The sequence below is a fragment of the Panthera onca genome, chromosome C2, assembly GCF_046562875.1.
Source record: "Panthera onca isolate mPanOnc1 chromosome C2, mPanOnc1 haplotype 2, whole genome shotgun sequence".
Classification (NCBI taxonomy): domain Eukaryota; kingdom Metazoa; phylum Chordata; class Mammalia; order Carnivora; family Felidae; genus Panthera; species Panthera onca.
In genome coordinates, this window is record NC_138347.1 from 128860433 (window position 1) to 129003717 (window position 143285).

General features: G+C 48.1%; 2 protein-coding genes across 2 annotated transcripts in view; both read left to right on the forward strand.

Moving 5' to 3' along the window:
• The first annotated feature begins 202 nt into the window (after positions 1–202).
• On the forward strand, positions 203–81231 carry SLCO2A1 (solute carrier organic anion transporter family member 2A1). Its single transcript, XM_060638711.2, has 14 exons — positions 203–780; positions 37312–37449; positions 42568–42730; positions 61937–62164; positions 63020–63118; positions 65441–65577; positions 67366–67444; positions 67999–68163; positions 69215–69404; positions 71317–71482; positions 73838–74001; positions 77402–77466; positions 79904–80027; positions 80982–81231. Exons 1-14 carry the CDS (start codon positions 685–687, stop codon positions 81100–81102), a joined length of 1935 nt encoding a protein of 644 aa, XP_060494694.1. The 5' UTR covers positions 203–684; the 3' UTR covers positions 81103–81231.
• Positions 81232–109911: 28680 nt separating this feature from the next.
• Positions 109912–143285, forward strand: part of RAB6B (RAB6B, member RAS oncogene family) — a 61881-nt gene continuing 28507 nt past the window's right edge. The window contains exons 1-2 of the mRNA XM_060638710.3: positions 109912–110099; positions 137562–137620. Coding sequence (XP_060494693.1) covers positions 110030–110099; positions 137562–137620 — 129 coding nt within the window. The 5' untranslated portion in view covers positions 109912–110029. The remainder of the gene's footprint in view (positions 110100–137561; positions 137621–143285) is intronic.

The following is a 143285-nucleotide window of genomic DNA, read 5'->3' on the forward strand; positions in this document are numbered from 1 at the left end:
CCGAGTGCGTCGGGAGGGGCGCCGCTGCACCCCTCTCCTCTTGAAACCCCGCTCCCTTCCAGTTCCCTGGCTCCCGTTGGCCCCTCCAGCACCCCCTCGGTTCTCCTCCTGCCCCCGGAGTCCTGCCAACCTCTTCTCCGGTCCCTTCCAGTCGCCCGCCTGTCGGTCCCCGCTGCACCCCCCGTCCCGCCAGTCCCGCAGGCGCCCCCACCCTCCTATCGTCCCCTGCCCCTCCAGCAACTACCTCCCCTCCCCGGGGCCGCCGCTCCCGGCTCCCCAGCAGGCGGGACCTTCTCCGGGGCGGTCAAGCCTCGCGGGTCCTAGCCAAGCTGCGGGATCAGAGGCGACCCCGGGCCGGGAGCGAAGTCACGCGCGGCCAGCCGCCGCGTCACACCTGTCTGAGGGGCGGCCGCGGCGGGGGCGGGGGCTCGCAGAGCCTTCAACAGCCGAGGAAAAGAGGGAGGAGGGAGAGCGCGTTTCATCATCGGCGACGGCGGCGGCCACTTATAAAACTTCTGGGCGCGCACTCGCTCGCGCAGTCTCCGCGCTGCGAGCCTCCTGCGGCCGTCGCCGCCGCTCTCACCAGCCACCCGCGCGGCCGCCCCGGCCCGAGGCGCCCGGCCCCTGCTCGCCCCGCCGCCCGCCCGGGGCCTGCCGCCGTCCCGCCCCGCGGGGGCCGCCACCATGGGGCTCTGGCCCGAGCCTGGCGCGCGCCAGGACAGCGACGCTTCTTCGCGCCAAGCCGGACGCTGTCCCCGCTCTGTCTTCAGCAACATTAAGGTGAGCGGAGAACCCTCGACCTCCGGGCGCACCTTTGGCGGGCCCGGGCAGGGGTGCTGCGGGAGCCCGGGGCGGGGGAGGGGGCGCCGGGGCTCCCCGTCAGCCCTTAGTGCCGCGCTCTGCGAAGCATCCCTGCGGGCCTGGAGGCGGGCTGGGGGCGCCTGGACTGGCGATCTCTTTCTGGGAGTGTGTGCGCGCGTGTGTCTGTGCGCACGTGTGTGCACGGGTGTGTGTGTGTGTGTGTGTGCGCACACTCACGCCCTCGTCGGGGTTAAGAAACAGGACAATGACAGTACCTATTGGTTCAACTCTGGTCGGATAGTGTCTTCCTCTTTGAAAAAAGAACATCTCGCGGGACACTTTTTAGGTCTCCTGAGGGCAGTTTCTTCGTGAAGGGGTGAGCTTGGAGGTGCCGGGTGACAGGCTGTGGTTCCTCTGAGATGGAGGGCAGAGCCTAACTCATCCTGGGGTGGGTGGCAGAAGAGATGTTTTTCTGCCCGACGAGCAGCGGTACAGGGGCTCCGCTACCCCACAGCTCTGCCGCGCGCAGGGTTCAGAATTCCCCCGGGCTGGCAACCAACTCTGCGTGCTTCCTGGTCTGGAAAGGGCCCCAGGAAAGCAGCAGGCCCTCGCGGTATGTTCAGTAACATCTAAGCAGGTGCCTCTCCCCTAGCAAGTTATGGGGAGTGGCTCTATGGTGAGGACACTTTCTTCCCCAGGGGGTCGGGAATGTTTACCGCTTCCTCACCAGGCCAGGGAGGCCTGGAACAGTTGAAGCCTGAAACAGGCTTTTTTTTTTTTTTTTTTTTAAACTGGTTCTACCTGAGCAGAAGTGACCTAGAAGTACACGTCCTGAGAGGACAGAGCTGCTATGGTGAGGACTGTAGAGTCCACATGAGGGCTCCTTGGAGACAGTGGGGGAAGAGGGGGGCGGGATTAGGTATGGTGCAGAGAAGTTGTTTCCAACAATCATACAGTCAGATGGGGCTAGGTAAAGCTTCCAGTGGTGCAATTAAAGGGATGGTCTGGGAGGAGTGTCTCTGTGAACTGATGATGTGAGTGTTGAACAGAAAGGGATCTGGAGGTCACAGTGAATCCCACGAATGTATTTACTCATATTGTTAGTAGAGGAGCTGGGATCCCCACTTCTGCTTCTGCTCTATCCCCACACCACAATAAATAAAGGCTGAGTTGATTCCATGGTTGGATGTAAATAAGACATAGACATTTTGAGATGGTTTCAGATAATCCTCAAATTGCCTCACCTTTGGCTAGACCTGGATGGCCAAAACACTGTGTGTGGCTTTGGTCCCACCATTCAGAAGAGTCTTGGAGAAGTTTCAGTAGAGAATTGTAACAAATTTGGTGTTTATAAATTAGGAACTGGGAGGAAAGGGTGGGAGCAACAGTTGGGTGGTCTGAAAAGAAAGAGGCCCAAGAAAGAGCCAGGGTAGGGGCAAACTCTCCCTATTTTCACCAACAAGGGCAAGAGAGATAGATTGTCCCAGAACAGTTTCCTGACAGCAAGGGTAACCCCCCAGTGAGGTTGATTCATTTAGACCCACCCTGAATCCCTAAAATGAGTTTATGGCAGCAGTTTCTTTGAAGATCCATAAAAATGAGATAATTTATCACATGTTGATGATTTAGCCACAAGTGACTGAGGCCTAGACCCAGGCCAGTTGGCCTCCTGAAGGCTCATACCAATTAAGAGTTTTTCTTAACTCTAAAAATCAAATTCTCTTAATTATTACCTCCATTGATCCATAGTAACACTGAGACCAGAGTTTGGAGAGACTTACACTTAGCTTCACTTAATCAACCTGAAACCAGGTACAATTTGGATATCTCAAGGCAAATCTGGGGCTTGTAATTCCATTAAACTCACTTAAGCCTTTTCTTCCAGGGAGGTGGTAATGGTTGTTTGGGGGGTTGCTATTTGTTGGGAGATTCCTTCCTCCCAATGAGAGGTTGGTTGAGTGGCTGCCCTGCACTCTCTCACTGGGGTATGGATGGCACATGTTTTGTGACATGTGTGACATGGGGGATAACAGGGGATGCCCAGCCCAAGGACCCATCATTTTTCTGGGTTCCTCATTGCTGGGACAGAGTAACCAATTGGCTTTATGACATTCCTGCAAAACCCCACATACCGTATGGTTTAAGGGAAGGGAATGAGGCCAGGGGACTTAGATTCACCTCTAAATCTAACCTCTTACTAAATAGGTGACAAAGGGGAGCATTTCTTACCTTTCCTGGACTGCAGAACCTTTACGTAAAAAAACAAAACAAAACAAAAAACAAAGACAAAAACAAAAAGCAGGTACTATGAATGATCCCTACCTCATGGGGCTCCTTAAGGATTATGTGGGATGAGGTGTAGGAAAAGGGTTTTGTAAACCATGCAAGACTCTCCAGGACTGACATCAATAAAATGTCAGTTCTTGCCTCTACAAACAGGACTGCTTGTTTAAATATCATTTAGGATCTGTTGTTTCACCAATTATGCCTCACATGAGGCATACTTAAGAGAAACTATAGTTAGCAGTCATGTCCAAAATAAAGGTAATAGTAGCTAACACTAATGAAGCCATCTGGATGTACCAAGAACTTTGGATATATTTCACCCATATGTAATCCTCAGTACAATTCTATCTAGTGAGTATTATTACTGTCCCCATGAATGATGAGGAAAACTGGGCTTAGTGAGGTGTAGACACATAGCCAAAAAGTGGTGGAGTGTAGAGGAACCAGATATGTGAGATTGCAGGGTCAGAGACTCTAACCACCATGCACCCTGCCCTCACCATCACACAGTGCTGCTCAATTCTGGCTTAGCACTTAGGGATACTGTATGTATAGTTGTTCCCAGAGTCAGTACTGTTTTCAGTTCCCGGTGACGCTCACATCCCAGCTGTGAGCAGGGGTCACTGTGGTGGCTGCAGGATGGATATCCCCAGTCACTAACAGGCTCATTATACCTTTTCATTCTTCATAACTCTCCCCTAAAGAGCTTGGCAACTCTCACTTATGGGGTGAGGTTTTTGTATGCCCTCCTGTAGTAGTAAATATAATTGTGTTTAATCTGGAGACATTCTCAATTGCCTCTGGCTTACAAGATTCTTAAGAAACAGAAGACCTGCTCACTAGTCATTGTCAGAGAGAGCAGTTCAACATCCAGAACTCTTAATTAAAAACAGGTTCATTCAGCGATTATGGGGGTGTGGGTGGGGAGGTAGGAGACAGCCTTTGTGGCTAACTCATCCTGGCAGCCTCAAAGAGATCTGTTTCTTCTTAAAATGAAATTTTGGGGGGCAAACCGAGGTTATCTTATAAAAGGAGTAGATGATTGGTAATTGCTGCCCAAATTTCACGAACTCCCACACCCCAGGTCCCAGTTTAGGGAAATAGTGCATATCTCATCAGTGAGGGAGAGTCCAGTGGGAATGGAGGGCAGGGGAAGTACAGTGGTGAAGAAAAGGGTAGGCAGATGTCACAGCTTGGCCTGAGTGGCCTGGGGACCTTCGATCTGGGAGGGAAGCCCAAAAATGAGGAAGAAGTGCTTTGTTTTGGCTTGTGTCTGTAACTTCCTAAGGCCTTTGACCCCCAACTGTGGGGAGGCATCTTGGGCTTAACCTCTTGGTTTCCAGAGGAAAGTGCTATATCCACCAAACTGATGCTCACAAGTGGGGAAAACACTTTCAAGAGAATCCCTGGAGCTAAAGAATTACTTAACAGACTAAGTTAAGTCTTAACTTAAGATTAAGTGGATTAAGAGGTGCCCATTCCTCCCCCAGGCTGGTGGGTGTTTCTCTGATGTGAATGAGGACAGCATTCATCTATCCCCTGAGAGGGCCTGGCATGCCCTCTTTTGTGTGGGGGTCGGGGGAGGGGAGACCAACGGGAACTGGTTGGGTGGGGTCACAGGTCACTGAGAGCCTTTTCCTCCTGTGATAATGCTCAGAGCCCTTCTCCTGGTGATGAACTGTGACCTACACTGCCACAGAACAAAGGGAAGGTGATTTATGTCTCACACTATGGATAGCTCATCTCTTTCTCATCACTCTCTTTTGTCTGTGACAGTGACTTTTTTTCCATTCTCGAAGACCCGGATGTGATGTTGGGGTGTTGGGTTGGGACCATGGCTTTCCCTCACCTTTTTTTGCCCTGTTTATGGAATGCAGAGGAATGTGCATGGTCCCCAGGGTAGACCTCATCCCTCCTTGTTCTCCCTCTTCACATCCCTGCTTGGTCTTATGCTGTCTCATGGGTTCAGCCACTCCCAGCCCTTGCTTCACCCCACTTTCTGCCTGTGGAGGCACTGGCCTGTGGAGAGCTCCAGTTGTGTGCCAAAGCCAGAGAGCTGGGCGTGGTGGAGCTGAGAAGCTCGGGATGGTCCCAGGCAATGGACCCATCGGAGGACCTTGCCTGGGGCTGGGCGAGTCTGGCCCCCATTTTACATCATAAGATCATTGCTGTGTACTTGGGCATTGCACTGTCAGTTTCTGTTGATAAAGGACATGAAGAAATAGCTGTGTGAACTTACACTTGTCTGTACCCCACAGGACTAGCACAGATGGGTTGTCACTGTGGTCCTTGGGGGCTCCTTTTGAGGGACCATGGGAGAAAGCTGAGTTCTTAGTACCAGACAATGCTTGATTTATTTTGAGTTCTTAAAAAACTTTTTATTTTGAAACAATCCCATATTCGTAGGAAACCAGTGCCGAGATGTCCTGTATACTCTTCACCCAGTTTCTTCCAAAGGTTCTGTCTTACATATTGCACTATAATACCAAAAGCAGGGAACTGACATTGCTATAATGTGTGTGTATAGTTCCATGCAATTTTGTCACATGTATAGATTCATGGAACCACCACCCCACTGCCTCAAGACACAAGAACTATTTCTGTCACCACAAAAATCTCTGTTGTGCTGCTCCTTTGTTGTCATGCCCACCCCCTTCCAACTGACTACCGTCACAACCACTAATCTGTTCTCTATCACTGTAATTTGTCATTTTGAGAATGTTGTATAAATGGAATCGTGCAATATGTAACCTTTTGAGATTGACTTTTTTCATTCAGCTTAATACCCTTGAGATCCGTCCAGGATGTTGCTTGTATTAATAGTTTGTTTCTTTTTATTGCTGAGCTTTATTCCACGGTATGGATGTACGGTGATTTGTCTAACCATTCACCTATTGAGGGACATTTGGGTTGTTTCCAGTTCGGGGCTATTATAAGTAAAGCTGATATGAACAATCAGGTATAGGTTTTTGGGTCAGACATAAACTTTCATTTCTCTGGAGTAAATACCCAGGAGTGCGTTTGCTGGGTAGTATGGTAGTTGCATATTGATTTTTTTTTAAGAAACTGCCAAACTCTTTTCCAAAGTGGCCATACAGTTTTATATGTACACCAACAATGTAGGAGAAATCCAGTTTCTCTACATGTTTGCCAGCATTTGGTGTTGTCATTACTTTTTAAAAAAATTTCTTAATGTTTTTATTTTTGAGAGAGAGAGAGAGAGAAACAGAGCACGAATGGGGTAGGGGCAGAGAGAGAGACACACACACACACAGAATCTGAAGGAGGCTTCAGGCTCTGAGCTGTCAGCACAGAGCCCGACACGGGGCTTGAACTCATGAACCACGAGATCATGACCTGAGCCGAAGTCAGGTGCTTAACCGACTGAGCCACCCAGGCGCCCCAAGTGTTGTCATTATTTTTTATTTTAGCTATTCAAATAGGTGTGTAGTTACATGTCAGCATGGTCTTCATTTACATTTCCCTAATGGCTAGTGATGGTGAACATCTTTCATGTGCTTATTTGCCATGTGTACGTGCTCTTTATTGGAATGTCTGTTCCTATAGTTTGTCCTTTTTCTAATTGGAATTTTTACTATTGTTTTGAGAGTTCTTTATATATATGAAATACAAGTCCTTTGTTGGGCATGTGGTTTGCAAGTATTTTCTCCCAGTATGTAGCTTATCTTTTATCTTCTTAATAGGGTCTGTCACAGAAAACATTGTTTAGATTCTGATGAAATCTAATTTATCAAGTTTTAATTTTCTGGATCCTACTTTTGGTGTAAGTCTAAGAACTCTTCACCAAACCTAGTTCCTGAAAGTTTTCTCTTATGTCTTCTTCTAAAAGTTTTATAACCTTGCTTTAAATCTATGATCCATTGTAAGTTAATTTTTGTATACGTAAGAAGTTTAGGTCAAGGTTATTTTATTTGTTTGTTTTTTGTTTTTGTTTTTGTTTTGCCTATAGGTATCCAATTGCCACTTAACCATTTGTTGAGAAGACTGTCCTTACTCTATTGAATTGCCTTTACTCCTTTGTCAAAAACCAATTGGCCATGCTTGTGTGGATCTGTTCTGGGTTTTCTGTTCTGTTTCATAGATGTATGTGTATATCTCTCTGCCAATACCACACTGTCTTGATCACTGTATCTATACAGCAAGTCTTGATATCAGGATCAGGTAGAAGATTGATTTTCAGTCTGCAGTGGTATGTGTTTATCTTATGGTTACCATACTTCATAACCCATTCAGTTTCCCTTCTACTTTGCCTTTTGGGAAGATTTAAAGACAAATTTGAAGCTTGCTTTTAGTAACTGGATGGGACCTTGTGTATTTCTGTGCTCCAGCTTTTCTTCTGGGCTTATCTAAATAGTTGTGTTTTCCCTTGAACTTGATTTGTTAATCAAGAAAAGAAGTTTCCTAAACTTTTTCTACTCTCAACCATGGCCTCGCAAGGGGTGGGGGGTGCTCAGCATCTCTCTTTCATACTTAAGAAAATGGAGGCTCATTTAAGAACACCTATCCAGTAAATGGCAAGCAGGAATTCCCTCCCAGGGTCATCGCGCTCCCTAGTTCTCTTCTTCCCATGGCCACAGAATGCCTCTCGGTTCTGGATTCTCTCATTCGTAAACATTTGGGCCTGAGCTCAATGATCTCTGAGGTTCTTGTAAGTTCTCAGATTCTCATCTGTTAAGTTGCTGATGGAGATGAGACTGGGAGCAGGGCCAGTTGGGTCTGAGCTTTGCTGGGAGACCTGCTATGAAGCCTGGCAGAAGTGGAAGGTGCAGGCTAGGTGGTTATCTTTGGTCAATCCCCAGCTCTCTCAGTTTAGAGGACCCTGATTCTCTGGGTGTGTCCTCCTGTTTGGGATGGATTACATTTGACCAGGGTGGGGAATGAAACCAAGGCAGGGAGTGTCCTCTGGCTGTTGAAGGACAGGTGGATACTCCAGTGAGCAGCCTTCTTCCAGAGCCTGTCCTCCCAGCCTCTTTGCCCTGTTGAGCGGGATACTCAGGAGGCTCAGAGGAGATGCTGGAGGCTCTTGGTGTGGCTGGTGGGGTGGGGTGGGGGCGGAGAGCAGCACCAGCCTGGGACGGTAAATCCCAGATGAGCTTTGGGACATTCAGTCTGGTCAGGATCGGTGCTGGCTCCCCACAGGCTGCCCCCCTGCCTCCCTAAAAATGGGCAGACTAACCCTTTGTTAGAAATTTAGTGTGCTAGTTCCTCAAATTTAGTTCCTGAGTTCTGTAGGAATCTGGGAGTCCTGGTAACAAGTTTTCTTTTGTTTACTCAAACACTGGTAATATCTACTTATGTTCTGAAGAATGCCCCATCTAACATCCTTGCGAGATGCTGGCCTAGAGCACAGAGGACCTCAGTTAAGACTCAGATGTTATCAGAGAGGGCTGTAGTAAGCTAGTGTTTTTCAAACTGCCTCACCAAGATGCCCTGAATTCTAGGACAGAGTGATCAGGTTTCCACGTACGAGTAGACAAGAGGATGAAGGGGATGAACTGTGATGTGAGCATTACATTTCTGTGATATTTTATGTTTTAATCTTAAAATCAAGTGAATTTTATATTTTCCTCCACAGTATAGGTATGTGTTTCCAAAGAATATGTTCTATTTCCCCCCAAATCTTGGAGTAACATTGATACTCTCAGAAGCTATGCCGTATGTGGCTCATGTCTCCCAGATGTGACTAGCAGGTAGGGCATACCAAGTTTGGGAAACACAACACAGGTAGACCTCAAGTCAGAACTAGTTTATCCGGTTAGTTCACTCAGCCAGCTTGTGAGGCACAGAGGGAAAGGTACCTAGAAAGTTTAAGTGGGACAGACATGGGGTGTGGATATCAGACAGCTCCTGAGCTGAGCCCTGTGGGACACCCCAGGAGAGGAGCCAGCTAGAGAATGCACTGAGGTCCCTGTGGACCTTGGGGGAAAGGGATGGTGGCAGAAGGAAGGGGCTGGGAGGACAGCAGGCTTCCAGAGCCACTCTTGCCCTGCTTATTGGACTGCCAAGGAGTTTGCAGGATGGGATTAAATTGACCACTTTCTCATTCCGTTTTACATCATTCCTGCCTTTTGCCTCAGGCCCTTTTTGATACCTTCCTGCTTTACCTTTGATCCTCAGTGCTTTTGAGGGAGTTGGCAGGAGCTGAGTGTTGGTGCAGGAACCTGGGACTCACTCACTCAGAAGCCTTTACTGAGCATTCACCGTGTGAGGCTCTGTACCAGGTATTACTGTTTTGGCATTTGGCTCCCTAAGAGGTTCCCAAGCTTCCCATAAATGATAGCCTGTAAATTCCCTTGCCTCTCAATGTGACCAACTGCCTCTTTTTGCCCAGGACGAAGGCAGTTTCTGGAACACAGAGCTTTCAGTTTTAAAACTGGAAAAGTTCTGGGCAAATTGGGACAAGTTGGTCCCCTACAGCCTCCCTTGCTGTGGCATTGTACACAAATGGACTTCCACCCTCTGTGGGGCAGTGGAGATGCCGAGGGAGGGTCAGGGATGGTGTCCGTGATGGAAATAAACCTCAAGGATCTATGGTAGGAAGGGATTGTAGTCTTCCAAAGAAAGGAGAAGCGGGAACCAGGACACTGGAGGCAGACTCATGGAGCAGCAAGCCCCATGACTCCTTGTCTGTACACCGAGGTCCTGCTATCTTCCTTGCTTATCATGATTTCTACAGCATTTTTTACTTCTCATGTTGTAGAATCCATATAATTCATGATAAAACTGACATGTAGAAAGATAGTACTTCCTGGCTTATAGAATATTTGGATTTCAGAATTGAAAGTGACAAGAAAGCTCATCTGCTCAAAGAAGCAGGAATCCTTTTGAAGATGTCCTTACCTCTGTTTGCATAGCTCTAGTAATGGGGAACTCACCCCCTCTCAAGGCAGGCCCAGGACTGGAAGCTCCACAGTCTTTAAGTCTCTCCTGTGTTGAGCCAAAATCTGCCCCTATCCTTCCATGTACATCCCCAGAGGGAAGCTAGCAGAACCCCTTCTTCTTGGCTACTCTCTCGATGTTTCCAGTGGAAAGCAGTCTCCCCTCTCCCATAAGTCCCTCTAACTGGAAAGCTGCTAGGCAGGGTTGAAATGGAAAGCCAGATGGTCTGGGCTACCTTCCTCTGAAAGGTGAACCAGGCTCTGAAGTTGGACGTTGTTAAGGGGACAAGTATGACCCCTGATTCTTGTTGTCCCAGATCACAAAGGTCTTCTTGCTGGTTCTAGTCACTGCTTGGTCAGCTTAGTCAGCACTCATGAGGAACCCTCGGGCTGTGTGGAGGCTGGTGGGCCTTGAGTTTTCTGGAACCAGCAGAGATCTTCCCATGATGGGGACCTCCACCCATCAGGCCCTGCAAGTTTGTTGTGCCCTCATGAGCTCCAAGGCCTGCCCCAACCTGTCTCTCACACTCCTTCTCCTCACCCCTAACTTCCTCTGTTTTCACTCCCCAGCTCTCACTTCCCCCTGACTTTGGGGCTTTCATGGAGTGTCCATGCCAAACCTGGAAGAGCCCTGGATAAATCATTGCGTCTACTCTCTGGCCTCCAACTGGAGGACATCTCTTAGGAGGAAGTAGACGAGGGGCACAGTGGGGACTTACCTTCTAACTTTATCACCAGAGGGCCCAGCATAGACCCTCAGAGAGGGATCTAGCCTAATGCTAACAGGAACATACCTGTGGAGTGTACTCCAAGGATGCACCCCATACATCCCTCCCATCCCAAGTGGCAGAGTCAAATTATTGTAGAACCAGCCTTGTCTTTTGGACCATCTCCACCCCTGGACCTTGTCACTGACTTGGAAAGTGAGTCTACATAGCCTTGTGATTGTCCATTTCATTTCACATTGCCCCTGCCATCAGGAGGCTGTCCTTCTAGACTCGCCTGAGACTCCTTCTTCTTCATAGTCAGCATCCCAGGGAAGCACAGTCCCACTGAGTCAACCTATAAATTTAACATATAAATATGTAAACTTAGCAAGGAGTGGGGACAAACCTATTCTGGATGCCCTAAAATCACAAATTCAGAATTCCCACCCTCAGCAACACATTTTTATTAGCAAAACTTATGATACGATTTTCTGAGCTATCATAACATAGATGGATACATTTTATTAGGGCACATACATATGGGCAATATATGGGGGCATTGGGATATTTAGTTGTGAATGCAAATGCATGTATTTGGGGGAACCCATTATGTGCCAAATTTAGTGAAATAATAAGTGGACAAGGTTAGGTCCTTTCAGAAATGCTGTCTTGACTAAAGCCTCCCTCCCATGCTCCAAGGTGCATATTACCCACATTTTATAGGGGAGGATACTGGCAGGAAGCTCCTGGGAATTGGCACGTTACACAGTGACAAAGCTGGTATCTGGGAACTCTGTCTTATGATTCTCTTCTCTATGACTGCTGCCTGCTTCACACCACAAACCCCAAGCAGCTGAGCCAGACTGTGCTACTTCAGTCCTCCATACCAACAGACACAAGCAGGGCTGCTAATGTCTGTAGTATTTTATTTTCCCAAGCCAAATTTGGCACTGGTAGCCCTGTAATTCTTTGTGCCTCAGCTTTCCTCTCTTAAACCTTTTTTATAGGGGCACCTGAATGGCTCAGTCAGTTAAGCGCCCAACTCTTGGTTTTGGATCAGGTCATGATCTCACGGTTTGTGAGTTTGAGCCCGACATCAGGCTCTGTGCTGACAGCACATGGAGGCTGCTTAGGATTCTGTCTCCCTCTCTCTCTCTCTGCCCTTCCCCTACTTGTTCTCTCTATGTCTGTCAAAATAAATAAATAAAAACAAATAAAACCTGAACCTTTATTTTAAATAAATTATTTTAATTTATTTTTCTATTTTCTTTTTAAGAGAGAAAATGAGACTGGGCGAGAAAGGCAGAGGGAGAAAATCTAAGCAGGCTTCATGCTCAGCATAGAGCCTGACACAAGGATTGATCCCACCACCCTGGGATCATGACCCGAGCTGAAATCAAGAGTTGGATGCTTAGCCGACTGAGCCACCCAGGCATCCCCCTCAGCTTTCCTTGTTGCATGTCCCCTCACCCATGTTGATAAGGCTAGACAGATACTCCAGCTGTACAGCACACAAGCACTTAGACCAGGGACTCGGCTTGGGGCGGGGGTGGCCATCAAGTGGCTTAGAAACACTTCCTGGAAGAATAAATGGAAACCCAGTCAGTTGAACAACATTTTATCATGTGACTCAAATGCTCAGAAGCTTATAATGACGAAGTGACTTGTATATCTAGCAACTGGAGAGTCAAATACATCAGGGGACATCCATCTGTAGCATATATACAAATTATTTTTAAAGTTCTATTGAGAATAGTTTAAACTTGGGAGAAGGGTTCATTCTATAATGTTAAGCAGAGGCTGCAGGATAGGCAACCAGATGTAGAGATGATCCACATTTTTAAAAGTCACAAGAAGACTTGAAGAGGGTCTATAGCCAAACAGATAGTTCTCTGTGTGGGAAGCCTACAAATGGTTTTATTTTCCTTCCTTGTGACTTTCTGTATTTTCCATTTTTCTGCAGTAAACAGGTCCTGGACTTGTAATTAGAAAAAACTGCCAACTAAAAAACTCTAGTCTGTGGTGACCCCCACAATCCCCTTTGCAGCGAGACATTCTGCTGTGATATATGAAACGCAATATAAGATGGACTGCATATCCATATAATGGACTTATATCCACTATATCTTATACCCCTGGTCTCCACGTACCTGAGGAGGGACCGAAGATGAAGCCAGGATGGCAGGCAGGGGCAGGGGCTTCTCTAGAAAGACCATTCCTGCAGTTTCCATCACTGTCCCCCCTGCATTATTAATCTGTTACCGCATTTGAGTGCTGTGGCTCCTCAGAGTTGGAGATAAAGTCAGATAACAATACTTTAATTCTAAGAGAGAGGTCAACCTATGGAACATTTTCTTTTTTGGGAAGATTGAGAGGTGTTTGTCTGCTTCCCTCTCTTTCTTCTAGTGCCCACTCCAAGAGGCTGGCTCAGAGCTTGGGAATCTAACCCTAAAGATGGCCAAACATCTTAGGGAAGTGAGTATATCTGATGGGCTCCATGCCATGAAGGAAGAGAGGGCCTGAGGAGGAGGCAGTGAGGGTAGAGGCTGGGACAGGAACTGCTAAGTGCTGCCTGGGGTCTGGTCCTGAGCCTGGACTTTTATACCTGGGAAGGTGTGGGGACATCCCTGGGTGGATTTTCACCCAGTCATTTGGTAAGCCTTGATTCACTATCCACTGTTTGTAAGATAGCACTCTGCTGGTGTATTCAGCAGGAGTTTCGGAACTTTGAGGGCAAGAACGGTGTCAGGATGGCTGCCTGAGATGCATTCATTTGTTCATTCATTCACGCAACATGTCATTACTGCTCACTTACCATCAACCATTGGAGATACAACAATGAATGAAAAAGAGTGGGCTATGCTCTCATGAGAGATATAAACAGTGGGCAGATGCACAGATAGATGTAGTTACAAAATGTGTCAAATAGGAGGGTACCGAACTGGCTTTTATGAGGGAGAAGGTGGTAGAGACAGAACTGGATTCTGCTTAATACATAGGAGGCCAGGAACTCTAGATTCTAAAAAGTCACCTTCATACTTCTGATATATAATCTCTCCATGGGGAACACAGCTGCAAATCATACAAGGTAACTCTCTTTTAAAGGCTCTGGCTAGTTAGGATAAGATGGATCATAAAGAACTATAGTGAATTATGGCTTCCATCAGCATGATGGGTTCACATAACAGGGGACTTCATACTATGAATACCGAGACACTGCATAAAATAGAACACCACCAAATATTTAAATGCATAGCCAAGCTTGCAAGAAAGTGAAATTTTCAGGTGCAAGAAATGAAGAATGAGTTGAATACCAAAACAATGAGTGTACCAGCTGACCCTGCAGCAGGGATCGAGGGGGAAAGTGTGTGTGGTATGACTGGATCAGTAAAGAAACCCTGAAGAAAGCCCTAATGGAGACTGGGTATTAGTAATCACACAGATAGCAACGATGACATGGGGAGCTGGTCCTCAGACTTATGCCTAAAGCTGGCCCCTTGGTGAGAAGGGAACTTATTAAACTCTGCCCACCACCCTAGGGACAGCAAAGAGGCTGATCTCTAACAGGACCTCTGGGTAAAATAATGCCTCTAAGAAATCAAAACCCCAAGTCTGTGCCACATGGAATGGAAAACAGAATTTATGCTATCCACATGATATGGGAATCTCTAAGCAAATAAATTAGCATAAGAATTGTTAGGGGGCTGGTGATAACTCTTTGCTATCTGGTAGACGCAAAAGTGAAACCACTCCAGAAGGATGCTTCTATAATGTAGACCAACCGGAATCCCCAAGGGAAGACTGCCTTTGGAAGAGGAGCTTACAACAAAAAGTTACACAAGGAAATGACCCACCATAACAACAGGCAGCAAATATATCAATGGGGGAGATTAGCACCTCAAGATCTTGAGATAATGGAACATTTTGACAGAGACTATAAAAACTATATTAAAATGCTTAAAGAGGTGTAGGAAGAAATAGAAAATACCAAGAAAGAACAAATACTCTGAAAAATGAATGGGCAGTTTTGAGAAACGTGGGAATTCTAGAAATAAAAAAATATAGAAAGTAAAAATTCAGTGAATGGTTAAATAGCAGGTTAGATAATTTCCCAATTTGAAACCCTTAACTTAATCACACCTGCGCTTAATGATATTACCAAGTGGAAGATAAGATTGAAGAAGTCACCCTAAATATGGCACAGAGGAATAAAGAAACGGAGACTATGAAGGACAGGGTAAGAGATATGGAAACAGTAAGGACAAAGTGCAATGAAGGTCTGAAATGAACAACAAAGAAGAGAGTAGAATGAATAGGTGACAGACACTATTGAAGAAATGACAGAGAATTTCCAGAGTTGAGAACACGTATGGCACCATGATATAAAGAAAGCACCATAAGTTCTGACAGGAATTTACAATTATAGCATGCCTCCGGGAGCCTGGGTGGCTCTGTCCTTGGGTGACCCCCTCTTGATTTCAGCTCAGGTTGTTATCTCACTGTTTGTAGGTTTGAGCACCTCATCCAGCTCTGTGCTGACAGCACAGAGCCTGCTTGGTATTTCTTTCTTTCTCTCTCTCTCTCTCTCAAAATAAATAAACTTAAAAAAAATTTAATAAAGAAAAGAGCACACCTCTGCTTATTATACTGAAACTTCAGAACAGTAAAAATAATAATTTTAAGAGTTCTATGGTGAAGTTACAGACTACTTATGAGAATCAGCAATTAGACCAACACCTGTCTTCCCAAAATAAATAATAGATACTAGAAAATAATGGAACAATTTTCAAAATGCTAAGAGAAAATTGCCACCAAATTCAAATTTTATAACTAAATAATTCAGGGAGACAAGTTAGAGATTTTTCAAACAAAAGCAGGTAATTTACTAATCACAAGTCCTCACTAAAATAAAGAAGGGTGAAATACATAAAGCAAGAAATGAAACACAAAAAAGGATAGGATGCAAAAAGTGGTAGTAATTATTAATTGGTGGTAGGCAAAAAATAATAATGATTTATGGAGGGAAGAAACATTAGAAGGGAAAATTGGAGTTAAAATCATAAGTCCTTGGCTTGTTTGGGAGGAGAGTGGAAAAATTAATTAACTTAATTTTTAATTAATTAACTTTGTTGTCAGTTATGTATGTTAAAATGTATGCATAATCATTAACAGAAAATGATAAAATGAGGTAGATATACATCTAGATTTGTCAGAAATTACAACACATGAAAATGGGCCACTCTCACCATTTCAGAGCTAGAGAATCTCAGACTAGATTGAGACAGGAGCAGAGACAGACAGAGGGAGGGAGGGTGGGAAGGAGAGAGAGACAGAGAGAGAATCCAGTTACATGCTCTTTAAAAGAAAATGTTGAAAATCGAAGGACAAAAGCAGATAAATCAGGAGATATATCAACTAAAGAGAAGATTTATCTACTTTAATAACAAAGAAGAGTTTGTTAAGGCAAAAAGAATGACAGATTGTGAGATGCTTACAATGTCTAAAACTGACTAGAGACCAATATCTAGATTGTATAGGATCTCCTGACAAGAAAGAGGCAAGAACTACAATAGAAAAATATGCAAAGGATTTGGGCAGGTGGACTAGAGTGCCAGCTGGGCTCCCTCTGCCCTCTGTACTTTTCTCTGAACGTCATTGCCGTTATCGTCCACTGTAAATGTCTGTCTTCATGGCTAAGTGATGGTCAGGAACCAGCATTCCTGTGGCCTTTCATTTTAGTTCCAACTTGAAATAATCCTGGGGAAGGACTCTGGCTTAGCTAGGTCAGGTACCCTCCTTGAGGCAGGGCAAGGTCCTCTGACTGACGGCTTCTCCTAGAACCCTGTGGTTGAATAAGGGTCCTTCTCTAAAAGAAAGAGGGAGGCAGTGCTGGTCTCAGGAGGAGGGCTCAGCAGAAAAGACGATTGAGACTTCCTATGGAAAGGAAGAGAACACGCTATAGCAGACACTGAAAAGGAGATGTGGTCCTGCTGAGGGAAAAGAGGTAGCCTGAATGAAGGCACTGGTACTGGGGAAAAAGGGAAGCGTCCTGGATGGAACAGGGTTTGTATTAGATTTTTACTCCTGTTGGAACAAATCACCATAAAATGTAGTGGCTTTAAAACAGCACCAATTTACTGTCTTAGAGTTGTGGAGAACAGAAGACCTAAAATCAAGATGTTGGTAGGCCCGTGGTCCTTCTGGAGGCTTTTGTGGAGAATCTGTTTCCTTGCCTTTCCTGGCTTTTAGAGACTGCCTAATCCTTTGGCTTATGGCTCCTTCCTCCTCAGAGTCAGCAAGTTAACATCTTGAAATCTCTCTCCCTCTCACCTTTGTTTCTGACTCTGACCCTCCTGCCTCTCCCTCCTAAGGATCCTGTGATTACACTGGGCCCACCCAGATAATCCAGAATAATCTCTTATTCTAAAACAATTAATCACATCTACTTAAGTCCTTTTTGCCATGTAAGGCAACATGTGTTCACAGGTTCTGAGTATTAGGGTGCTCAGACACTGGGGAGGTCATTGTTTTGTCTATTTCAGGGTTCAATCAAACCAGAGCCAATAGAAGATACACATATATGTATGTATATGTATTTGTATTTCAAGGAATTTGCTTATACAACTGTGGGGGCTGGATAAGCAACTCCAAAATTCATAGGGCAGGCATTCAGGAAAAGATGATCACAGGCATTGGGCGAAAGCTCCTGTTCAGGGGGCATCTATCTTTTTCATTCTCTCTCTTCCTCTTTCCTTCCCTCCCTCCCTCTCTCTAGCTTTGTTCTCTCACACCTGCTTTTAAGACCCTCTGATTAATTGAATCAGGTCCACCCAGATTATCTAGGATAATCTTCCTTACTTAAAGTCATCTCACTATATATTGTAATGACATCTGCAAATTTCCTCCACAGCAATACCTACCTTAATGGTTGATTGAATAACTGGGGACTGAAGCCTAGCCAGACTGACACATCAAAAACATTGTCACAGGGGCAAAGGGCAGTGACATTCAGGACATGTACATGACAGAATGTGGCAACAGCAGGCAGAGGGCTCCAAGAAATGTGAGAACTCCCGGGCAATAGACAACCCCAAAAGGAGTGCCGCAGGGGCCAGAGGGGCTTTGCCGAGATCACTGAGGGGAGGAAGGCATACTTTGGGGTGAGTTGCTGCAAGGAGGCCTAGAATGAGGCATTCCATCCATTTCCATCCACTTCCCATAACTGGAGTCTTCTTCCCTCCTCTACGCTGATCAGATCCCAGCATGTCACCAGTGCCTTGATACTCCTTTCTTATGTTGCTTATCAGTATTTGTTCTGTTGAGGTCACAGGCCCCTGGGCTGCAGACATGAGTAGATAGCCGTGTTGGAAAGGTGGGTGAGCTCATGTCTGCTGCTCCTAGGGCTGCAGCTGGTAGGCGTCAAGTATTTGCTTAGCTAATCTTTTCCCATCTAAAGATGCTTATTGATGATTTCATTCATGAGTCTTGAAACCTACAGGTAGCAATCCCAGCCAAAACACACCAGGTGTGGATGATGAAAACACATTCCCTTGCACTTGCCTCCGACAACTCTAGTGAGGTGGCATGGGGGAGTCAAAGGAATGGGGAGGTGGACAAAAGTACACAGTCAGGGCTGGTGTGCCAGCCTCTACCAACAGTACAGCCAGAGCCACACCATGTGAGGACACCTCATGTCAGATGGGCAGATGCACAAGGGGAATGCTGAGAAATCATGAGATTTCTCGATTTTACACCCCCCCTTTTTTTTTGGTAATGGTTTTGCATCCAGAGGTTGGACCTTGTCTCCAGGAAAGAGATATCTGGAAGGAAAGATTTAGGTTAAAGCTCAAGAGGACCTACGTGAGTCTCAGGCGGTGGTTCCCTAAGTGTGGTCCCTGTACTAGCAGCATCAACATTACCTGGGAGCTTGTGATAAATGCAGACTCCTGGGCCCTATCCCAGAGCTTCTGAATCTAAAACTGGAGGTGAGGCCCAGCCAGCTGTTTCAACAAGCCCTCTATCTAATTCTCATGCACCCTGAGATTCCAGAACCTCTATTCTGAGGCAAGGCACAGATCGGAGCACTGATTCACATCAGAGGTCACTGGACTGTCTGTGATATCCTTGTCTCCAAGATAGTCACTAAAGTGACGTATGGGAAGTGATCCCAGTAAACTGAAATGATTCCCAGGAAACGGGGGTCTCTCAAGTGGAGCCACAACTGATGGGAGGAACTTGGGGGACCTTCTTGCTACATGTAGCCTGAGGCAAAGCCAAGGGCTGTGCAGCTCAGGCCCTGACACCTGCCTCTGGGCCACGGAGAAGGGAGGATGGGGAGGGTGCAGAGGGCAGTGTGCTCAGCCTGGAGGAGCATGACCAGCCACACGTTGGAATTCAGAGAATCTCCGGAGGTGCCTTGGGCCCACAGACTTGCTGTACCAGGCTGAGTGACATTTCAATCTCTTTTTATTCCCCCAGGTAGTTTGGAAATGGCAAATGTTCTCAGGGGCTGAGGTCAGGGGTGTTCGAATTAATGATATTTATAGCTTAAAATTAAATCCTGTAGGTAAACAGAGAATTTGAGAAATGTGCTCACTTTCCCCCTTGCTCCTACTCCTTCCCTCATTTCCTGTGTTTGGACTGGACATGTCACAGTGCACAGAAGACCTTGGCACCCTGAGTGAAGCCTCCCCACAGTGATGGAGATCATTGTGGCCCTGTCCCTTTGTCACTCCCTGGGGTCCTGGGCAGTGGTGTGGGAGGGGGTGCCAGAGGGTGTGGGTAGCAGGGAAGGATGTTCTGGTGGCTCTTATCTAAACATGACTTTCCGGTGGGAAAGAGGCTAGCATGCCTTGCTTGACTTCCTGCCTTGACTTCTAGTATAACAGTTTCCTTTCTTCTCGAATACCAGCCTAGGACCTGAGGAAATTTTCCAAGAGAGGCTTTGGACATTTTCTGCAGTGTTGCCTGCCTCTCTCTCTCTCTCTCCTCTCTGCCTGAAGACTGGTTCCCACCCAGCTTTTCTACCTTTCCCTATGCAGGCCCACTGGTGTTTCTCCCTCCTTGCCCTCCTGGCTGAGCTGAGGACTGGAACTGGGAGGAAGGCAAACAGAGGGGAGGTGGGGAGAGGGAGACCTTGAGAGACACATAGGAAAGTCAAAGAGGCAAGGTCACAGAAGGAGTGGCCCTCTGTCTGCAAGAGTCCAGAAAGAAGCTGAAGCAATGGAGAGAATAGAGCTGGAATAGCTGGCCGGAGATGCCGACAGAAGACCACCTATATCCTGATGCAGACTTCTACCCATCTGGAGGCTAGATGAAAGACTCAACTTGGACCAAATCATGTATGTTGCTAGCAACCAACCTACTTCTGTCAGCCTCCAGATCCTTCACCTTTAAAAGCCAGAGTTCTTCTGTCCCAGAGAGCCTTGTTAAAGGCCTGTGTATCATCCTGATTCTTTTTTTTTTTTTTTTTGAGAGAGAGATGGTGGGAGTGAGCAAGGGGCAGAGAGAGAGGGAGAGAGAGAGAATCCCATGAGAGGCAGAGAGAGGGAGAGAGAATCCCACGCAGGCTTTGCACAGTCAGCGCAGAGCCTGAAGTGGAGCCTGTGCTCACCCGAAGCAAGGCTCGAACTCAGATCCGTCAGATAATGACCTGATTCTTCTGCAAATTTAAAAAGTGAAGTTCTGTTAGGAGGTATGCCCCAGGGCTCCATTTCAGGCATCTCATAGATGGTAACTTGCAGCTGTGTAGAGTCTAACAAAACATAGGGTTCTTTGGCCTCAGGGAGAAGGAACAAAAGGTAACGGAGATAATGGGATAAGACATCTTCCCATAGCAGCATTCTTGCAATGTTGACACCCAAAGAATGTCAACATTGCATAAAGCCCAAAGGGGATTTATTTCAAAACCCCACATATAGCTATTGAGTCACCATTTTATTCTGGAGATTGATCCTTATATTCCATGTGGTCCAAAAGAACTTATCCTATTTTCCTGGGTATGAGGTTGAATAGCTGTCAGAAGTAAGGCTCACTATCTGTAGAGGCACCTGCTGGCCAGCCAGCCTGAAACCCAGGGATGGCTCCCTGGATGTCCGCTTGGGTCTGCCCCAGCCCCATAGTCTACATGTGCCTCTCACCACTCACCATGTTCCCACTGTCTTTTGAGTTCCCTCTTTCCATTTCCTTGGTCTTCAGATCCTCACCTCACTACCTCCCATTTTCCAAATGTCATCAAGTCATTGCCTTCCCTGGAGCTTTTCTCCTGCTGATGTCCCCTGGTCCACTGCCCCTTCTGACTGGAGGCTTCCTCTACCTGTTCCAAAACCTTGCATTGGCCTACCTGCCTCCAGTTGTCCTATTCTCTCCTCTATCCCTCATCCTGTTACAGTTTAACCTTTCTAAAAATGTTTGACGTGCATTATGTCTTCCCAGAAGTCTTCAGTGATGGCCAAAGAGAGATAAAATTCTGTGGCTTTCCTTGGGCACCAATCCTCTTTCCTGACTGGGTTTTCCCCTCTCACCTAGCCAGAACTTTCTCAGACTAACCAGATCATTCCCTGACCCCAATCCTGTCATGCTTGTGTTTTTCCATTCCTCATCTTGCCTCCTGGGCTAGGATGACCCCTTTGTTCCCCTCCACTTTCTGACATTCTCCTCATCCTCAAAAACCCAGCTCTGACCTCATTTTCTCCAGGGACCTCTCCCTCACCTTCTCATATTCTGAGTGCCTCTGGCACCATTACTTGTATCATTCCTCTAGCGTCTGCCATATTGCCTTGAGAGTAGTTACTACCACTATTGTGTACATATGTTTCATCTTACTAATACACTGCCCCAGAAGGGTCTGGCCCTACTTGACCCTTGGTCTCTTCTGGAATATGCTTGGCTCATGGTGCTGTTCAATAAATATCTGCTTACTATATTATTTTTAATGTTCCTTCTGGGCAAAATTAGCAATAATGTACCCCCCCCCCCAACATACACACATACAGCCCCTAGTAAAATCTATCAGCACTGGCAGGCCAAAGAATTGTAAACTATATCTGCACCTTTGGCAGAGGAGGTGCGGTTTCAGTCGTCTTAGGGAGATACCACATCCAGTGAAGGGTAAGTCTTGACTTGTGTGTGTTTTGAACTAAGTGAGGATTTTAAGAGTGGACCTGCCCCCCCCGCAACCCTGAATAATCATGATTGCCCTGGAATCACAGCTGTGATGGCATTAAAGTGATGTTCAAACAGAGCTTGGTAAGGAAATCACAGGCCGACAAGGAGGTCTGGGCAGGGAGGACACAGGAGAGTGTTCTAGGCCGAGAGCAGCATGTGCAGGGGGCATTACCCAGATGAAGAGAGATGTGTTTAAGGAATGGACACAAGTGCAGTGTGATGGGGCTTGCACCACCTCCCAGAGCCAGCCACAGAGAGGAAGGGGGCCTCTTACAGGTGTGCCTGCTGGCAGGCATGGTTTAGAGGGAGTCTGGAAAAGGAAAAGTCTGGAAAAGCAAGTCAACCTGGAGCTATGTCCTTTATAAGATCTAGAAAAAATGGTGAGTAGATATTCTTTGGCAAAATGTCTGCAGACGATTCTCTGATGCTTGTGAGAATTTACCATCGACCAAGGAGACAAGTCTTTCTACATGGCAGCTTTGAAAGGTACGAGGTAAACCATTTCAGTTGGAGGAGAGAAGGTGTCCCCTGCCCCATCACATTTTACATGGGTTTCCTGTGACTATTGGCTCACACGGAAAAGAGGTCTGTGTGTTTGGGGAAAATTCTCATGAAACATGAGCAGTCAGCACCATCCAGTTGTGAATAGAAGGCAGAGGAACCTGAGAACAAGTAAGAAGACACCCAGGGTTGGGGGAGCAGAGCCTAAATTGGGCAAGCAGATCAAGGATGGGAACAGGGGTGAGGCAGGAAATGGGTGCCCAGCACAGAAGGTCCTGACTGTCAGTGTTTGTCCACAGTGGACAATAAGTGAATAATAGAGGAATTAAGGAAATAGCTGGGGTGAGTTTGGAGGGACTTAACAACTAGAAAAATAAAGTGAGGCGCCTGCGTGGTTCAGTTAGTTGAGCATCTGACTCTTGATTTTGGCTCAGGTCATGATCTCACGGTTCATGGGATCAAGCCCCCAGTCAGGCTCTGTGCTGACAGCATGGAGTCTTCTTGGGATTCTCTCTCCCTCTGTCTCTGCCCCTCCCCTGCTTTCTCTTTTGTGTTCTCTTTCTCTCTCTCTCAAAAAATAAAACAACCTACTTCCTCAAGCAGCTGGAAAGCAGGTGAGAACACGCTCCTGAGAGCTGGAGGAGGTAATGTGGTGGCCCAGAGAAAGTGACACAGGTTTCTGTGAGGGTCAGCTGAGGACATCTGAGCCAGAGGGACAGGATTCTGTCACTGAACCAAGAGGATGAAGACCAAGGCATGTCCCTTGCACTTCTAATGATTGGCAAAAGTCCTTGGTATTCCTTGGCTTATAGACACATCAATCCATTCTTTCCCTCCATTGCCCTGTGTATCTCTGGATCCCAATTTCTTCTTCTCATAAGGATGCCAGTCATTGGGTTGGGGCCCATATTATTCTAGTATGACCTCACCTTAACTTGATTACATCTGCAGAGAGCCTATGTCCAAATAATGTCACATTCCTGAGTACCTGGAGTTAGGGCTTTGACCCTAACACAATCCAAGGACACAGTTAAACCCATCATACCCGGCAAGGAAGCTGGGGGCAGCATAGGCAGTAGAGAATGTCCTTAGCATTTTTCTGTGAGTTCCAGGGGCTAAGAGAGTTTGGTGTAGAGAGACATGAAATCAGTCATGAAGATCATAACAAAGAGTGTTGGGGGACCACCACTGTAGGTGGTATAGTCCTTTGGGTCCATATCTTTGATATTTTGTCATGGGCCAGTGGGGAAACTGAGATTACTGGGTTACACGCCATTGCTGTGATCTATAGGAGGTCAAGTGGCAGAATCTGGAATCATGATCATTGCTTAGCACTTAGGGAAGACATTTTATTCCCTTGAGGTTCTGATGGGATAGAGACATTTGAGTGTGAGACAAAGAACCCTTTCCTTCTGACATCCTTCCAACTGCCACCAGAAGAACAGAGGGAAGGAATAACCAAAGAAGTGTGGTGATTTTCCTATGTAGGAGCAGTCAATTCCCTCTGTTGCATGTTGGGTTTTCTTTTTTGTGCCTCCTGAATGTCTTATCCTGGCTGCCAAGGGTCTGCTCCACCTGGGGCCAAGTTATTAGGGGGCTGCATAGCTTTCATGGAGTAATGAGATTTTGGAATGGTGTGGGCATCTGTGAGATCAGCCCGTGAATCCTGGGTCCCTTGGCGTGCAGGGGAATGCCAGGGTGATCAGGATGGGGTGTGACAATGTTCCCAAGCAGGAAAGCATGTCTCTGCCAGTGACAGGCCTGTTGCAGGGGAGTCCCCACCTGTGTGGGTGCACGTGGTGGGAGTGGCGAGCTGAGCACACCTGTCTGATGCATGTGTGTGCATGTGTGCATGTGTGCGTGTGTGCCTGTGCCGTAGCCTCGGGAGGCACTCTGACACCAGAACAGCGGGAGGGAGAGTGCTGACAGGGAGCGGTGCCCAGCACAGTGGCTGGGCCTGGGCCAATGGGCGGCCACACGCATGTCAGAGCCTGGGCCTCTCAGAGTGGGCAACGGCTCACCCTCCTCTCAAACACCTGCTGTGTTTAACTCTCTTGCAGGTTCTTGACACTTTGTTCTCAGGCCTCTCCTGTGGCTTTGATGGGCTGAGCGTGTGCTGTGATTTATCCAGAACTCTGAGGGAGGCTATGGACTGGTCTTCCCAGAGCTGATGCTGCTGAGGCCCAGCATCAGTGGGTGGGCACAGGCTGCCCACTGTGGGGGTTTCCTGGGCAAGGGCTCTTTCCTTATTCTGCCAGGAGACCCACTAAACCTTCTCAGGCTCTTCACGTGGTGGCCCCTGGCCACACCCAGACACTCACTCACCACTCCCTCCTCACCGCTCAGGGCAAGTCTCCAGTCTCTTGTCTGCTAAAAGACCTGGAAAGGCCAAGAGTCAAAGATGGGTCTAGGCTTTCATTTCTCCAAGAGAAGATGCTTGGGAGCTCTGATTTGGAGCTAGTCCAGCACTAATTCAGAGGAAAGTGAAAGAATTTATAAGGGCTTGCTAAGTAACTTACCAGCCTCCAGAACTTTTTTGGAAGATAAATGAGTACAATAGAAGGAAAAAAGCCTACCTATTTGTACAAGGAATTTGCAATCCCTTTTGATAATTGCACATCCACTTACTTATGGTTTTTGGGTGCCGAGGTTACCAGTGGTGCAATTCACTAAAATGTATTCCTTCCCTTTGATTTATTCATTATCAAGCATTTGTGGAGCCATCGCCTCTTCCTCATAAAGTAGCAGCCGCGTTCTGTGGTCATTCTCCTCCTCTGCCCTGCTGGCAGGTGACAGGTACATGCTAGGTTCCAGGATTGCTGCAGGGCCCAAAACACTCATGGTGGTTGTAAATGCAGTCTGGGCTCAGTGCCCCATAGGAACAGAGACTGTGTAACAGGAGGGCCACTCTTTGCCACCAGAAAGACAGGTGAGTAGAAGCTAACCAGGGGAGGGGACAGGAGTAAAGAGCCCCCAGGTAAAGTGAATGGCTCTGAGGCAACACCTCATCTCACAGGGGCCGTGAATTTTCCACTCAGTTTTCACTTTCTACAACAGGCTGAACATAGGAGAAAAGGCCCAGGTGGTGGGTAGTGCAGCGAGAGCAGAAGGTAGACAGGGGCTAGATGGGGGAGGGAGGTGCCTCTAGGCTGGGACACTTTGCTTGTTTTCACTTTGAGATGGAGGGAATCTATTGGAGGGTCACAACAGGCTCTGATATTCATTTTCAGAACATCATGCTGACATAGTATGTGATTGTATTTCGGTAAAGTACAAACAAAACACGCAGACTAGCCCATTGGCTAGAAGCCACTAACCCATGTGGCTAGAAGTCAGGAGAGTCATTCTGCTGGAGGTGGGGAGTGGTGAGAGGGGTACTCAGGCTTTTGGGAAGCAGGACATGTTCTGTTTTTCGATCTGTACACTGGTCCTTTAAGTGTCCTCAGTTTGTGAGATTTTACCAAGTTGTACTCTATGACTTAGGCCTTTTGTGTGTGAATTTTATACTCAAAGCTCTAAAAAGATGACTCCTTGGGGGAAGGAGGGGTGCCTTGTGGCTCTGGTGGTTAAGTGTCTGACTCTTGATCTTGGCTCAGGTCATGCTCTCACAGTTCATGAGATTAAACCCTGCTTAGGGTTCTCTCCCTCCCTCTCTCTCTGTCCTTCCCTGCTCGTGCTCTCTCTCTCTCAAAAATAAACAAATAAACTTAAAAAAAAATATGACTCCTGGCTAAGGAACAGATTGGAGGGAGGAAGGCGTGAGCTTAAGAAAAGGGTAGGAACCTGATTGCAGCCAGGCGAGATCTGACATTGGCTGGAGTGGAGGGCGGCAGTGGAGCTGGAGACCATGAGCTGGATTTGAGTCTTGGTTTGGAGCTTGAAGTCCCAGGGTGAGAACTGACATTGAGAAGAGGAGATCCAAGGTAAGATCATGGTTTGGGGCATGGATTTCAGATACTGGAGGAGAGTCAAAGCTGAAATGTGTGGAATGCAGTTCATTGCAGGACCTGGGCTAGAGGAGGAGGGGTCTGCCCTCCAGCGATGGCAGGACTTCAGCATCCCGCCAGGGTGGCCCTTTGGGGGCTGGTGGGCGAGGTTCCCAGGGCCAATGTGTGTAGAGAGATGGGCAAAAAGGCTGAGGATAGAGCACAGATACCACCCTTTTTAGGTGGGGAGCCAGAAAAGGGCTCCCCCAAGGATTTCTTTTTTTTTTCTTTTTTTTTTTTAAATTTTTTTTTAACATTTATTTATTTTTGAGACAGAGAGAGACAGAGCATGAACGGGGGAGGGGCAGAGAGAGAGGGAGACACAGAATCGGAAGCAGGCTCCAGGCTCTGAGCCATCAGCCCAGAGCCTGACGCGGGGCTTGAACTCACGGACCACGAGATCGTGACCTGAGCCGAAGTCGGACGCTCAACTGACTGAGCCACCCAGGCGCCCCCCTCCAAGGATTTCTAAGAAGGGACAGACAGAGCAAGAGGGATGATAAGTAATATCACAAAGGTGAGGGAAACCAAGTGTGTCGAATGCTAACAAAACTTAGAGCCACCGTTGGAGGCCACTGGATTGGCAATTAGATAACCAGTAATCTTGCTGAAAACAACTTCAGGGATGCTTCCTTCCACCAAAGTCTCATAAGATCGGGCAGCTCGGTGGCGCAGGGTGATGGCCTGATTTGGCGTCAGCTGGCTGCCTACCATTTACCAGCTGTGTGACATGAGACAATTGTGTAAGCTTCCCTGAACCTCCATTTCCTCATCCATAAACAAAAGGAATCCTACCTACCTCTCAGGGCAGTACGAGGACTAACTTAACGGAGCAAATATTAATTGGACATTTATTATGTGCCAGATGGTCAGCCACATGCAGAAGATACAGGGTGACCAAGACTGATGAAAGGGAAAGAGAAAAAAGTAAGCAAACAAGATGATATGAAGAAAGCAGACAGCCCCTCAGTGCTCCCCCATGGCCACGAGCCAGCCTCCCTTCTGGCCAGCTTCCTGGGGATCAGCTCTCAGGGTTCCAGGCTCTTCTCACTCCACATCCCCCATCCCCACTTTCTCTGTGAAAAACTAGCTTTCCCTTCCTTGCGGGCTTAATCTTCAAACCCTTCAGAGAAGCAAGGGAAAATATTAACATCCTATCTTGTTACTGCAAAGAATAGCAAGAATATAAAATAGGTAAAGTCTCCATATTAATACCGTCTGGATGTTCTTTTCCTGCCATAAGTGGATTCAAAGAAGTTTCCCTAATAACGCCTTATTTCAATCTAACAAATTACTTTTGTGCCAACTTCCAAAAAAGACAAATGGCACTTGTACTCCATGAAGGGAAGCTTTTCTGAATTAAAAACATAATAATAACTTTGGGAATTTCTGAGGAAGAATTTGGACACATATTTACATAAATGTCAATGATATGTTTGTTTCAAAGTTTTTGTTTTTCTGGGGACACTTGAGCACCATACTTCTAGCTAATCTGATAAACTCATTTAGTCTCATGTGCTCATGTCTCATCTCTTCCAGAAATTTGATTTCTAAAGCCCAGAACTGCAGGTCCCTATTATATCAGGCAGTCTCTCACCCTCTGTCCTCCATTTTATTTTCCCTCTCAAATGCTACCAGATCAATCTAGCCCTCTGCCTTCTCCCTCCCTGGGGCCAAGTGCCGGACAGGCACCAGCAGGATAAAACCTAAGACAACCACAACCAAAAGTGTTTGAGAATCACTAGTGTTAGCAGCTAGAAAGCTCATGTAGCTCCCTTTCCTGTGCCGGTGTCCCCTCCGACAAGGACTGAATGGCAATCCCCATATCTCTTTACAGATGGTTCTGATCTTTGTACTTGCAAGGCCCCCAGGGCCTGGGCTTATCAAAGGCCTGTTCTGGCTCATAATAACATTAAACACAGAACACACAAAATGACAACAAAAACTACAGAATTATGCAGATTGGGACCTTCATGGTCCATCTAGTTTCATCTTACAGGCAAGAGTTTTCAGGTGAGATTTTTATCTAAACTGAGTAGACTAGACTAAACAATGGCCAAAAGATCTTTTTTCTAATTCAGAGCGTTGGGGACCTGGCTCCAAACAGTGCCTTGGCCAGGACCCCCCAGGCGGTGTGAAAGCGGGAGAGCGTCCACCTGCGCATGATGTCCCTCTGTGCCTGCTGTGGTTTCCAGTGGCCTCCTGGCCTCCACTGAGCCTCCCTCCTCCCTGAAGCAGCTCTCACAGGCCTCAGAGAGTGGCCTTTGTCTGTCATATTAGGAGAACCCTGCCATACAGTAAGGCCATTCTGTGGACAGTAGAGGCTGGCAAGGGGGCGCTGGAGAGAACAGACAGGGGCCTGGCTTGACCACTTCCCCTCCCAGGCAGGGTCCCAGTTACAACTCTCCAGTCTGGCTACTTCCTTCTTAAGGAACAAGGAGGCTGTGGTGGAAATCATGTTTTTCTTCTTAGATTATCCTGATTTTTATACTTCCAAGGGTCTCCCAGGGCCCTGTCATATCAAAGGCTTTTTCTAGTTTATAATAATACTAAAGATACCTTTTATTATTGCCCCTATGAATACCACCAACTTTGACCCTAGGCTGGCTATTTTGAATCTCTGAACTTTATCTTGTTCAGGCATTCTTCCTGCATGGGAAAATATTTGATTTCCTGAATCACTTCTTGAAAGAGACGTTCCCCTTTGGGGCCACTGGGCCATGGTTGGAATCCAAAGCCACACCCTGCAGAAGGTACAGGAGGGGTAAGCCAGCTGACTGATGAAGGAGGCCTTTCACCTCTGAGTCCTTGCTTTGCTTCCTTCTTTTTCTTGTGTCAGGACAGGGGAAAGGGATCCCTGTTTCCCATCCAACTCTGTCTGAGGGGCCTTTCAAGTGGGCCTCAGAGGAGCTAACACAGAGCCTCCTCCCCTTTCAGTTGCGTTGGTCTGTCAGGTCACTGGGAAACGGCGAGCATCACCCTTTCTGAGTTCTCTTCTTCGTCCACGTTGCACTAGGGCATCTTGAGCCCAGGGCCTCACCTCCAAGGTCTTACCCATGTGGTGAACTGCCAGCCAGGACTGAGATTGGGCTATGAGGGTAGAGACACTGAAAGACGCAAATACACGTGGAGATGGGCAGACACCTAGAGCCAGCACCACCTTCCAGCCATGTGCCTTCTTTTGGAGATACCACTGGAAATAGCACTTTGTGGAAGATTCTGATCAAAGAAATGAGGTATCAGAATGCATGAATGTAGTAGGGAGGTCGTGGGGGAGAGTTGTAGAGAAAGACCTGGATACACGTTTTGGTTTGACTACTTCGTCCACAGACAGGTGTATACTGCTTTTTTTCTCCGTTGTAAAAGTGGGCACAGAATTATCAATTTGTTTGCTAGACCTAGCATCAGGAAAGACGTTGTGTTTATGATTCAAGATGGCAGGCCAGGCACATATTTGTCTCCCCTCATCTCCATCACCCTCAGTATAATGAGAGTGATGAATAAAAGAATGGTGAAAGCCAGTAACAGAAAAGAGAAAGGAGAGATTATGAGTAGGTGAACAGTTGCAATAATCTCAGTAAGATGGAGGCAGCTGAGAACGTCGATGGGCCGAGGAAGGCCCGCTGTCAGGTGCACGCATGGGGCCTGCAGCGTGTGGAACCCTTGCACTGGGCACAGCCCCAGAGAGCGACCAATTTAGGATGTGGAGGGCTGGCAGAGACAGAGATGGGAAGTGGGGCCAAACCCCAAGGGGTTCATCCATTTACCCTTGGGAAACACAGGCAACCTTCAGCTGAGGAACCATCAGCTGGCACACGTGCACACTGAGAAGGGAAGTTTTGCGCCTTCTGGCTCCCTGCCTGCTTGCCGCAGAGCAAAGTGATCCAGTGTTGGGTCATTTGGTAGATCCAATATTGTAGAACTATTGCAAGTTGGAAGGAACTGGGAGAGGGGTGGGAGATGTAGGAATACATGAGCTAAATCCTCTCCTCTAATGGCATGCAGTCCAAAGTGATAAATCAGGAGACTGCAGAACAAGCGTGTTATTCTGATATGTGTGGATGTAATCCACCGAACAGCTCAGACCAAAGGTGGTTGTCCCTGACCTCCTGCTGCACTGGTGCTGGGCTTGAGCTGAGGGCAGGGCGGAGCCTTGGCAGTCTAAGCCCTTCCGTGTTACCTGATTTTTAAAAATATATGCACATCTTACATTGATACAAAACGAAGGGAGAGAATGAAAAAGAGAAAAGAAGTGTAAATGGGTTTCTGATTACATAGGAGAGATTCCGGTTGACCGTGGAAAGGGGGTTCCGAATGCCAGCTGTTGCTCAAACCCAGGAGGGTCTTCAGCGTGGCTCTGCAGCTCTGATGCTTCCTGAGAGACGTGTGAGCCTGTCTGGGGTGTGGTCAGCTCCAGCCGGGGGACAGGAGCGGCAGAATGGTCTCTGGAGCCAGATTTTGACTCCAGAGGTTGGAGGAATGAAAGCAAGCAGTGCCTTGGGGTCTCCGCCCTCACTCAGAGAACTGCTGAGTGGTCCTCAGCACACCCCTGAACTCTCCCTGAATTGCTGGGAGGGTGAGAATAAGGTCTCACTGTGCTCTTCTTTTCTCTTTCTTCTCTCTCCTTCCCTCCCTCCCCCTCCTCCCTCATTCCTTCCTTCCCTCCTTTCCTCCCTTCCCTCCTTCCAAAGAATAGTTCCATTTAGATTCGTGGCAGCTGCCATGTATGGAGGGAAGTAGTTGTTCAAACTGGGAGGTCACAGCCTAGGTCTCAGTCCAGCCCCACCTCCTGCTCCTGAATGGTTTTCTTCCTACTCCTAGCCTCTCTTGGTAGATTAAATTATCTCAGAGATGTCACATCCTAGTGGACATCACGTATCAAGTGAATTTTTTAGAGTTTTGCCTTCCCTAGGATGTGTGTGTACAAAATCAGAATTGGTGGACGGCAGAGTCCATGATTAAACAGGTAGCAACCTCATGGGCATCACATTTCAGAACCTCTGCCCAGTGTCCCTATAATCGTGAGTGGATGCCTCAGATCATAGTCATAATGCTTAGTTTGGAAAAGAGGGTGATGGACGTGTAAAGGACACCATGTATTAGCTGCACTTTGACCCTTTCTCATTTATCTTGAGCTGCGAAGGATTCCCTCCTTGTCCTTATGGCTTACCCTCTATGGTGGTATTACTTACATCTTGAAGCTTCGCTGGGGCCCAGGGCCTCACTCTGAACCCTCACTTGGCATCTCAGCCATCTTGTCAGCCTTTTGGAGCTCTTTGGCACATGTAGCAAAAAGATTTCTCTTCTTTAGAAGAAAGACCTTCATGACCACCCCAGTTTCCCTGCTTACCTCCTCTCCAAGCCTCCTCATCATGATTGTTAGGGTTGAGAGAAGGAATGGGGTTGTGGGCATGAGCATTTGGGTCTAAGAGCTTCCCTTCTACCACGCCTTGCAGAAATATTCCCCTGTGTTAGCCTTCTCCTCGAGCTTCCTTCTACAAGATGTTCCAAAAGACATGTACAGTTTTACACACACACGGAAACCTAGCTGCTTATATTGGCACACCACACAAGCATAGCCATTTACGTGGGTTCTGACCCTTTCAAAGTGGGCTCTTTGAGTAAATAAATGTATTCCAATGACATTACCAATGCTCATATTAAAAAACAAAACCAAACTGTGGAACTCCCTTCAAAGCCTCAGAACATTATCTTGAATACCTTCATGGTTGCAAGTCCTTTTAAAATCAGTTTTTCCTTAAATCAACTTTATTGAACTCTAGTTTATATACAAAAGTGCACAGATTTTAAATGATTGATGAGTTTTGCCAAATGTATACACCTGTGTAAGTACTGCCACAATCAAAATATAAAATATTTCTACTACCCCAGAAAGCCCCTTCAGACATAAATGCGAATGTTGAACTTTTTAGTTTGGGTTTAGAAAAATCCAACAGTGACTTAGCATTGAGCCAAGAAAATGAATGGGGCAGCAGAGTGGATAAATGTGATTTTGTGCCTTGAGACCTATGTGGCTTATAGACTGATCAAAGGCAGCACTGAGGGGGCATTCATAAATGACTGAGGACAGATCACTGGAATGAACCTGCAGCTTCCTCAGTGGCTCTGATGGACAAATTTCTTGAGCAAGGACTCATGAGTTAGAGTATTTATTTATTTTTTCTGTTTACTTATTTTTGAGGGGGGGGAGGGAGGGAGGGGGAGATAGAGAGAGAGAGAGAGAGAGAGAGAGAGAGAGAGAACCCCAAGCGGGCTCCTCACTATCAGTGAGGAGCCTGATGTGAGGCTCAAACTCACAAACAATGAGATCATGACCTGAGCCGAAATCAAGAGTCAGACGCTTAACCAACTGAGCCACCCAGGAGCCCCTGAATGTTTCTTTAAATACTCTAACTCATGGGGTGCCTGGGTGGCTCAGTTGGTTAAGCGTCTGACTCTTGGTTTTGGCTCAGGTCATGATCTCACTGTTCATGGAATCAAGTGTGATTCCCCGCATCAGGCAGAGTTGACAGTGAGGAACCTGCTTGGGATTCTCTATCTCCCTCTCTCTCTCTCTGCCCCTCCCTTGCTCATGCATTTCTCTTTCTTTCTCTCAAAATAAATAAACAAAATTAAAAAATAAAGATAAAGACACATATATTCACTCAACAACAATTGAGCTCTGACATGGACCGGGCATTGTTCCAGGCAATGGGGAAGTGGCACCTTAAAAACCATTCATCATCTTTCCTCTGTGCAGTCTCTGTCTGGTGGGGCAAGATGCCAATAAGTGGCAATGATATAATTTAGGAAGCAAGAAGTGCCATGAGAAAGAAAAAACAATATAGTGAGGGGATTGAAGATGATAGGGAGAGAGAGGGTTCGGTTGGAGAAGTATGGTGAAAGTTGGCTGAAAGCTGGTGATGAGGTTGGCTCTGTGAGGGGGTGTAGGATGTGGAAAGGTGCCAGTTGGCTCTAGGCAGAGGCTCCCACCTAGTATCTGGGGGGGAAAACGGGGAATTTCTGTGTTTCCTGGAGAGAGAAAAGGCAGATCTTTCAGGAAAGATTGGAGACAGATTTTTTTTTCTCCCACTGTCCTCACCTTCCTCTCATGAGACTGCTGGGGAATTTGGTAGAGGTTAGTCATTCCTATTAATTCATTACTAATTTGGTTAGAGGGAGACTGGTCTTTTCTGAGCTTTATGCTCAGAAACTTGGATACTCCAAAACTGAACTCAATGTCCTCTCACTCCATATACACTCCCCTGCCTGGGACCCCATCTCCACACACAGCCTTGCCCCCTTCCTGACCCTGAGGCTGGAAACTCTGCCCTTTTTCTTCCAACTCAAATCACTGATAGGTTTGTGAATTCAACCTTTGTGGGTGCCTCCCTGGATCTCCGCTGCCCGACCCTTCATCCCGATCTCATACTCTCTCCCAGGCTGTTATGACGGCCCTCACTCCTCTGCTAGATGCTGCTGCCCTTAATGCCAACTATGTGCCAAGCCTCCAAGAGGCCTCTGCAGCAATAGTATGCTGGGATTTTTAGAAGCAACCTTGAACTAGACACATAACTGAGCCACATGCTGGGCAAGAAGAGCCAAGAAGAGTTAGTTATCCAGATCAAGAAGGAGAAGATAATTCAGCGCAGATTGTGAGCAGAGACACAGACAATGAATGTGTGCTGTGGAGAACTGGAGTAGTATGACCTTGATGGAGTTTGAAGGGCAAAGTGTATGGCCATGGGGGTTGTAGCAATCTAGTGCTGCATTACAAAACAATGCAAAACTTAGTGCTTCAAAGAATGACAGCATTCATTTGCTCACAAATATGCCATCTGTGTAAGGCTTGGTGGGATCGCTCATTTCTGCTCCACTTGGCATGAAGGCTGGAGCTGGAACCCTCCAGGGGCTCTTTCAGTGACATGTCTGGCAGTTGATGCTGGAACTTGAGCTGGGGTTGGCTGAGACAACGACGCGTGACCTCTCCATGAGCAGGGAAGACTGGGCTTCCTTACTGAGCAGGATGTCTGGCTTCTTAGGGTCCCAGGAGAGTCAGAAGGATTCTCTGTCAGTGTCAGGACTTAGCCTCAGAGATCACATAGCATCACCTTCTGCTTCACTCTCTTCATTAGAAGCAAGTAAATAAGATTGGCCCAGATTGAAGGGGAGGGAACACAAGACCCCACCTCTTGGTGAAGGAATGTCATTGTCACATGGGATGGCAGATATTGTTATAGACATTTTCATAAAATACAATCAGCCACAGCAGAGTAGGCAGAGGCAGGCAAAGTCTGGGATCTGTAGTATCTTAAATACCATGCCATTGCATCTTAAAAACCAAGGCATTGGTTTTTATCTTGTAGGAAGTGGGGAGCCAGTGAGTGGTGTTCATTTGGGTATAGCCTGCTCACATCTGAGTTTGAGAAAGCTGTCTCTGGGGTGGTGGGATGGGGGATTTTAAGGGGAGGGCCTGAGGCAAGGCATGCCGTGCAGACAAAGCACAGGTCAAATACAAGAGGTGCCAAGGAGAAATCACAGGGCTCAGCAAGGGCACCAGATGTCAGAGTGTGAGAAGCATGGGCATCTAGGAGGATTCCCAGTTTCTAGCTTGGGGAGCTGAGTGAAGGTGCTGGGGAAAGAAGGGAAAACAGGAGAGGTTTGTGGGGACAATGAGTCATGTTTGGGACATGGGTCTGAGAATGTCCAGGTGGACACAGTCAGCAGACAATAGGATGGACTTGAGTGTCAAGCCCTGGGGAAAGTTCTAAATGAGGGACTGAGATGTGGGTGCCACAAATGGGTTTTCCAATGAATGTGTGCAGAAAGGGTGCTGTGTCCCAGAGATGGGGACCACAGACAGAGCGTCAGAAGAGGTCTGGTGAGGCATCTGAGATCACTTGGCTCTTTCCTGGATCTGTCCTGGGCCAGGAAGTGGGGTTCGAGCCTGCTCCACTGCCGTGTCCATACTGGAAAAGTCCCTCACTCTCCTTTACTGCCACCCTCACTATCTTAAGGTGCTTTTCCATCTGGCCGATCCTCAGCAGAAACCCCTGTACATTCGGGACTGTCTGTGTTCAATTTGTTTTCTTTTCCTCATCTTCATACATTACCCTCTGCACACAAATGGTCAGAGCCACGGCGTCATAACACGCATTGCCCAGTGGATTCTGCTGGGTGAATTTGTCTAAATAACACACTTCGGGCTTCACCTCCACCAGTTTTGACTCAGCAGGCCTCAGTTTGGGCCTGACCTTATATTTCAGAGACACCACCAGCCCCCACTAAGCGATCATGGATGAGAACTGAGTTAAGAACCACCAATTTAGCCCTCACAGGGCTAATCAAGACCCCAAGAGGCAGGGCCAGAACTGGTGCACTCCTGGTATCTCACTGCCTGGCACCCGAGCCCAGAGTGCTGACTGCATGCAGAATACTCTGCAAGGCACCTGGGAGCCCCATGTCGGGACTTCAGTTTCCCCATTTATAAAAGACAGTGGGACTAGATCGCTTTCAAAAACATCTTTATCACAAAATCTTAAGAATCGCAATATATGAAATGAAGCTAAGCAAGGCCTCCCTAGGGAGGCAGGTATGGAGTGCTCCCTCCACCTCCAGGTGTACAGGCTTCCTTCTGTCCCTGGTGAGGAGCTAGGTGGCCGCGGGCTCTAGTAGGCGGCACTTTGGAGAGGTGTGTGGTTTTGTGGGTGTCTTGGCCTCCTCGGATTTGGAGACTGTGAGCATGGATGCATGTGTGGGCAGACAGCCAGTGCCGGGCCCTGTCGGAGGCCCCAGGCTGCCCTCACAAGGGCTCTGCCCTGGCAGGTAGGAGAGGGAATGTCAGCTCTGATCCCACAGCCTGGAGGGGGGCCCCCGCACAGGGGGTGGCCTCGGCTGTGCAAGGAAACGGAAATGAAGGAGGAGACCCAGTTGCTCTTCTAAGATGCCAGCCCTTAATTAAGGGAAGAGTTTTGGCAGACTATGAAACACAAGGGCACCGCACCCTTCCCTGGAGGAAAAGTGCAATCTCCAGCAAGGGGCACCTTGCAGGGGAGCTCAGGGATGTGGGACTCCTGGCTCTGAGCCTGCTCTGGCCTAGCCCACTGGCTGAGAACCAAAAGGTCCCAGATCTCAGCCTGGAGCCAACTCCAGGTGCTACAAACCGTTGTCACCCTCCCAGCTGTGTATCTGTCCCATCAACCCCAAACTCACATTCATATTTACTCATACTCTTAGGGCAGACATATAGGGCAGGGAAGGATGAAGAGACAGTGGCCCAGGGCCTTCCTGGGACCCTTATCATTCATCCATGGAGGAGCAAGCACAATCACAGATACCCCTGATAAGAGGTGATAGCAAGCTGGGGGACATTCATTCAAACCAGGGGCTTTGGGAACCCACCATGGTGCATTAGAGACCAGCCTTGGAGAATGGAAATTGATGGTGGAGTGGGGAATGGAGAACAGGTCAAGAGGAGTGAAGCAAGTGCCCTCAGGCTTTCTGTGTCCCTGAGAGTGACCTGGACAGCTGGAGATTGGCTTCCAGTCTTCACAGGACTCAGGAGGAAGGGCAGAGCAGTGCCAGGGGAGGGGGGGGGGGCGGGCACTGTGGTGTAGTTAGGGGACAATTCAAGGTGCTGAGTGCTCTAGATGTGGGGCTGATGAGTCACGCCTTTCCCTCCCCTTGGGGGTGAGGGTGCTTCTCCAGCCCTGTGGTTTTGCGGGGACCTTCATGCTGACAGGGCTAGGAATGGCGGGAATGATGGCAATGGCCAGCAGCCCTGAGTGAGTCCGTGGGGCAAGGCACTGATGCAACCATATCATTTCACCCTCCGGACCTAGCCATAAAGTAAGTGTTCCCAAGTAACAGGTGAGGAGGCAGGCCGGACTGCTGGGGCTCCATGCCGCAGAGGTCCCGTGGTGGAAGGCCAAGGTCCTAGCCCGGGCTCACTGTCTCTTCCCCTAGGTGTTCGTGCTCTGCCATGGCCTCCTGCAGCTCTGTCAGCTCCTGTACAGCGCCTACTTCAAGAGCAGCCTCACCACCATCGAGAAGCGCTTTGGGCTCTCCAGTTCCTCTTCAGGGCTCATTTCCAGCTTGAATGAGGTAAGCAGGAGGTTCCAGTCCCTTGGACCCCACTTGTGTGCCACCCTGATCACAGGGTCTGCTTGAGGGCTCTGAGAGGGGCAGGGGAGCTGGGGATGCACACATGGGACCTAGAGACTGCTAGATGCCTCAGGCATGGAGGCAGCTACCTTTTCCGAGGCTTTGCTGAACCAGGCACGGGGCTAAGAGCCTCTGGCAGCACCTAAACTTGGGGCCTAGTCACAGCAGCCCTGCAAGCAGGTTTATTTCTTTTTTTTTTTTATTAAATTTTTTTTTAATGTTGATTTATTCTTGAGAGAGTGAGAGAGAGACGGAGCACGAGCGGAGGAGGGACAGAGAGAGAGAGGGAGACACAGAATCCAAAGCAGGCTCCAGGCTCTGAGCTGTCAGCACAGAGACCGACATGGGGCTCGAACTCACAGGCTGTGAGATCATGACCTGAACCGAAGTCAGACACTTAACCGACGGAGCCACCCAGGCGCCCCGAGCAGGTTTATTTCTTAGACCTAACAATCCTGTGTGTGTGTGTGTGTGACTGTGTATTCCTGTGTGTACATCTGTATCTCAGTATTTGTGTGTGTTTGCGTGTGTCACTACATATATGTATCTGTGATCTGTGCCTCTATGTGAGACTATGTGTGTGTGTTATTTGTGTCTCTGTGTCTATGAAGATCTGTGCCAGTGTGTATCTGTCTGTGTATTTGTGTATGTCATTGTGTGTGGGGGAGGTAGATGGGTGAGTGTATGAAGGTAGGAGAGGAAACTCAGCCAAAGAGCTTTCTACACTCTTGTTGTTTCTGATGCAGGCATTTGGAAACAGACTGAGTAGTAAAGTAGGGCTCTTAGCAGCAGAGCAGGAGAGCAGAGGGCAGCCAAATCAGGGGAGGCCTTTATGGTCAAGCTCAAGGCTTCCAGCTTTTGTGGTAGGTGGTAAGGAACTGGCACGGCTACTTGAACAGAGCCAGGCAGGATGAACAGTCTCATGAATGGGAACCCCCTGGAAGAGGTGACTGGGAGACACTAGAGGTGGGGGACAGTGCATCCAGAAGTCAGCTGGCTGGGAGCTGGTGCCACCAAGCCAGGCTGGAGAGGCTGGGGGAGAAGAGGACCCCAGCAACAGTGCGAATGAAGAAAAGGCAGGATTTGGCAGCTGCTGGAGTGCAGGGTTGAAGTCCCACAGACTACAGGGAGGCTGCCGCCAGAAGCCTGAGAGGTGCTAGAGGAGAATGGGCCTGGCGGAGGGGAAGGTGAGGCCGTCTTGACTGTGGAGTGTGTGGCCAGCCTCCAGGTGCATGAGGCTTCGGGCTGCTGCCTGGTCCCAGAGCCTTCCAGGCTGGCGGGTGAGTGAAGGGGAGGGGAGGGCTGGGTGCAAAAGGCCAGCGACAGGACAAGGAGCTTGGCTGGCGGGAGAAGACATGGGCATGTTGCCCTGTGAGGCAGCCTCTTCTTCTGCTCACTGCTGCAGGCCAGGCCTGGGCAAAGTCAGAGGGAGCCCTCGGGGCTCCACCCTTAATGCCTGCCACCAGTTTGCCCTGGGGACACCCGTGTTTGGGGACACTGATGGGCAGGGAGGTGTCACAAAAGGGCTCAGTAACAACTTTCAGGGGTCTAACGGGATGTCAACGAGCTGTTCAGGGGCTGCCGAGGGGCTGAGGTGTGGATGGCAGGGCCCTCCTCACCTCAGCTAGAACCGCCTCATTCATGTGTATGAAATGATGTTATATTTTACTATGGAAAAATGGCTTTTTCAAAGGGACTCCACTGCTGAAGAGAACTTTGGGGACTAAGGTCTTAAGCCAGCATCAGCCATAAGTGCTGTGGAGGCCCCACTTCTCTCCAAGAAGTGAGCCCAGGCCCTGGAAGTGCTGGAGGGGCCAAATCCAGATGGACAGGGCTCGGGCACCACAGGCCTTCCTCCCCATTGTGGGGTGCTTTGCTACCCCTCCTCACCCAGACCTTTTAAAGTCAGCCTCAGGTAGCTTAGCCTTTCTAGTCTGACAGTTACAATCATTTCTTGAAAAAATGATAGAGAAATAAAAGGATGGGGAGATAAAAATCTAAGAAGCATAAATGAAAGCTTTGCTTCCGGGTATGGGTTTCAGAATCTTCTAGAACCATGTCTAGCCAGGGGCCGGAGCAACCCCCTAGATCAGGCTAGGCTGCCTCCCCGCGTACCTTCACACCCCCTTTCTGTATATATTATAAACCATCTTACTCTTGGCCACAAAGCAGGAATCTTCTGAGCAATTGTGCCTTCTTGAAAAAGCCTATCATTCATTCATTCATTCATTCATTTATTCAACAAATATTTAATGAGCACTAACTATGTGTCAAACACTGCTCTAGGTATGGAGAGGCAGAAATGAACAGACAGATAAAAACTTCTGCTCATATATCATTCTAATGATAAATATGACATTTGTTTACAGAAATAAATAAAATTTGGTAAATCAGATTACAGTAAGTGCTATGAAGAAAGATAAAGTCATGGAGTGAAGTGGTGGTTTTATTTTAAATAACTTTTTATATAAATTCTATTTAAATTATGAAAATATTTAAATAGAACTTAAATTATAAAATGTATTTAGAGGCACTTGGGTAGCTTAGTCGGTTGAGCGTCTGACTCTTGATTTTGGCTCACGTCATGATCTCAGGGTTGTGGGACTAAGCCCCGCATCAGGCTCTGAACTGAGCATGAAGCCTGCTTAGGATTCTCTCTCTCTCCATCTGTCCCTTCCCTACTTGTGTGCATGCACGTACACACGCTCTCTCTAAAATAAATTTAAAAGATATGTATTTAAATATAACTTATAAAAATATTTAAATACAATTTAAATTATAAAATATATTTAAAATAACTTAAATTATAAGTTATACTTAATTATCATAAATATGAGTTATATTTAATTCATTTTTTATTGAGATATAATTGACATTTAACATAATATTAGTTTCAGGTATACAGCCTAACAATTCGACCTTTGCGTATATTGCAAAATGATTTCCGCAATAAGTCTAGTTAACATCCAGCACCTCACACAGTTACAGCTTGTTTTTCTTCTGATGAGAACAGTTAAGATCCACGGTCTTAGCCGCTTTCAAATAAACAACACAGTGCTATTAACTAGAGTCGCCATGGAGGGCATTACATCCCAGTACTTACTTATTTTATAACTAGAAGTTTGTACCTTTTGAGCACCTTCACCTCTTTCACCCAGCGCCACTCCCTTATTTTTCAGAGAAGACCTTAATGAGACATTTCCATCTGAGCAGAGGTCTAAAGTAGGTTAGATGACAAGGGAGCCCTGTGGACACGTAAGAGAAGGGGCAACAAGTACAAAGGCCCGACGAGGGCATGTGTTAGAACAGCTAGAGGCAGAGCAGCTGGGGCGAGGGAGGAAGGGGGATGGAGGAGAGCACATCAGAGCCTTAACACAGAGGGAGGCAGGCCCCATAGGGCTCGGGAGGCTCTGGGACAGACTTTGCCTTTTACTGTTATGAGTTTGAGCAAAGGAAGCATGGTCTGACATGTCAACAGGATCGCTCTGTCTGCCAGGTGGAAAATAGGCTGCAGGAAGGCAAGAGTGGCCCCCCTGGGGCCCAGTTAGGAGGCTGCTGCAATAGTTCAGGCAGGATGTGGCAGTGGCTTAGACCAGGAGGTAGTGAGGGAGGTGGAGAGAAGCACTCAGCTTTCAGGTGGCTATTGAAGGTCCAGCCAGGGGGACGTGCTGATTGTTGCATATGGGTGTGAAAAATCAGTCAGGGATGATGCTCAGGTGTCTTGCTTGGGGCATTGGCGGGATGCAGATGCCATTGACTGAGACATGTGGTTTGGGTGTGCTAAGCCTATGAGAATTAGAAGCACACACAGAACATGTAAAGCCGTGGGACCGGGTAAGGTCACCAAGACAAGAGCAGAGTCGAGAGTTCAGGAGAGCAAGGAGGAACCAGCTAAGGAAATGGAGAAGGAGCCCCCAGGAGAAGAAAACTAGAAGGTGGGTGTCCTGGAAACTCAGTGAAAGAAGTGTTTCAGGGAGAAAGAAATGGTCACTGGAATCACATGGTGCTGAGAGGTCATGTAAGAAGAAAACTGAGAATTGGCCAGTTGGTGGTTTGGCAAGAGCCATGTAGCAAGACTCTGACCCCTATTTCCTGAGACAGGGGTGCATGCTTTTCCAGCCAGAAGACTGTGGTGTGGATAGGGCAGGGCTGTGAGTGCTGGCATTTAAGGCTCCTCCAGTCCAGGTGAGCTTACATTCTGGGGCAGAGGACATCTCTTTGGATAGAGTTGTAGTCAGAAGATCTGCTAGCACCCCTTTTATCATTTGAGACCCTGCTCCCCAGGCTGAGCCTTCAGTTCCCTTCCCTGGCTCAGGGTGGGGCTCAGAGACCACACCTTCCAGGGAGCACCAAGAATGTGGAGTTACTGATGTTTGCAGCCTGGAAAGAACTCAGGGGGTGGTTTGGTCCTCCTCCCTCACTAGCAGGAGTGGAAGTAGGCCCAAGGAGGGCCAGGGGCAGGTGAGTAGCAGACGTGCTGGGACAGGAACCCACTGCTCCAAGAGACAGGAGACCAGTCTACCTAAGACTGGGTGCTTTAAATTCAGTAGTCCCTGCTCAAGCCACCTCCTAACCCCATAACATGGGCAAGTTATCTGATATTCTGAGCCCCACTTTTGTCATAAAGAGAGAGTTGTTCCAGGATGAAGTGAGATAGCACACGTTGCTTGGTGATTTTCTGACTACCGAGCCAGAGTCTTTAGGGCATTTAGAGAACATGTGCTTTGATAGGAGCCAGCCAGAACTGGAGGCTCCCTTGGACTTTGCCGCCAAAAGATTTGGTTCTAAGATGGTTGAAATTTAGGCTGTGAGCTTTACATGGTCTCTAGATACTTCCCTTGGTCTGGTCCAGAAGGCTGAGGCTGGTAAGGGTTTCTGCCAATAGGGGAGAGCTGAAAGAGCGCATGCTGGACCCTCTGTGAGGGTCTCTGGGCGAGGCTGACCCTGGGCGGCCTCTCACCTCTCTGCTTTTCCTGGACCAGGTACAGTCAGGTCTCCCCTGTGGGTGGGTAGGGACAGAGTCTCAGGTCTCACTCAGCCCCTCTGCTCTCTCTGCAGATCAGCAACGCCATCCTCATCATCTTCGTCAGCTACTTTGGCAGCCGGGTGCACCGTCCACGGCTGATTGGCATTGGGGGTCTCCTCCTAGCTTCGGGTGCCTTTGTCCTCACTCTCCCACACTTCCTCTCAGAGCCCTACCAGTACACCTTGACCAGTGTTGGTAAGTGGCCTCCAAGAGTATAAGGAAGGAGTGGGCATCTCACCAAAGTTGGTTGGGATGCCACTGGGGCAGTGGATACCATTCTGGGCCATGCTGTCCCCTCCCACCAGAAAGCATCCTTGGATTTCATTGTTTTGTTTCTCCCCAAAGCACATCTGAAAGTGAGAACGTATGGAATCATGAAGAACTTTGGAGCAGCCCTGGCTTGCTGAGGTCAGAGCGTGAAGCTGGTGGCTCACCTCCCCCTGTGATTCTCTGTAATTCCCTGTGCTTTGTGCCAGGAATGACCCAGCGCACACAAGTGGGGACGCTTGTGAGCAGTGCCTGTGATGGGCTTGTGGAGGGTCAAAGCATTGACCATGATGAGATCTGTGGATTTTCTGCATGTTTGATCATGTGTTTAAAACTTCCCAACATTTTACATTCATCCATCACTCTTGAGGTCACAACACACTTACATTGTGATCTCATTGGAGTCCCCTTGACACCTGTGAAGGGGAGAGAAGAGGTCTAAGATGAGAAGTTGGCACTCAAAGCTGTCCAGTAACTTTCCCAAGGGTACCAGTCAGTTAGGGAGAGACAGACCCGGGTCTCCCGATTCTTGGATAAGTGGCCTTTCTGTGACAAGGAGTCCCTGGTTCTTAGTGATGTGCCCTGTAGTATAAGGAGAGATGTAGGAGGATTTTACACAAGTAATGAACGAGGAATTAAATAACACCTGATTGCCCAGTAAGAGTTCCCTTTTCTTAAAAAGTTATTTTATTTTTGGGGAGCCTGGGTGGCTCAGTCAGTTAAGCATCCGACCTCGGCTCAGGTCATGATCTCACAGTTCGTGGGTTTGAGCCCCGCGTCGGGCTTTGTGCTGACAGCTCAGAGCCTGGAGCCTGCTTCAGATTCTATGTCTCCCTCTCTCTCTGTCCCTCCCCTGCTCACACTCTATCTCTCTCTCTCAAAAAGAAACATAAAAAAAAATTAAAGTGTACAATCCATCAGTTCTGGCATGTTATTTTAAAATTGTGATAAAGTATATATAAAACATAAAATACGCCATCTTAACTGATAGAAGTGTACAATTCAGTGGCATTCATTACATTCACGGTATTGTGCAACTATCACCACTATTTCCAAAACTTTTTCGTCAACCCTAAGCAGACACTCCGTACTGATTAAGCAGTAACTCCGCATTCTTCTCTCCCTGCAGCCCCTGGTTACCTCTAACCTGCTTTCTGTCTCTATGAATTGGCCCAATCTAGATATTTCATATCAGTGGAATCATACAATATGTGTCCTTTTGTACGTGGCTTATTTCAATTTGCATCATGTTTTCAAAATTTATCCACATTGAACTTGTATCAAGAACTTAATTTGTTTGTGGCTGAATAGTATGCCCTTGTATGGATGCAACACATTTTATATATCCACTCACCTGTTGATGGACACTTGGGTTGCCAGATACCCCTTTTCAAAAAAGAAAGAAGACATTAACACCCTCTTGACTCCTCACTTCTTCCCCAGAGGTGGCCACTCTCCTGTAGTTGGTGTGCTTAAGCCTGTTGTTTATTTGTATACTTTTCTTCCTTCTACTGTTATGTCCTATTTCTTTAGTCTTATTTTTTTTTCTTCTACTCATTTGGAAGGTATACATTATTAGTTATCCTTGTGTTGAAACATTAAAAAAATTATTAGAGAGTAAAATTGCCTTTGTGTTAGGGGTGACACACAGTTCTATAAATGTGAATACATTTATAGATTGTGTAACCACCACAGTCAGAATACAGAGCAGTCCCATCACTCCAACACCCCCATCATGCAATTCCTTTATGGTCATGCTCTCCCCAACCACTGCAACCATTAGCCCAGTTCCATCACTATAATTTGTGGCTTTTGGGAATATCACAGAAATGGAAATATATAGCACATAACATCTTGAAACTAGATTTGTTTCTGCACCATAGACATTTGAAATTCACTTACATTGTTGCACGTATCAGCAGTTCATTCCTTTTTTATGGCTTAATAGTATTCCACTGTATGGCTCTACCACAGTTTATCCATTTACCCGTTGAAAGACATTTGAATTGTTTCCGGTTTGCACCAATATAAATAGAGCTGCTGTAAATATTTACATATAGTTTTTTTTGGTAAATATAAGTTTATGATGTCGAACATCTTTTCATGTGCTTGTCAGGCATGTATTCTTTTGGGGGAGGTGTCTGTTCAAGCTTTCTGCCCATTTTGTAATTGAATTATTTGTTTTCTTATGGTTGAATTTGAGAGTTCTTTATAAATTCTGAATACAGATTCTTTACTGGACATCAGATTTGCAAATATTTTCTCCCAGTCCTCAGCTTTTCCTTTATATTCTTTTAACAGTGTCATTTGCAAAGCAAAAGTTTTTCATTTTGATGAAATACAATTTATCATTCTTTCCCTTTAATGGATCTTGCTTTTGGTGCACATTTAAGAACTCTTTGCCTAATCCCAGATCAGAAAGATTTTCTCGTGTGTGTGTGTGTGTGTGTGTGTGTGTGTGTGTGTGTTTCTGTGTTTCCTTAAATTGTATAGCTTTATATTTAGACCTATGATCCACTTGAGTTAGTTTTTTTATAAGGTCCTTTCCTTCTTTTTGCATATGGATGTTAAGTTGTTTTAGTATCATTTGTCAAAAAAGACTGTCTTTTCTCCACTAAATATTTTTTGCACCATTATCCAAAATCAATGGGAGGGCCTGGGTGGCTCAGTCAGTTAAGCACCCTACTCTTGATCTCAGCTCAAATCTTGATCTTGGGTTGTGAGTTCAAGCCCCGTGTTGGGCTCTGGGCTGGGCATGAAGCCTACATTAAAAAAAAATCAATTGGTCATATTTGTGGGGGCCTTTTTCTAGACTTTCTATTCTTTTCCATTAGTTTTTGTGTCTGCTCTCTCCCACTATCACACTGTCATGATTATTGCAGTTTTATAGTTTTTTTGTATTGGTTAACATTTTATTCATTTATTATTTAAATTTTAATTAGTTAATATACAGTGCAATATTGGTTTCAGAAGTAGAATTAAGTGATTCATCACCTACATACAACCCCCAGTGCTCATCACAAGTGCCCTCCTTAATGCCCATCACCCATCTAGCCCATCTCCCACCCACCTCCTTCCAACAACCCTCAGTTTGTTCTCTATCATTAAGAGTCTCTTGTGGTCTGTTTCTCTTTCTTTCTTTTTCCTCCCGTTCCCATATGTTCATCTGCTTTGTCTCTTAAATTCCACATATGAGTGAAATCATATGATATTGATCTTTCTCCGATTGACTTATTTTGCTTAGCATAATACATTCTAGTTCCATCCAATTCATTGCAAATGGAATACACACACACACACACACACACACACACACACACACCACATCTTCTCTATTCATTCATCACTTGATGGACATTTCAGCTTTCTCCATACTTTGGCTATTGTTGATAATGCTGCTATAAACATTGGGTGCATGTACCCCTTTGAATCTTTATTTTTGTATCTTTGAGTAAATACCTAGTAGTGCAATTGCTGGATCATAGGGTAGTTCTATTTTTAGTTGGTTTCTTTTTTTTTTAATTTTTAAAAATGTTTATTTATTTTGAGAGAGAGAGAGCATACATGTGAGCAGGAGAGGGGGAGAGGGAGAGAAAGAATCCCAAGCAGGCTCTGCACTGCCAGCACAGAGCCTGATATAGGGCTAGAACTCATGAACTGTGAGATCATGACCTGAGCTGAAATCAAGAGTCAGACCCTTAACCACTTGAGCCAGTTAGGTGCCCCTATTTTTAGTTTATTGAGAAACCTCCATACTGTTCTCTAGAGTGGCTACACCAGTTTGCATTCCCACCAGTAGTGTAAGAGGCATCCCCTTTCTCTACATCCTCACCCCCACCTGTTGCTTCTTGTGCTATTAATTTTAGCCATTCTGAGAGGTGTGAAGTAGTTATCATGGTTTTGATTTGTATTTCCCTCCTGATGAGTGATATTGAGCATCTTTTCATGTGTTTCTTAGCCATCTGGATGTCTTCTTTGGAAAAGTGTCTATTCAGGTCTTCTGCCCATTTCTTTACTGGGTTGTTTTTTGTTTTTTGTTTTGTTTGTTTTCTTTTTTTTTTTTTTTTTTTTTTTTTTGGTTTTTTTTGGATGTTGAGTTTGATAAGTTCTTTATAGATTTTGGATACTAACCTTTTATCAGATATGTCATTTGCAAATATCTTCTTCCATTCTGTCAGTTGCCTTTGAGTTTTGTTGATTGTTTCCTTCACTGTGCAGAGAATTTTTATCTTGATGAAGTCCCAGTAGTTCATGTTTTCTTTTGTTTTCCTTGCCTCTGGTGACATGTCTAGTAAGAAGTTGCTGTGGCCGAGGTCAAAGAGATTGCTGCCTGAGTTCTCCTTTGGATTTTGATATAGCATTACTCTTACATGCTGGAAACATAACAAGCTTTTAAAACACACAAACAACAGAAACTTAGCCAAAATAACAAGATGGGGACTTCTTCCCAAAACATAGAAGACACCAGAGAAACCCTTGCTGCAGAGATCAAAGACCTAAAAACTAGTCAGGCTGAAATATAGAATGCTATAACTGAGATGCAATACAGACTGAATACAATGACAATGAGGATTGAAGAAGCAGAGGAGAGAATAGATGATATAGAAGATAAAATTATGCAAAATCATGAAGCTGAAAAAAAGAGGACAAGAAAATTATTAGATCATGAGAGACTTAGAGAACTTAGTGATTCTATGAAACAAAACACTATCCGTATCATAGGAGTCCCAGAAGAAGAAGAGTGGGGAAAGGGGGCGCAAGGTTTATTTGAACAAGTTATAGCTGAGAACTTCCCTAATCTGGGAAAGGAAACAGGCATTCAAGTCCAAGAGGCACAGAGAACTCCCCTCAAAATCAACAAAAACAGGTTAACACCATGACATATCATAGTGAAACTTGCAAAATACAAAGATAAAGAGAGAATTTTGAAAACAGCGGGGGACAAAATGTCCTTAACCTACAAGGGGAGACACATAAGATTAGCAGATCTGTCCACTGAAATTTGGAAGGCCAGAAAGGAGGGGCAGGAAATATTCAATGTGCTGAATGGGAAAAATATGCAGCCAAGAATTCTTTATCCAACAAGGCTGTTCATACAGAATAAAAGAAGAGACAAAGAGTTTCCCAGACAAACAGAAACTAAAGGAGTTTGTGACCACTAAACCAGCACTGCAAGAAAGTTTAATGGGGATTCTCTGAGTGGAGGGGGCGGGGATTCTCTGAGTGGAAGGGAAGACAACCAAAGCAACAATGATTACAAAGGATCAGAGAACATCACCAGAAACACCAAATCTACAGGTAACACAATGGCACTAAATTCATATCTTTTACTAATCACTCTCAATGTAAATGGATTAAATACTCCAATCAAAAGACATAAGGTATCAGAACATATAAAAAACCAAGATCTATCAATATGCTGCCTACAAGAGACTCATTTTAGACCTAAAGCCACCTGCAGATTGAAAGTGAGGGGATGAAGAACCATCTATCATGCTCATGGACGTCAAAAGAAAGCTGGAGTAGCCATACTTAGACAAACTAGACTTAAAAACAAAGACTGTAACAAGAGATGAAGAAGAGCATTATATCATAATTAAGAGGCAGTTTTATAGTTTTGAGACTTAAAATTGGGTACTGTGATTCCTCCAATTTTATTTTTCTTGAAATTATTTTATCAATTCTTATTTCTTCCCATATAAATTTTATAATCAGTTTGTGTATATCTAAAAAAAATCCTTCTGGAATTTTTATTCAAATTGCATTAAATTCATAGATCAATTTGGGGATAATGGACATGTTTACTCAGTTGGCAAGTCCATGAACACAGTATGCCTCACCCTTACCCTCACATTTTCACACTGACCTATGATTTAACAAACTCTAAAGATGACAAATGTCTCTATTTTCCAACAGAACAAAGTAAGGTTGCTAGGATGTTTTACTACTTGGTCTCCTCTTCCATCTTCCATGTTTTTGTTGACCAGTACTTTAGTTCTGCCTGTCTTTAACCTCCCCCCAGTGCTCATTATAATTGTTGTTACTTATAAAGTCAGCACTTATGCACATTTACCCACACGTTTACCAGTTTCTTTGCTCACAATTGCTTCTTGCATTTCACCTACCCCCTGTTGATTTAATTTCCTTTTTCCTGAAATATATTCTTTAGCATTACTTTCAGGTGGACCCATGGATGAGAAAATATCTAAATCTATGTCAGAAAAATGACAATTTTACCCTTGTTCTTACATTGTAGTTTAGTTAGTTTAGTTTAGCTGCAAGCAGGATTTTAAATTCACAGTTATTTCTTCTCAGTGCTTTGAAAGTACCTCAAAGCCTCTGTCTTCAGGCTTCTCTCATTGGGGCTTTTCCATCAGTCAAATTGTCATCCCTTTGTAGGAATTCCATTTTTTCTCTCTAGTTGTCTTTAAGATTTTTCTCTCTATTTTTGTGGTATTGCATGTGTACCATACAGTGTCTAAACATAAGTTAATTTTTCATGTCTATTTTGAAGTTCAATGTGCTGTTTCTTTTGAAGATTAAAGTTTTTCTTTGATTCTGAGAAATTTTCAGTCAAGAATGTTCCTGATATTGCATATTGCACGGCCCTATTTCTCCTTTCTTTCCTCTAAAGATCCATAAATATATATATTTTTATTCCCGTTCTCCTTGTCTCTCATCTTTCATAGTTTCAAGTGCCTTATTCATCTAAGCTGCTTCCTTTGTGATTTCCTCAGATATGTCTTCCTGTTCACTTAGTCTCCCTCCAACTCTCTTCATCTGATGTCCAACTCCTAGTATACATTGTATATCTTAATGGCTCTATATATTTTGCTAACTTCCAAAAGTTATTATGATAGTTTTTCAAATCTATCTGCTCGATCTTCATGATTTTTGATATTTACTTATGATTTATATTTTTATTTAGGTCTCTTGAGTTATTTTAAACATTTTAATTTTATAGTCTTTTTCAGAACATTAGCTGAAGTTTTGGGAATGCTAATCCTCCCATTTTTGTGTTTGCTTGTTCTTGTTCACAGTGGCTTATTTCCTGTGTGTTCTGTCATGTTTGGCTGTGGGGTCATTTGCAGTGGTATTTTTTTCTTCTGCAGAAATTTGTGTGTTCTTGGTTGGGAAATAGCCTTACAAAGTGGTTTTGCATTTGTATTCACTTGGCACACCAGGAACAACCCTGCTTTGGTGCTAATTTTATGATAATGTATTGGCTTGGGATAAACTTGCACTTCTTTTCAGGGATGTAAGAAGGGACAGTGGTTTTGTGATGAACAGCAGTGAGAGGCCAATCCACAAATGCTCATCCTTGGCCCGCTGTATTGGAATTGAAGATGTCTGAGGATAAATGAGCCATCAGAAAACAGGCCAAGGGACAACTGATTTCTGTTTGCTTAAATACCAGGCTTTTTTTGTTGTTGTTATATGTGGAGGTCAGATTCGAGAGGTGAATCACTTAGAATGATAGAAGGGATTCCTTTATAGGTTGTGAGACCTATGGTAGAGAGAGACAGGTGGCTGGATTGGAAAAAGAATGGAACAGGAATAATAGCATCTAGTGATGAGATGTCTGTTGGGTTCTGATCATGGGAATATTTTAGATTTCTACATAAACCACCAGTGAACTAATCTTTTATCAGGAACACATTGTGGCCTTGTGTCTATTTGGACTGTGTAGGGAGTGAATCCTTCAGGTAGGTCCAGGAGGAAGACAGAACCAAATCTAGGGGTTCTACCATGCTCTTTCTCCTCCTCAGTCTAGACAAGGGGTTTGAGGCCAGCTCTGAAGGAGAGTTAGGCGTTCCTGGCCACCCTCCCAAGGACCTGTGTGCCAAGCCCACTCTAGACCCAGTGTCCCTGCCCTTCCCCACCGGCATGAGGACTGGGTTGATGAAATCAGCAAGGGAGCCTGGGGCGCAGGGGCCAGACTGATGGGAGGGCTTCCTGCCAGGCACCACACACCATGGGTTGGTGGGTTGGCTGCCTGCAGCCTGGGCCACATACCAGTGGCATTTCCTTCGCACAGAGAAGCCACCACAGAGGGTGGTTAGAGACAGGCGGGCCTCTGAAAGCAGTCACTCTGCTCCTTGTTAAGGATGGTCCATTGGCTGGGGTTCAGCCCACCAAGATCTTCCCTGCTCAGAGTTCACTCTGGCATTCCCTCCTTGACCTCAGTGCTCTTAGCCAAACTCCAGTGAGAGGGGACTGAAGGGCATGGGGACAGGGACCACAGCTTGCCTCTCAGCCTGTGGGGAGGAATCGCAGGCCAGTAGAGGAAACTTTTTCTTTGTCGTTGCTCATTTTGTGTGTGTAAATTCTATCTGCGATGGTGAGGCCAGCAGTCTCCCTTACTCTGGCTGGGTTCAGAGCAGCAGCTGGAAGTGCTTGGGCAGAGCCACCTTCAGGGCATCTTCCCAGTGCCAGGAGGTGGGATGAGGAGGACTTTGGCTCAGGAGCCACATCCATCGGATCTATCAGGGGCTGTGTGCTGGGCTCCAGTGCAGTATGGGCTGGCGCTGTGCTAAAATGTGCAAATGAAAATATTCAGAAAGTCTTACTTCATGGGAAAAGTTTGAAATGCGACTCCTATTTCAAATGCATTCCTATGGGAACTTTAGTTTTGAATTATGCAAGGCGATCAGGAACAAATGAATTTTATTAAATGCACCACCCTGAGTGGTGTTCTGGAGTCAGGCAGTCCTCGGGATTTGACACTCCCTCACAGTGCGGCCCAGGCAACCTCCTCCACAGCTCTGAGGCTCAGTTCCTCCCTACATGAAATGGACCCTCGCTCACAGGGCTTCAAGGGCTGGGAAGATGCATGCTCAGAATTTGGTGGGGACAAGATATGTATTATGCTGGTTAAACTAGGGTCCCAAATGAGGGGAGGCCCTGCTTCCTGTGGTGAGCAGAGTCTCACAGCTCATGACTGATGGGCCTGTTGTCCTGGGGGCTTCGAAGGCAGCTTCCCCCCGGTCCTCACTGTAGGTCTTCTGCTCTGGCTCAGAGCAGGGCTTGTCCCTCAACCTAGTCCCTGCTGCATCCTCCATATGTGAGTCAGTAGGATTCCTCTTAGTTGAAGCTTAGGCTGCTTTTCTGCTCTCTTCCCAGACCCTCAGTTAGAGCAGCCTGGTATTATGGAGAGAGCACGGACTTCAACATTTAAATGGCTAAGCCATCTACTTGCCAAGCTCCTACTTTAACTTTCTGAACCTCGGTTTCCTTATCCGTAAAATAGAACCCATAATACCTTCACTTTCAGGGTGTCCTGGGGGCAAAATCAACACAAGATAGTATAGGTAAAGTGCCTGGCCTGTGTTAGCTGTCCAGCACATTTTTCTTGGCCTGCCCTTGTTGTGACATTTGAAATTTGTTACTCATGAGTAATGACCCCCAGACCTATTATGTCCTGATTGCTGATTTCGTCTCCTTGGAGCAAAGCTACTCCAGAAATGAACATGGGAAATGAAGAGTAACTATGTATTTTAGGAAAAAAAAAAAAAAAAAGAGGGGCTGAACATTGTGGAAATCATGGAGACCTTTAACAACTAATTGCTAATTTTAAAAAGGCCAGGCAGACATTTATGAATGTTTAGATTTTCTAAATGTCAGAGGGGTCCGGAAATGTGCCCTGGCGCCTTTAGAGAAAAGACTAGCTACCCAGCCAAACCTCCAAGACCACTTCTGGAAGGCGCAGCAACGTTTCGGTAGATGGGAAACAGGCCAATGTGACACCAATTCTCTCAGGAGATAAGAGAGGAGTCTTCGGAAACCAGAGTCTGGCAGGACGAGGTGTAACCTCTGAAGGCTCCTGGGCCAAGTCCAGAGGGAAGTGGGCCCCTACACAGACAATGGATGCACACAGGCAAGGAGTTTCCTGTAAGATAAGAGGTGGGGGTTGGATTGTATTTTTGGAGCAGTCAAGAAAAGAAAGGGAAGAGTCATTTTCTAGTCCTTTATTCATAAATGTGCCAGCCCCTCACCCAGGCTCATTCATCCCTGAGAAGGAGGATGGGAAGGAGGTGTAGGGAGGGGAAGCCTCTGGGCCCTGAGTGACTGTGCCCCTTGCTCAGTGGATGATAAGCAAGGCTTAGAATGAGCTCCCCAACCCCCAGAGCAGAATGCACTCCACTGAATGGTGGGAGCCATGCAGCGCCCTTCCGCTGGGAGAGCTGCTCATGGCAGACCAGCTTAGGGGTGTTCAGTGGGGGAACACCCAGCTGTGGTGTGAGATGGGTATGCTCAGAAGCTGTGCGGGGTAGACGGGAAGTATGAGTGTGTTTGTGGGGTAATTGTGTATAGGTGTGGAGGGGAGGGAGGTGTTTTATGTGTAGGGAGTTGAGGTGTACTGGTGTGGAGGGGAGGTGGATGTATTTGAAGATGGGAAAGGTGGGGGTGGAGCCATATGCAAGGGAAGAAAGGTGGGGGAGGTGTTTGGAGGGTGTAGGGGAACAGTGTGGATATGTGGGGGGTGGAGATGGGGATATACGTGAGAGGGAAAAGTGAGTGTGGCAGGGGTTGGAGGGGGTGTGGAGGTGGGGGGCATATGGAGGGAGGTGTAAGTGTGTGTGTGTGTGTGTGTGTGTGTGTGTGTGTGTGTTGGGGGGCATGAGTGTGTGGGCAGTTGGCGCAGTTGGATCCATTTAACCTGAAAAGAAAGAGAAAACAACAAGAGGGGAGAAATCACAAGACACATGGGGGTTATTAAATCAACTGAGGAAAAAACAGCCCCAAACGGATGAGCCCAACAAAAACTAATGAGATTTGATGTGGAACATTCTTTACTGCGGAGTGCAGGAAAGAATAGAAACCACTGTGGAGAAGTGATAGAGAATGCTAAGCTGCAGTGTTGGACATTAGGGGAAGGAGCCAATGGGTCATCTCCATGGCAATAGCACCATGGTCTCTCTAAAGGCCCAAGCAGTTGGTATGAGAGTAGTCGACTCTGTCAGGCTTTCTTCCCATCTGTTTTGTGGGCAAGCTACAATTCCCGCCCCCAACCTTGGCCAGACTGGAAATGAGACCCCCTATTCTCCTGGGTCTCCGGCTGAGGTCTGAGTAGGGACCTGAGCTTGGCTCCCCCTCCCTGTCAGGCCCTCAGGGCTTGTTTAGTCATTTCCCCCATTCAGGAATGAGGCTGGGGTGGCAGCCGTGCTTGGGGCCGGGTGAGCTGTATCCTGCAAGTTGTATCCTGCATTCTGCTCCAGGGGAGAGTCACTTCTGCAGGATCCCTTAGGTGCGGTGGGGGGCTTGGAGGGTCTCCTTGGGAGAGTCAGCACATGGAGTAGAAAAGAAAGGCTGGTTACAATTCTACTGGCTTTGGGCACCCCAGGAAAACTGTTAGGGAGTGAGAGGTAGCCCCACAGAAAGAGTGCAGGCCCCTGTCCTGCTGGAGTATATGGTTTGAAGAAACCATTGATCTCTCCTGCAGGAGGCCTGGGGCTCCCTGAGGATCCCTGGGGGACACAGGGAGGAACTTTCTGCTCTTCTTGCCACACCTGGTAGAGCAGAACTTCTGGCGGTACCCAGACACCTCCTGTGGCCCAAAGGCTTGAAATGGGAATCACCAGGCACATTTGGGCAGTGTGCTACCCACTAGGAGGCAGGAAACCAGCAAGAGCAGTTTCTTTCTCTCAGGGACAAGAGGAATTTTCAGGGTTCAGAGCTCAGATTGGCCACCATCAGAAACGATGTGAGGCTCAGATCTAACAGGGGAGAACAGCAAAGAGAAGTCAGGACCAACATGATGGTGTTAGGAGGTGGCGCCTTTGGGAGGTGATTAGGTCACAAGGGTCGTGCCCTCATGAATGGGATCAGAGTGCTTATAAGACATCAGAGAACTCCCTCACTCTCTTTCTGCCTTGCGAGGACATAGAAGTCAGCAGTCTGCCACCCAGAAGAAGCTCTTGTTAGAACATATCTGTGCTGGCTCCCTGATCGCAGACTGCCAGCTTCCAGAACTGTAATAAATGTCTGTTATTTACAAGCCACCCAGTCTATGACACTTTGGTATAACAGCCCAAACTGACTCTATTAGATTTGTTCTCTTTGGTTGCAGCCCCACTTTATACCCTCAGACCTAATTTTGAGCTTTCAGGCTTTGGACTATCTTGTTAACCATTCTTCCCAGCTTTGTGTCATTCACAATTTGTCAGCTGTTCCTGCTTTCACCCCAGGCCATGACAACAGTGTTGAGTTGTGGGCAGTTAGGGCCACCATCTTCTGGGTCACACTGGCCCATTGATGCCTGCCCTGGGCATGCTTCGGGCCAGTTCTCCCCAGAGGACTCTCCAGCCACGTGTCCGCATCTTGTCTACCAGGATATTATGACAGGCTTTGTCAAAAGGCTTCCTCTAGTCAAGTAACACCATGTTACAACTTCCTGCTGGTCTGGGAGCCCCACTAACAAAGGAAATGAGGTTGGTTTGGCATGGCTGACTCTTGATGAACTCATGTTGGCTCAGCTAATCACTTTTTTTTTTTTCCAAAGAGCTCCTCATCAGCCTACTGAATAAATCTGTGAATAATAAGTTCTGCTTCATTCCCAGTTGGAGGGTGCATAGTAAGTGCACATCTCTTCCAGAATTAAAATTAAATGACTTTGAGCCACCATCCTGCTCATTGAGGTATGTTTTCCTTCCCTCCTATCCACTAAGAAACAGTTTTGATGACAAGCCAAGCCGGGTGATGCCTCCTTCCTTGGCCTGGTGGCAATTCCTCAGGGTGCAGGGGCAAAGGTATGGGTGGGGTAAGCCCCTTGCCTGCAGTATAATGTGCAGTGGACCTGCCCTTTCAATGCAGCTCATTGGTCGCATGGCCTCCTCAGTACAAGTAGGCATTTTCCCCAGGGCCCCTTTAGTGCCAGGGTGGCTGTGTGGGAAGGGGTGCCCAGCCTCAGCCTCAGAACTAGTTTTGGAAACTCAGTCTGAGAGCAGAACACAAGAATATTCTCCTTTTCCTCCCTCAAGCTCTCTTTTCCTTCACAGAGAGGAAACCTTCCAAGCAGCTCCTTTATTACAGTCTATCCACTGCCAGTGATCAGCACTGATCTTACTTGTCTCTGGTTTCTAGACCCAGTCCCCAAGTTCTTAGAAACTTGGGCATTATTGCCTATCCCCAGAGTTCTGCCATCTCCCTTTTCCCTTTAAATTTCTTATAGCTTCTGACCCCTTTGGATGAAAATTGATTTTATGTGATCCCTATGTCCCAGGTTATGATATATACTCATTATTTTTAATCCTAATATAACATTACAAGGTAGGTATTATTATTATATCTATTTTGAAGATGAAGACGTTGAGGTTCTGAGAGGTCCCCCAACCAGTGAGCAGTGGAACCAAGATTTGAACTTAGTTTATCTGGCTCCAAAATGTGAATTCCTTCCATTGCCCCATGATGTGACTCAGGCTGTCAACCCTAACTCTTTTGTTTTCTGCTGGTGCAGAAGAATATGTTCTCCTAGTTTCCCAAAATGAAAGTCAGTCTAATGGGAATAGACCACATATTACTACAGGGGTATTTACAGATTAATAAGGCTTTGAGAACTCCACTGAGAATCTAATCACTTCTGACGTGTGAACAACCCACTTTGCAAACCGCTTTGAGATCTCGAATCATGGACCAGGTTTGGGACAGTCTGTTCCAGGCCTGATGGTGGGTGTTGCCAGAGTTTTGGGAAGAACTTGAGTAGCTGAATTTAGGAGGATGGGGAAATAGGTCCTTCAGAGTGGAACATTCTGAATGAGGTTCCAGGAGTTTGCTGATAGTCTGAGGGCTTGCACCTTGGCCATGTTTCCAGAAAACTCTCTGGAAGCACCTCCTACCTTTCCCTATTATTCTCTTATGGATTGCATCTGAGACTTGGGTCTTGCTAACCTCCTCCTCACTTGACTCTACTCACCCAAAGCCACGCCATCTTCTGAGCAGGGAGGTAATGTGTGGCTTTCAAGGAAATGACTTGAAGGAGGACTCACTGCTGCTGTTCTGTTTGCTGTTTCCCAGAAGAACTCTCTCTTTCCTCTACCAGAATGATGAAATGATCAAAGGAAAGCCCCATTTGCCATGGCCTTCCTGTGTTGCTTGACCCTTCTTGACCCTTAGGCTTCTCTCTTGGACCCAGTTTCAGATCTTTATGTGCTTGGGAGCCTGACCTCAGGCTGGCCACACCTGGAACGTGTGTGCTTGAACAATGGAGTGGCTAGACCTAGGTCTGCCCAGATTTGCCCTGTCTTTATGGGTTCCATTCTGGGGAAGTGGACCTTCTTCCCACAGTCCCCTATCTTTCCAAACCCACTGAGAGGTCTAGAAATTAGAACTGAAACTCTGCATTTATATTGTGAAATGAGTCAGAGGGTTGACTCACGTGCAGCTGGGGTTGTGCTGGGGTAGCTGGAGGAGGGGAGAGGTCCCAGCCTGTTTCTAGTTAGCATTTCACAGCCCTGTGAAAACTGGCACAGCCAGACTTCTGGTGTCTTGTGGGAAAAGAATGTGTTCTGATGAACTTGAGCCTTCCAGAAGTCTGCCTCAGGGAAGATGAGAAACAGACTGACATCCCTCTAATGAAGACTCCCCTCCCTCCCTTTCCCAGGGCCCTCCAAGATGGAGGAAAGTGACCTTGGGTGGGCAGGCAGCCTCTGGAGTCTGCGGTGACTGGAAGAGGCAGGGATTTTTCTGACCTTACCACCGGATTTGACACGGTGGGAAGATTGGAGCTAGCAACACTGGAAGAGGAGGGTGATGTGCTTCCATAAGTCAATGGAGAGTAACTGGGTATAGGCCCTTTGCTGGAATGCTTGCGAAATGGGGAGAGGTTGCTCTCTCTCCTTCACATGGGCCTGAGCAACTGAAGGAAGCTGAGAAATCCACTCTAGGGAGGAGAGGGATGCAGTGAGGTGAAGAAAGCCGAGCTCCCCCACCACTCCCAGTTGTGCCAAAGTCTTCTGATACAAGGTCTTTTCCTCCCCCTTCTTCCAGCCCTTGGATTCACCAACCCCTGTCCTCTAGGTTTTTAAGAGAAAAGCCTACTGGTCTAAATTCTAGAAGACTCTGCTCTCACCAGAGCAAGCTGGCCATGACTACCCACTGCAGAAAGTCCCAGGCATGAGTTCTTGGGAAGCTCACACTATGTCTGTCTCTGACATAAACACCTGTGCCTACATCAAGCCAGGGAGCAGTGGGTCCTACCCACTGCGGTGCCCTGTTCCTCCTGGCTCCAGGTCTCGCTGCCTCCAGGACAGCCAGCTGCTGCTTCCCTCAGGGCACTGCTCCCTGGTGAAGGAATCCTTGCCCTCTGCAGGTGAATTTCGCATGAGTCACAGCCTGCGCCAGGGTGGATTTGGCCCCATTCAGGACTGGCAGAAGGAAAAGAGAGTTTGTTAGGAGATATTCAATCGATTTGGAATGCAGAAGAGCCAAAGAGGAATTCTGTAGACTTGGAGTTGGGGCCAACTGGTTATATTTTTTAAATACACATTTTTAATAAAGGCAGTTCCTGACATATAATCTGATACTTGAGAAGTTAATAATAACAAATGATCCCCAGATCGTTTTCGCCTCCTGGACATTTCATTAGGTGAAATTTCGTGAGTATTTTTGTGGCACTGGTGTAGCATGCAAGGTGCCGTGTGAAGACTTAATAAGCCAGTCAACGTTTTTACGATCTTCGATGACCATGAAATGTCCCACAAAAAAATAATTCTGCCAGCCAAGACAGCAACAGTGTTCTATTAAATGTGAATGTAGTAAAATAACAAGAATCAGAGAAATAAAGAAGTATAACTTTTAAAAAAATATTTTAGTGTTCATTATTTTTGAAAGAGAGCAAGCAGGGGAGGGGCAGGGAGAGAAGGAGACACAGAATATGAAGCAGTTTCCAGGCTCTGAGCTGTCAGCACAGAGCCCGACATGGGGTTCAGACTCACCAACTGTGAGATCATGACTTGAGCCAAAGTTGGATGCTCAATCGACTGAGCCACCCAGGCACTCCAAGAACTACAACTCTTGAAAAAAATACTTCTCCAGTCCTTCATTTGTCACACACCTGCACTCCTGCAGCCAGCCTGGCCTGTGTCTCACATATGCCTCTGGGCTGTGCGTCACCATCTACATAACCACGGAGCAGCCAGCACCCCCTGCCCCTCCTGGAATGCACAGCCTTACCTATTTTGCCACTGAAATATCTCTTTACCAGGTCAATTCCACTCCCTACACAGGGGCCTTGCAAACTGGTCTTAATCCCTCCAGTGTGTTCGTTGCATTACCACCACTCATGATCTTCTGGAACTTTCCTTAGGAAACAATCCATGCCCCTTCCCAGCACACACAAGCCCTCCAGAAGCAGCCATGCCTCACCCTGAGTATACTTGCACGCTGACCACCCTGAACTTCATTTTGTGCCATGGAGCGTGTTACCCACATCTCTGAGCCCCGCCACAAGCTGCTTCTCAGTCCTCCTCACTACCAATCTTTGTCTACTCCCTTTGCTTCCTCTTAGTTCAGGGCCATCTTCCCCAGGAATCTTTTCCCAAACCCTCTCCCAACCAACACTGGGTATGGTGCTCCTCCTACGTGCCTTCTGTTCTCTCCCAACTCATGTGGACCAAGCTATATTATTTATTGTGGATATATATATATATATATATATAATCTCATAACATTTACCATTCTAACCATTTTTAAACGTACAGTTCAACAGCATTAAGTACATTTACACTATTGTACCACTGTCAACACCATCCATCTCCAGAACTTTTCATCTTTCCCAACTGAAGCTGTCCTCATTAAACACCAACTCCCCATTCCCCCTTGCCCCTGGCCCCTGGTAACCAACATTCTACTTTCTGCCTCTATGAATCTGTCTATTCTAGTTGCTTCATATAAGTGGAGTCATGCGATGTTTGTACTTCTGTGCCTGGCTTATTTTAGTTCACATAATGTCTTCAGGGGTCTTCCATTGTGTATGCAGCACGTGTCAGAATTCCTTTCCTTTTTAAGGCTCAGTGATATTCCATTGTGTGTCTATATCACATTTTATTTATCCATTCATCCATTGATGGACACATTGATTATTTCTACATTTTGGCTATTGTGAATAACTCTGTTATGAAGGCTGGTATAATGTTCAAGTCCTGCTCTAAATTCTTTTGAGTATATACCCAAAAATGTAAATGCTAAATCATATGGTGGTTGTATTTTTTTAAAGTTTATTTATTTATTTTGAAAGAGAGTGTGATCAGGGGAGGGGCAAAGAGAGAGGAAGAGAGAGTATCCCAAGCAGGCTCTGCACTGCCAGGGCAGAGCCTGACACAAGGCTCGATTCCACAGACAGCAAGATCATGACCTGAGCTAAAATCAAGAATCGGATGCTTAACCAACTGAACCACCCAGGGGCCCCTGGTAGTTATATTTTTAAATTTTTTGAGGAACTGCCATACTGTTTTCCATATGGCTGCACCATTTTACATTCCTTCCAGCAACGTACAAGGGCCTTAACTTTTCCACATCTTTACCCAATACTTGATGTTTTCTGTTTTGGTTTATATATATATATATATATATATATATATATATATACACACACACACACACACACACACACACACACACACACAATGACCATTCTGATGAGTGTGCAAAGATATCTCATTGGGTTTTGATTGGATCAGGCACTATTGTGGGTACTCCTTCAATGATCTGTGTACCACAAAAGGCTGGAGAATTTGTAAGGGCAGAACCTATGCCTGTCTCAGTCACCTTCTTGTCCTCACCTGAGTGGTGTGTCTGCCCATACTCACTATTGGCCAAATAACTGAACAACTGAGGACGAATGAAATTTGGTCCAGTAGTCTTTTCATGACTTAGCATCCAAGCTTTCTCCCTGTCTGGATGGCCCTGACAAGAAGACATCTTGCCGTCCCTTGCTGTTCCTGGGACAGGACTCCCTGTTTGATGGGGGAACCCTGCAGGCCAGCAGTTTTCAAGTGTGTCCTATACAAACACCAGCGTAGAGGACAGGTGAGGGCGGGGCCAGGCTGTACAGAGCATGTTGTGCCTGGGGGAAGAGAGAGGGCAATGAGGAGGGCAGAACCTCCCTAGCCCCACCATCCAGAGCAGCCTTGGGCAAAGCATGAGGGGCAGATCTGGTCCACAGCCTTCATATTTCCTCTCTGTAGGGCTTTGAGGCCCACAAAGATCAGGGCTATACCCTCTCTGGGAGCATCCCAAATGGGAATTAGAGGAAATCGTGTTAGTAGAGCAAGATTGGTGACTTCAGTGGTTTCCATTGGCCTGGACAAGGTAAGTAAAGAAGGGATCTTATGGGAAGGGAGTCCTCAAGAGCTCTCAAGGCCTTGGAGAGCTGACAGTGCTTACTGGTTGGTGTGGGCATGAGATGGCAGTCCAGCCTGACCAGGTCCCCACAGCCACAGGCAGCATGGTGCCCACTGGAAGTTTCTGGGGGCCTCACAGAAGGGTCTAAGGTGCAGCCTGGCTCCTGGGTGTGCAGTCTTGGCTCCCCATTTGTAAGAGGAGAGATTGAACTAGAAGGTCTCAAAGTCCTTTCCAGCTTCCCAAGTCGTATGATTCTTGATTGCTGCCCATGTTTGGTAAGGACATTAAATGCCTTTGGCAAAAGGCTCTCCAGTATGACACAGTGCCAGGCTTATCCAGGAATCAGGCTCCAGGAGTCATGACACAGGAGGGACACATCCAAGGTGGGGGTGACACTGTCTTCTGTGAGACAGAATAACCTTTGTCCTGCTAAAGAGAGCCACACCCTGGGGACCCCAGGCCTGAGGCTGAGCACAAAGCACTTCAGGCTGGTAAGCCTGGGGTTTGATCCTGGATCCCCCTTATGCAACTGGGGGATTCCTCCAGGAATTATGGCATTGGTCTCCATGCACAGCTCCCTGCCTGTTACCCATAGAGGACAAAGAATGGTTCCCCATGAGTGGATAGTGTCCTCTTCCACCTAGGAAGGGCTGCTTGCAGGACAGGAAGCCCACACTCACCTTTCTGTCACCTCCACTCACTCTCAAAAGGCCTGGGAGAAAGGCCAGCCTCGGAGGCCGGCTGGTGGAACCCGGAGACTGGGGTGGTGGTAACCGGCATGCTCTCTCATTGCAGGGAACAGCAGCCGCTTCCAAGCTGAGCTCTGTCAGAAGCACTGGCAGGACCTGCCCCCCAGTAAGTGCCACAGCACTGCCCGGGACTCCCGGAAGGAGACCAGCAGCATGTGGGGTCTCATGGTGGTCGCCCAGCTGCTGGCAGGCGTTGGGACGGTTCCCATTCAGCCATTCGGGATCTCCTACGTGGATGACTTCTCTGAGCCCAACAACTCACCCCTGTACATCTGTGAGTCACAAGCTTGAGGAAGGCTGTGGGGAGGGGCCCAGTCCTGATGTGGCACTCCTTCAGGCCCTGAGGGACTGAATTGAGGCCTAACCCTCTTTGTGCCACAACACAGCAAATGAGGGCAGAGCTTTGGGGAGCAAATAGATCTGGTTTGAAGGCCAGCTCTGTTAATCTACCAGATGTGTGATCCTGGGCAGGTGGCTGGGCCCCAGGGCCCCAGGTTCCTCACCTACAGAACAGGGCCAATAGTATCTGTGCACTGGGCAGCTGTGGGATTACATAAGTAATGTATATAACCACTGAGCCGCATGCTGGGCACACGGCAGCTCCTTTATCAGCCCCGTAATGTTATTGTCCTGTCCTCCAGGCACGGGCCGGGGTACACATGTCTTCTCAAACCGTCCACTTAGGGGCAGTTTGGCTTCAAAGAAGCAAAAGCAAAGCAGATAACAGATGACCATCTGACAGCCCCATCCTTCCCTTAGAGCACGGCACATTGAGCATTCTCAGGGCCCACATCCCAAAGCAGACAGGGCACACCCACCCACTTGGTGGCCCCACAGCTCCTGCATTTGCAGGAAGCTTCACCCACCAGCACCCCCAGCAGCAAACTTTAAATGCTGAGGAGGCTTTTCCTCTCGGCAAGTGGATCTCTCTGGCAGCTGGCTGGAGGAGAAACAGTTTTGGTTGTGCACATCCTTGAGGGATTCTGGTCTTGTCTATGGGAAATGGCTTCAGTGTGGACTTGTCAGGGCCAGGGGACAGATTCCTGACATCTCAGGAATCCCTCAGCTAGGGAAAGAACCTGGTACCCTTTCAGTCTCCTCAGCCTCCTTTCTCTGCTCCCGTTTCCAGCCATCTTATTTGCCATCTCTGTATTCGGACCGGCTTTCGGGTACCTGCTGGGCTCCGTCATGCTGCAGATCTTCGTGGACTACGGCAGAGTGGACACAGGTGAGTGTGGGCGAGGATGCCCATTCCATCACCGGTTCCACGAAGCAGCCTCCCAAGCCCCAGACAGTCGAGGAAAAAATGAAACTTCAACTCCAGATGCTCAGGACTCCTCTTTCACTCACTCATTCACTCCTGCAGAGCCTCAGCCAGCCAGCCAGAAGCAGACAGCACACCTCCTCTTCCCAGGCTGGGCTGGAAAACACACTTTCTGTCCTCAAGAAGTTTGTAACAGGACACCTTGAGACCTGGAGCAGGGCCTCAGGTGTTGCTAACACAGCTGCCCGTCTTGGTGGTGGTATTAAAAATAGTTTTATGGGGGTGGCACCTGGGTGGCTCAGTCAGTTCGGCTCAGGTCATGATTTCATGGTTCGTGGGTTTGAGCCCTGCGTCTGGTTGTGTGCTCACAGCTCAGAGCCTGGAGCCTGCTTTGGATTCTGTGTCTCCTTCTTTCTTTCTGCCCTTCCTCCCACTCGTGCTCAGTCTCTCTCTCTCTCCAAAAAAAAAAAAAAAAAATAGTGTTATGGTTCTTTGATTCTAAGATGGTTTTGATTGTTTAAAAAAAAAAAAAGATCTGATAAGAGCTGTTTTGAGGGGAAAAAAACCAAGCAGTACACAAAATATACACATGGATTATGAGTCACATCCAGAAGGGTATAACATCGTGTTTAACTCTGTGGGCATTGGTAGTAGACAACCTGTGTCTAATGCTGATTCCACTTCTCACTGGCTGAGTGCTCTCTAGCAAGTGTCTTTATCTTTCTGTGCCTCAGTTTTCTCATCTGTAAGATGGGGCTAGTGATAGTAAAATAGAGTCGTTGTAAGGATTAGCACATGCCTGATATATATTAAGAGGTTCACAGGTGTGAGCTCTTGTTCTTCACAAAATGGTATGGACTAAATCACTGTGTATCTTAGAAAGAGAAAATACAATCCATAGACCAGGGCACAAGCACTGAGTTAACCATTCATGGAGCCAGCCCCATGATGAATCCTGCGAGGGCTCCTTGACTTTGTAAGCTTGTTCCATGGCACCCAGCCTCCCACAAGGCAGGGAGGGCCAGCACTATAACAGAGGGGCAGGCGAAGTGCTTTGGAAGCTCCAAGCAGGCAGGAGACAGTGCTACTTTCTGAGGTGGGCAGGGAGGGCTTCTCAGGCAGCTGATGTCTGCGTCAAGCCCCACTGATGGGTGGGATTTCTGCAGGTAGTACTGGGAGGGAAGGCCCTCCAGGTGGAGAAAAACTCGTGGACAAAGCCAAAAGGTGGAATGTGTGTGGGGTGTGAGGGTGATACATAAAGTTCCTGCCAGCCAGAAGATATGGCTGGAAGGCAGGTCTGAGCCAGACCCTCAGGAATAATGCTCTCAACAGTTCTTCACACACAGATCAGGGTCTGCCCATCTCACAAAGAATGTAGACAGGCATTAAACCTGCCATGCTGCCAGAGTCCACAGACTCCTGTTCCTGGGGACCATCAGACCGTGATGCCTTCCTTGCGGTATCTCCTGCCTTGACTTCACATGATGGGGAAAAGCTAGGGGGAGCTTTCTGCCTCAGGGTCAAGCCATCTTTGCCCTTTTACTGGCACTTGCTGAGTTGATTCTTGCCTCTTATTGCCCCAAAAGACTAGCAGCTGAGCTCTCAGTACCAGGGACAGTGCCTAGAGATGTCTGTCATTGTTTGGCTGAGGGCCATACTGCTACCTTCTCCTTCCCTCTATGCCCCTGTAGTTTCTTTACAAAGAGAAACACAATGGCAGACTCTCAGATGCAGATGGGAGACCTGCCAGGAAAACCATTTCCTTTGGAGGCTAAGGAGCCCACTCTGATGATGGTTGTTCCTTCAGGCTCCTCCTAAGGACTATGGGGACTCCTTTCTTAGGGTCAATAAAGTTGGGAAGCAGTAGCACTCAGTGGTTAAGAATGGTTAAAATTGAGCAATCAAATGGCACTCACTAGCCTTAACCTTGCACCAGGGCAAGGTTGACTTCTCTGGTCCTCAGTGTTCTGATTGGTTAGAGGAGAATGGATGCAGCCTCCTTTGCTATTATTCCTACCAGGGGTTGGGAATAAAATAAGGTGAGGCCAAGGTTCTGATTCCTTCAGCCTGGGGATTCTCTGATGCTCTCCTTTATGCAGAGTGGCCGCTATGCTCTGGAGACCAGATGGCCTGGAGAGGGAATGTTGTCTTGACCCAGGTTCTAGCTCATGGCTTATCTCTTCTCTATCATGGGAGGAAAGTTCCCTTGATCAGAGGCCCTCATTCCAGTTAAGTGAGATTCCGTATTCATCCAGAAAACATTTGTTCCCTTTGCTTTCTCTCCAGCTGCAGTTAACCTGAGCCCCGGAGACCCCCGGTGGATTGGAGCTTGGTGGCTCGGGCTGCTCATCTCCTCAGCCTCCTTGGTTCTCACCTCTTTCCCCTTTTTTTTCTTTCCTCGAACAATGATCAGAGAAGTGGAGGTAAGGTTCTGAGAACCCCTGACTCTACCTATAGAACTTCAAGAAAGGGAGGTGGGGATCAAATTAAACTGAACTGAGAAGCTGCAGCAATTTATGCAAATTCTGCATGAAATCTAAATGAGTTGCATGATACAGGACTTCTCAAAGGCTTTAGGTGAGAGTGCTGGGAATTCCCTAAAGATGGGTTCTCACCAGTGTCCCCTTACCACTTCAACACCTCAGGTATCAGGACAGCTTCAGGGAATGTAGTTTGGGAAACTACATGAGTAGTTGAACAAATGAGTTCATCTAAACTGTGATGAAGAGTTAAGAGCTAGTAAAAGCAGAATATATGACCTGGCACCATATGAACCTGCAGGACTGAGTGGGAAGGGGGTCCCTAGAGCTAGAGAGCATAAGGGTGGCCTGAGAGTGAGCTTACTCTGAGCACTTGGACGTTCCATGTGTCTGCCAGCCCTGTCTGCTGGGAACGAAGTCAGGAAAGGATGAAAATGGAAAACAGAGAAGTCTGGTGGGGCTCTGATGTTAGGCTGAGGGTCTAAAACTTAAAGTTCTGGGGCACTGCAGTAACTGGGTGGCCAGCTGGGTTGAAGGTCAGGGAGTCAGGGAGGAGTGAAGGCTGACCATCTGAAAAAGCCGGTGTAGAGACAGGGGATGAGACCGAGCACCGGGGCAGTGGTTGCTGGACAGCTGAGGCAAGGGCAGGCAGAGATATTCTTGGAGGGGGTGCCAAGGACTCAGCAGTGAGCCAGACTGGAGGAGAAGAGGGACCGAAGTTAGCATCAAGGTTCTGAGCCAAAGCTCCACATTGGGCAGTGAGATGTAGGCCCCCGTGTGGGAGGAGGAACAGGGGTAGGAGAGCCTTCGCTTGTCTTGGGGAAGAGTTTTGGAGGTTGGCAGTACATCGTGGTGGTTCTGGAGTCAGGCAAACCTGAGTCTGAGTCCCGGTGTGTCACTTAAAACCTTGCCAAGTGATCTTGGACAAGCTTCCTCGTGTCTAAGTTTCCTTTACAATACTGGAGATAGAGCACCTGTCTCAGAGGAGGCCATGAGGAGTGACAGTGCATGTGGCATGCTGGGCATGGTGTCCGATGTGGACTAAGCACTCAGTGCATGGGAGCTCCCATGCCTGGTAGTGTGTTCCCCTGGGGGGCCGTGCACACCTGTGTAGGGGTGCAGAGCTGCAGCTGACGAGTTCATAAGTGGTAGGCGAGCTCACTGAAGTGGTATGAACAGAAAGCATGGGCCAGGGGCCGGGACCAAGCCTTGGTTGAGCAGGACTCAACTCTGGGCCCGGAAGGAAGCAGTGACTCCATAGGGGAGATAGAAAGAAAGAGCTGGAAACAGAGGTCATTCTAGACCAGTGTATCCCAGAAGCCTGCAGCCCCTGGAATCTGAGGACAGGGAAGAAGTGCAGCCACGACAGAGAGACAGGGAGTGAGATCTGATCAGATACCTTTTGGCATCAGTCAAGGGAAAGTTAGAGGTGATAACATGCTCAGAGGTATTTCAGGAGGCATTGGCATAGATGTGTTCTGGCCGGCAGCCACAACTCTGGGTCCAGTAACATGCAGGTGGTGTTCGTTTCAAGAGAGCATTCTCTGGGTGCCCTCCCACACCCACACCCACACCCACACCCACACCCACACCCACACCCACACACACCTGGGGTGGGCAGCTCACTGCTGCCCATCCCTGAGCCACCGAGACCAGAAGGGTCAAGGGCCCAGGGAAGGGTCACGACAAGGAGCCTCGGACATTAACATTTACCTCCTTCGCTGCCTTCAGAGGTCTCCTGCCATAGTGGACGAGGCAAGGAAGATGGACGAGGTCAAGCCAAGAAGCTCCCTGCTGGATTTCATTAAACGTAACTGACTGACATGGCAAAGCCCTGGAGGTGGTGGGGGGGGGTCTGTCTTGAGGGAGGTTCAGGGGGTACCCCAGCCCATGTGGTGTTGTGTGTGGTGAAGGTCAGTAAGAACAGGTGGTCTGTAACTGGCCCATCTCCCAGGAGAGGTTCTGCCAGGGGTCCTGGTGACTGCTTCTTTGCAGGTCTCAGGAGACTCAGATTTAGCAGTCAGCCCTGCCTCCATGGTCTGGCCCGGTGTTCTCTCCCCTCCTTTCACATGGAGGTGGCTGTCATGTGAGGAGAATGTTCCTGGTGTTAGTCCTATTTCTATCCAGCCTCCGCCTGATATCCTGTAGGCATGTCCTCATTTTACTTAGCCTGTGAGTATGTTGAGTGGGAGTCGAGCGGCTCTGTGCCCCCAGACTGGCCACTGAACACTTTGGTGCCTCAGATTTGCCATGAGAAAGAGAGGAGAGCTGCCTGGAGGAGGAGGAAGGGCAGTGACCTAGTATCAAGGTACCCCTGGGATGACTACCACGAAGGCCTGGCCCCTGACAGCCGTCTGATTACAGGGTTTCCCCGCATCTTCCTGAGGTTGCTGATGAACCCGCTCTTCATGCTGGTGGTCCTGGCCCAGTGCACCTTCTCCTCTGTCATTGCCGGCCTCTCCACATTTCTCAACAAATTTCTGGAGAAGCAGTATGGTGCCTCCGCAGCCTATGCCAACTTCCTCATCGGTGAGTCCAGAGGGTGAGGGCGCTGTAGGAGCTAGGGGGCCTGCCTGAAGGAGAGGCTGGGCCCTCTGCCGCCCATACAGGATGGGTGAGGCCAGACCGGACACAGATAAGAGCCAGAAGAGGACTGTGGCCCTGGGGAAAGAATTTTAAGGACACTTTTCCTGGTTAGCCATCTAGAAGGTCTTTGGCAGATCTCTGGGGCCCCTATAATTCCAGGCAGGGAGAGTCAGAGGCTGGGGTCTGCCTTCCTTTCCATCAGAGGGGCTGGAAGCCTAAGGGCTTCTCAAAGGCCCTGACATCATCTGGGGCAACAGAGGAAAGAGAAAGGTGTAATTTGGGACTAGGCAAAATGCCTCCTGGTTTTTTCCCTTCTTCACCAAGGACTTGAATACATTCGCCTGGGTAAGGAGTATGTGGCCCAGTGATTCTCCACCCTGGCTGCACTTTAGGACCCCCTGGACAGCTTTAAAAAGTACAGATACCCAGGCCCCACCCTCAGTCAATGAAAGCAGAATCTCTGGGTGGGGCCCAGCATTGGTATTTTTTGCCAATTGAGATTGAGAATCACTGATGTGGTCCCAACCAAGTACCGAAGTGAATTATTGAGCCCAGTCCACAGGTGAGCTTGACCATAGGGATGTGGCAAGGTGGCCAGGGCCTCACCCCTCTAGCTTTCAGGCACCAACCGGCACATCAGGCAGGGAGCACCACTGTGTGACTCATGTGGTCACAGTGAGGGTGCAATGAGGGGCCAGGTAATGAAAAGCACTTACTAAATGCACATTCAACCCACACCCCTGTGACTGCAAGGGCCCCATTTATTTCTGTATCCTTTGCACAAGCAGGACAATCTGCTACATCAAGAGAACTCTGTAGATGTGTCTGGCAACAGTAAGCGCTGAATTAATGTCAGCTCTTACCACAGCATTTGAATGTATCAAATGTCCCTCCAGGTAGTCGTGTCTCCTTGTCCATGGCTCAGCTCAATGTCTGCGGCTCCTCACAAGACTCCCAGTCCTGTACACCCAGACCAGCTTCTCTTTACCTGTAGGTGCTGTAAACCTCCCTGCTGCGGCCTTGGGGATGCTGTTTGGAGGAATCCTCATGAAACGTTTCGTTTTCTCTCTGCAAACCATTCCCCGCGTGGCTGCCACCATCATCACCATCTCCATGATCCTCTGTGCCCCTCTCTTCTTCATGGGATGCTCTACCCCCACTATAGCGGAGGTCTACCCCCCCAGGTAATGGGAATGAGAGGTGAGAAGATCCCCTTCACTGAGGCCAGAGCCTGGATCTGGCTGCCGTGAATCTTCCTTTCTGCTTCCTCAACTCCTCTCTTCTCTCCTTTCCGCTTTTGATCTAATCTCCTGTGTGGCAACTTAGAAAATGAGGCCTTGAATAATATGCTCAATTATGAAAAGAAATCAGAGAGTCCTACTGGGTCACCAGCAATCAGGGTCAGAGTTCTGTCTTTTGTTTTGTTTTGTTTTGTTTTGTTTTGTTTTTAAGAAGTACCAAAAACTGGTTAATTTGGTTTCAGGATGAATCTGTAGGGCTGTGAGCCTCAGGAACCAGGAAATAAGCTATGTTTAGCATCAGCTCTGTGCCAGCTACAATTACAAAGTCTCCTTGAGCTGCTGAAGAAAGATGAGAGAAGGGGACTTGAAAAGATCTGGGAAAGAACAATGAAAGTGATGGCAGACTCAAACAAAATTAGGGCAGGTGAGGAAGAGGGCAGGTAAAGTACACCTGTCAGTTTGCATAAAGCAACCTGGTCCTAAGTTTTGAATCTGGTGTCATGTTCAGGAAGAGCTTTAGGGGCCTGTGAGGGAAGGGTGCTGAACAAAGAGCATTTGTTTTTACCTGAGTGCCCCTTCCAACGACTTCTTTTACATTTTGCCTAACAAGGTTGCGACGTTTGGACATACTGTACCTTTCTGTCTTGGTGTTTTCTCTTTTTCTCTGAAATTACCTCTTCTGTCTTTGGTGGGTGAAGGAGGGAAGGGAGGGCTGCTCAGGGCGGGGACCCCCCACCACCACCACCAGGGTGCGTTGTTCTGCAGGCTGACTGTGGATTGAGAGGGGCCGAGAGAGCTTGGAGCCCCTGGGCTGCTCTCAGTGGGTGTTTTTAAATTTTTTTTTTTAACGTTTATTTATTTTTGAGACAGAGAGAGACAGAGCATGAACAGGGGAGGGGCAGAGAGAGAGGGAGACACAGAATCTGAAACAGGCTCCAGGCTCTGAGCTGTCAGCACAGAGCCCGACGCGGGGCTCGAACTCACAGACCGCGAGATCATGACCTGAGCCGAAGTCGGACGCTTAACCGACCGAGCCACCCAGGCGCCCCTCAGTGGGTGTTTTTAGCACAGGGCTCTGTCATCAGACTGGGGAGAGTCTGGCACAGCCCTTTGTAGCTGGGGAAAGTTACTTGTCTCATCTGCAGTTTTCTCATCACAGAAACAATGGAATTAATTGAAGAGTTGTCATGATGGCTGTGTGAAAAGCCGTGAGCATGGTTCCTGGCACATAAGAGGCACCCCATTACTGTTAACTATCAGTGGTGTCATTGTTTTAGCAGCCCCCTGGCTTGTGGTTTGTCAGCCTATGCCGACCCTCCCCAGAGACGATCATGAACATCAGATGTGGCGGGGGGGGGGGGGGTGAGAATGGTGAGGTCAGCTGGTGAAACCCCCTTGGGTGCAGCACAGGGGGTGGAGCGACCTAGGCAATGTCTCCATAGACCCAGAGACTGGAGCCCTCTCGACCCCAGATTGCCTCAAGGAGCCCCAGCCTTCCCTCGGCCTGAGCACAGATGAAGGAGAAGGGAAGGGAAATATTGCCTGTGACTTTGCGTAGCACCTGCCGTCTCTTTCATCAGAGTCCTGGCTGGTTGGGTGTCTTGACGTCCTTCTTCAGTGTGGGGTTTGCTGACCATGCCTTGCTGAGCTGCACCTGGTGATGCCATGAGCCCTGATCAGGCAGTCAATTCACCATCAGCTCCAATAAGCATCATTCAGGTCCCAGGGTGGCGCTGGCCCAAGACAGAGACGCACAGGCACACTAAACAGGCGGGAAACTCACACTGGGCTGGCGTGAGGAGACTTTTCTTTGGTCTTGCTTTGTTTGATTCCCCATTTCCTGTTTTGCTGGCAGGACATCAAGTCCTATACATCCGCAGCCTCCTGCCTGCCGCAAGGACTGCTCGTGCCCAGATTCCATCTTCCACCCGGTCTGCGGAGACAATGGAGTGGAGTACCTCTCCCCATGCCACGCCGGCTGCAGTGAGATTAACGTCAGCTCGGTAGCCTCCAAGCAGCTGGTAAGGGTGGGAGAAGCCCTGTGGGGTCTCTGTGCTTAGCATGTGCCCTCGCAGACCACTCCTAGGCTCCAGGATGGGCAGACTGCCACCCGCCCCACACTCATTCCCAGCCTCTGGCCTCTGGGCCACACCCGCTCTCTCTCCACCTCCCCTTCCCTAAGGTCATGACCAGATGCCTACAGCCCAAAGTCAATTAAAGATTGGCCGATGTTCAACAGATTCACATTCCTGAGGCCTAACAATGCTCAGAGCAGAAACAAGCCAAAGAACTGCTTCAGCTGAGGCCTTTGAGCCTCATCCCGAAGGATCCTAATGGGCATCCTGGATCCTGCATACTGGCTGTGTGGAAAGCCACAGAGGCAGGCCTAGATAAACTGAGGGCAGAGGATCTTCTGTGATGTGGCCCCAGAAGGTTAGAGCTGGAAGTGTGACCTAGGGCATTCAGTGGAACCTGTCAGCCCCTACATGTGGCCACACAACTGACCTGAAGTCCTGAGCTATTTAGGGACAGATCTGGGACTAGAACCCAGGACCCGGCCTCAGTCTGGGACACATCTGTTCAAGGTCATATATCTCCTCACCACCAGCCTTCCAGTGGTGCAACCCACATTCACTATGCCCACCTGGCAAGGCTCTAATAGCCCTCTGAGTGCTATGCTTCCTGGATTCTAGGGTCATTCAGCAGCAAACCAAGTCAAGACATTTGTTCAGTTATTCAACAAATATTTAGTGAATATCCAGCATGGCCACAGAAGTTGAGGATTCAGCAGTGAACCCATCAGACAAGGTGCCTGCTCTCACTGAGTTTGCATTCTATCAAATAAATGCACAAGATAGTTTTAGAATGTAATCCATGCCCCCAAGAGACTTAATGGACAGAGAGTGTCTGGGGGCCTCCCTGAGGAGGTGACATTAGAACTGAACAACCAGAAGAGGAAGACCCTAGAAAGTCCTGGAAGTGAGGCATTCCAGGTAAAGAAACAGCAAAAGCAACGCCCTAGGGCATGACCTAGCTGGGTGCAGGAGAAAGCAGAGAAGGCCAGGGTTGGTGCTGAGAGGCATGTCACACATAGGCCAAGGCTGGACAGGCCAGGCCTAGGATTTGGATCTACCTTTTCCTAAAAGCAATGGAAAGTCTGTTCAGTTCTGCTAAAGATGCCCGAAGGAAAAGCATATGCCTCATTCCTTTAAGCCTGTGTGGAAGGCATGGACAAGGCTAGCCCCACTTAGCATCATCCTCTGAGAGCACAGGGCAAGGCTGCTCCCACAGCCACCTCTGTGGGCAGGTGGAGGACAAGGAGTGCAGACATGATGCTCTCTTCATTGCCTTCTAGTCAAATGAGTCTGTGGTGGCTTCTGTGGTTTCCTTATCTTTATTTACTTACCTCTGACTCATCTGCTTCCAGAAATCATCTTGACAGGTTTCCAATAATTACACAGAGCCATTAGCATAATATCAAGAACAGACGGTAAATTACAAAGGGAAAAGATCTATGTTAAAAAAAAAAATCCAGACTGAGGGAACTAATAGCCATACTGCACATAACTTATTTCTGAGCTTCCTGGCAGCCAAAACAAAGAAGGTGTGTAGTTCCTGCTGTCTGCCAGAAGGGGGCATACTAGCTCCTTAGTTCTGGTCCTAGCCTTGTAACTGCTATGACACTTAAATGGTCATAGGCTAGTCCATCAGATGCTGTGAAAGGTAAGGTGAAGACCACCTGTCACGGGCAGTGGCCACCAAGGGCAGTCTTACAAGAGCGCTGAACCATCTGGACTTGCAGATTTGAGACAGGGACCTCCTTCGCTAGAGGCCTTCACAGACAGGAGGAGTTCCGCTTAGGCAGAGGCCTAACAGATGAAGAGCTCAGCGGATTCAGCTGGGTTCCCACTGCTGTCTCCTATTTATACCTTTCTTACCTTCCGTGCAATAAGCACACAAACTGCAAGAACAACCACCCACGAAACCACTGCTGCTGGGCACAGGCCAGCCTGGCCCTGAAGAGAGCCCTCCCAGCCCCTGGTCCCAAGCTGGGTAGGCCTTGCCTGGCAGTGGGATCCTGCATGTCCTGATGTGAGTGGAACCGCTGGAGGGGCCCAGCCCATGCTAGACGACCGGTTTTGGTGAAGATGGTTTTGATTGCCCAAACAGAGGTCAGAGGTGGTATCCATGGGGCACCTTGAACCCCTCACCGGGTCTGCTCTCCAGCCTCCACATGCAGCATCGCCCAGCTCCCCAGGGCAGAGCTGTCAAAACTTGAGGGGCTCTTAGGCTAGAGCTGGTGCAAGCGTTTGTCATGTGTGGAGGCCAAATAATAACAGCAGATTTCCCCCTCCCCTCTCCCTCTCCTTCCCAAGACCTATTTGAACTGCAGCTGTGTGACCGGGGCGTCCTCTTCAGCCAAGACAGGATCATGCCCCATCCCCTGTGCCCACTTCCTGCTCCCGGCCATCTTCCTCATCTCCTTCGTGGCCCTCATAGCCTGCATCTCCCACAACCCGCTCTACATGATGGTTCTGCGGTGAGTGCGCCTCTCCTTCCCCATGCTGCCTGCTTCTGCCTCTCCTTCCTTTCCCTCAGAGTCCTTTGAACGCCAATCTGCAATGCTCTTTGGATGATGTGGGATGGTAATACTAACACAACAATGCCGGGGCCCTGCCGAGCCAGACTCGGTGCAGAGCCCCTCACTGTGCTGCCTCAGTCTGTCTCAGGGCACCCATGTGCCCTGTTGGCACCTCCACTCTGCACTGAGAGACCCCAGCCCTGGGAGGGCAGAGCCATGAACAGTTAAGTCCTGATGAAGCCGGGCTGCCTGGTTCCATGCTGTGGAAATGCCTGTAGATTCACTCATATTTAAATCCTGGAAGAACTGAGAAGAAGGAGGAGAATTGAGTTAGATGCGCAAAATCAAGGAAGAAAAATGTGAAAAGTTTTTCCAGAGACAGAATGAAGGCTATGAGGAAGAATGAAAATAAGAAAAGCCCAGTGTGTGAGGAGCCAGGACCAAGTTCTCCAGTCAGAAGGGAGAAGCTGGCCAAGGTGGGAGGGGAGGACAGAGGTGTTCCATTACAGTGGCGGTGAAATGTCTCTGAAGTTTTAGCAGGGAACTGACCCTTCCTTCACCTCATCCTCTGCAAAAGGGAAAACAACATTTCAACCAAGTTCACCTAACCCACCCCTGCCCGCCTCTTTCCTGTCCTCACCCACCTTGAAAGAAGAAAGGGAAAAACACAGGATTTGGATGCCCATCGCTGGGATCAGAGACCCAGCTCTGCCATGCGTTGGCTGAATGCCAACCTCACCGAGCCTCAGTTTCCTCATTTATGAAAAGAGGTTAATGATAATTGACAGGAAAGGACTGGTGTTAGGATTACCTGGTAAATTGCCTTGTAAATATAAGGTATCCTACATATTAGTTAATTATCACTATTAACCAAACTCTAAGAATCATTAACAGGTAGCTAGGTGCCAATGACCTATTTTTCCCAAAAGTCTAGGAGATGAAGAACAGAAGCAGCCGCTTGTCAGGACCTGGGATTTTATCCTAATTATAAGTTAGCTTGCAAACTACCAAGCTCCTGTTTTTGTTACTGTTTCAAGAATGCTGGCAGAAGACAGGAGACTCCTGGTTCAAAGATAAAGGACTATTACTCACAGCACAGTAAGGAGCGTGAACATCATTTATCCTTGTGTCCCACATCCCATGGGGTGACCTGGAGCACCCAGGTGTATGTTTCACATGCAGTGAGCTTATGACACAGTGAGGAACACTGAGCTTGAGAGAGGCACAGCTATATAGACCAAGACTGCTCTTTGTCTAGGGGAAGATTTTACCCCATGCCTCCAGGTTGCTCATTGCAACCACCATCCTGAGAAATGGCACAGAAAAAGAGCAGTCAGAATCTTGTGTTCTTAGCATATTCCACAGGAACGTGTGGGGATGCTCAGAGCCAGAGCATTTTGCTTCTCCCAATACCATCAGTACCCTCTTTCTACCACTCCCCACCCTGTGCATTCCAAGCATGAGTACTTTCACCTGAGGCCCCTGGGTGGGGTTACCTCTTGCACCAGGACCAGATGGGCCGTGGAGGACCCTCTAACCCTGAGAAAGATCTGTGGGTGGCCAGGATGAGGAGAGGGAACAGGATAAGGAAATTTCACAGGGAAGTCCCTGAGCAGTCTGCCTCCCAGAGGACTACAACAAGCCTTAGGGATAGGGAAGATGTGGAGAAGGAGTGTCATTTCAACCACAGGATGGGCTTTCCTAGGAAACCTCTCCCTTCTAAGTCTGGCAGGAGCTGAAGCGAAATTGAAGAGGCCCCAGGACCCCAAAATTGTTTAAAGATAAATCCCACTGGGAAAGATGGGAAAACGGATGCTATTTAGCGTGGAGAAGGTGAAGCTTAAAGATAACTTTGTAGGTGACCCAACTGTTGTTTGTACCCTGACCCCCAACTAGGCATGGAAATACAGGCTGGGAGGGAAGCTTCACCAGAAATGTGGAAGGAGAGAATGGGCAGAATGCCAGAGTTAATTCACCTCCAATGGCAGCAGACACCATAAGAGGCTCAAGTTGTCCATCAGAAGGCAAACTGGGGTGCCCAAGCCCCATTCAGTTCAGAATCTAGGGGAGTCTGCCCAGGGAGAATGACCAAGACTTATGAATTGGGCCACTGGAGGGACCTATAGGCATAAAGGGAGCATCCATTAGATTGAGATTTGAGGCACTTTCCACTGGGGGGTCCCAAGTGGCTGTCTTTTTCCCCTGCTGCACCCCATGAGTACTCTTTTCACTGGGCCTTCCTTCAGAGGAACCGGAAGAGGGTCCCATTCCACTCTGCTGGCAGGACTGTAGGGACAGAACAAAACGTGTGCAGAGACCTGGAGATTAGTTCTGACTTCCCTTCCTTGATGTCCCCTCGGCCCCGAATGCCCTTCCCCCACAGATACCCACCCAGGAGTGTGGGTTTTCAGAGCACAGAGAAGCCTGATGCCTCTTCAGGCCACCTCCTGGCTCCCCACCTTGTGGATGGGGTGTCCTCCCTTTCTGCCCCACGCCCAGCTGGGATGGCAGGGCCTGGCAATACAACTGACAGATAGCTTCCCCATCTCTCTCTGAATCTCCTTCCTCAGCCAAACATTCATCCCCTCTTGAGGGAAGAAGGGTAGGGGTAAGACTGGCTACATAATCTGTAGGATCCAGTGCAGAATGAAAATGGGAGGCTCCTGGTTCCAAAATTATTGAGAATTTCAAGACGGCCGCAGCAGACCGTTAAACCAAACGTGGGGCCTTTCTGAGGGTGGGGGCCTGGGAGGCTGCACAGGCCACACGCCCAGGAAGCTGGCCCCAGGGAGAGGATTCTTTTCGTTGCACACAGAAGCCTACAGCCCAGGGGCCTCAATTAGACTTTCATCAGGGCTGTCTTTATTGCTATTTACACTCCATGGGAGTTGTTCAGGCCTGCTGCTCTGAACACACCCTTCCCCATCCTTCTGTCCATTCCCAGCCTTTTCTGCCCTCTGCCTCTTGGAGGGGACACTGGGCAACCCTGAAAGTCACAGGGACCAGTGGTTCTCAAATGCGAGTGTGCAACAGAATCTCGTGGAGGGCTTCCTAAAGCACAGATGGCCGGGCCCCGCTCCCAGAGGATCTGATTCTTAGGTCTGAGGTAGAGCCTGGGAATCTGCCTTTCTAACAAGTTCCTGGGGTGTGGGGAGGTGCTCATGCTGCTGGTCCAGCGATGATGCTTTGAGAACCACAGATATAAACAACAGGAGCACTTGGCTGAGGTGAATCCAGTCGGTCAGGTGGCTGTCAGGCCACTGGAGGGCAGGTTCTGGCATGCTCTGAGGTTGGCTGCCCCTGAGTGAAGGCACAGCCCTCAGTCCTCTGGCTGCTGACTTCCAATCTTCCTTTACAGCGTGGTGAACCAGGAAGAAAAGTCATTTGCCATTGGGGTACAGTTCTTGCTGATGCGCCTGCTGGGTAAGTGTCTGCGATGCCCCCTTCCTTCCTGGGGAGTGGCACCAGGCATCTGAGGGCTGTGAAGTGCAGGTTGGGGCTGCAGGAAGCCCTCTCTCATCTCTGCTGTGAAGAGAAGCTGTGCATAATCAAGCATCAGCAAAGGCCAAGACCCTATATGGACGGTTTCCCTGTTCCTTGAGGTTAGGAAAGATTCCATCTATGGCATTAATTCCAAACAAAACCATGTAAGAAAAATGAAAAGTGGACACAGCTGAGAATACCTAATAAAGAATTGAAGGCAGGTATTTTTTCATCTCTCTCCAAGAACTGGCTGTAGGAACAAAAACCCTGCATTCCTGTCCCAGAACAGCAGCTGAGCCCAGCCCTGGCTTCCCTCCCATTTTACAAAACTCCCTCCCTTGCCTCTATGCAGCAAATATTTCTCATTGAGGTGGGATGGGGGGGGGGGGGAGCCTCTGCCGACAAGCCCTGCCCACGCTCCAGCAGCCCAGAGCCCACCCTCCGGAGGGATGGAGCTGTGAGCACAGGATCAGTAATGCTCCCCACCCCCCACCCGAGGGCAAGCTCCCTGAGGGCATGGTCTGGGGGAGGCTGGGGCATGTGTGGACCTCACTGCCCTTTCCCAGAGGCTCATGCTGGATCCTCCCTTCTTGACACATTCAGGAATTAATGTGCAGACCCTTGCAGTGACAGGTAAACCAAGTAAAGGGACTAAATTCAACTGAGTATGAAGGACCCAGTGTGTGCACACTGCAGTGGGGAATATGGCAGTTGCCCCAGAGGGACTTCAGTTGCTATGGGAGTGGACTTTCTGACCCTACATGCTGAAATCCCTTCAGGGCCCACCGTGCATTATTATCCAGGAGCCAGGCCGCGCTTGGCCCTCCATTATCGTTCTGGGGTGTATTGGTGATGTCCCTGGTGGGGCCTGCTGAGCAAGAACCTTTGAGGAATGAACCAGCCTTTTCAATGGGATTTCTCAGGCTCGGGTCACTTGCTCCCCTCCTTCCAGCACCGTGCCTTCGGACCCTCCTCCTCAGGCCTGTATTACCAGCATGGAGGATGCAGGGCAGTGGGCTCTACCCTGTCCTGGTGGCAGAGGCACTGCCATCACCACACCTCCTTGCTGTCATTTAGCCTGTCATGTATGATTCATGTATAACTTGCTCCAAAATCTCTGCTGGGAAGGAAACCCTGCATTGTGCCCAACACAGCCAGCAGCGAGGACGGGCTCTGAGGACCTTCTCCTAGCCGCCTTGAAAACAGTCACGGTCCCACTGCTCAAAGCACCTGCTGCCTTTGTTTTCTCACTGGAGCTCAGACAACTCCATCTGGAACCACAGTTAGAAAATCCAGGCTGAAGGCATTTCCATTCATCACCCATGAACACAGCCCCACTCTGGGGTGGAAAGAAGGACATGGATAAAACCCAGCAAGTTTTAAATTACCCACTGAAATTTGGTTGAAAATTTCTCTGGATTTTGTTTCTATTTAGGGAAGCATCCTTGGTGGACAATCCTTGTGGCCAGTTTCCATCCCCTGCTTAGCTGGAGACTTGGAAGTGAGCAGGGTCTGAGTAGAGAGGCTGGTTCTCAAAGGTTCCCATTATGGGTAGAGCCACAAGCAGATTTCCTCTTTCTTTCCTCCTGAAGCAGCTTCTCACAGGGCCCTAAAGACAGTCTGGAGACTGTTCTGAGGGCAGAGTTTGGGGTGTGAATCCCGGACAAGCCCCTCCCCAGTCCCAAGACTGCCTAGAACTGTAGCTAACAATACAGGAGTTATTCTGAATATTTAACACCAGGACGGCATAGCCTCTGCCTCACCACTCAGCTGTGGGGAAGTTCAGGGGGCTGGGGTAGAGGCTCTGAGCAGTCAGAGTGTGGGGGGTCTTGTGGGGGTGCTGTCTCAGCCACTGAGGCAGCCTGTTGTGGTGAAATGTGGGACCAGAGGAAACCAGGGTTCAGAGCCCAGCCCTGACCCTCCCGGCTGTGCAACGGTGAGCTAGCCATGCCCACCTTCCTCCTTCTTAAGACAAGGGTACCCACCCACCTGTGAGGATTTGAGGAGTCGATGCCCTCAGGAGGCTCCTGCCACAAGGTGGAGGTCAGCCTATCTCCACTTGGGACCAATCCAGCGTGAGAACGATGTGGTATGTCTGAGCTGGCATCATGGTGCCCTCTGTGACTCACTGCCCTGAAAGGATGGCTCAGGTCGCTTTTCTAAGCCTCTAGTGAAAGAGGAATTCATGCTTCTCGGGAAGCTATTCGGCTTTCCAAAGTCACTGTGGTTCCCAGGGCTGGGGCAGAGCTGGTCTCATTCAGGCAAACCACACAGGGGCGATGGGTGGGTGGGTGTGCTCTCCTGTCACCCAGTCGGGTGCCTCAGCCTGCAGCTCCATGTGACTGGACTCTCTCAACTCTCTTCCCACCGACACCAGCCTGGCTGCCGTCTCCAGCCCTCTACGGCCTCACCATTGACTACTCTTGCATCCGGTGGAACTTGCAGTGTTCAGGGAGGCGCGGGGCCTGTGCCTACTACAACAATGATGCTCTCCGAGACAGGTGAGGGCCCGGCAGCCCGCCTTGGGGGGCTGGAGAGGGGGGTCAGACCCCAGCCCAGAGCAGAGGGCAGCCATCTGCTGTGGCAGCTCTGGGGGGGGGGGGGGCGGGGAGGGGGCAGCCAGGCTTCTGAGGGAGGGGACTAGAGGGGCGCTGCCATGGACAGGGACCAGGGGTCACTGGTGACAGAGAGCCGTCCAGGTGATGGAGAGAGAGAGAGAGAGCCCACCAGCACACGCACACACTACTGGGAGCTAGCCCCTAGTCCACAGTCCCTCAGGAGGGGCAGCAGCAGAAAGAAGTTTGTCAAAGGGAAAGGGACTGGCTGGAGTCTGAGGCGAGGCTGTGGCTGTGGAATGATGCAGGCCATCTCCCACTGCTCTGAGAGAGGTGGCCCCACCGTGGCTCATGGCACAGGTCAAGGGCAGGTGGGCCTAACCTGCCTCAGCACCCCTTCCAGCCATCTCACCTGTTGCCCATCACCATATAGGCCAGAAACCGAGGGGAGAGTGGGCTTGAGGGGGTGGAACAGAGTCTGGAAACGGTGTCAGAGTGGCATAGAAGGCCGGGAGAGGGCTGGACCAAGAGGGCAGTGAGCAGACACCCGTCTCCTGGCTATGCTGGGAGGACCAGATGCTCCAAACTGGCTGGGGCTGCAGTGTTGTCTCTGGCCCTGGGAGCGTGGTGGGGCAGGGAGAGGGGAGCAGGGAGGGGGGCAGTGCAGGGGTGGGGAAGGACTACTGGATTGGGAACATCATGCCTATTCTCTGGGAGGCTCCTGCCCGTGGGTCAGAGAGATGAGGAAAGTGGTCCCCAGCTGGGTGGTAATGGATCCTTACCTGACAACATAGTCCCTGAGCCACTGTGGAAATGATGATGCTCTTCTCCATGGCCCTGGGACCCGGTCCACAGAGCCTCCACACCCCCTCACTGGCCCCGCCTCCTCCTGCTATACAGGTACCTGGGCCTGCAGGTGGGCTACAAGGCGCTGGGTACGCTGCTGCTCGTGTTCATCAGCTGGCGGGTGAAGAGGAACAAGGAATACAATGTGCAGGAGAAGGCTGCGGGCCTCATCTGACTCTGGATGCCCGGCCCGGCCCGGCCACTGCCCTGCTCCAGAAAGTGGACCCTGCCCCCCCAACACCCACCTGTATTCACTGTTAACACATCACTTCCTTTTTGTTTTTTAAATAAGAGAGAAACCCCAGTCACCATTTGCCTTCCCTGCCTCCTCCTCCCCCAGGATTCCTTAGGTCCACTGTGCACCTGGGCCGGATGGGCACTGAGCTGGAGGGCCAGGTCTTCTCTGGATCCTCAGGAGGCTCTCCTCAGTGCTGGATGACCACCAAAGCAGCCCCGGCCCCTCACCAGCCTTGGGAGGTGGGGGTGGTTTCCTGAGTGGAGAGAGGAAAGGCATATCTTCCCAGAGGAAAAAGGAAGAGGGCTGGATTATGATTAATGGCCAGATCCAGGCTAGAGGAGAGGAGAGCCTGGCTGTAGCCCCTTTGAGTCTCCATTCGGCATCAGCACGGAGCTCAGGAGGGGCTGGCCTCCTTCCCCTCAGATCTTTGTGTTCTGCTCTTAAAGGCCATCTTGGAAGCTGCCATGTTGGGAAGTATGGCCAGTCTCCTCTCAGTTCCCTCATCCTCAGGCACCAGAGCAGGGACCAAGAAACCCTGAGGGTGGGTCATCCAGATGCTGTTCACGTTAACTCTAGACCCTTCTGTGCTAAGAAAGCCACACCATGGTGAAGACTTGAGGAGGGCTGTGAAGTGGTCCGTAGCCCAACCTCCCACACCCACAAAGTGAGGACGAGACCACTCGACTCAGACTGATGAGAAGACCCTCCCCAAGTTTTCTTGGGAGCAGACGAGGTGGCCTCACATGGGCCTCCCTGTCTGGACCTCACCCTGTGTGTCAAAGAGTAAAGACGGGCAGTCCAGATGTCAGCAGAGCAAGTGATGAAGCTGAGGGGACGTCAAGGGCTACCAAGCTGGATGGCAAGCTGCAGCTCGCAAAATAGAGGCCAGCATGGTCGGCTCCCCTGTTCCAAACAAGCTTGTATTAACATTTTCTCAGCCTCTTCTCACTGCCCCTCTGTGGGCCTGGGTTGCACTACCCCGCTGCTATGTGGGAAAGGTTCAGAGTTAGAAGTCCACAAAGGAGGCCTTTCATCAACAAGTATTTTATTTATTGCAAAGCAGCTTTGTGCAAGGCAGTGCTAGTACATGGTGCTCCACCGAGCTTTCCTGAGACCTCCCCTCACCTCCCTCTGTCTACACTGGGCCTTCTTCCAGAGTGTGCTCAGTGGACAGCAGCAGGAGAGGCACAGCACGAGCCCAGAGCTTATGAACAGGATCTTGGCCATCAGTGTCCCACCAGGTTGCCCCTGAACCTGGCCCTTTGCCAGATAGACACCTGGCTCACCATGTCCTCTGGAGCACCTGGGAACTGGTTATTGCCATACACGACTCTCTTGAGTGCCACTCCTCTTAGAAGAACCCTCCAGAAGCATACCAGAAGCCACCTCTGAGAACGGCTTATATGGTAGTAAGCCAAAAAATGTATGTCAGTGGCCAAACTGCCATGAGACTGAAGTCTTTGTGAAAGCCACCATTAGAGATGGCTTTATTACCTAAGCCACCTTTTTATTTCCAAAGATCTCACTCAGGAAGGGAGGCTCCATGCAACCTCAGGGGCCAGTTTCAGCATTTAAAATGGGTCTGCTTGGAAAATGATTCCCTGCAACTAATCCTGGTCCTTCTTGCTGTGATGTAACCAAATTCTGAAGGCACTACCTTCAGCTGAGCTCACAAACATCGGATGCCAGCCTGCAGATTCTGGAAGATTGGTTGCCCTCCCAAGGCTTTATTCTATTATGATATTGCTATTAATATATTATAATTTTGCTATTGCTGTAACTTGGTTATGAATTTGTACTGTCATGTGTATCTGTCAGAGAGCCCACAGAACTGTACTTTCTGGCCAGAGAAGGTGCCCAGGCCACAACCTCAGGGGCCCATAGCCATGGAGATCGGAGATAATGCGACTCTCAACCCATTAGCCTGGTATAGAGCAGGCCGCAGACGCTCCCTGTTCCTTCAGTGACATTCTGCAGATAACTGTCAAAGCCCATGGTCCTGGGCTCTCAGGAGGCCTAATAATCCCTGCCTGAGTTTATAGCTGTAAGTGGAATTGAACACCAACAGCTAAGTCCATGACATAAATCAGAATTAATATCATAATCATCATCGGTCACTTGGTCACAGCCAGTGCTACTGCTCCACAGCAAATCTTTTCTTCTGATTGCCAGCAGAGAATATAATGGTGTCACCTTCATTTCACTTCTAGAGCAAAGCTGAAGGAACTTCCTAGAGTGCTAGACACTCATAGAGGATGTGGTTAAAATGCAAATTCCCGACCTCTCCAGCTAGCCCCCGAGTTGATCTCTGTGGATCTAAGAGGGCCCAGGAGTGGCACTTTCAACCGGCTCCTCATGTGAGGCCGATGTGGGTGGTCTCTAAACCCTGTGTGGTGGGCCATCAGTGCAGCAGAACCTTGGGGACGCCCACTTGTGCCTAGGCCACTGAGAAATTTAGAGACTCTGTAGGCCTTTGGTAAGTAAAAGATGATTAGGGAAGGGGTGCCTGTTAATCTGATCTCCTGGGTGGCTGAAATCAGGAGGCAGCGGGCATGAACAACAGTCTAAGAGCTCACATTTATATTAAGTTCATACCAGTACTGAGAGTGGAATTCTCACTCTCCAAGCTTAAGTGTGCTTTAAAAAGTCACAATTATTCTTTAAATCAGTTATGTTTGATTTCTTGCCATCTTCCTGCTGGCTGGCTGGAAATTTAGCACCAACCATCCTCAGGTCTGGCTCCCAAAGCACTTGGGTCCTGCCAGTATGAATCTCTGGTCCCTTCCCAGGCTGAGGCTCCCTAGTTGCCCTGCTTCCCCCTGAGCCTGGAAACCTTGCAGAGGCCAGATGCAGGGCTAGGCCCACAGTGAAAATCAAATACCATATCTTCATAAATTATCCTTTGGCCTAAAGCCCTCTAGGGTGATCCTCACCACAGCCCCATGAGGGAGACCAGCCTGGTCCTAAGGCCCCACTTGAAGACGAGGAATCTGAAATCGAGGAGATCATTGTGGCCAACTTCACCCATATAACACCTGGCTGGGTCTGGACTTAAACCAGGCTATCCAGATCTTTCTACTCCAGCTCCAGCTGCAGCCCCAGAGCCCCTACTGAGTTATTCTGCTGAAATGGGGGGAAGCCCCTCTATTCCCACGGAACTTCACTGACCCATGGTGGGGGCAGAATCTACTGAAGGCTATGGAGGTAGGGAGGACCAGGTACCACTTCATTTACCCAGCTTCTATTCAAGTGGCAAGAACATTACCCTTGCTGAGTTAAAGGAGAGTCGCAGAGAAACGGGACAAGGAGGAAAAAACTTTCAGGAGAAAAGGCCCTGAGAGAGCTGAACACAGACCCACAAGGGAACACCCCCACCTGGTGGTGGGTTAGCAGAGTCCCGCTTAGGAAACAAAGCCATAATGGGAGTTCTCTAACCGCTCTCAAAGATGGAGAGAAGCAGCTAAACTGGGGGCTGAATCCAGTCAGTCTCGGGTTGATATTAAAATATTATATTACCGAATCCCAAAGTGAGAGATTGGCAGGGGCTCTGTCTTTGTGTGTGTGTGTGTGTGTGTGTGTGTGTGAGAAAGAGAGAGAGACAGAGACAGAGACAGAGACAGAGAGAGACAGAGAGAGAGGCAGACAGAGAGAGAAACCGTGCAAATCTAAAAGAGAAATCCTATCTTCTACAAGCACAGGAAGTACATACCTGGGAAAAATATCCATCTCCTGCCAATAGTACCTGCTTCATTATAACCTTTCCTCAGAGATTAAATATGTAAAGAGGTCGTGGGCAAGCCCTTGGCAAATCATAAGTGAAAGAAAGTTTTTCTCCTGCCATTCGTCCCCACACTACACAGGGGTCACTCCAGCTTGCTGAAGTCCCTATTCCCCCTCCCCCGGGCACCTGCCACACCTTGATGACAATAACAATAACTAAAATGCATACGGATCTTTATGGCTCCCAGTCACCCATCCACTCCATCCACTCACCTAACAAGCTCATCTAATTGGAATTCAGTCAGGACAGGCTTGGCTATGCTGTGGTCACTTGACCAATCTGTCATGTGACATAACGGGAGTTCCTGTCTTGCTCACCTAAAGTCCACTGTGGGTCTAGGTGGCTCTCTGGAGCAGTGGCTCAGTAATCCAGTATTCTGAGGTCCCTCCATTTCATAACATGCCACTACAGTTGACAAGGCAGGGGCAGATCCTCAAAGGTCTCGCACTGGTAAGTAAATGTTCTGGCCCCGAGTAACATGCTTTCACCTCTGCTCCCAGCCTGTTGGCCAGAACTTGCATGTATGCCCCTGAGTGAACTGCAGGTGCGGGGTGAGTTCAGAAGAAATAAAAAGCAGATACGGACAGTACTAGAATCTTCTACCACTGGGGGCGAACCTGGGGGATGTGGGTGCTCCCAGGGACACTTAGGCCAGGCTGTCGGGGAGGGGGAAATGCTTTCCAAAGGAGGCAGCATCAATGCTGGCTCCCAAAAGGTGATGAGATGATTTCCAGGCAAGGCTGAGCCAGCAGACAGTTTGCAGAGGGATGGGGAGGTGGGGGAGGAAGCAGAGGAAGCAGAGCTGGGGTGGCAGTTGAGAGAGATATACAGGGTCTCCTCTTGAGACAGGAGAGATTTGCTGAGCAAAGAAAGGGGTAAAGGACTGGGGAGGCTGAGGAGTCAGACAAGTACAGCTGCCCGAGTGACCCTGGGAAGGAGGTAGTGATGAGCCAATGCATACCAGCCCTGGAAGGCCAGTATGGCTAGTCCTATCCTACGAACGGGGAAAATGAGGCCCCTTCTAGTTGTCACTTGTGTCTCCATTTATTCATTTAGTACCTGATGCAGATGAGGACTGGAGATGACAAACACAGGGTCGCTAGCCTTTAAGGGCATATCAGGAACCAGAATAAGACTTTAACAGAGGGCAGAGTTCAAGTGCTTTGAGCTCATTTGGCTGAGAGATCAGAAAAATGGGTTGATGCTCGTCCTGCAGGATGGACTGGATCTCAAGAGACTCCAAGGTGCAAAGACACTTCAGGCAAAGAGAAGGAGGCAGGAAAACCTGGACAAGTTCTGAGAGACCACTGGGCACAGGATCCATGAAGGAGTTCAGAGATAAGGCCTGGAGAGGCAGTCAGGTCCAGGCTTAGAGACTTCTGGAGGGTCTTGAGGGCTGGCTTACACCAGGCTGTGAGTGGTGGGGCCGGCCTGCTCCCGGCTCCTGGGTCAGGGCCTTGGAGAAGGGCCTTAGGGCCCCAGCCAGCCAATCCCAGGAAGGTGCTCTTAGCTCAGGGTCCCCTCCTGGAGTCTACACTGGGGGGATCCTGGTGGGCCATGCCATACCCTCAAGGGGGCTGCCCTTTCAATACTCCCAGCACTCACACAGGGAGCCCCTCACCGCTTGTGCTTGAAGGAGCCACAATGCACAAATGCAGTGCTTGAAGGCTGCATTTGCAGCCTTCCTCTTGGCCAAAGCTTCAAGGCTGTCCCAGCCCAGAGTGGGGTGAAAACTACTCTATCCCCATCCCTTTCTTCCCACTGCTTCTCTCTGCCCATCTGGGCCCTGAAGCCCCAGGCTTGGAGCTGGGAGTCAGAGAGGTTCAGTCTCAGGGCAGAATAGAGTAACTAATTTAAAGGGGCACCTGTTCAGTCCCCCAGTGTTGCTAACCCCCTTCCCTCTACTCTGTCATCCATCAGCGTGAGAAACACGAGGTATCCCCTTTTCCAGATGCCAAATCCATAAAAGTGACCTCAGAGATCCCAGATAGGAACCAACATTGGTTTAAACCTTGATCCTCATCACACCTCATTACCCCTAGTTTACAGAAGAGGAACGGGGGTGTCTGGATGAGACAGAAGCTCTCCCTTTGCCGTCTACACTGGCAAAGGACCCAGGCCGATTTCACACTGTTTCTGTCTGGCCTCTAGATCCAGGCAGCCTCCCCAGACATACTGAGATTCCAGAAGGGCTCCTGAAGCGCAGAGTTTCAATACATCGGGTGTGTGGAGCGCTCAGACACCGTCCCAAATGCTTTAGACAATTTTGCACCTAGACCCATCACCGCAGCCCTATGAGATCCAATTATCTTGCCATTTCACAGACGAGGAGCCTGAGGCAAGGAGGACCGCGGTCTTGGCTGCTTTTCCCTCCTTTGCAGCGAGGCGGCGCGCGCCGGGAACGGCGGCGGCGGCGGGAGGGGGGGGGGGGGGAGGGGCTGAGCAGAGAGCGGCGCCGCGGAGGGGCCACGTGCGCCAGCCGAGTGGCAGTCGGCCACCAGGGGGCGCGCGCGTCCCTGGGCCCTGGTCCTGCCGGGAGCCCGGAGGAGGTCAGCCCCGCGGACCCAAGACACGCGCTGCCGGGCCGGCTCCGCGCCCGGATGGGGTGCTCTGCCCGGGGTTCCGGCCGCCCGGCTTCCCCGCCCCGGCGCCCTCGGCCCTGCGGGGCTCCACACATCCATCCCACGGCGGCCTCCAGAGCGGCCCAGAGTCTGGGCACCCGCTCACAGGTCATGGCCTTGAGAAAATGTCCTCTCCTGCTCCGCGACAAAGCACGATTTAGTCTGTTTACCTGCGTTTTCAGTACGAATGTGTATGAACACATTAAAGAACAAGGAAAGCAAAGAAAAAGATGCCAGGAAGCACCAAAAGGCACGCAGGGCTTCCAGAGGCAATCGGACCTGTTGTGGGCAGACGGTTCACTCAGCCTGCATATGCAGTCAGTCGTCACAGCGTCGCCCTCTCGGAACCCCTGTTCCGCGGCTCCAGGGGCCTCAGGTCCCTCTGACCCCTCTTTCCTTCAGTTCCCAGAGCACCTCCTAGGGCCTGGCCCTGAAATAGGAGCAGGCTTCAGAGAGAAAGCTATGTCTGTATCCTGGGCATCTCCACTCAGGGAGTGTCCCAATTGCCCATCCTGTGGATTCGGGTATCAGGTAAGTGGTGGACACCAGGCCTGTGGAGTGAACATGACAAACGGAACCCCTTCACCCTTGGAATTTACAATTTGGGAAGCAAAACAGACCTAACCAAGAAGGCACACGAATAGTGTGGCAACTGGCTAATAACCTATTACAGGGCCAGCAGTGCCATGAAGAAGTGCACATAGACAGAAGGACACCCGTCTCGGAATGCAGGGGGAAGAGCAGGTATGTGGTGGTACCACAAAGGTGAGAGAGGCCAGTTCCCCAGCAGATTGGGGGTCAGGAGTACAGGCAGTGAACTTGGGCTGCATGGTGAAGGATGGGTCAAATTTGTTGAGCAGGGCCTGAGAATGGAGGTGTTCTGGGCAGAAGGGGCTGCAGCAGTGAGGGCTCAGAGGCCAGAAAGCTTGGGGTATGTTACCTGGAGGGCAGGGGGTGCATAGGTCTCAGTTGGCAGAGTGTAATGAGTGCTAGGTTGCACCGTGCACACCTGCTTTAGTACCTGGATGATGCCTGTGGGTAATGGAAAGGCACTGACAGTGTAAGAGGCAAGATGCAACCAGATTTCTGGGCTTAATAAAAGGCCATTGGGGCTGCAGGTGTACTTGGGAAAGGGAGCCTGGCTGGCAAAGGTGGGTTCTAGGGAAGGAGGCCTCCTTCTTGTCATTATGGCTGCTGGAGGCACTGGGGCTGCAAAAGATCGGAAGTGGGATGCTCCAGCGGGTCCAGAGCTGAGGGAAGGACCAGTCAGCAGCAGGAGCACCCCAGCCACACATAGGCTCCCAGCAGCTGGGCTGTGCGCTGCCTGAAGGGCTGGAGCCGATCCCTGTGCCTAGAATGTGCCTTGTTATAAAGCAGACATTGGGAACTGGCTGTCTCTGGGCCCAGCACATGGGTTCTAATTGGCCCACGTGACATTTGTGTTTTTAAGTTAACTGCAAACATTGGGAGAGTTTGAATTCCGGAGTTTCTCTTGAAAAACCCTGGCCCGGCACTCCTGCCTGATGTCAAGGGACTGGAGCTGAGCACAGAGCACTCCTTGTACCCTTAGGGTTGCTGCGGTCTCCACAGCACTGGCTTGGACCCTGTGAGTATTTACATTTCCACACGTACACACACCCTTAAAAAGTCCAGAGAAGCCACTGAGAATCCAGGTGAATGTTGGGAAAGGCCTGGAGGAGGACAGAAGGGCCGTGTTTGAGAAGTAACAAGCAGGTGGATGACTGGCGGGTAGAAGGTGGGAGGAATCGGTGCGGACTGCCAGGCGGCTGGAGAGTGAAGTCCAAACTGAACTCCCCATCTCTCTGCCCAAACTGACTTTCCCATCTCACTTAGTGGCACTCCAGCCTTCTAGCTGATGAGACCAAAAACTTGGAGACAGAAGAAAACAAGGAAGGAAAGCTTAGTAACTGGGGAGGCATGAGGGAGCCTTCCGTGGTTGTAGCCTTCCGTGTTCTATGTCTTGAATTCGTGGTGGGTGCGTTGTTTTGTGATAACGCATGGAGTTGTACGTGGAGCTTTATGCGCTTCCGTGTATTATAGTTTACAGTAGAAAGTGGCAAAATGTCACGCACGTATCTCATTTGGGCACTATTGTTACCATAACTTCACCCCAGGGAAAAAACACAGCATCGTCCTCAAAGTAAAACTCACACTTCAGATTTGATTTTCCAACAGTTTGTTAAATTCGGGCTTCTGAGTAAATTTTAGATTTGCCCTCATGGTTTCATCACACCATAACATTTTACTATCTTTTTAAGTAAATGGTCTTTGTATTGAAATGTCCTCAGATGGAAAGCATTCCCTATTGTAAAACTTTTACCAATTTACTTTTATGATTTTTTTTTTTAACGAGGGCCGATGTTACCATGTTGCAAGGTACCACCTGCCCTGTAATTTATTATAGATGGAGGTGGCTTCAAGCCAAAAGTCTGATTTTTTTTAACTTAATAAAAGAAATAAAGAAGTGACTTTTCCATTCCCCGCTTTCTCAGGCTGCACTGATAGGGGAGAAAACAAATTATGTGAAAAAAAAAATTGGATTATCATTTTTAACATTCAGCATAAATTGTAATAACATTTTAATCTTCATTGTTTGAAATTCATCTGGAACTTGAAATGTTATAATTAATAGCTTTTTACCCAAAAATATCTACATATATTTGTTCTCTCTTGTCCGAGCACAATATTTACTTATTAAATGGAAGCTTAATTTTTTTTGAGAGAGAGAGCACACAAGCCAGGGAGGAGCAGAGGGAGAGGGAGAGAGAGAATCTTAAGCAGGCTCCACACTCAGCATAGAGGCCAACATAGGGCTTGATCTCCTGGCCATGTGATCATGACCCGACCCAAATTAAGAGTTGGATGCTTAACTGACTGAGCCACCCAGGCACCCCAGTGGAAGTTTAATTATTATTATTATTTCAAATGTTTATTTATCTATTTTGAGAGAGAGAAGGAGTGCGAGCATGAGCGGGGGAGGGGCAGGGAGGGAGAGATTGAATCCCAAGCAGGCTCCTCCTTGTCAGAGCAGAGCCTGATGCAAGTCTCAATTCCACGAACCATGAGATCATGACCTGAGCCAAGATCAAGACTCCAACACTTAACAGAGTCACCCCTGGAAGCTTAATTATTAATCCATAGCTTACTTTGATATCCACAAGCTACCTCTTTCAAGAATAAAGTTTTGGATTTTTTATAAAGTCTGTCCTTTAACAATGAATTTTAATATTCATTTAATATGCTTACACACATCTTAGGGGTTGGGTTTTTTTTTTTTTAATGTTTTTATTTATGTCTGAGAGAGACAGAATGTGAACAGGGGAGGGGCAGAGGGAGAGGGAGACACAGAATCCGAAGCAGGCTCCAGGCTCCGAGCTGTCGGCACAGAGCCCGATGTGAGGCTCCAACCCACGAACCAGGAGATCATGACCTGAGCCAAAGTCGGATACTTAACCAACTGAGCCACGCAGGCGCCCCTACACATCTTAGAGTTTTGAAATCATACTCTTTCATTTGGCTTTCTGTAAAATTGCAAAGATGGGCCCCCTCAGACTGCAGGGACGGGGGAAAGAACAACATGTTCATCAAGCCTTTGGTTGTTATGACAATGAGTCAGGAATACATAAGTCACTGTACTGTCTATCTGAATACCTCTGGAGTATTATTCCACATCTTTGGATAGATAACTGCATGTGGCCATGATTCATATGTGCTGGGTGAGAATCCCCAGAGACACACCCTTCTGTCTCTGCCCACTTCACTGTGTTCCTGGGGAACATCTTGCACACTCAAACAGTGGCACGGAGGTACTCAACCCCGTGCTGGGAGGGCCTCTCAACCCACATGACTTAGTCGAGTATGGGGATTTTCTGGGGGTGCAAAGCAGATGGTGCAAACCAGAGAGGGGGCTACGCATCCTGACACATACACAGCAAACACCTCCTTTTTGTTCTGGCTCCTGAACCGTGGGCCCCATCGTTTAAATGTGAATGGTGCTCCACACAGATGCCCTGTGCACAGTTAAGAAAAGAGACAATGGGATCAGAGCTGACTCCTGTTGAAACAAGTTGGGACCAGAAGCGTGAAACCCCATTTGTGGATCGGTACAGCCCCTTCTTCCTTCCTGTCCTTGCCAAGGGCCCAAAACAACAAACACTCAAGCCAGCCAGCACAGCTATCTTCTCTGACTGAGACTTTATCCTCTAGCTGCAGAGAGGCCCCACAAAGGAGGCCAGCGGGTGCCAGGGGAGCCCCGAGGAAAGCCTGAACCTCTACCTTGGTCTGGGACAGCGAGAGACCCCGCCCAGGTGGGGGCTTCCGATCAGAGTAATTCACGCATTCACAGCTTTGAAATGGAAACCTCAGTTTCTACAGTGTGAGGCACTGTAGAGCCTCACTGTAGAGCTAGACACTTTTCTAGCTTTCTTAATCTTACCACCTGTGGTAGGCTAAATGATGGCCCCCAAAGATATGTCCATGCCCAAATTCCCTGGAAGCTGTGAATGCTACGCTCTATGGCAAAGACTTTGCAGATGTAATTAAGGATCATAAAATGGGGAGATTATCCCGGATTATCTGGGTGGACCCTAAATACAACCACAAGTGTCTGCTAAGAGGGAGGCAGAGGAAGATCACACACAGAAGAGAAGGCAATGGGAAGAAGTAAGGAATGATTCTCCCCTAGAATCTCCAGAGACGGTGTGGCCCTGCCGACGTCTTAATTTCAGTCGAGTGATCCTACTCTCAGACTTCTGGCCTCTAGAACTGTAGGAATACATTTCTGTCATCCTCTGTTGGTCAGAACCAACTCCGACTGAAGTGGTGGTCATTTATTACAGTGGCCGCAGGAAGCTGGGACACTGCCTGTCAGCCGGAACCCTGCATTCTCAATGAAAACCACCTTGTGACCGAGCTTCTAAAATTTTGGTCCTCAACCCCATTGGCTGGCGGGCAGGCAACTCCTTCTGTATATGATTTAGTGGTTACACAGCAAAATCAACCCCTCATAGCTCTGAGCTGGTAGGGAAGTATTGTACCCTTGGCATCCCACCAGATAAAGCTCCATGCCGGGGAGGCCAGGCAGCCTGTCTCTCTGGCCACACTCCATAATTGTCATTAAAGACACCCTATGTTTTCTTTTTAAATGAATATGCTATAAATTCTTGCCTAAATATTTTTAAGGAAGAAAGCTTACCTTCAATTTCGTATTCCACAGACACTCTCCTTAGTTTATAAACCCAGATTAATTATAACAAGGTCAGAGGGGACATAGTCTAGGATTACTTGTCAAGTGGTTGTGAGCAAATCAATTTCCTACCCCCTATATAGTTTGCAGCTCTGGGTGAACATTCATAATTTTTTATAACGAGCATCTTGATAACTACTTTTCTCTACCAGACATAAAAAAAAAACACTTTTCTCTACTACACATACAAAATAAAACAAACATTTCAGTTTCTAAGGCCTTAAAGTGAGAGGTTACATTCCCAAGAAAATTTATGGTAATTCTAGAGTTAAACTGTAGAAGATTACAGCACACTCCTGCAAATAAACTACTTACGGTAGTGATAGCAAGATTAGAATGGGCAGATAATTTAAAATTTTTTTTCTTTTACATGAAAGAAAACCAGTATGAGTTTTGTAAAAAGAAGGCATACATATTATAAATTATTCAAGTACTGCATGGAGGTTAAAAAATTTCAAATGCCACTGCTCATAAATAATTAGCATTTACATTAGGAGGGTCTTCTCGTGTGTGTGTTGCAGAAAGGCTAAATAGATACATCAAAAGACTTTGATAAATATGTGATTGTTTTATATATGCTATTTGTAATGTCATTCCATTTAATTTCATTTATATTGAAAACTTGAAAAAGAAATCAAAAGGAATCTAAAAGATTACATCTAATTCTAATTGTTATGCCTAATAATATCAAAATATATAATTATATACATTAGCTATATATTTGAGACTAGGTTGAGAAATATATATTTCTCAGATATTAGATATATTATATATATTTTTATTAGCTATGTTAGATATTAGATTTTTAAAATTTTTTTTAATGTTTATTTATTTTTGAGAGAGAGAGCATGAGCGAGGTAGGTGGTGGGGCGGGGGGGGTGCTGGTGCAGAGAGAGAGGGAGACACAGAATTCAAAGCAGGCACCAGGCTCTGAGCTGTCAACATAGAGCCTGATATGGGGCTCGAACTCATGAACTGCAAGATCATGACCTGAGCTGAAGTCGGACACTTAACCTACTGAGCCACCCAGGAGCCCCAATATTAGATATTTTTTTAAAAGATCTTTTTATGATTACAAAAAAAGACTTGGGAGGAAAACACATTGAGATTACAGTAATTGTTCTTACATTCCATACTTCAATTTAGGCATTATCCTTTGATGCCTTGATATGAAAAATGAGGACATTAGATCCAGAGCCTTCTTTTCCCCTCCCCCACATCTTTACCTATTGTGATATTAATATTCTTACATAAATAGCATTTATATTTTATTTTGTAACTATAATTTGTAAAGTGTTTTGTAGTAATATTAGTAAATAGTTAAATGTTTCCAAATCTTACCAGCTTCTCTACTCCTGAAATCTTCATTTCAGTTGATGGAAAGTTAATTTCAAATAAGATCTTTATACCCTCCCAGCTAATGATATTTATTTCTTGAATGTTTTTATTTTCAGAAATAGTTCTTTTCAGTAGTATTTCCCCTTAAATTTTTTACTGTAACTTGTGACTTCTATTTTCTTGAATATTTAAATTTTTCCCAAGGCTGAGAGGAATTAAAGGCTTTTACCCAGTGTCACACAGCTAGTGTGCCAAGTCAATATGCAAATGCAGGCCTCATTTCTTTTTCTTTTCCTTTTTTTTAATGTTTTTAAATTTATTTTGAGAGACAGAGCGCAAGTCTGGGAGGGGCAGAGAGAGAGAAAGAGAGAATCCCAAGCAGGCTCCATGCTGTCAGCGCAGAACCCAACACGGGGCTTGATCTCACGAACGGTGAGATCATGACCTGAGCTGAAATCAAGAGTCTGACCTTCAACTGTCTGAACCACCGAGGTGGCCCTACAAGCCTAATTTCAAAGCACACCCTGTTGTCATCTATCCATTATCCACTGACACCGTTCAGTTATACATTCGCTCATTATCCATCACTCCTCACCTGTGCAGCTCTGTTTCTATCTATCTGTTACCTCTATCCATCCTTCAGACATCCATTTACCTGCTTCTTCATTATTCCATTCACACACATATGATACAAACTTACATACATATATATACATAGTCATTCACCTATCCAGACATTCTACCTGTTGCACCTGTCCATCAACCCTTCATCCTTCCATTCACCTATCTATCCATTTTTCTATATTAATATACTCCAACATCCATCCATCTACCTATACTTGGATGCATACATAGATACAACCCCTCATCCAGACATTCATCTATCCATCTACTCACCAACAAAGCTACCCTTTTACAAATCAGTCCATTCTTTTCTCTTTAAAAATTTGTAATGCTTATTTTTGAGAGAGAGAGAGAAACAGAGCACAAGTGGGGAGGGGCAGAGAGAGAGGGAGACAAAGAATCCAAAGCAGGCTCAGGCTCTGAGCTGTCAGCACAGAGCCCGATGCGGGGCTTAATCTCACAAGCTGTGAGATCATGACCTGAGCTGAAGTCAGACGCTTAACTGTTTGAGCCACCCAGGTGCCCCCAAATCAGTCCATTCTATCTCCTATGGATCCTTTTATTCTTTCTATTAATTCATCTACTCATTCAACCAGTTTATCAATTTATCCAGTCACCGACAACTCTGAAAACCACACCTTCCATAGAATAGGGAGCTGTCTCCTTCTAAGATTCTTTTCTGATCTTGTTCCATTTCCTAGCCACCAAGAGAAGACCACAGTATTCCATGAGCACAATAATGAGGCTGAGCCCCTACCTGTCTCTCACTCATATGAAAATTCTTGCAACAGACTGTGGGTCTTACGGTACCCTGTAACACCCCAATAATTGAACCTACTAATCTTCGTACAGTAACTAATCCTCTCTTTATTGAAGAGTCATCAGCAAAGATTATAACCTAAGACTATGAGGCAGAAACTTTGCCTACATTTGGAATCCTGTAGACCTCCTTCATCATTGCCCTGATATTTTTATTGCAGTCACAACCTTCTATCGATTGACCCACTGCTTAGCTCTCCGACCATCCACACCCAGTCACTAGAAGTGACTTGCCAATTTACACATACTTTAACTTTCCCCACCCCCATGGTAGGTTAAATATTAGGGACGCACCACTTTAATGGATCTCGATAAGAACTTGACATGACAGAAGCTCAATTGCTCACTCAAACAAGCGATTCACAACTAGAATGATTGGATCAAGGCTATTCATGACAAATACAAGTCAAAACAAATCAAAAGAGTAAAGAAATAAAAACAAACTTTAAAGACTCTCTTGCAGACTATTTTGCAAAGTAGAGATAAAGAAACTATAATCAAACTTAGAGTAAGTAGAAAAAGAAAAGAAGAAAGACAAAGAAAAAAAGAAGAGGACATTAATCATAATGACAAGGAGTTCCAGGAGGAAAAGGTTGGAGGAGAAAGAGGGATAGTAGTGCCTTACAACATACAGAACTAGCCTTGTCTTCTGGCTGCTTCCAAAACTATCAGTGATAAAAAAAATTACAGAAATGATGTCACACAACTAATATAAAAATTGTGACTGGTTCCTGGAGCGACTAAAGCTGGGGTGAACTAATGTGAAAAGTTAATAGCAGTCTCAAGTGGGGGTGGGAGGTACAGAGGTGGGAAGAAATACTCGGGAGGGGAGATTTTAAGTTCTGTTCATTCCTCTCTCCCATATTTCGCAGGGAAGGTGACTGGTAGCCTCTGCCACTGGAGGAAAGAAGTCATTGGCAATAGCTTGGCTGCTCAGGAATCGCAGAGTAATATTGGAGCCATGCTGACTTGAGATTCTGATAAAAACACATGCAGGCTGACCAGATGCCCAGGCATTTACTCTTCCATCCCAGTCTCCTCAAAACCCTCGTGGATTGACAGATGAGCATTTCAATGACAGTGGGATGATCTCCTTGTGAATGGTGGCTGACCATTCTAAAGATCTTGTCTTCTTTCAGTGCTGTTTTTTTTTTTTTCTTCAAAGAATTTAAGAGGAATCTCTGACTAGGGAAAGTTCTCTGTGACACGATGGCAAGAGGGATGTTGAGTAGCAATTCTGGAGTCCCTGAAGTTCTCCATCCTAGGGCTCAACTCCACTCTTTCCTTCATATTCACTGGAGGGACAAAAACAGACCTCTCCTATATCCCCACCCATTATCAGACTGGGCAGCTGATAACCACAAGGGAAACAGAAGCTCACAAGCCACAATCAATGGAGACCCAAGGAGTAAAACCATTATACAAGATTATACAACAAACCAAACACAATGTAGGTCTAGGACAGATCAACGGTATAAGATTGTATAATAAATATAACAAATATATTCAAAGATATAAGAGAGAATATTGGTAAAATTAAGAAGGAACAAGAAGCAATAAAAGAAGACAAACCTGTGCCTCTTCTGATAGAAGGACAGGAAATTCATTCAGGACAACAAGAGGAACTAGGCACAGAGTTTTAAAAATATACTTGAAGATACTGGAGAGAGAGCAAAGTAGTAAAGAAGTGGCAGGCCTAGGGGCACCTGGGTGGCTTAGTTGGTTAAGCATCCGACTTCAGCTCAGGTCATGATCTCACAGCTCGTGGGTTCGAGCCCCACGTAGGGCTTTGTGCTGACAGCTCAGCGCCTGGAGCCTGCTTGGGATTCTGTGTCTCCCTCTCTCTCTGCCCCTACCCCGCTCATGCTCTGTCTCTCTGTCTCTCCATCTCTCTCTCTCTCAAAAATAAATAAACTTAAAACATTGAAAAAAAAGTGGCAGGCCTAGATCTTGGAGAAAATGAGAATCCAGAAAAGTGTGCTCAACATTTGAACTACTTCTGCCCCAGAAACATTTACTGATTCTGGACAAGTCAGCAGTGTTGGTAATAACCAAACACTGGAAACAACCAAAATGTCCCTCTACAACTGATGGATAAATGAACTGATACAATCACACAATGCAATACTACACAGCAGGGAAATTAATCAACTGTAACTACATGCAACACCATGGGTGAATCTCAAAAACTCAGTATTTAATGAAAGAAGCTAGATGTAAAAGAGTACACATTGTTTTATTTGACTTATATGAAGTTCAAATATGGGCACAACCGATCCATGCTGACATATCTGAATAGTTATTTGCTTTGTGGGAGCAGCATAATGACTGAAAGGGTGATGGAGACTTCCAGGGTATTGGTAATATATACGTCGGAAGGTGGAGCACACACACTTTTCACTATTCCTCTTGCTAAATATAAGTGAATACTCTAGATGTTATGTAGAAAATAAAGCTAAAAAAACTGAAAGGTAGAGAGAAGAAAACCTGTTTTGGAACTTGGGACACAAGGAATGACATGGTGATGAATTCCCTATGTTTTCTTTTTACCTCATATATCCTAGACTTGGAGCAGAAGAAGCTGGTGACTCAAAACGCCACTGAGGGGTGCTTGGGTGGCTCAGTTGGTTAAGTGCACAACTCTTGATTTTGGCTCAAATCATGAGATCAAGCCCAGTATCAGGCTCTGCACTAACAGCGCAGAGCCTGCTTGGGATTCTCTCTCTTCCTCTCTCTCTGCCCTTCCCCTCTGTGCTCTCTCTCTCTCTCTTTCTCTCTCCTTCCCTCCCTCCCTCTCCCTGTCCCTGTCCCTCTCCCTCTCTCTCTCAAATAGTAAATAAACTTAAAAAAAAAAAACCACATCGCCTAGTACAGACAAAAATAAAGCCCCAACGAAAGCCTGCTCTCTCTAACCAATGGGCCAAGAAAAGGAGAGCCTAGCAAGAAAGAAAACATTAGTCAATAACTGCTCTACTCTAGTCAAATACCACAGAAAAAAACTGAGATCTCCCCCAATACCTACCTATCCTGGCAAATGTCCAAGCTGTGAGTATGGATTTCCACCACCACCAAGCAATATCAGAGCTGCAATGGTATGTCAAGGAAGGCCAAGATGGGAGACAATGCCTTTCATCCCCACCAGGCAGGACTGAGGGCTTCAACCTGTGCTATCAGTGGAGACCATGCGGGAAGTCTGGACATTCACCCTTCCCCTACAGTAACAGGGCCCAACCTTTGGCAAAGGTGCAAAAGTAACTGAATAGAGAAAATATAGCCTTTCCCAAAAACTGGTACTGAAGAAACTGGACATCCACAGCATAAAACAAAACAAAACCCTCCAACACACCTCATACAAATGTAATTCAGACTGGATCATAGACTTAAATGTAAAACATAAACCTATTTTTAAACTTTTAGAAAAAACATAGGAAACAATCTCCGGGACTTAGGATCAAATGAAGCATTCTTGGACATGACACCAAAAGCACCAAAAGAAAAAAATCAGTAAGTGGGCTTCATCAAAAGTAAAAACTTTTACTCTACAAAAAAAAAAAAAACGAAAAAAACAAACAAAAACAACCAACCAACCAACAAACAAACAAAAACCCTGTTAAGAGGTTGAAAAGACATGCTGCAAAGTGAGAGAAAATATTTGCAAACCACATATCTGACAAAGGACTAGTATTTAAATATATAGAGAACTCTCAGAACTCAACATAAAAACTCCCCACAAACAATCCAATTAAAAAATGGCCAAAAAACATAAGCAGATATTTTACCACAGAGAATATATAGATGGCAAATAAGCATTGTTCAGCATTGTTAGTGGTTAGGGAAATGCATATTAAAACCACAATGACATATCACTTCATACCTCTCAGAATGGCTTAAAAAACAAATGAAAAGTGATGAAAACAAAGGCTGGTAAGGATATGGATAGACTGAATCCCTAACACATTGCTAGTAGAAATGTAAAGTGGTAAAGTGGTACAGCCACTCTGGAAAATAGTTTGGCATTTGATTTAAAAAAAAAACAACAAACAACTAAATGCAACATGCAACTATCATATGACTTGGCAAATGCACTCCTGGGAATTTATCCCAGAGAAATAAAAACTTACAGTCACACAAAAACCTGTATATGATTGTTCACAGCAGCTCTATTGGTAGTGGCCAAAATATGGAAATAACCCAGAAGCCCTTCAATAGGTAAGTGCTTAAACAAACTGGAGTAATCCAGGGGCACCTCGGTGGCTCGGTTGAATATCCAACTCTTTTCTTTTAATGTTTATTTATTTATTTTGAGCGAGAGAGAGTGAGAGAGATTGTTCATGCATGTGAGCAGGGGAAGGGGGAGGAGCAGAGAGAGACAGAGAGACAAAATCCCAAACAGGCTCCACACTGTCAGCATAGACACTGACTCGGAGCTCAGCACCATGAACCAGGAGATCATAACCTGAACTGAAATCAAGAGTTGGACACTTAATTGACTGAATCACCCAGGTGCCCCATGACTGACTCTTGATTTCGGCCCCAGTCATGCTTCTGGGGTCATGGGACCGAGCCCCATGTCCAGCTCCATGCTGAGCATGGAATCTGCCTGAGGTTCTCTCTCCCTCTCCCTCTGCCCCTTTCCCTGGCTCATGCTCTCTATCTCTCTCCCTAAAAATAAAAAGTAAATTAAAAAAATAAAAAACAAAAATCAAAAAACAAAAACAGCTGGGGTAATCCATACCGTGGATTCAACCAAGCAGTAAAAAGGGAGCCAATAACTGATACACACAAACTGGAAGAATTACCACAGAATTATACTGAGTGAAAACCAACCCCCAAAAGGTTACATACTGTATAATTCCACTTATATAACATTCTTAAAATGACAAAATTATTGAAAAGAACAGTTGGTTGGTTGCCAAAAGTTAGGAAGGGATTAGGCCAGGAAGAGAATATAATGACAACATGAGGGACCCTTCTGACAATGGAAATTTTCTTTTTTTTTAAATTTACTTATTTAAATTCAAGTTAGTTAACACAGTGTAATATTATTTTCAGGAGTGGAACCCAGTGATTCATCACTTCCATATAACACCCAGTGCTCATCCCAACAAGTACCCTCCTTAAGGAGGGCATTAATGCCCATTACCCATTTAGCCCATCCCCCCACCCACCTCCCCTCTAGCAACACTCAGTTTGTTCTCTATATTTAGGAGTCTCTTATGGTTTGTCTCCCTCTCTGTTTTTATCTTATTTTTCCTTCCCTTAACCCATGTCATCTGTTCTGTTTCTTAAATTCCACATAAGAGTGAAATCATATGATATTTGTCTTTCTCTGACTGACATTTCACTTAGCATAATACACCCTAGTTCCATCCACATTGCTGCAAATGACAAGATTACATTTTTTGATCACCAAGTAATATATACATATATATATATACACACACATATATATACATATACATATATACATATATATGTGTGTACATATATATGTGTGTGTATATATATTCATATATATACATAACTATATATATACATATCTATGTGTGTGTATATATATATATATATATATATATACATATATAAAAATACACACCATCTTCTTTATCCATTCATCAGTCAATGGACATTGGGTTCTTTCTGTAATTGGCTATTGTTGATAGCGCTGCTATAAACATTGGGGTGCATGTGCCCCTTTGAATCAGCATTTTTGTATAAATGCATTTGGATAAATACCTAGTAAAGCAATTGCTGGGTCATAGGGTAGTCCTATTTTTAATTTCTTGAGGAATCTCCATACTGTTTTCCAGAGTAGCTGAACAACTTTGCATTCCCACCAACAGTGCAAAAGTGTTCCCTTTTCTCTGCATCCTCCCAATACCTGTTGTTTCCTGAGTTGTTAATTTTAGCCATTCTGACAGGTGTGGGGTGGTATCTCATTGTGGTTTTGATTTGCATTTCTCTGATGATGACTAATATTGAGCCTCTTTTCATGTGTCTATTAGCCATCTGGATGTCTTCTTTGGAAAAGTGTCTATTCATGTCTTCTGCCCATTTCTTCACTGGATTATTTGTTTCTTGGTTGCTGAGTTTGATAAGTTCTTTATACATTTTGGATACTAATCCTTTATCCAATATGTCATTTGTAAATATCTGCTCCCATTCAGTTGCTTTTTAGTTTTGTTTATTGTTTTATTGGCTGTGCAGAAGATTTTCATCTTGATGAGGTCCCAATAGTTCTTTTTTTTTTTTTTTTTTTTTTTAATATCCTTTCCTTCCAGAGACGTGTTAGTAAGAAGTTGCTGTGGCCAAGGTCAAAGAGGTTAGTGTCTTGTTTTCTCCTCTAGAATTTTGATGGTTTCCCATCTAACATTTAGGTCTTTCATCCATTTTGAATCTATTTTTGTGTATGGTATAAGAAAGTAGTCCAATTTCATTCTTCTGCATGTTGCTGTCCAGTTTTCCCAGCAACATTTGCTGAAGAGACTGTTTTTTCCATTGGATACTCTTTCCTGCTTTGTTGAAGATTAGTTGACCATATGCTTATGGGTCCATGTCAGGGTTATCTATTCTGTTACATTGATCTGAGTGTCCATTTTTGTCCCATTGCCATACTGTCTTGATGATTACAGCTTTGTAATACAGCTTAAAGTCTGGAATTGTGATGCCTCCAGCTTTGGTTTTCTTTTTCAACATTACTTCGGCTATTCAGGGCCTTTTCTGGTTCCATACAAATTTTAGAATTGTTTGTTCTAGCTATGTGAAGAATGCTGGTGTTATTTTGATAGGGATTACATTGAATGTGTAGATTGCTTTGGGTAGCATAGATGTTTTGACAATATTTGTTCTTCCAATCCATGGAATATTTTTCCATTTCTTTGTGTCTTCGTCAATTTCCTTCATAAGTGTTCTATAGTTTTCATTGTACAAATCTTTTACCTCTTTGATTAGGCTGATTCCTAGGTATCTTATGGTTTTTGGTGCAATTGTCAATGGGATGGATTCCTTGATTACTCTTTCTGCTGCTTTGTTATTGGTATGTAGAAATGCAACTGATTTCTGTACATTGATTTTATATCCTGCAATTTTGCCAAATTCACATATCAGTTCTAGCAGTTTTTGGTGGAGTCTTTCGAGTTTTCCACATAGAGTATCATGTCATCTGCAAATAGTGAAAGTTATTTCTTCTCTGCCAGTTTGGATGTCGTTTATTTCTTTTTGTTGTCTGATTGCTGAGACTAGGACTTCCAGTACTATGTTGAATAACAGTGGTGAGAGTGGACATGCCTGTTGTGTTCCTGACCTTAGGGGGAAAGCTCTGTTTTTTCCCGTTGAGCATGATATTAGCTGTGGGCCTTTCGTATATGGCTTTTATGATGTTCAGGTGTGTTCCTTCTATCCCTATTTTCTTGAGGGTTTTCATCAAGAAAAGATGCTATATTTTGTCAAGTGCTTTTTTTGCATCTATTGACAGGATCATATGGTTTTTATCCTTTCTTTTATTACTGTCATGTTTCACATTGATTGATTTGTGAATCTTGAACCAGTCCTGTAGCCCAGGAATAAATCCCACTTGATCATGGTGAATAATTCTTTTAATGTTCTACGGAATTCAATTTTCTAGTATCTTGTTGAGAGTTTTGCATCTATATTCATCAGATTAGTGATCTCCTTTCAGTGGTGTAATTCTCCTTTTTAGTGGTGTCTTTGTCTGGTTTTGGAATCAAGTTAATGATGGTTTCATAGAGTGAGTTTGGGAACTTTCCTTCCATTTCTATTTTTCTGGAACAGTTTGAGAAAAGGTATTGACTCTTCTTTAAATGTCTGGTAGAATTCCCCTGGGAAGCCATCTGGCCCAGGACTCTTGTTTGTTGGGAAATTTTTGGTAACTAATCAATTTCTTTGCTGGTTATGAGTCTGTTCAGATTTTCTCCCTCTTCCTGTTTCAGTTTTGGTAGTGAGTGAGTTCCTATGAATTTTTCCATTTCTTCAAGATTTCCCAGTTTATTGGCATATAGTTTTTCATAGTATTCTCTTGTAGTTTGTATTTCTGTGGTGTTGATTGTGATCTCTCCTGTTTCATTTGTGATTTTATCTATTTGGGTCCTCTCTCTTTTCTTTTGATAACTCTGCCTAGGAGTTTATCAATTTTGTTTATTCTTTCAGAGAACTAGCATTTAGTTTCGTTTATCTGTTCTACTGTTTTTTGTTTGTTTGTTTCTATACTATTTATTTCTGCTCTAATCTTTATTATTTTCCTTCTTCTGCTGGCTTTAGGCTTTACTTGATGCTCCTTTTCTAGCTCCTTTAGGTAGAAGGTTAAGTTGTGTATTGGGGACCTTTTTTTGCTTCCTGAGATAGGCCTCAATTATAATGTACTTTCCTCTTAGGACTGCCTTTGCTGTATCCCAAAGGGTTTGGACTGACATGCTTTCATTTTCATTTGCTTCAAAGTACTTTTTTTTCTTTAATATCCTAGTTAACCCATTCATTCTTTAGTAGGATATTCTTTAACATCCATGTGTTTGAGGGATTTCCAAATTTTTTCTTGTGGTTGATTTCAAGTTTTATAGCATTGTGGTCTGAAAATATGCATGGTATGATGTCAATCTTTTTCTACCCATTGAGGGCTGATTTGTGACCCAGTTTGTTATTTATTCTGGGGAATGTTCCATGTGCACTTAAGAAGGTTGTGTATTCTGCTACTTTAGAATGAAATGTTGTGAACATATCTGTTAAGTCCATCTGGTCCAAGGTGTCATTCAAAGCCATTGTTTCCTTGTTGATTTTCTGCTTCAGTGATCTGTTCATTGTTGTAAGTTGGGTATTAATGTCCTCGACATGTTGGTATTATTATCAATGAGTTTCTTTATGTTTGTTACTAATTAATTTATATATTTGGGTGTTTCAGGTTGGGGGCATAAATATTTACAATTGTTAGATCTTTTTTTTTTTAAACATTTATAAATTTTTGAGAGTGAGAGAGATAGAGCATGAGCAGGGGAGGGGCAGAGTGAGAGGGAGACACAGAATCGGGAGCAGGCTCCAGGCTCTGAGCTGTCTGCACAGAGCCTGACATGGGGCTTGAACTCACGGAGTGAGAGATCATGACCTGAGCCGAAGTCGGATGCTCAACCAACTGAGCCACCCAGGCTCCCCAATTGTTAGATCTTCTTGATGGATAGACCCCTTAATTATTATATAATGTCCTTCTTCATCTCTTATTACAGTCTTTGTTTTAAAATCTAGTTTATCTGATGTAAGTATGGCTACCCTAGCTTTCTTTTGATGTCCATGAGCATGATAGATGGTTCTCCATCCCCTCACTTTCAATCTGCAGGTGGCTTTAGGTCTAAAATGAGTCTCTTGTAGGCAGCATGTTGATAGATCTTGGTTTTTTATATGTTCTGATACCTTATGTCTTTTGATTGGAGTATTTAATCCATTTACATTGAGAGTGATTAGTAAAAGATATGAATTTAGTGCCATTGTGTTACCTGTAGATTTGGTGTTTCTGGTGATGTTCTCTGATCCTTTGTAATCATTGTTGCTTTGGTTGTCTTCCCTTCCACTCAGAGAATCCCCGCCCCCTCCACTCAGAGAATCCCCACTAAACTTCCTTGCAGCGCTGGTTTAGTGGTCATAAACTCCTTTAGTTTCTGTTTGTCTGGGAAACTCTTTGTCTCTTCTTTTATTCTGTATGAACAGCCTTGTTGCATAAAGAATTCTTGGCTGCATATTTTTCCCATTCAGCACATTGAATATTTCTTGCCACTCCTTTCTGGCCTTCCAAATTTCAGTGGACAGATCTGCTAATCTTATGTGTCTCCCCTTGTAGGTTAAGGACATTTTGTCCCCCGCTGCTTTCAAAATTCTCTCTTTATCTTTGTATTTTGCAAGTTTCACTATGATATGTAATGGTGTTAACCTGTTTTTGTTGATTTTTTTTTTAAATAATTTTATTTATTTTTGAGACAGAGAGAGACAGAGCATGAGCAGGGGAGGGGCAGAGAGAGAGGGAGACACAGAATCCGAAGCAGGCTCCAGGCTCTGAGCCATCAGCCCAGAGCCTGTCGTGGGGCTCGAACTCACGGACCGCGAGATCATGACCTGAGGTGAAGTCGGATGCTCAACCGAATGAGCCACCCAGGCGCCCTTGTTTTTGTTGATTTTGAGGGGAGTTCTTTGTGTCTCTTGGACTTGAATGCCTATTTCCACCCACAGATTTGGGAAGTTCTCAGCTATAATTTGTTCAAATAAACCTTCTTCCCCTTTTTCCCACTCTCCTTCTTCTGGAACTCCTATGATACAGGTTTGTTTCATTTCATAGAATCACTAAGTTCTCTAGGTTTCCCCTCATGATGTAATAATTTTTTCTCACTCTTTTTTCAGCTTCATGATTTTCTATAATTTTATCTTCTATATCACCTATTCTCTCCTCTGCTTCTTCAATCCTCGTTGTCACTGTATTGCATCTCAGTTATAACGTTTTTAAATTCAGCCTGACTAGTTTTCAGGTCCTTGATCTCTACAGCAAAGGTTTCTCTGGTGTCTTCCATGCTTTTTTCAAGCCAAGCTAGTAGTCTTATGACTGTTCTAAATTCTTGTTCAGATATATTGCTTATATCTGTATTGAGCAAGTCCCTAGCTGTGATATCTTCTTGATCTTTCTTTTGGGGAGAACTCCTCTGCCTTGTCATTTTGGCTAAGTTTCTGTCTTCTGTGCATTTTAAAAGTTTGTTAGGCTTTCTGTACCTGAGAGGACTGCTATATTAAAAAAGGGTCCTATACACTGTCCAGGGGCTGGTACTTCAGGAAGTGTTTCTAGTGCATGTTGAGTGCAGTCTGCCGTTGCATCTTGGCTGCTCTTTCCCACTGGTCAGTCCTCTGCAGAGCTCCTCCTTGCTTGCAGTGGGGAGTGTTTGAACCTTTAACTAGGTGTGCTTTGATTTGTTTGTTGAAGTAAGCCTGCCACACTGTCTCCCTCCAAATGTGGAGATCTTTCTGCCACCTGTGGTTGGTTTCCTGGGTGTTCAAAGTGATCTGGCCTCAATACGGCTGTTTTTGAGAAACAAGGAAAACCCAGTGTCCCCCTACTTCTCCATCTTAACTCCTCCCCAGTGATGGAAATGTTCTATACCATGACTGTTTGAGTGACAACACCCTAGCTGTGGCATTTTACTATAGCTTTGCAAGATGTTACCTTTGAAGGAATCTGGTTAAAATGATACACAGAATCTGTCTTATTTCTTACAATTATTTGTGTATCTACAATGATTTCAAAATAAAAAGTTTAATTTAAAAAAGTATATATCACAGCAAAGGGCTGAGAATATCAAGACTTTCTTGAAGAAAATAAAAAAACATAGGTGAAGATGTAGAAATACATGACCTGAGGACTATCTTTAGAAAACAGTTTGGCTTAAAATCAAAGACATATTTCTTTTTTTTTTTTAATGCTTATTTATTTATTTTGAGAGAGGGAGAGAGAGAGAAAGAGAGCATGAGCAAGGGAGGGGCAGAGACAGAGAGAGACAGAGACAGAGAAAATCCTGACATGAGACTTAATCTCACAAATTGTGAGATCATGACTTGAGCCAAAATCAAGAGTCAGATGCTTAACTGACTGAGCCACCCAGGCACCCTACATATTTGATTCTATACCTCAATTCATCTACTTGATAAATATCTTGGAAAAACGTCTCCCAGGTGCATTAGGAAGCACATAAGGAACATTCATAGCAGCATTTGTAGTAGCAGAAAGAAACCTCTGTGTGTTTCCCAATGTTAATTTCCTTGTTTTACTAATGTATAATAGCACTGTGAGATGTTATCATTGTGAATTAAATGTATGATGGTGATGTAAGATGTTATCACTGTGAATCTAAAATTATTTTAAATTAAAAAAAAACCCTTTTATCTGGACACATTTTACTGAAAATGATTTAAAAACTGTATTTAAAAACTGTAAAAAGCATACAGTGGAATACTAAACAGCAATGAAAACAGAAGAACCACGGCTATATGCAGCAACAGATATATCTTAGGAACATAATGTTAAGAAAAATGCAAGTCATGGGGAGACAATACAGTTTGATACCTTATATAAAGTTCAAAGGATGCAAACAAAAGTATTGTTGAAGGACATATCCAAATGTGATAAAACCCAAAGAAAAACCAGAGTTCTGCAATTCTGCTTTGAGGAGGGAGGAAGGGAAAAGGGCACAGGGGAGGGAAACAACTAGAGATCTCAAAAGTACTGTAACTTTGAGGGCTTGGGAGGTGCCAAGACAGGCCTGTGTTCCATCCACCCTCCCCTACTGCCTACCGCCTTGTGTGCAGAGGACCAGGTGATCAGAGAAGGTATATGACTTGCCCAGGCTCACCTAAAAGATGGTACACTTCCTGTCACATCTCAACTGCTTTGTCTTGCCACTGACAATGTCCCCAGTAAAGGCTGAGAGGGTGCAGGAAGACAGCACCAGGTGGCAACTTGACCATGATTCCTCTGGAACCTTGGTGGAGGGACCACTCAGAGGTAGGAAGGGCTGCGGCATGGGAGCGTCTTCCAGAGCCTCCTTCAGCCCCATGCTGGATGCAGTCTCCTGAGAGAATGAGAACCCCAGAGCGGAAGTACAGTGGGAGTTTGGAGGGTCCCCCTGAGCCTGATGCCGGGCACAGTGGAGTAGATATCCCAGAGTGCTGGCCTGCAATCCCTGAGGCTCCAAACCAAAGGTGACTGAGAAATAGAACAGCTGTTCTGATTTGCGTTCTAGACATTAGCTCAAACGTTCTACAACTATTTAGTAGGCTCTCAGCTAGATCCTTGAGATCCTATAGTGGAGCTTCAACACCTGCTTTCATGGAACTCACTTTCTAGTTTTTAAACAAGCAATGAGAGAGGGGCTTTAGGTCAACAAACCAGGGAGACACCCCAGTCAAGCCCTGTAAGTCAGAAAGTGGGTAGCAAATGTTCCTTGGTAATACCTGGGGATTAAGATTGTTTCTCATTCTTTCTTTCTCTCTGCGCGCGCGCACGCACACACACACACACACACACACACACACACACACACACACAGCCTGTTCCCAAATTAATGTTCTTTGAACCGCTGTAAGGAAGGAGGTGGTAGGAGAGTAGTAGGCAGCTTTGTGAAACCTGCATTAACCAGAATGCCTTACCATATGGCTGTCCTGAGAATGCTTCTAACACTTGGGATCCCTTGTTCTCACCCACTCACAACCTGTCCTTTGTGCCTCAGTGGGCCAGTGACATACAGGGGGTAATGGAAGGCCACCCTCCTGGCCTCTGGGAGCGCACTGTCCAGATACAACTAACTGCCAGGGCAAGCAGTAGTCTTGTCAGCCTGGTGGCCCAGGGTCAAGAACTCCAGAAGCACTGTCTAGAGTCGGCCACACTGATATTCCGGACGTCATTGCTCCTTCTCACCCAGGGGACAACAGACTTAGGGTAAAATTCTCTGTAGGAGAGGTTGGCTTCAGAAAGGCACACCTTGGACTGGTCCTCTTCTCTTGCTGGCCAGGTCTGAGGTGACACCTATGACCCCACAGAGGCACCCAGAGGACCTAGAGAGGGGAGGGCAGGCTAGAGGGCCCACGGGGTGACAGTAGAGCCAGTCTACCCGCACATGGTCCACCACACAACCTGGCTCTCCCCCAACCTCCTTTCCTTTCTGTCTTCTCATAAGGCCGTGCATCTGCGGCGTCGCGGGAGGTGGAAGAAGGGACTGGCATCTAGGTTTTGAAAGACCAGAAACAAACGTCCCCTGACAATTTCTCAGTTTCTCCTGTCATTTTTCTGGATTCAAAGGAGGGGCAGAGTTAAGAGTGGGGAAGACAGACGTACTGGGGCAAGGAGAGACGGCCCGATCCGGGGGTCCCCCGGAGGCCGGGCCAGGCGGTTCTCTCCCGCCGAGTGTGGGCTCGCGGTGGGCGGGCGGACGCCCCCAGCCCCGCAGCGCCGCGGGCCCCGCATGACATCAGAGGCTGGGGAGCGCGCAGAGCGCAGGCGCCGACCGAGGAGGGAGACGGGAGGGGGCCGCGGCGCGCGGCTCGAGAGAGCGCTCCTCCGCCCCGCGCGCAGTCCCTGCGCCCCGCTCCGCCCGCGCCTCTCTGTCCGCGCCGCGCCTCGGGCGTCCAGAGCGCGCCCCTCGCACCGCAGCGAGCGCCGCCCGCAGCAGCCCAGCCCCAGCCTCCTCCTCCGCCTCCTCCGCCGCCGCCGCCGGACACGCAGCCGCAGGCCGGGGCTGGGACGCAGCTGGGGAGTCAGGGACGCGCGCAGCCAGCCCTTCCCCCTCCGGCTCCCGCACCGCCGGCCGCCTCCCCTCGCCCTCCTCCTCCCTCCCTGCTCCTTCGCTTCTCCTCCTCCTCCTGCACGGCCCGGCTGCCAGCACCATGTCCGCAGGGGGAGATTTTGGGAACCCACTGAGAAAATTCAAGTTGGTGTTCCTGGGGGAGCAGAGCGGTAAGTACCCCGCTTATTCTCTTGGCTTGGCGCCGCGCCGAGGCGACCCCTGCCGCCAAATCATCCGCCCCGTTAGGGCCCCGGCGCCGGCTCGGAAAGGCCCCTCCAAGCCCGGGCGGAGGGGAGGGATGGGGATGTGGGGGTCGAGGCTGGCTCGGGCGGCGCCAGGCAGGGGAGGGGCCCGGGGTAGGGATGGAGGGGGCGCTGGGCCCCAGGTGGGAGTGAGGGTGGGAGGTGGGGTGCGGGGCGAGAGCTGCGGGGCCGGTGCGGCGCGGCGGGGGGCCGGAGGGCGGCGGCTCGCTCGGCGGCGCCGGCCGGGGCGTGAAAGCGCCGGGCTCGCCGGCTCGCTCGCACTGCGGCACCGGCTGCGGGCGACCGCGCAGGTGGAGGGGTGCCCGCGGGGTCCGGGGGAGGATTGGCGCCCCTCTTCGGAGAACGAGGCGGGGCCGGCGTCTGGTCCGAGGGCTTCCTGCGGACCCTGCCGGACCCATGTTTAATGACGGGCACGTCCGGGCCCTGGAGCCGAGGGCCGCGGGGGAAGGCCAACACCTGTCTCCTGTGGAAGGAGCGGGCGCAGGCTGTAGGGGAACCGGGCGCCTACCTCCCCTGGCCTGCGTCCGACTGAGCACGGAAGGTTCTAGACGCTGCCCTGTGCCAGCGTGCGTTAGTGTCTCTCGGGCTCAGGGTCTGGGAAAGGACAGCTAGGGTTCCCTGGTGCGAGGCCGATTTGGGGGATGGTACAGGGCGCCGCGCACCAAGAGGCGGCGAAGCCTGGCGCTGGGCAGAGAAAGGACCAGGCGACACGCCCTGCCTGGCTTCCCAGCACCCCTCCTGAGAGCGTTGTCGGCGGAGGAGGCTTCCCACCCCCACCTCCCAGCTCACCGCCAGTCTTGGGGGAGGGGAGGTCACCGTGGCAGCCGGCCAGGGGCGGGGGGGGGGGGCGGGTTGGGGGAAGGAGACAAACGGCTTCCCTGCCGCCCAGCAGCCTCCCCAGGGAGAGCATCTCTGAAACCCGGGTTGGCCCCAGGGTGGGACGACCAGAGTGAAGAGTGTGGACCCCTCTGACACCTGTAGGAAGGAGTGGTTCTCAGTGCACCTCTCCAGAGGCCTCTCCCCTGGGGCTGCAGAGGCGCAGGCTGGGCCTTGCCCAGCTCACCTCAGGAAGAACGTGGTTGCTGGGGACAGCACCCCCAGCTCTTGTTTTGCAGACCAGTCCAGTTCACCTGGTTTGCTGCCTGTCTGTACAAGGAGCTGAGACACAGGCAACCTTAGGAGGACCTTGTGGGCTCAGGAAACAGTGCTACTGTGGTGTGTGTACATGTGGGTTGTGAAGGTCGCATGGCAGTCTCCTGTGTTGCTGCTGATTACCTGGGATGGATGGTTGAGAGAAGGATGTCAGACATGGTCAGACCCTAACACGGGGGTGCATCCTGGGGCCAAGCAGGGCATTTCAGAACAAGATCAACTGAGCCAGCCAGTCCTGTGTCCTGGACTCTGAGTTTCTGATTTTAATAGAGTCCAGTTTCAGAGCTCACTTTTCCCATGCTTGCAGGGATTTCAGGGGTCTTCACATCCCAGTGCTTATCTTACCCAGCCTGGAGCCCTGGGAGAGAACTCTGAAGGGATCAGGCATCCTGGGAGTTGAATTCCTATGTGGTTTGCCTTGAGCAGAGTTTGAGGCCTCTCTGAGCCTCAGTTTCTGCCTCTGTGAAATGGTTGCTTGAGGGCACTTCTCTTCCTCCTCTGTGTTTCCCCTGTGCCTCTCAAAGGGCCTGGACCCTGGTAGGTTCTCAAGAAACATTTGTTTATCCCAAGTCTGAACTTGCTTCAGTAAAGGACCAGGGCTTTGATGAGACTGTCTCTTGTGAGTTTGAGTGAAAACTCTGGACTCACTCAGAATCTCTTATGGGTTGAGGTCCCTGAGGAGGCTTGCAAACCCCCTTTGTTCCTAAATCACAGAAATGAGAGTTTAGGGCCTTAGAGATAGAGCCCCCACCTTGCATGTGTAGATTAGAACTCTGAGCCCAGGGGTGGGGAGGGCTTGGAGAGAGAGAGAGCCCCTATCGGTGTGTTGCTAGCACTTCTGGGGCTAGAAACCACATCTTCTGTTCCCAATCATTAATGTTGGGAATCAAGATGACCTTGAATTGGGGAAACAAAGAATTGGGGAGCCTTCCAGAGTTGAGGTGAGGATTGCCATTCTCTGACCAGACTTGTGGCTGGGTTAGGTGACCTGGGAGGAATGCTGGGCTGTTTGGTTGGGGGCAGGGTTTGTGGGCCCTGGGAACACAGTCATTAGAGATGAAAGACTGCCATCAGTGAGTTTGGCTATTGGCTACTCTGGTTCCTTCTGGCTGGGATCCCTAGGGCCCTGAGAAGCCCTGAGTATATCATTAGTGGGTTGTGTACCTTGTATTCTGCATGGCTTTTGGGACCCCCCAAGTTAGGTGGGGATCATATGCATCCCTGAGCCTGATGGGATGGGGGGGGGGGATTGCCTTCATAGCCGTTGCTTCTGTCTTGCCTGCACACAGTTTTGTGTGTGTTGATCCTTTGTGCCACTGCAGTCTCTGCAGTGCAAGGAGCCCCTGAGGTCTGGCCCTCCTGCCACCCTGGCTCTCCCTCTCTATGTGACCTCGGAGGGCCCTCACCTTCTATACCTGGGACACTTGGGCCAGCTGAGCTTGACAGAGCCTTCTAGAGGAGCATGCATGGGTCTTCCTATATGAGCTGATTCCCTTGGATAGAGGCCAGGGGAAAGGGCTGGAGGGATGTGGCCTTCCCTTGTTTCCTGTGCCTGGTATAGTGGTGGCATCTCCCTAGACCAGTAGATGAGGACAGCTAGATTCCAAAAAGGAGTACCCAACCTGGAGCCCAGTGATGAGAAGAACACCCTGAAATAGATAATCCCAAGAGGGCATCAAGCCTTCAAAGATACCAGGACCTGGTTTGAGTGGGAAGACCTTAAGGAACCACTCTAGAGAGAACACCTCAGCCCAGGAGAGAGCCCACTTCCTGGCAGCAGAATGACGCTGTCCCCTGGACCATGGACTACAGGCTTGCTGTCTGTGTCAATCTGGCAGGGCGTGGGGTTGTGGAAAGGGTGCTGTGGATCTAGAATGAGTAGATTCTTTGCAGTAGGAAGGCTGTGCAATGCTGCTGGTGTTCAGATGGCTCTCTCTGGGCCTTTTGGCCATGCCCTTGTGCTGATGGCAGTGGCAGGGGATGGTGTGGAGGGCGAGGTACACTAATCTCAACTGCGACTCTTGGTGACATCCAGAGAAGAGAGGCATGAGCAGGTGTCTTAGGAAAGAGAGGGGGCCTGGGGACACATGCCTTCCTCCTAAGTTCAGATGGCATTCTGTGGGGGTTTAGGCTTCCTTCAGTGCATCTGGGTGTGTGGTGGGGACTAGGGATGTGGGATATGCCTGTTGGGTGTTCTAGCCTCTTCTGATCTCCCTTCCCTTTGACTCCTCCTGCCAAAGCAGGAAGATTGAGGGACCCCACAAGTTGGGTCTGTGTTCCCAGGCTGAGGCCAGCAGGACAGCTTCTCTCTCTGACCTGCCTTCTCCTTGTCCTTTCCCTGGCAGTTGTGCTCTGGAGGTGCCATCACAGTGAGCATGATGGGAATGGCATTCTCAGAGTGTACAACACAGTGACTGTGCACACAGCTTTGGCCATTTAGTCATTTGTTCACTCATCCCTGTCCCCACCCCCACCCATCACTCTCTCCTTTCCTCCTTCCATCATCCATTTATTTATTTAGTCAGGCCTTTGAGTGTATCCCTGCCTCCCGGAACTTATGGTCCACTGGGGACTTCAGACGTTTGTGGATATAATTACAGTAAAGGTCTGTGCAAGCAAAGACAAGAGAACAGCTGCTATGGAAGCACACAGCACGGCGTCCCACCCACCTTTGTCGGCAGGTGTCAGAGATGGCTTCTAAGGCTTCAGAGGAGGAGATGCTTCTATAGGCAACTGGCTGGTGCTCCTTTGGTGGGCTGAGTACAGGGAGTAGGTCTTGCGAGGGGCCCACCCTCTCGAGGGAGCTTTGTCTGTTCTCCCTGCCGTAGAGAAGAAGTGTGTGGGGGTGGGGAGCAAGAGGATGAGGGTGTCTGGCTTGCCAGTGCTGAGGAGGGGCTATCCCCGACTGTCATCCCATTCCTCTGGGTTAAGGAGTCTTCAGTGCCCCTCCACTGCCTGGAGGGCTCCCCCTGCCCCTCCCAAGGCCTGGCTCAGCCTGACCCCTGCCCTCCCACCACACACCACCCATAACCACATAGGGCGCCCTTTGTTGGCCTGGGGATTGTATCTGAAGCCCATCCTGATGTCTCCTTTCCAACACCTCCCAGATCCCCTCCCTCTGCTGTGCCCAGCCCACCTGGGCGCTCACCATGGAGTAGCTTTGGTTTCTTTCTGAGCATTTTTAAAAAAACTATCACATGTTGCCCCATGACCTGTCTGTTGTCTCAGTTATTCTGGATTTTTAAATGTTTATTAGCTTTTTAAGAAACAAAACCCCTAACTGAATTTTAAGCCCCTCAAACGTGAATTTAAGCACCTGAGAGGACTAGATCTTAGTTCCTTTCCCCTTCTCCCCATCTGCAGGAGACTTTTGCTCATTAAATATCTGGATTTAAAAATGATGAGATTATCCTCACTGTTTGATATTTACTGATGGTCCATCAGTAGATTAAAAGTGAGGGGAGTCAAGGCAGTTTGAAGCAAGATTCTTCATCCTGACACCTGCTGCTTTCTCAAGCTAGGAGATTTTTACCAGAAACACTTAAAAATCTTTCACATTGGGTTGAAGCCTTTAGCCTTGGTTGTGCCCAACCCATAGTACATCTCACAGAAGGTGAAATTCTCAAGGGACTCTCATCCCCACCACCTTCTCTAAAGAAATATGAGAAAGCAGTAAGGCCACCAGAGGTGGGAAGGAAGGGATATGCCCAAATGGGATGCTGCCAGAGCTCACTGCGAGATTGGGCATAAATCCAGTTGCTCTGTTCCTCAGTTTCTGGGTCTCGTTTTTGGTCCTCCCACTTTTTTCCTTCCTTTCCTCAGTGTCTGGAATGATAGCGGGGTACCTTGGATGTGGGCCCAGAATGTTGGCTTTATTTGTTTAAAAAGGTGTGCATGAGATGAGAAAATCAGATGAGACGCCATGATGAGAATTAACCTGTACTTGGTAGAAGACAAACGTGGCACCCTCCATGCTAAGGGTCAGAGACAAGAGAACTAACCAGAAGAGAGAAATGAGACCGTTAGATTATGTTCTGGCTATGCAGATGTAATAGTACCGTCTTTTTTGTGATCCTATTATCATTTGCAGCCCCCAAATTATAATGAATCCCACTAAAATACAACAAAATAATCTCATTGTCCTTTTTTACTTATAACATCCATAAACTCAGCCAATGAATATTTAACTTGGTAGGTGTTACCTTGACCTTGCAAACTCCTTGGGGGCACATCTGAGGGTGGTACCATCTGTGTCCCATCCAGGCTGTGAAGTCTCTCTGTCCTTTGCACTCTGTGTCTTCCGCTGTTGCTGAATGAATGAACCATTGAATGTGCAGTGCTGCCTGATCTTAATGTAATGACTTAAAGAAATTATTGGGCAGAACCATTGATCAAGGTGAGAAAAGATTAGGGTAAAAAGCAAAATCCATAGACATCAGAGGTGAACTGCTAGAAAAACTGTGCTGGGCATTTCTCAACTGTCCACTATCATCCTTTTCCATTTCTCAGCACAGAGAAGAGAAGATGGGGGAGGTTGCCAGGGAGAAGTATCAGACTCACGTTGAGATGGGCAGCTTTGTTAGAGCCAAAAAGACAGGCCCCAGGCAATGGGGCCCCAGGCAATGGGGCCCCAGGCAAGGCCTGAGGGCACTGAGGCACAGGCCAGTCTCTGCTGCTTGGGACTCAGAAGGAAAGGAGAAAGATTCATAACACCTACAAACTCCTAGGGGTTCTTTATTGTATCTTAGGGCTTGAAATTTCCAGCTTTCCTTTTTATTTTCATAACTTTTGACCTAAACTAAGTGGGATCTTGTTTTAAAAGTAAACGTTCACTGCTATGAGTACTTTGTCATTTTGGTGAAGTGATTTATTTTTAGTAGAAAAACAGATTTATTCTGGTCTCTTGGTAACAAGACCAGTGGGAGCCCAGGTGACTCAATCACGTGTCCTGGGCCAGGCACCACCTGTTCCCAGGTGGGGACCTACCCAAGGGACAGGGCAGGGTCCAGGAAAAAACAGATGATATCCTGCTCCTGAGGGCAGAAAAAAGCCTTAAAAGCGAAGGTTACTTCCAGGAAATGCATTAGAACACTGGCCACCTGATGCCCCATAGTTGCTGTGGGTAGTGGGCCAGGGAAGAAGGAAGACGTCAGTTGTGTGCGTTCTGTGATAGAAATCACAGCTTTCTTCCAAGAGCTGGATGGACAGTTGGGGAAAGGGCATGATGCCTTAGTGGGATTTCCCCCAGAGAAAGGGACTTCCAGCATTAGGTTAACCAGCTCACCCAGCTTCCCCTGTGGCTGGAGATGAGGTGTGAGGGCAGGTCACAGAGGCTGGCCATGAGCTGGGGCTTTATTCTGAGGGAAGTGGGGAGCTGGTGGAGGATCCTCAGCTGGGGAATGGCTCAGTCACATCTACACCTAGGAAGGATTCTTTATTCTAAGGGTTTGGAGAGGATGATGGGAAATGGAGCTAACCTTCCTGGGTTTCCGTGTTCTTCCTCCAGTTAACCTCAGATGGCATTTAAGAATACACTCTATGCCCTAGGCTCCACACAGGGCACTTTTCTTTCCGGCATCCTGTGATAGATGTGAAATTCTCCCTGTTTTGCATGTCAGGAGACAGGGGTTCAGGGAGAGCCGGTCATGGCCACAGACTTACTGCTGGTGTGAACCCAATCTTTGAACCCATTGTCCATGAACCCAGGTCACTATGAGAAGCACATAGTGATCTGTTAGACCTCATGCCTCAAAGGCAGGCTCAGGCCCTGTTGTGGGGAAAAGAGGACAGAACACTGAGGCCTTATAGACAAGAGGTCTGCCATAAATGTCTCCTCGGGAATCATGTGCCAAGCTGTTTGCTGAGGAATGGATCACAACATGGGGGTGGCTGGGAGGAGGTCTTTGATTCCCTTAGGCTGGTGAGAGGGCACTGGGGCCCTGAGCAGAGAGGAGGGCAGGGGGATAGCTCTAAGAAGCAAGCAGTCTCTCCAATGTGATTGAGCTGGATTGCATATCAGACACTGCATTCTTACATAGAATGAACTGCTTATTTGGGGTGGTTTGAAGGGAGTTGGTTGGAGAGGATGTGGGGCAGTTAAAGCCTTCCCAAGTCAGTCCTGCACACCATGGACAAGATGTCATCTGGGTTCTAGCTGAGAACTAAATCCTAGGAAGGGAAGAACCAATCAAACTAAGTGGCTGGTTCCCACCTGCTCTGGGGTAACCCTTCTCCTGGCCTCATCCTCCCTTCAGGCCTGGAGATATCAGGGCCTGGAGACCCTGATTCTGTTTGGGGTCAACCACCAGCAGCCTCTGTGGTTGGATAAGCCCACAGTGTTCTCTGGCTTTCTCAATATATCCTCGGAAGCTGCTGGATGGATGACCACTCAGGCTGATGGAGCTCTAACTCTGGTCCTGTAATTCACAGCTAGCTCAGGGTATGATGCCAAGCCAGTAACACTCTCAGCCTGGAGATTGCACTGCTGGCTAGAGAGGTCAGAGGAACTGCAGAGATGAAGGCATGTAATCAGGGCCTCTGCTAATTATATCCCCCCCAAACTCCCCTGGACAGCCCCAGTGCAGAGTCCTCTCCAGTCTGCTACCTCTTTTTCTGGGAGGCATTCTTGGCCCTCTTCCCTGGTGTGCCCCCAGGGCGCTGTGGCTCCTCTCTTCTGACAGTGTGTTTGACTCAGGTTGCCAGGCAATCGGGATGGGGCTATCCTGCCCTCCCTGCTGGCGGGCAGTTATTCCATACCGAGAACCTTTGGTGAGGACAGCAGAACAGGTGACAGCTCCCAGGTACCCCTACTCCAGGATACTTCTTTCTGCAGCCAGGTGGGTGTGTGGTAAGCAGAGAGGGCTGGGAAAGGGCTGGCATCACCAGACCAGCCCCAGCTCCTGCTCCAGCACCACCACTTACTGGTGCTCCTAAGCCCTGCACTTCTGCCCCAGCCCCACTTCTCACTCTCTGGGTGGAGCTGGGATATAACAGGACCACCCTGTGCTCATTTTTCTCATCAGACAGCAGGGCAATCCTTACCTTGTTGAGGTTGCATGAAGATCTAATACATCAGTACATGGCACACGGTGAATGCTCAAGTGATAGGTAATTTTGTTAATGAAACAGTGACAGCAATCCCCCCTTTTATAGATGAATGAGAGAGAAGTAGGGTGGAGGTTTTGAGAATCACCCATTGGTCCTCTTGTGTAGTGAGCTGCATAGCCTACATCCTTGTGATCTGATGAGTGGAGCTGTGTACCCATTTTATAAACGAAGAAAGTGCGTCTCGGAGAAGGAAAGGCTTTAGCACAGATTGCAGGACCCAGAACGGTTACTGCTAACTGGGAGGAGCTCCCAGGCCTCTGACTCCCTGGTTGGCATTTTTCCACTGCCCGTCCCAGCAGAATTGGGACAGATTCACCTAGCCTTGCTCTGCTGGGCCCCCACAGCTGCTCCCAGGAAGAGCACCTCATCTTCATGGCTCTGTAACTTCCCCAAGGACAAGGAGTGCAGCCTGGGTAGACCACAGGGGCTGAGGCTTTGCCATGTTGTGATTAGAACAGTGCTTGGTGAGGTACGCAGGTGATAAATCTTAGCCAGTGTTAATGTGACTGTTAAAGCACACAAGCAAGGCTGTGGGTGTGGTCTGCTGGGGGAGTCAGGGAAGGCTTCCCAGAGGAGGTTTTGCATAGTGAGAGGGAATTCATAGGCACACAAGGGAGGCATCTTGAGCGGAGGGCCCAACTTTGCCAAGGTTGGGGGCTGGGAGGGGCTTGGAGCTTCTGGGGGAATTGGGTGTAGTTCAAGGTGACTGGACTCTGGCGTAGGTGTGGGAGGTGAGGTCGTGAGCATAGTTAGAAAAAAATCATTGAACCTGGAGAAGTGGGCAGGTTCAGGCCTCAGAGAATCTTGCTTCTACACACAGGGTCTGTGTCTTCCCTGCAGGCAGTGGGGACCCCCGGGTGGTTTTGACCAAGGAGGGACATGCTCATGGATTAGAAGACAAAGATGAATATGGCCCAATTGGAGGCAAGAGATGCAGGCAGCCTGAGCCAGGCCATGCAGGGAACAGTCAGAGAATGGAACACAGAGGAGGGTTTGTGAGCCTGAGCTTCCAGCTCTGAGATTTAGACCTCTGGGTACATAGATTTTATTGGTTCTTTCTCTATGTGGTGAAAACTTTGGGGCAATGAAAGGTTGTAGGGGAGGGGCTCCTGTCCTTCTTTACAAGGCCATGCTGTACTCAGATGTACCCAAACTGGCCTCCTTGAACTCCTCTGTCCTTCCTGCCTCCACAATGCCCTGGGTCCCCTGACTGCTTCTGTCCGCCAAAGGGGTGCTCCAGGGCTGCTGGCTGCCCTTCCAGACTCTTCCCCTCTGCCACCTGCTCAGGTTGGTTATTAGATAACTGTACCCCTAGCCTCCTGGTCTTTGGGTATGTGAACTTGCCTGCCTCTCTGGTCATTGGGTGTGTGAGCTCCCCTGGTCCTTTGTGCAGCCTCTTATCACTCCTTCCCTTTCTGGGTTCCTCTTCCAACAGATGCTTGATCCACTGTCTTTGCTTTCTCCCATGGATTCCCTTGCTCTTCTCTGATGAATTCTAGCTCCCTAATAAGCTTAGGGGCCTGTGAAAACTTGAGGGAGGGCAGCATTATATAAGGGAGAGCCCCTCTCCCTGACTTGGAGACAGAAACCCAACCTCAAGTGGCTGCACAAAAAGTGAATGGCAAGAGCCAGGGAGCCAGAGTAGAGGCAGGGGACTGCCATCCTGAACCCAGCCCTAGACCAGAGAGGGCAGCCTGTTCAGGTCAGTTGATGCAGTCCCCCGCCCGTGGGTCAGCTCATGGTCTGTTCTCAAGGACTGAAACCTCATCCTGCAAAGCCCTGGTGACCCCTGCTCCCTGTCCCTCCTGTCTTCTGCTCAGGCAGTGCCCATGCACGTTACTAAGCACCCAGCTGGGTATTCCTTTGTCAGTGTGGCTAGTGAGTGAAGAATATCCTAATTGTCAGTAATCAAGCACATTTTAGTCACTGCCCATGGCCCCTCTGAGCAGTGCCAGATTAATCGTCTGAGGTCACAGTGGGTAAGGAGACCCATCCCCTTGCTTGGTGCTCAGCAGAGGTGTCACCCTTGCCTGGAGTTGCTGGCCTGGAGAAAAATAGACCCCGAAGCTGGCCACAAGCAGCTCAATGCAGCTTTGACCATTTGAACCCCTTCTGGTTCCTCCATTGCCCCTACCCCTGGGGCAGAGGCAGGACCAAGAGACCCATCCCTGGTTCAGGACTGAAGAGCTGTGATGGTGGCCTCCACACGAGAGACAGGTCCCACTGAGGATTGTGTGCTACTTTGGAAAGACGTGGAGAAAACGTTCTGTTTTGACCCTGTTGATGAGCAGGGAGTAAACACTGTGCAGAAGAGATTAAGTGAAGCATTTAGAACAAGTGTTTCTTGTTTCCCCATCCAGTGAAGGGAGAGGGCTAGGAGAACAGAATGGGGAAGGGAGAGCCATGGAAGCGCTGAGACGGGGAAGGGACGTGCTCTCACGAGACACAGATGGACCTAGGTGTGCCAGTCACAGGGCTTGTGGGCCAGCACTGGTGCCTTGGGAAAACCAGGGTGGTTTGCAGCTCTGGGCGGCAGTGCCGTGCATCCCAGGTTCTGTCCAAATAGAATGAAGGGCTGGAGGTTCCCGTGGAGGCACTGGTGTGTGCTGGGTACAGGAGTGAGGGGACCCATTCTGTGTTCGGGTCGAGGACAAGGTGAGGAACCAGGGCTGTGGCTGCTGCTGTGAGGAGGGTTGAGGACCGCCAGCCAGGTAGAGCCGGACTGGAGAGAAGGGCTCTTACCTTGTCCTGGGGGATGAGAGAGGATGTTCAGCAGCACCAGTGCTCCAGTGCTGGGCTTCAAGGAGCAGACGCAGTTTTGTTCCTCCCTCCCAGAGTCAGGTTGGCTCTGCCCCACTGGGACCCTGCAGTTCCCAGCTCGGGCGGCTGTGAGTAGGGTCAAGTCTTGGGACCAGGAGATCTTTGTTTAGTTCTGCTCTTCTCTGAGTAGAGAGCACCTCTGAGAAGGTTTCTTTTTAGGGAGAAAAAAGGCTCCTCCCAAATTAGTCAATTTTTATGATTGAATACCTGTAGCGCCAGGATCCAGCAGTTCTCTGATTCCAGTTAAGTCTCCCCTCCCTTCCTCCACATCCAGCCAAAGCACTGCGGCTGCTGCCCAGATTGGAAGATAATACAGTCCTGAAAAAGTGCCCAGCTAACCTCCCACCTTGGTTCTCTCGCATTTACGTCAGAAGAGGGCAGAGCCCAGCTCTCTCCTGCCTCCATCATGCAGCAGAAGGGCCACTTAGCCAGCGTTCTGGTCTGGAGAGCTCGTCCATCCACCTCAGCTTGGGGAGGGCTGGATGTGATGTGCAAGAACTGTGCAGAGCAGTGTGCAAATGCACGATGTAGTCGACACAACAGGGGCCCGGCCTTTTCCCCCATCCCCCCCAGCCTCTGTCCCAGGCCAGCTTTTAGCTTCTGCCTTGAGGCAGAGAGACCCATGAGATTCTGCTGCAGGCGACCAAGCCACCTCACTACTATAGGAGAGGAAGCAGAGACTGAGTGAAGAGTAGAGGTGGTGTCTCTTAGGAATGTGTAAATGTGAGTGTGGCAGATGTGACCTCAGGTGATGCCGAATGAGTCATGCCCTTGCATAGCACTCCCCTTGAATGCACATGGAAACTGAGGCTTGCCTCTGGCCAGTATGGTATGGCAGAGGTGGTGGGTGTCCCTCCCATGGTTATTTCTGCAGAAGACCCCTCTTGCTGGCCTTGAAGACATGAGCCGCCATGTGTGAGAGACCCTGTGAGGGGTCATGTGGCAGAGAACTATGGGTGGCCTCTAGGAAATAAAAGTGGCCTCTGGCTGGCAGCCCCACCAAACTGGAACAAGCCACAAGGAACTGAATTCTGTCAACAATCACAGGAGCTTTGAAGAGGATGCCAAGCCCCAGAAGGAAGTGTAGCCTTGCTGATACCATGATTACAACCTTGTGAGTCCCTGAGCAGAGGACCCAGCTAAACCATGCCCAGACTCCTGCCCACAGAAACTGTGAGATAATCAGTGTGTGTTACTTTAAGCCGCCGCTAAGGTTGTGGTGTTTATTACACAACAACCAATAACTAATACAGATGGGGTGAAGATTTTCCAGGGAGGAGACACCTTAGCGATGCCTTTGTTTTGCAGACAAGGAGTTAGAGCATCTAGGAAGGGGCCAGGACCTGCCCCAGGTTAAGCAGCTGGCTGAGGCCACCCAAAGCAGTTATGAGGGAGGCCCCTGGGAGTGGGGTCCTGTTTCCTGCTCTGCTCTTGCTCTTTCTTCATGTGGCCTTGAACAAGCCCTCTTGCTCCCTGGGCCCCCAGTTTTCCTGTCACATGCTGCATCATGTCACATGTCAGGACTGGATCAGACTTTTATCTACCTGCTTTTTTGCCATGACTTGGTATTTTGTATTTTGCGGCCACTCAGATCTGTATTCCTTCTAGAACCCAGGCTTTTGTGCCTTAGTGCAGTTTACTCTGTGCTGCTCCTTGGCACTTCCTGTGTTGCGTGTTTCTACTGGGACTTTAGGAGGCTGGATCTCCTTGTCCTGAGCACACTTTGGAAAGCCTTATGGGCTCAGAGAAACCTCTGAAGTGGAGATCTGACTGTGAACCAGGAGAGATCCTGTCTGACCATGACCCTGGTGCTGTATGATTCTGGGCAGGTAGTCCCCTTCTCTGACCTCACATCTCCTCAGCTCAGTGAGGGACTTGAGCAAGATTAAATCTAGAATCCTTGATGACTCATGCTACTTCTGGTGCAGCTTTTGAGAGGGCTTCTTAGGGAACCAGAGCTTGTGGGATGGGGACTGGGTGAGCCTGGCTACCATCTCCTTGTCCTGGTCCCCAGGAGTTCAAGTCCAGAGGGCAGACCTCAGTATTGACTCAGGTCCCGCTGTTCCCTCCCTCCAGCCTGGCCCTCTGGCCACCCCAGTGCCTGGCCAGCAGTTGTCCCTGATTCACAAGGGCTGGAGACACAGTGCACCTCTCTCCCTGCTGGGTGGTCCTGTGCCCACTCCCAGGCCTAGGGTCCTGGAGATTTAGAAGCCTTCTCTACCTCCATAACAATGATCCCCATCTCTCAACTTCACCAGGAAGGCCATCCCTGCTCCCCAAGTGAATTGTGAGCAGGTGACCTTGAGTCACCTCCTGAGAGTAGGAGGAGGCTTCTTTCTTTTGACGGAAGGGGGAGTCTGCATGTCCAGTCTTCCGTCTACAGCTGGCTCTAGAGGTGCAGGGGCTGGGATTGTGCCCGGTTGCCCCCTTGTCAAAGCAACAAGGTGAGCAGCAGTGGGCAGGCTGTGTAAGAGTATACACAGGAGAGGAGAAGAAGCCACCGCCAATGGGAGTGCCAAGAACAGTTCCCTATGCTCATGGAGACCTCAGAGACCACACCTGTGGATGTCCAGCCCAGGGGCTTCTCAAGGGGGCTGGAGATCCAGGAAGGTTCCCTGCCTACATTAGCCTGCACTCTGAACTGCCACCTTCCATCTGCCTAAGCGAGGTTGCTCTCTTGGCCAGACTATAGCAGTGCCGTCATGGATGGGTGCTGGGGGTCCTTTGTCACAGGATCACTTTGGTTAGTCCTCAGCTGACAACCTGTGAAACACACGCCATGCCTCTCAGCACTGCCTGCCCGTTCTCACTACCCCACCCTTCTCTCCCTGTTAGTGAGGCTTTTACCACCAACACCAGCAATATGCTTCAGGAAGAAAGGATAAACATGAGCATGTATACTACTTTGCCAAACTCCATGCTGTGGATGGGCCAAGAGTTCCTATCAGTTAAATAAACTACCAAATTGCATTAACACCAGTCTTGTCAAAAAATCAGCTGCTGGTGGGAATTTAGCATGTGCTCTCTCCTTCTCTCAAACAAAAATACATATCCTTACTATGAATTCATTTTTCATAGCACCTGTGCTGCTGCTCGGGCATGTGGACATGACTGGCCTGTGTAGGGTCTGAATGGAGTTAGGCTGAGTTTCAGGCTGTTCTGCCTGCCCCACCCTGGCTCTCCAGGGAAGCCATGCAAGAGGGTAACTGTGTGTGCTGTGTGGGGGCTGTAGCTGGCACTCAAAGCTAGCAGGTACTGGTGCTGCCGTTGGGACCTGGAGGGGAGACCCTGCACCTTTTTGAAGCTGATAGGAGTGTTTGAGATGCATCAGGGAGGCAGAGAAGGTCCTGACAGCAGGTGCACTAGTTGTGGTCGGGACCAGCTCTGCAGTCCACACAAGCTGTGTGGTCAGGTCTCAGGTGGTTGTCAAGAGGTCCTTCAGATGCTGTCTTGACAAGGTTCTTAGTTTCACAGCAAAGTCACCAGGGGGATTGGAGAGTTCCCACACACACTGTAGGATTGACCATGGCACCTGCTGGATGGACCATGTGTGTGTGTGTCTCTGTGTATGTATTTGCATGCATCTTGGTGCACGTGCACATGTGGCGGTTACACATGGGCTCTGCCCACTGAGCTGATTTGTCCAGGATTGCTCAGCCTCCTGGCCCATGGTTAGAAGGGTTCACAGCAGCTTCCCAGCTAGGTTCTGGTTCTGTAGAAGACTAAGTTGATGCCAAATACACTTACATTCTGGTTTCTTAGGAAAGCATCATGTGGATCAGAATGCTTAATAAATCAGAACAAGCCATTTCCTGAATGTGCCAGGAATCTGAGAGTCATGGATGTGTGTGTGTATGTGCATAATTTTTAAAAAATCACCATATTTTTTTCTTTAACTTTTTATTTTGACATAATTTTAGGCCTTTAGGAAAGTTGCAAGAATAGTACAAAGTCTTCTGATGTGTGCCTTTCACCCAGAATATTAACTTTTTACTGCTCTCGTAGAATTCATAATATAAGAGACGAGGGTAGGCATTTCTGCCCACATTATACATATGAGGAAGCTAAGCCTCAGAGAGGATAGTAACTAACCCAAGCAAATAAGTGACAGAGCCAGGATTAAAATCCAGATCTCTCAGATTTTTAAGTGCATGTACGCATGAGTGTGCAGGTGTCCTCCTCTGCCCAAAGAACTTTCTTCCTTGTGTTGTGGGTCTGCTAGCAGTGAATTGTTTTGGCATTTGATTCCTTTTTTTCACCTTCATTTTTATTTTTATTTATTTATTTTTAAATGTTTCTAAATGTTTGTTTTGAGAGAGGGAGAGAGAGAGAGCACATGTACATAAGCGGGAGAGGGGCAGAGAGAGAGGGAGACAAAGAATCCCAAGCAGATTCCAAGCTGTCAGTGCAGAGCCCAGTGAGGGGCTCAATCTCACCAACTATTAGATCATGAACTAAACTGAAATCAAGAGTTGGAAACTTAACTGACTGAACCACCCAGGCGTCCCTCACCTTCTTTTTTAAAAGACTTTTGCTAGGTATAGAATTCTGTGTTGACAACATTTTTCTTTTAGTACTTCAAAAATGTCACTTCATTTTCTTACAGTTTGCATGTTTCTGACAAGGTAACAAAAATTTTTTTCTTCCATGTTTTGTTAGGTCTGTGATACAACATACTGTTGTTATTTTTGTTTACAAAGCCAATGATCTTTTAAAGATGTTTTTCAAAGATGATATTTTTAAGCCCCAACATGGGGCTTGAACATACAACCCAAAGATCAAGAATTGCATGCTCTACCAACTAGCCAGCCAGGCACCCCAAACATTCTTAAATAATATGAAAGAAATATTACATATTTCACCGTTATTAATCATTTGTTGTGTTCATCATTCCTTTGTGTAGATCCACATTTCCATCTGGTGTCATTTCACTTTTTCCTGAGGACTTCCTTTAACATTTCTCATTGTGAGAATCTGTTGGTGATGAAATCTATCAGTGTTCGAATGTTTGAAAAAGTCTTTATTTCATCTTTGTTTTTGACAGATGTCAGACGATACATATCTGAAAGTTATTAACCTCGAGTTTTAGGTTAATAGTACTTTACAGATTTTGGTCCATTGTCTTCCTGCTTGCATTGTTTCTGAGGAGAAATTGCTGTCTTTTTATCTTTGTTTCTATGTACATAATGTGTCTTTTTTCCCTGGCTGCTTTTGTGATTCTCTATCACTGATTCTGTGCAAATGGGTTATGATGTGCCTTGGTTTCTTTTATGTTTCCTTTGCCTGGGATTCATTGAACTTTTCGGATCTGTGTGTTTAAAGTTTTCTTCAAGTTTCAAATATTTTTAGTGATTATTTCTTCAAATATTTTTCCCTGTCACCACTCCCACACAACCAGTCCTTTGAGGACTTTAATTACATATATGTTAGTCCACTTGACATCATTCCATGGCTCACTGGGCTTCCAATCATTTATTTCTATTCTCTTTTTCTCTTTGTTTCATTTTAAATATCACTGTCTTTAAATTCATTGATCTTTTCTTCTGCAGTTAATCTGGGATTAATCTCTTGTTAATCCCATCCAGTGTATCCAGAAGTTTGATTTATGTCTTTTAAATGTCTTCCACATCTCTGTTTAACTTTTTGAACATATAAAATGGAGTTATAAAAATTTTTTAATGTCTTTGCTGATTTGTCAAACTGTGTCAATTTGGGGCTGATTTTCATTGTTTTTTTTCCTCCTCATTAAGGATCTATTTTATTGGTTCTTTGCATGTCTAGTTATTTTTTATTGGGTGGTAGACATTTTGAATTTTGCCATGTTGTGTATTGGATAGTTTTCGCATTCCTTTAAGTATTCTTAAGATTTGTTAGCTGGGACTGAAGTGGTGCTTAGTCTGGTGCTAATTACCACCCACTATGGAGGTGTTCTTTGCATGCCTGGTAATTTTTTTCTTGAATGCTAGATATTGTGAGTTTTGCATGATATGTATTGGATAGTTTTTGTGTTCCTATAAATATCCTTAAGATTTGTTAACTGGGATTGGAGTGGCGCTCACTAGAGTGGGGCTAATTATTGCCCACTACTGAGGCACAGCCCATTTGTCACAAATGATGAGGCTTTCTACTCTGACTGGTAGGAACAGGCACTATCCCCAGGTCTGTGTGGATGCCAAACAGTTTCCTTTAATCCATATGGGTGGCTCTTTCCCTAGTCTTGGTAGTTTCCTTACACACATTTGCTGATGCATCGTCAGGTGAATACTGAGAATGTTCTGGAGTTCCCTCTCTCTCTCCCTCTCTCCCTCTCTCTCTCAGTGTGTGTGTGTGTGTGTGTGTGTGTGTGTGTGTGTGTGTGTATCTGCCTCCTCTCCAGCACTCTGTCCTGTGAACTCTAGCTGCATTGTTTTCTCTGGACTCTAAGCACTGTCTCCTCAACTCAGGGAGTCCACCTGGCTCCACCCTCCATGTGCTATGGCCCAGAATATCCTCAGAGCAACAATTTGAGTTGTGGGGTTCACATAATTTGTTTTGTGTCTCTTAGGGTTTGCTGTCCTTCATTGCTTACTATATACAGTGTCTTGAAAATCATTTCATATATTTTGTATGCATTTTAGTTGTTTCAAGTGAGAGTATAAATCTGGTCCCTGTTATTCCATCTTGATCATAAGCTTAAGTCCTGGACATTGGTTTTTCATTTAATCATTTATTTGTAGGAAACACTGGTCTGGGCCCATGACTATGAATAGTGACTTGGGTAGGGGTGTTATTGGGGCTGGTTAGCATCTTTGATTTTCATCAGTGATGGTCATCCAGTTGATTATATAAGTATGTAAATTTCTGCCTCATGATTTCTGCCCTCCAGACTCTTTTCAAGAACTTTATGCTGCCTAGCTCTTATAAAAAGCTCAGTATTGGGGTGCCTGGGTGGCTCAGTCAGTTAAGCATCAGATTCTTGATTTTGGCTCAGGTCATGATCTCACAGTTCATGGAATCGAGCCTCACATTGGTCTCTGCCAATGTGGAGGAGCATGGAGCCTGATTGAGATTCTCTCTCTCTGCCCCTCCCTCTGTTGTGTACATGCTTTCTCTCTAAATCAATGAACATTTTTTATTCTTAAAAAAGCTCAGTATTGCAACTAGTTTGGTTTTTCTCATGAGTGCTGTGAATCTTACAGTTGGTCATGATTTTGGTTTTGGTTTTGGGTGTTTTTTGTTTTTTGGGTTGTTGTTGTTGTTGTTGTTGTTGTTGTTTTGTTTGCTTGCTTGTTTTTGCTTTGACTGCCAGGGAGCTCAGATAATTTCTTAGTCTCACTTCCTGGCTGGGGTAAGATATCATAAGATGTATTTCTGTAAACAAACTCTTTACTCCAGCCTTCTCTTTTTAGCTCACTTATTTTTTGCCTTATATCTCTCTCAGAATTCTTAGTTAGAAACAAGAGACATCTGCTCTCACTATCCAGCTGATTTGAGCAAAGCCAACAGTAACTGTATTAGAGCAATGATTGGGAAGTTCAGCGTCTCTGGGAGGGTCAGAGAGCTAGGCCCAGAGCACCAGCCTGAGTCACACCAGGACTGGTCCAGGGGGAGACACGATTCCTGTGCTGGATACTGGCAAGAGCTCATGCTCAAACCCACATCAGGGCTACCTCTGTATGCAGACCCAGAGGGGGTCCCAGCCCCCTCCCCTAGATTCATGTTGGTCATTTTTGGTGGAGTCTCATGTGAGGGTCCAATGGGAGAGCCTAGGTCATGTGTCTATAACATGGCTGCAAAAGAGGCTCCTATACTGGGGGGGGGAGGGGATGGCTTTGGACCTCCTCAAACATAGGAGGGGTATTCAAAAAGATTGGGAGGCTATTCAGTATTGCTATTGATACATAGCTATGATATCCTAGTATTATTTTAAACAGTTATATTTTCAAAAGTAACCAGTAATCCTTTGGGAGGAAAAAAGGTGGGGGTGGTTAACCCCAGCTGTCATAAATGCAGGCACTCCTTGTATGTAACCAGTCACATGCCAGACAGCACAGCCTCTCCCTCCATGCCAGCGCACCCTCACTGGCTCCAGGGCCCCTTGCCCCTCCTTACAGAGTAGACAGCCGGAGCACAGCCCCATCTTGGTCTCTCAGGTCTCCAGGCCACTTGGGGGTGGTTGTGGGGATGGGATGAAATGTTTGAAGGTTGGCAAAGCCCAAGGGCCAGAGGGACTCTGGCCAAGCAGGAAAGGAGCCCGTGTTAGTGCTTTCATCCAGCTGTATTTCAGGCTTGGTAAGCATTTGTCACCAGCTCCAAAGTAGAAGCAGGCCTTCAAAACCATCTAGCCCGACCTCATTGGAATAGTGACCTCTTAGCCTACTGAGTGGCAGAGCTGAGATGTATGTTGGTAGGGGAGGGAGGCAGTGGATGACACCCTGTGGCCCCTGACTCAGAGCAGACTTCCCTAAGATCACTGGGTTTGCACAGAGGGGATAGGGATGGGTGGAGGACAGTGGGGAGAGTGAGAGGGTCAGGAACAGGTCAGGTTGCCAACTGGAGCATAAGGAAGGGCCTCAGCCAGACCCAACCCCTAGCACTGTCCTGCCGACCCCTCCTCCCAATTCCTCCTCCCTCCTCTGTCTGTCTTCCCTGGGTCCCTCAGTGAGGCCCAGGTGGCTGAGCATCCTTTGTCAGAGGGAATTAACACACTTAATTAAAGTGTCCAATGAAGAGCTTTGCATATTTCTTAATTACTGTCTGAGTCTTTGGGGGGACGGTTTGAAATGGGATTTTTCACGTTTCCTCATTTAGCCTACAGTGAGCCAGCTGGCCCCTCAGGGCTCCAGTAGGAGCTGGCAAAGCCCTGGTCTGGAGCTGCCTTTGTGAACACAGGGTGCAGGATCGGGTGTGGAGTGGGAAGCCTGGTCCCCAGCCCTCCAGGCTTGTCAACCTTGCAGGAAGGATAGACCAGGCTTTTCTGTTGTGTAAAAACAGCACAGAAGGAAACAAGGATCAGACAGATGTAACTGGTGTCTCACCAGTTCCTCTCATCACCATAGGGCCCAGGAGCTGTGCACCCCATGGTCAGGACAAAATGGGGGACCTTATGGGCAGGGGGATTCAAGGGAATAGTGGAGTCCTCTCCCCAGGCCCCTGAAGAGCAGGGACATTGGCCCAGATGGCCTTGCCTCCTTCCTAGCTGCAGGGCAAGGACTGCACCCTTTAGCAGTCAGGCCCTTCCCAGCATTCATACAGCTTTCCCCACTTGTGTTCTGGAAACTCAGCTGACAGAATATCTGAGTCAGCTGGGCCCACCCTAGGAACAGGTTATTATTGGCCTCAGCCTTGGGGATGCAGATTTGCCTTTTCAATCCCGAGGACCACTTCTGACAGACAGCTGCAGACAGTCTCTGACCTGGGACTGGCAGTGAGCCAAGGATGCAGAAGCCCTTTCCCTGGCGTGGGAACTGCTGTCCTAAAAACACAGGTATCAAAGAGATGGGTCTGCCAGGGTGGCCTAGAAATGGCAGGGGCTTCTTCCAGGTCTTTCCTGCCTCCCACTCTGGGCCTAGCTCTGTGAACCCAGGGAAGATCAGGCAGAACCCCACTGTCTGTCCAGCAGTGTCCTGTAGCTGGTGTGGGCGGTAAATGTGAATGTGTGGCCTAGAAAAGATTATGGGCCAAGGTTCTGGCTTAATTCACGAGAAGGCTACCGTGGGGGTGGTTCATGCTCTGCCAGGTCTTTCCAGACTTTCTAAATTCTCCAGCTAATTTCTTTTGCTCTGCCTCATGTTCTGCCCCATTTCTGGCCGTCACGGAATCTCTCCACCACACCCACACCTACCATGGACATGACAGGGAGGAGAGGGGTCCTTCATGGAGGAAGACAGTGTTAGACCAAGAGTCTGGGGGCTTATGGCCCACTCAACTATCATTCAGCCTGGGCACAAGCCAAACCCAGGAGTTCTCATAGGCACTGACCCCAGAGCCCTGGGAGACTTTGGCTTCACGTGGCAGCTCTATGCTTACGTCTCTAGCTCCATCCAGTCCCTCCCCTGGGGACTCTGTTCCCCCTGATGCCTCGTCCCCATCAATCAAGACCCAGCCCAAATGGCCACCTCCTTTAGGAGACCACTGCAATTCTCCAGCAGAGCGGCCTTGCCTTTTCCTCGGCTCTCAGTAGCCCCTCCCATGTTACTTCGTACTTTAGGTATCTGCACCTGAACGGCTCCACCACTGGAGCAAGGCTGCTGGGAAAAGCAGGGGTTCATCTGTTTTCTCACTGTGAATTCTGTGCGCAGCACGGGCCTGGCATAGAGTAAGCCCCCAGTGGGTGTTTGTTGACTGCATAGAGAGGCCTCTGCAGCTATCTAGAAGCCACCCAAATGTACAAAAAGCTATTTATTTGGATCGGCCACTGAGATGGGGACTGCAGCCCATGGGAGGCTGGCTGGTGGAGTGAGGTCCAGGTGGGTGCTGGTGGCTAATTGTGAAGGGCCAGCATCCAGTCTACACTGCACTGGTGGAATTTCCAGGGTGTATGGGACTGAGCTCATTTAGATAGGCTTGCAAAACTCCTGGGCCAGCAATCACACTCAGGTAAGAAAATGACTGTTTAATGATCATGGCAATAATGAAAAATAAGCTTAGATAATCATGGGATTGAAAAATTAGTATTAGTTCTTTTTTAATGGTTTCCTTTCTGAATTTAGTGCTGATATCTGTGCTTTGGCCTGACAGTTTTAAAGACAGCTTTTATGGATGACCTGAATCCAGGTGATTTTACTTATTTGGTATTTGCTCCTCATCCAGTTTGCTTAGGCTTAAGGAATGGCTCCATCATCTGCTGGTCACAAAGCCAGGTGACAAGGAGGTATCCGGGGCTGCCCTCTGCATCTGACCAGTCACTAGGTCCCACCACCCCCAGCTCTGTTTCTCTTCAGTGTCACTGCCTCTGTTTTAACTGAGATCTGCTGTCTGTCACTGGACTGCTGCCCCCGGTCTGGCCCCTGTGAGCCATTCTGCCCAAAGCGGCATAAGTTTTCTTCCTAAAGCACAGATCTCTTGCCTTCAAAGAGGTGGGTAGCCTGCCAAGGTGGCCTACTGCTGTATAACAAACCACCCCAAGACTTAGTGGCATATGAAATGTGAATGTTTACTTTGCTCAGGAATCTATGGTTTGGGCAGATCCTGGCAGGGAAACTGTGTTTCTGTTCACTGGGCATCAGTGGCTGTCTCCAAGGGTGAGGGCTGGAGTCATTGGAAGGCTCACTCACCCACAGGTCTGCTGCTGTCAGGTGGGTGTCTGTGTGGTCCTCCCTCATGTGGGCTGCTGTGGGTTTCCACACAGCATGGTGGCTGGGCCGAAGAGACAGCTTTCAGAGTGTGAGGGAGAGGAAGCGCTCCAGACAGAAGCTGTGCCACCTTTCTTAACCTAGCCTTGAGAGTCACAGGGACATTTCTGCCATAGTCACAGGCTCACCCGGCTTCGCCCCTACACAGAGCATCGGTGGTACATGGTAAAAAGAGCATGTGGGATGGGGAATATGTGGTGGGCCATCATGGAAGTTAGGAAGTGCCACACTTGTTCCCCCCACCTGTCTACTTAAGACCCTTCAGGAATGGCCACCACCCCTGGGAGAGAATCCATGCTCCTTGGTGTGTTCCCTGCCCTTCTGGCCTTGCCTGTCTCTGCCTTCCCTTCGCTCCCTCCCTCCGTAGCTGGCCCCAGAGATGGATTTTGGTTTAAATCAACCCACTGGCCACATGGAACTTCCTTGAACAGGCAGTGGGTTCTTGAACTTCCTTGAACACTTACCCCTCTCCTCACACACTATTTGGGCTCCATTTTCTCTGTGACAAAACTCAGATGTAGAGGCTCTGAATGTATCTACCCCATGGCTCCTGGACACACCTCCACTCCCCCTGGTAATCTGGCTTATTGCCTCCAGCCCCTTGTCATGAGCTTTCTGTCTCTGCCTCTGTGCCTTTGTTCACACTGTTCCCTCCACCTGGAACACCCACTCTCTCTCACCCTCACCCTTCCACAGCCGAGTGAATGTCCTGCCTCCTCCTTGTGGTCTCCCCGACTGCCCAGCCACCTGGGCCCCTCTCTGCCTTTTGTGATCTCCTGCAGTGTCTCATGTACAGTGTTGCACATGAGACATGACTGTGGTGTCATATCTGGGTCTGTATGCCAGCTCTAGTGCTTGCCAGCTCTATGACTTGGTGACAATAGCTCACTCGTTGGATTGGAATGAGGATAAAATGAGCGAACCCAAGTTAAGCACCCGTTTCTTGTCTGGCACCAGGTAGAAGCCCAGTAATAGGGTTTCCTTTCTAAAGCCTCTGGCAAATGCTCAGTAATGAATTTCCTCACCCTCATTTGGTTGAAAGATTGAAAATGCATCTCCCTGCTTAATCACATGGGACTAAACTACCAGAAGATGTTGCTGAGCCCTGAGCAGAGAGAAGAGCTCAGTAACAATACACATGCTTATTTAACATAATCCTGCCAGTGGAGCTGAATCTTTGTCCTCAGAAAAAGCTCCACTTTGCTGCAGTGGTGTCCAAGAGCTGCAGTCAGAAGGCATATGGGGCAGTGTGACCTTGAGAACAGAGCTGCGAGGCAAGGGCAGTTCCCAGAGGCCACAGGGGCCGGTGGAGAGCAGGAGCTCGTCGGATGCACAATGCTGCTGCCCCTCTCAGGCCGCCCCCAGCTTTGGCCCAGTGGTAGTACCCTGTCAGGTGATGGCTGCAGCTGTCTTGCCATCCTTCATGGGGAGACTGCGAGAACAGGATGGCCAAGGAGGTGGGTGGTGCAAGCTGTCCATTCGCAGGTTCCCATACCTTCCACCCAGGGCAGTTGTGGAGGATCTGAGCCACATTATCCTGGCACCCGTGGACAGAGTATGGGTGGTCTTGGGGAAGCTCTGAGGCAGGGAAGGGTGGGGGAGCTTCTGCTCTGAGAAATGAGAAAGGCAGACCTAGAGGAATAGTAAGAAATTATTCCCCTTTGCAGCAAATCAGTAATGAACCCCTCATTCAGTCCAGGCCTCAGTTGGGGTGCTGGGCCTAGGTGTTCATGCCCGCTCACCCTCACATTCTGATCCCCTCCTTGTCCCCCTTACTTCCCAGTTTCTGACCTTCCAGATTGGGTCAAACACGGCCTCAGTGCAGAAAAGCCCTCCCCCCCCCCCCCACCTCTGTCTGTTCCCAAGGAAAAGGGCTTGGTGGGGCCATTTCCAGAGTTCCATGACATCCATAGTGGTGGCAGCAATGACCTGGCAAAATCCTGAGACCCATTGTGACCCCAAGATGCTGAGGAGGGTCAGGGATAGGAGCTCATTCCCTGGTCAGACTACTTCAGCCTGGTCCCACTCGGTCTGACCCTGACAGCAAATAGCTGTCAATTCATTTCCCCTTGTATAAAATGAGAATGATGTGAGCACCTGTTTCAGAGTTGAGCGCCCCCCCACCCCCCCCAAACCGTGTTAAGGGCTTCGTGCAGGGTTGCCGCAAGCACAGAACTCCTGAAAACTTGAGGTGGGTAGGGGTCTGATCTCTCTTGTTCACTCACTGTTATCAGATAAATCTGCACCTGGCACAGCTCCTGGCATGTGCCTGGAACACACTCAGTAGATACAGGAGGCACGTGCTGTCATGGTTGTTGTGGGAACACTCACACCGGCAGGACCCCACACCTAAACGTTCCTCCTGCACAGCCCCAATAAACAATTTGTTGTCTTGGGGCTTTCCTCCACCTGGAAGTCACCCTGCGAGCCGGTTCTAATCCACTGCCAGTGGCTATTGTTTGGTCTGGGATGGGGTGGCTTGGCATTCGAAGCCCTTGCAGGGATTTCTAAGTTCTCAGCCCCTCCGAGGACCTCCTGCGGCGCTAGTTGCTTTTTGCCATTCCACAGCCTCTTCCCTGTGTGCTCAGCTGCCCCGGGGAAACACCCCTTGCAGGGAGAGAACTGTGTCTTCCTGCCTTCTCTCCACCCTGCTCTCTGATGCTCGCCCCTCCCCCACCCAGGTGTGAGATGGGATGTGTCACTACCTAGGGAAGTCACTAGCGAGTGAGCCCCGGATCCCCCGTCTTCCAGAGGAGGCAGTAACTTTCCACCGTCTCTTGGAAAAGGAGGATGCTGCGTTGTCTTCGTTCTCTTTGATTTCATCTGCCTCTTGCTGGCTCAGGGTTTCACTCTGTGGTCCCCTTAGTATTTTGCAGCCAGGCCTTTCCATGGGGGAAGCCTCCACTTCTCGCCTACATGTGAAAGTTAAGGGGAGATTTAATGCAATTGGAAAGCACTTAACAGATTAATACCTAACAGTTGTCAAGTAAGATTAGAAGAGATTGTGGGTGTGTTACTGCTCACCCCAGAGAGGTTCAGAATAGACATGTGGCTATTCTGATGCCAGCTCGTACAGGACCTGGCACTACCAGGCAGAGCTGGCATCAGACCCCTGGTTTAAGGGCGTGCCCCCAACGAGACTGCCCCACACTTGAGATGCCACCACGAGTGGACTCCCCAAGGACACCACACTTCTGATCAACAGGCTGCAAATTTGAGGGGCCCTCATGACCCTCCTCAGGTTCCATAATTTACCACAACAACTCACAGAACTCAGGAGTGTGTTCTACTTATAATTATAATTCTATTACAAAGGATCCAAATCAGAAATGGCCAAATGAAGAGACACGATGGGCAAGGTCAGTCCAGTAGCCGTGGTAGTATTTTTTTAATCTGATATTCTGGAAATCGTCTCAATATCTCAGTTGCCTGCTATCTGCTTCTACTTTTAAGCATTTCCTGTATGCCTGGCTGGCACTTTTATTTAATTCTTACCACTGCCCTTTGAAGTCTTTGAGGTTATTATACCCATTTTAAAATGCAGAACTGAGGTCCAGAGGAATGGTGACCACCTCAAAATGACAGGGCCAAACAGCAGCCCAGCTAGGATTGGAATTCAGCTAATCAGTTCTGAGTCAAAGATGGGGCCATCCCAGTTTGCCCCAAATAGTGTGTCAGATGTCCTTCCTGGCTAGAAGATGGTGGCCTTTCCCTTACAAATATTGGCTGTTTGGAAGGTGGTTGCTCATCTCTTCTGTGGTGTATGGCTAAGGCTTCAAAACCAGAGAAGGACCCTTCTCAGAGGAGCCAAGTAGGGCTGCCTTGCTCCATCTGGGCAGTGACCAGCCACCCCAGCAGGCCCAGCCTTGTGGACATCCCGTCCAAGAGTCAGGGAGAGGCAGGAGGGAGAACCTTCAGGTGCTGGCTCTTTTGCTTTCCCTATCAGGGTTGCCTGTGTCTAGCAGTCCAGAGCAGGAGGGCCTCTGAGCCAAGCTCAGCTGGGCCAGTCCCCCTCGGAGATTCCCAGGCCCATGGCGGAGACTTGATGGGACAGTGTAGACAAGCACTCCATGCTGGGCCTGACCCAACAGTTGTTCCTTTGTCACCCTTCCTCCCCTCCCAGGTAATTAGAAATGCTGCCTGCGATAGGCATTTCTGCCACTGCCAGGCCCCAGGGGACCTGCACAGGGTTAGGTCAGAAGCCAAACCCCACACAGTTTGGGAAATTAGCATTTGTGGAATTCCCAAGAGATGGCCTGGGTTCTCTCAGCCATACTGGTAGGTGGCTCTTGTTTGGGGTTTACTGCCCCTTAGAGGGCATTTGCAAATATGGAAGGCGGTCCCGTCAGCATTTACCTGGTAAGATCCAATGATGCTAAACATTCTGTGAGGAGATAGACTGTCAGGCACACACTACAAAAAAATAGTCCTGCCCTTGAGAGACACTGGGGGATAGCCCATTAACTTCCCCTGCACCCTGGTTCCTTGGAAAGCCACCTCCTTACTAGTTCCAGGCTGAGTGAATAGGGAAAAAAGAGTATGCCTCCCTCCCAGCCTGTGGCCAATGGCAAGGCAGTATTTCCAGGTGACCATGGGCCCATGCAAGAGGAGCATCTTGTCTTATGCACATACTTGCTCTGATTCTTCTATATGCTTCTTGCCTCACTTGTGCTCTTGGGGGTCAGGGAAGACCTGGATGCGGGTGGTGAGAATTCTCCAGACTGGGGAGGCCTCTTGCTTGGTGCTGGCAAGTATTCCCCTATAACCTACCCAGGGTAGACTTGGCCACCTCACCTTAGGGTCCATCTCCGAGGGTCTGGCTCCTGCTTCTGTTTCTGAATTTCATCCTTCCTCTAGGCTTTTTTGTTTCCTTGTTTGTTTTTTTCACATGATATGTGTTTGGAGGATTCTAGTTTGCATGCCACAGCTGAACCCCTTTCTTCTTGTTGTTTTGCAGTCGGGAAGACGTCTCTGATCACACGGTTCATGTACGACAGCTTCGACAACACGTACCAGGTGAGGTCCTGGGTTCCCCTGCCTCCCCCACCATGTCCGCAGCCATGACCGCAACCTAGAGACTATGCTGGCCTCTCTCCAGGGCTTGCTAGTGCTGGCCAAGAGCAGCATGGTCCTGGGTCCCCTGGGCATCCGTTTTGCCTTGGAGGAGCTTCCTACTTGTGCACAAGCCCCAGCCCAGTAAAGACCCTGAGCCCTTCTGAAAATCCAAACTTTGGTAAAGGAAACATTTTCTAAAAACAGAGAGGACACATTTCAGTCTCTGTTCTCTTGCTCCCCGTGGGCAGGTCTAAACCATTATAATGTGTGGTTACTTGGAGGGTCATCATGTAGAGGAGGATGGGTAGGCAAGATGTAAAATGAGGGAGATGAAACTGAAAGCAGTAGGATAACTTGTTTCTCGAGCATGGTTATGTTTGCTGGACACTTATGCACATGCACGTGCACACACATGGTTGCTGAGGCGATTCCTTCTTGGAGAGGCTGGTGTGATGGGCTTGTACTGCTGTATGTGGACAAGAGACAGACAGAGTGATCTCTTGGCTCCTGTCTCTAGAGGGTGGGCTGAAGTCAACTGGTGGCCTAGAGATGGCCACAGGTGGCACAAAGACTGAGCTCCTGGGGGGTAAGTAACATTTCATTGTCCTGGCATTACTGGTGAGTCAGGAGGTTTGTGCAAATGAAATGAATTTCCCTTGCAACTGTAGCTTTTCACAAAAGGCACCAACTTCAATCATTTCAAATATTTTTTAAGGAAAAAAAAAGATACTTTCTTCCTTGACAAAGAGACAAATATTCTTCTAAACCAGTGGGTTCTGTAAGATACTAGTTCCAAGAGATTATTAGCTGGTGTTACTTGAGAAGAAAAGGTAGGGAGGGAAGGTCAGTGCTTGTACAAAGTTAAGGAGCACTGGTAAACAGAATTCAGTCAACTTTTCTACTGCAGGGCTTCTCAGGGCTTTTACTACATCAGTGTATGGTTTTGATTTGCTAACAGGAATATAGTGTACAGGATCTTCCGCACGTATTTGATCACAGAATCCTCTTGTTCCTGAATCCTCAGAGGACAAGCACTTATAGAACAAACTGGGGAGTGCTATGCTAAGAGGCCCCCCTTCCCTGGTTTTACAGAGGATGCAGAGTATAGCTAACTGTGGATTACAGTTCCGTGTCTGCTCTGTAGTCTGTCTTCCTCCCTCAGGACCAATCATCGTCTTTGCCTCAAATACAGCCCCTCTCTCTGCCTCCTCTAATTCCCTGTCTTTTTCTCTCCTGTGTGTGAAATACCAGATAACCAGTGGCCTTGGGAAGAGTTGATTGAAGGGTGAGAAGATGAGGCCCTGGGAGAGGGGCCCTGAGTACTCTGCACAACCCTGGGCACGGGCTATGGAATATCTTGGCCACACTTTGTCTTCGCTGTGTGCTTTCCAGGCCAGGGCTTTGTACTACTGCAGGCTTGCCAGAGACCTCCTCTCCACAAGGGAGTTCTACCACATTAGTCTTTGTTTGAGATTACAGTTCTAACAGACTTTAGTTCTGAAGTCTGACTTGGTATTCGTGTGTGTGTGTGTGTGTGTGTGTGTGTGTGTGTGTGTGATATGAATGACCTCACAGATACTATTTTGATTGATTTTTGAAAAATACTGAGTTATTTATAATGCCTCTTATTGGTGTCCCATTGAAAACAATGGGACTTTGGTTGGCTACTGTTCTTGGCAGTAGGTGGCAGCAGATACGGCCCCAGGGCCTGTGCAGTGAAGAGTGATTCTCATGGGCATGGATCAAAGTCTCCTGTCCTTTGAGTTTCTTGGAATCTCCTCCTTCGTCTCCAGGGTCCTCTTGTATTGCTTATTGCTAGCCCTGCATCCTGTGGTCCAGCAGGCCTCTCTGCTAGCTGCTCCCCACCTAGGCGACAGTCATGCCTCCACACTTGGGCTAATGGTGTCACCTCTGCTGGAATGACCTTCCCTCTCCTCTTCTCTGCTCTGAAAAATTGTTCTGACTCATTGAGACTCAGAGCACATGTTTGCTCTGCAGGTGGGGCCTTCCCTGTGTTCTGTACCACGGCCCCCTCCACCCTAGCACGTTGTCCTCAGGTCTCCTTTAGCTCACCGCCTATGTGCTCTGGCTCCTTGGACGGGCTCTGAGTCTGAGGAGCCAGGATCCCTCAGATCCGCCCCTGCATTTGTAGGCCCGCACAAGGCCTGGCCACAGCTGGTGTCAAGTACCTACTGGTACCAAATTGGCTTGGAAAGGGCTTGGTTTTCGGACCCCATCGGGCCGAGAGGCCACAGAGGCCAGATGTCTTGGTGAGCAGGGGAGAAAGCCCAAAGGGAAGCAAGACCTTCCGGATGGTGAGCCTTTTTGACTTTGTTATTGCAGGAGATAAAATGTCTTTCCCAGTGCTCTTTAAAATGGTAATTAGGCCAGGAGGCCAGGGATCCAATTCTGTGCATACACAGGCCATTTTAATGAACTCTCTGGAGAAAGAGAGGGGGAAATGGTACTGTTTATTTTGTTTTTCTTTTTTTTTTTTTTTTTTTTTTTTTAATTTTTTTAACGTTTTATTTTTGAGACAGTGAGAGACAGAGCATGAACAGGGGAGGGTCAGAGAGAGGGAGACACAGAATCTGAAACAGGCTTCAGGCTCTGAGCTGTCAGCACAGAGCCCGACACGGGGCTCGAACCCACGGACTGCGAGATCATGACCTGAGCCGAAGTCGGCTGCCCAACCAACTGAGCCACCCAGGCGCCCCTATTTTGTTTTTCTTAACATGGTGGCAGAGACATTTGGGAAGTAGACAAGATCCTCAAGGGCTCTGGGGAATGTTGGTTGCCCCTGACCACTCCCTGCCAACCCCCCCAAACATCCTCTCCATCCGCCCCCACCATTAGCTGAGACACTCAGTTCCCAGGACAGAATCGTCCCTCCCTCCCATCCTTTTGCCTGCCTCTGGCTCTGTGTCTCATCCCTTCCCTTCCCCCATTCATTCATTCTGACAACAGATGTTTGTCAAGTACCTCATCTGTGTTGGAGAGACAATAGGAGAAAACAGTCTGGCTACAGAATCTGGCCCTGCCCTCAGCTGGGGCATGGAGGGCAGAGGGGTTCAATCTCATCCTGGGTGGCAGTGAGCCCTCCCTTGGTCTGGGGCTGAACAAGCCTGAGGCCCTGAGGGGCTGGCATGAGGTCCCTTGAGGACCCTGATGGGCCCCCTGTCTTGGCCGTACATTAGCATCACCTACTGGGGAGATGGCCTGGAGTTTCACAAGCTGGCTCAGGCAGTAGCATTCTTTTAAATCTCTGAGGTGATTGAGATGAACGTCTAGCCAAGGCCGGAGCCAGTGGCCCATCCCTAGATCTCCCACCACAGCACAAGTTAGGAGACCGCCGACCTACTGGGCTGCTCCCGGGAGAGGACCCCGACCTGCTGGAGCTTACTCAGCTGCTTCGGGAGTGGAGGGCCATTTCTGAAATATTGGGCAGTTTGCCTGTCCTGGGTCACTCCTGGGATCCCATGGAGCCCCTGGGGGAAGGAACAGAACAGCTGTGTCCACTGTGCCAGCACAGGCCAAGGGGTTGCCCCGAGGAACCCTTACCCCCTCAGTGACCAGACCAGACGGCATTGTCATTCCTGGCTGCTCTGCCCTGAGGCTTTCGTCTCCCCTCTGGGCTCTGAATTCATTTCCTGGGGCTGCCATAGCAAATTATCACAAACGAGCAGTTTTAAACAACAGAATTTATTCTCTCACAATTCTGAAGGCCAGAAGTCTAGGATCCAGATGTGGCAGAGCTATGCTCCCTCTAAGGGCTCTGGGAGAAAATCCTTCCTTACATCCCCTGGCTCCTGGTGGTGGCCGGGCTCCTTGCCTTCTCGTCCCTTCACCTCCTCACCCTGGGGCTGCACCTCCTCGTCCTCTCACCTCCTCACCGTGGGGCTGCATAGCCCCAGTCTCTGCCTTCATCTTCAGGTGGCCTTCTCCTCTTGGGGTCTCTGTGTGTCCTCTCCTCTTCTTGTAGGGACCCCAGTCATTAGATTTAGGGACCTACCCTAAATGCAGGATGAGTTTTCATCTTACAAAGACCCTATTTCCAAATAAGGTCACATTCTGAAGTTCCAGGTGGATATGAATTTGGTCGGGGGCGGGGGCATTCTTCAACCCACTACGGCACCTCCCACTCTGATCCCACTGGGGACCAGTCCTTCTGGCCTTGGGCCTCAGAACCATCAGACGAGGTAGTGATCAGTGGGCACCAAAGGCTTCCTGGAGGAGAGGGCGGGAGGATTTAACTGTAGCTGCACTGGAGGGAGGGATGGTGACATAGAGAAAGGATGACATCTGTGGAAGTCCAGAGTGTAACATCCAGCACTGCATGTGTGTGGTGGGGGGGGATCTGCCTGTTGCAGTGGAGGGTAAGCGTGGGGCCTTTGGATGGATTATTGGCAGGCCGCATTTTGATGTTCATGGGTCTTTCCCCTTTTGCCTTCCTGGGTACTCTGCTCCTTCCTTCATTATATATATATGTATGTGTGTGTGTATGTATGTAATGTATATATATATATATATGAAATTATATTTTGCAACTGTTGTACATAATCCAGACTAGATTCATTATTATATATTTATTATTATTATGTTTGTTTTTCTCTTGATTTTAAAAGACATTAAAATTTAAAAGTTAGAAAATATTTTCATGGCCCCCTGAAAGTACCACAGGCTCCAGGCTCTGAGCCTGCCATACCTTGTGGATAAGTGGGCCCAGAGGGTTGGTACTGGAAGGCCCTGGATGCTCAGAGGGGCTTGGTCTCGTGGGGCAGGAAACACAGGGCTGTTGAGGGTTCCTTCTGTGGGTACTGATGGGATCAAAGGCATCCGTTTGTAGGAGACACAGGTGGAGCACTGTGTTGGGGCAGGGGTGACAGCTGTAGGCGGGGCCACACAGACCTGGATGCAGCTGTGTGTGGAAGGGCAGGGCAGGGGAGGGAGGAGTGTCACTGAGCATTTATGCAGGGCTGTGTGGGAGGTGAGTGAGGGGCCTGGGCCTAGGACAGAGACACCATAGGGCAGTGGAAAGGATGAGTGAACAGAGTGGATCTGTGGGGTACAGAGGAGGGAGAGGCCTGAGTGGGCCCTGGGTTTCTGTCCAGACACCCTGGAAGACTATCAGTGTCATCAACACACACACAAAATGAAGAGTCAAGTGGGAAGTAATGATGGAACAGCCAACTGAAGGTGTTTGAAACTGTTACATGGGGTAGACCCTCGACTGGTTGCACAAAATCTGGATTCCTGAAGCTCTAAGAACTAATGAGTCTTCTGGGTTGGAGTGTGGGAAGGAGGTGGAGGACCAGAAGGAGGGGCCCTTTTCCATAGAATCTAAGATGCCACATGTCTCCGTGTGGCAGCCGGGGGAGACAGGGATAGGCTCTTCTGCCCCTGGTAGAGGGGGTCAGAGTGAGGTCACACACCAAGGAGAAGGATACAGCATGTTCCGTTCTATCTCAGCTCTCTTTCTCTTTCAAAATGATGCTACGTGCAGAGGAGGCCTGGGTTCAAATCCCAGGCCTGTCACTTAGATTACAGACCCTGGACCAGCATCCCAGTTGCATTTTCTTTTAACCTGGAAATTATTTGGGTAGGACTTAACCCCTATATCACCTAG

Bases quoted from the DNA above. Each gene is read 5' to 3' on its own strand.
- SLCO2A1 (XM_060638711.2), top strand. From the start codon at position 685: ATGGGGCTCTGGCCCGAGCCTGGCGCGCGCCAGGACAGCGACGCTTCT. The intron at 62,165-63,019 runs GTGAGTCACAAG...TCCCGTTTCCAG, and splicing joins CAACTCACCCCTGTACATCT to CCATCTTATTTGCCATCTCT. The intron at 74,002-77,401 runs GTGAGTGCGCCT...CTTCCTTTACAG, and splicing joins CTCTACATGATGGTTCTGCG to CGTGGTGAACCAGGAAGAAA.